This window comes from Cyprinus carpio, chromosome B10, assembly GCF_018340385.1.
Source record: "Cyprinus carpio isolate SPL01 chromosome B10, ASM1834038v1, whole genome shotgun sequence".
Lineage (NCBI taxonomy): Eukaryota > Metazoa > Chordata > Actinopteri > Cypriniformes > Cyprinidae > Cyprinus > Cyprinus carpio.
Genome location: NC_056606.1, coordinates 2429534 through 2573712, shown reverse-complemented (window position 1 = coordinate 2573712; position 144179 = coordinate 2429534). Strand labels below are relative to the sequence as shown.

The 144179-nt window shown below is 35.7% G+C and overlaps 2 protein-coding genes, 1 long non-coding RNA gene and 1 pseudogene across 3 annotated transcripts; 2 read left to right on the top strand and 2 right to left on the bottom strand.

Annotated features, from left to right (window-relative positions):
- Nucleotides 1-41429, bottom strand: part of LOC109108536 — a 51265-nt pseudogene extending 9836 nt beyond the window's left edge.
- On the top strand, nucleotides 1577-4595 carry LOC122138644. Its single transcript, XR_006155711.1, has 3 exons — nucleotides 1577-1712; nucleotides 3972-4057; nucleotides 4186-4595. It is a non-coding gene; the product is annotated as an uncharacterized LOC122138644 (long non-coding RNA).
- A 45158-nt stretch (nucleotides 41430-86587) lies between the features above and the next one.
- wrn (WRN RecQ like helicase) lies at nucleotides 86588-135812 on the bottom strand. Its single transcript, XM_042731963.1, is given in 38 exon segments — nucleotides 86588-87713; nucleotides 92238-92357; nucleotides 93254-93373; nucleotides 94720-94856; nucleotides 95367-95529; nucleotides 96282-96413; nucleotides 98013-98127; nucleotides 100209-100321; nucleotides 100455-100536; nucleotides 100718-100755; nucleotides 100758-100799; nucleotides 100896-100959; nucleotides 101512-101606; nucleotides 102967-103136; nucleotides 103865-103881; nucleotides 105284-105385; nucleotides 105483-105526; nucleotides 105528-105718; nucleotides 105781-105868; nucleotides 105870-105939; nucleotides 111095-111282; nucleotides 111401-111507; nucleotides 111598-111680; nucleotides 115929-115997; nucleotides 118339-118443; nucleotides 118647-118718; nucleotides 118837-118912; nucleotides 121730-121850; nucleotides 122108-122182; nucleotides 122263-122536; nucleotides 125163-125271; nucleotides 125438-125480; nucleotides 129433-129582; nucleotides 132860-133008; nucleotides 133089-133234; nucleotides 134191-134309; nucleotides 135440-135510; nucleotides 135655-135812. Coding segments are annotated over 37 exon segments (3954 nt in total). The 5' UTR covers nucleotides 135491-135510; nucleotides 135655-135812; the 3' UTR covers nucleotides 86588-87599.
- A 5380-nt stretch (nucleotides 135813-141192) lies between these two features.
- Nucleotides 141193-142632, top strand: purg (purine-rich element binding protein G). Its single transcript, XM_019084961.2, is given in 1 exon segment — nucleotides 141193-142632. A coding segment is annotated over 1 exon segment (975 nt). The 5' UTR covers nucleotides 141193-141198; the 3' UTR covers nucleotides 142174-142632.
- Nucleotides 142633-144179: the final 1547 nt, after the last annotated feature.

The following is a 144179-nucleotide window of genomic DNA, read 5'->3' as shown; positions in this document are numbered from 1 at the left end:
CCAGTAAAATTAGCTTCTTTTTTTTTTTAGCACTTTAGATAAATCGATGGAGATGTTCTGTCTGCTCCATAATACCTCCCTAAAAGTCCTATTTGATGTCTCTTTTGAGAAAGCATCAATACTCCACCTCAGATCTGCTTCAGACTCTGAAGTGTGTGCTTTAAGCATGTTAATGAAATAAATTATGGTTATTAATGTGTTAGGTCATTTATACAATTTCCATTTAGGTTTCAGGGTCATTTATGAAAGTGTGTGCGCATTTCACTGATGCGTCAATAAATAGATACTTTTGATTATTTTTTAATTTGGTAGGCCATTTAAATAGGGTTTTACAAATATCTTTTGAAAAAGAAATTCTTATAAAAAAAATAAAATCTAAACCATTAACAATAAAAAATATGAAAACTAAAAAATATAAAATATAAAAAATCTAAACCATTAAAATAATAATTTATAAAAATCATTAAACACTACTTTTGTTTTTAATAATATAGTTTAATAGTTAGTTTTTTTATTTAATTTATTTTTTTGTTTTCATTTTAGTTTAATTTTTGTAATAATTTATGTGTGCTTGATATTTTTTTATTATGAAAATATTTCTATTGAGCTTTAATTTATTTTAATTTCAGATTAAGTTTTAGTCATTTAAACAAATTAAACTTATTTCAGCTACTGCAGCTGCTATGCAATATTCCTAATTTCCATTTAAGTTTCTGTACATTTATGTTTCATCTAATATTCCTATTTAATTTTATTTCATCCTAACAAATGAAAATGATTTGTAATAGTTTTAGTTTTTAGTAAACAATAACAACACTGTTCCAAACTAAACATTTTCAAGAATTCGGTATTATTTTTTAAAAGAAAAACAAGAAAGTTTTCAAGCACAAATGTTCACAGGACCCTTAGTCGTTTTACAATGATTTGATTAGCTCAAAAAACACGTTGATGAGCTGAGAGTAAAGTCGTGAGCCAGTTGCTGTGATTTTGTCCGATTCGTCTGTTCCTGTTTAAGTCTAGGATGATGTGAAGCAGAGAAACCCCTAATAACTAACATGTCCAGATCGATGAATGTCAGCCCTGTCTAACCATTGTCAGCTAACTAGCATCCAACAGAACAAAACTTGATTAATAAACACTAAACATGCAAAGAGAAGTAATGGAAAACATAAACAGAATCCCAAAAATAACTAGATCAATGTCTGATCTGACTAGCCCCATCCATCAAGAACACAAAAACAAAGCAACAGGAGGAAGCCCTGACTGAGCATGCTCCAATCCAAGCACAGACAGGAAGAGGAAATAGACGTACTGTAGAAGCTGGCCATTACGTAGTTTTGACAGCGATCACCAGTAAACTCATTGGGGCACCTGAGAGGGAAAGACAGAAGTCACAGAGAGAAAAGAGAGGAAGACAGGAAGTGAGTTTGACACCCAAAAGTCCCCCGCACACACTCGTGTCTCCGGTGTTGCCCGCTGAACGTCTCGCAAACGTCTCTGCTTCCAAGAGCCAATCGACAGTCAAATGTGACAGAGAGAAGCATATGCGATAGGACTCTAAGACGATCAAAGCAGCGTGGAAACAGCGTCGATGGCGTGTGTGTTTGGGGGTGAAGGGGATGTTCACTGACTGCACATACGTTTGGGGTCTATGACTCTCACAGGGTCTGTGGTTTGACAGCGGTCCCCTGTGTATCCTGGAACGCACCTGGGTAAGAAAGAGGATGAACACAGCACAACACAACATTACACAACAACACCATACAAACACTCTTACAGGCATAGGCGCCATTTCCGTGTTGGATGGGAGGGACATGTCCCCACCACTTTTTGAAAGCCGTTGAAAAAATGATAACATGTAGATGACTTAGAACGCCAAGTAAAATCATCTCCAATCCGCCTCCAGTCATTCTTCATAGTTGAATTCATTCATGTAACACAAAATATATTTGCACCTGTCAGACTGGCCTGATCTATTCACCCTTTTCCTGATGAGCCTACTGCGTTTTAAATTATGGGAGGCTTTTCCGGTTTGGGGAAGTTCCACTTAAAAAGACTGCAACAAATCATTTCATAATCCTCATCTGTCATTTTGACTGAATATGGGCTGTACATTTTCACTCATTTTCTATTTTCAGGAGAATAACATTACGTTTGGTATATTAATATGACGTCATATAACAATGATATTTATAGAATAGCTCTTTTCAGCCCACTGCATTATTTTCCTCCTGAGTATTTTCATGTTTCCTTTGTATTCCGCTCAAAATAAATGAAAAAAGACGACATATCCTGTGCATTTGTGGTCTGTTCTCCCAATTTAATTTATGATATAAACCATGAATAATTCCCTGGAATGCACTGGGAATAATTTATTTTTCTCTCCAAAACCTCATGTGTCTTTCCAGGTTTGTTTTGCTGTAAAATGTAATTGTTATGAAATATAAACATACATTACTATTATGATATTTAAAAATACCGAAACTAATAGAAGCAGAAACAATAAGAATCATTACGATTTACTCTTTAAATTAATAAATTAATTCTTTTAAACACTTAAACACCCTTAAAATTACCTTTAATGATCAGTGATTGAAGGGTAAAATAATGTCACCTCATTGTACCCAGTTTTTGAAAATGCGTATTATTGTGTCCACAGAGCGAACCTTTTGCTGACTGTTTACAATGTAAACGGAAGTTACTCCCATAATTAACACAAAGCGTCACGGGGAGCAGGAAAAAGGTGGATAAACCTTGTCACGAACATGTCAGCATTTATAAACGGTAAACGGTGCAATTATGTGGGCAGCACCACACTCTCTGGACTCTTTTTACTATGAGATAGTGATGGAGTAAACAGAATGCTTTATATTTACACATTAGGTTAACACTCTCATGAAGTGAAAAGTATCACAGCTTCCACACAAATGGCATGATGTAATTATCAAGAAGTTACATTAAGTAGTAATGCAGTAATGCAGTTTTACTTGTGCTGCTAAATTAATACATGACCATTTTACTTATTTTCTGGTTAGTATTTATTATTTTTAATCTCTAAAGGTCCAGGGCTAAGATTGTTCCAGTCTTGATCATTCAGCTGACTGGCTGCTCTCTGATGACATTGCGTGCTCTCAAAAACACGTCTGAAAGGAGCTGAAAAGCTGGAGCAGCTGCCTTTCTCAACAGAGAGTGAAGGCCTCCATATACTTCAGATGAAATCACAGATTGAACTGGTGTGATGTCATTTCAAACAAAATCAGGCCAAAATAAAGTTCAATTCGGGAGCTTGCAACAGCTTTCCAAAACAAACTTTCCAAAAAAGTTTGCTCCAGCTGGTAAAAACATTCAAACTACTTAATACACACATGTGCTCTGGGGCTCCATCCTCTTCAATGTGGAAATCTTCTCTGGTTCATCTCACCATCATAATTTTTGTTCAACATTTATTTAGTTATTATATTTTGAGGTATATTAAAATAGAAAACTGTTATTTTAAATTGCAATAATATTTTACAAAATTATTATTTTTATTCTGTATTTTTCTTCAAATAAATACAGCCTTGATAAGCATAAGATACTTCTTTAAAAAAAAAAAAAACATAAAAAATCTGCTAGGGGTGTAACAGTATATGTATTCGTCCCAAAGCATCTTTTGTGTACCGTTACATCCCTTATATTTGCCTATTCATTTAAAGGCGACTCCCACTAGTGTGATGTTCTTTTTATCCTTAAGAGAAGAACAAAAAAGGTTGAGTTTATCGGTGCCTTTACACTATAAGAAGACAATGAGAAGACACGTTAACAATTTCACCGAGGACAGTGTGAATAGGGTTGGACATCCAAAAGTTGTTTTGATGCCGGGCTCTTGAGGGCGGTTGCTAGGGTGTTGCTAGGTGATTTATACTTCATCCCTCAACTTCCTCATACAATAAGAATACACTAAGTGGGGACTCTTCTTACGATTTCTCTAGATACTGTATGGCTTGGCTTCCTCCTTCAATTTGCTTAGACTGGAAGAGGACTCTTCGTGGGACTTTTTCTTCTGTTTTATCATCCAGTAAGTAGTGTGTCTGATCACACACCTCTCATGTCTGGAGCACACACTGAACATTCATACTCACTGTAGTCTGATCAAATCACTACTAGTGATACTTGACTTGGCACTAATTCCATGTGTTTGTTAAGGGTCACATGGCCCCTGATGGATGGCAGAAATGGAAAGAGATGTACAGTCCCAGAGGAACGCTGCCGTCTGACTGCGACTGCATTCACAGTACAGAGAGAGACAGAGAGAAGCTCCTCTTGACTGCAGTGCTTACTGATGAGAACAGAGACCTGACTTCAGCACTCGGGTTTGTGCTTATTCACCGAATTGGACAGTAAGACCATGAATACCCCGGAGTGTGCTGTCAGAGAGAGTCATGCACGCAAAAAACCTTTGCTAGCAGTATGTGATCTGAAATGAGGAAGCAAAGTCCTCACTGCCTTTAATGCTTTAGTTTAATCTAACGTAAATTAATGTTTCAGTTATGCTTTATCTTACCACATCTTTCAGGTTAAATAAATAAATGTTGCCTACACTTTCAAAAATCCAACAGACAATACAATTTTTATTTGTGTTATTATATTATTACAAATGTGATTCTGAAACCTAAGAGCATATCTAATCAGGTTTTTTAAGCAGTTTTACATTTATTCCAAAATAGCAACTATAAGAACACACAGCAACTTTCAGAACTCCATGTTTGCTGCATTTGGAATAGAACTTTCTTTAACTAGAGGGTTAATAAAGAAAAAGTTACTTGAATCATGTTGTTGTTGCATTTTCAAGTTGACTAGTTAAAAAACATCAAAATCGAGAATCGGTCAAATGTTCTGAAAAAAAAATACTTTTTTTTGTATTACCACCCAGCCTTATTCAAAACAATCTATTCAGAGGTAGGACTTATTGCATGAACAGTGTAAAAGGCCAAGCATTGCCTCCTCTCACATGACTTGTCCCCATTTGTTCTCAATTACCCAACCCAGGATCATTCAAAATACGTGCTTCTAAATACATTTCTGCAACACCATTATTATGTACCTCACTAAATGTTTTGCAGCATTTTTAAAATGAAACGTCCGGAGAGTGGCGCTAAAATGCGATTTAAATTCATGACCCTAGCACACTTAACCTTCCATATAGTGTTAACAAATGCAAAAGTGATATAAACTTATGTGTTGATGCAGCCATGCTATTTTTACTTCCTTATGCTGATTTGAGCTGTATTGTTCGAACCGTAGTTTAACAGTGTACGCACCGGAGCGCTTCATCGCTGAAGTGCATCACCGTATCACGTGAGCTACTGAACAAACCAGGTGAGTTAGAAAACTCATGCGTATGAAGCCATATATGTGACGACAACGTTTAAAAATATCAGTTTTCAAATCTCGCAGCATGTTAAAATTGTTTTGAATTCATAACACAATATTCCTCAAGTAAGTATGCGAAATTTAGGCGTTATAAAACGAAACTGTGGACCTGCAAATCATATTTTGTGTGAAAAGGAATAAAAGTTGTGGGAGTTTTACTGCCTCTAGTATTCATTTCAACTGGAAACTGCCGTGATTCTTGTGTATACTGTAGGTACGTTTTTTGAGTTTTGCAGAAATGTAGGTAGAGGCACGTATTTCCAATGAGCCTATGTAGCAATTCCCACCCACCGAACCATTTATGTTTTGCTTTTATGGTTAAAACCCAATGAGCTCAGAGGAAGCAAGAGAGACAGTGCCTCCCACTGCAACTTTAATAGCTGGTGTCACTGGTGGACAGGACCCTTTTTTAAAGAGTGATATATTGGCAATGTTTTATGTTGCACTGTGGATATTTTCTCATTTAATTATTTCGAGGAGGCATTACCTCTCTCTCATCACTGCCTAAGAATCAAACCTCAACTAAATTAACTTGAGAAAAACATGGTCACTGTAGAATGACTGTGCGACTGGAAGACTAAATCTCTGTGTTAAACAAGTGCAGATAAGCAGCTGTACCTGCAGAGGCGTCTAACGTTGCCGGGTGTAACCTCAAGCCTGAAGCATTCGCCGCCGTTCACGCAGTAGTTCCTCTCTCTCTCGCTGCAACGCGTCACATGACTGGAGGTCTTGGCTGAGGGAGTGGTGCCGGTGGCCGCTGCACAGATCAACAAAACACATAAGTGCACTGAGCAGGCAACAGTCTTACTGCAGAAAATCAATGATGAGGTACAGCAAGTTATGTTAGAACTTCAATGCATGGCATGATTAGTTTAGAGCTTCTGTAAACACTAATGCTGTATTAGTGCAACTAAGCAAATAAGGAGAAAGCAAGCCCACATATGCTGCAAAGCTTCTTTCTCTGTGAGAGATAGTTGCTTTATGCAATGTAAAGACTAAAGCTTGCCCCCATGAAAGATGTTTCTGACTTATGAAATGACATGTTATTTGCAATGCAGACAATGCAGAAGGACAGTTTTTAATGTGTTAAAAGTTCTATGCACAGCAAGTTATGTTAGAGTTTCAATGCACAGCATGATTAGTTTAGGGCTTCACTAATCTAAGATCAAGGGTCTGAGCTGCAGATCATGACACGCACAGTATGGGTGTCTGATTCAAATGACCTTCACAAAATATCTGCTAAATATAAGACAAGTAGGAGAAGGCCATCAGTGAACATCAGGCTGTTGAGACCGAAATAAATGCAAACTCATCACATATTTCTCAACCAAACAGCTACTTCATTGCACGCCTACACAGAGTCAAAGACGAGCAACATTCAAATAATAATGAAAATCCAAAAATATCACAAAATAACCACTACGTTTCAATTCTAGAAATCTGAACAGCATCAAATAATATCACTCCGTACCTGTAACATTTCGATAATATCTGGATATATGAAAGCGCATCACTCCTGTGTGTTGATGACCACTGGGATGACAAAGTGTTTCTCTGAGCCCTATGGATCTACTGCCTTCCTCTGCACTTCCGCCAGCCACAGCGGTCTGGAAAGTCCCTGCTCATCAACATTTTTAACTGAGCACCTCTACACCAGCTCATGACCTCACCGCACACGTCACATCTGGCATTGCGTCTCTAATGCGTCATCAATGCAGCATTAAATAATCAAAGTTGTCATAACCTGGCCAGCCCTCTTAACTGCACTGAATCTGTACTTATAGCCCACCTCAAATCTTAAAAGTATATTTTTAAAAACTGTACTTTTAAAGGTCGCTTAAGTGTATAGAGTTAACTTTCAATATACTAAACACACATGACTTTAACTAAACACATAAAATCACAATAAAAAAAAAACAAAAAAATCAAAATGGACAACTCTTACTTTTTTTGTGGAACATGGCAGTATTTATTATAAATTATTTTATCTGTGCATGTTTTTATATATTTACTGCCCTTCAAAAGTTTGGGATCAATAAGATTTTTAATATTTTTTAAAGAAGTTTCTTCTGCTAATCAAAGCTTCATTTAATTTAATAAAAAAATACAGAAAAATAGTAATATTGTGAAATATTATTGCAATTTAAAATACCAGTTTTCTATTTTAATATACTTTAAAATCTCATTTATTCCTGTGATCAAAGATGTATTTTCAGCATCATTACTCCAGTCTTCAGTGTCACATGATCCTTCAGAAATCATTATAGTATGTGATTTATTATCAGTGTTGAAATTTTTTTGGAACCTGATACTTTTTTTTCAGGATTGTCTGATGAATAAAAAGTTAAAAAGAACAATATTTATTTATTTATAAAAAAAAATTTGATCAAATAAATGCAGCCTTGATGAGCATAACAAACTTCTTTGAAAACAATAAAAATCTTACTGATCCCAAACTTTTGAATGGCAGTGGATATATAAATTCATATTTCCTTTCCTTTCCCTCTCCTTGCAATGACGCTGGCACCAGCACGGGGGGCTTCCCTTCAGCAGCCTGTCACTCACATGAGATCGCAGCAACAGCAGGCGACAGCGATCAAACGATCCAATCAATGCCGCACAGACAAAATCAAGTCCCATCCTACATTGTTTTCTTATGTGGGAAGCCATCAAGACTTAGCCGCTCAAGACTTACTGAGATAAACATTAGAATTTAGCTTAATTTGGAGTACTATTTGCGCACAATGCACATTTCTTTATATTAAGCCTAAAATGTGTTTAAATGTCACTATTTACAAGGATTGCATGATCTTTGAATAATATCAATCTTTAAATGCAAGATATTTACATTTACATTACATTTAGTCATTTAGCAGACAATTTTATCCAAAGTGACTTACAAATTAGGGCAATTAAAGTATATTTAAAATGTATCTGAAGTATACTTGCAATTTAGTTCCACTTTAGCACAATCAAATATACTATTAAAGTGCATTAAGCACAAAATTAGTCACTCAAATTTAGGTGACTTGAAGTATACCAGTTTAGTGTACTAAAAGTGCAATTGGAGAGTAGTTTTATTAAGTATATAAATATGTAAATGTATTTGTAGTAGACCTGGCATAAAATAAACGTATTTCAAATACATCTTAGTATATTTATTTTTCACTATGATAGGTAGGAAAATTTGGCTGTATATTTTAACCATATTTCAAAGACAATACATTTTTTTTCATTTAATACTAATTTAAACTGTACTAAATTTTCTTTTAATTCTTAATAACAGGTAACTACGTTTCCAAAAAATTACATTCAGCTCACAGTGTTAGTACTTTTTTAACAGTATCCTAAATTGGGAAAAAAGAGCACACATGTTCTGGACATCAGACACACACACACGTTTCTATGAATTGTGGGGACTTTCTATAGATTTCTATTACTTTTATACTGACCAAACAATATTTTCTATCCCCTAACCCTAAATCTACCCCTTAAAGAAAACCTGTTTGCATTGGTACACTTTCAGATAAACTTCATTTACTGTTTTTAATATTTTTTCCCACAGGCTGGTCCCCACAATGTTAAAAAATTCAGGTTTTACTATCCTTGTGGGAACATTTGGTCCCCACAATGTAGCATAAACAAGAACACACACACACACACACCTGCAATCCTTCTGGATCTGTCACCATTACTAGGAAGGGACTGATGACAACCCAACCGTGAATTCCTCCGATTCCCTGCGTGACTGACTGAGAACCTCCTGAAGTTACTAAAATAATTCAAACAATAAATACTCAAAGCCATTCCTATAGGACCAAACCGATTCCACCAGGAAATATCCATACCCTTCTATAACCAGCTCTGACATCAAGTTACTCTCATTTACAGGCCGTAACGCATGGCCACATCCGGCCGTCCTGAATTCCCCTCTGCACGGTCAATACAGGACATCAGCCACTGAATGCTGGGGATATTTCGAGGCTGGTGGTATGAAAATGAGCAGATTAGAATAAAACTCAGCCTTCATCCTGATAGATAACTGAGTTAGTTTCATAGGTCACAGACCCCATCAGGTGACCAATGAAGCAGGAGACATTCTGCCTTTGAGCTCCATGTAATTCAATCTTTACCATCCGAACTGCTGATGTTTGAGACAACCAGCGCTGTATGAATAATTGACAGCGTAACAGATTGCTTTTGTCCCGTTAATCTAATTGCCGTTTTTCACTCCCATTAAACCTGCAGCATTAGCGATCACGCACATTTTATCATCCGTCACATCACAACAACGTTCAGTGCTTTCTTAGGACGGGAAAGTGACGTGCATTTGCATATGACTGACCATCAGCGCATGAAAGAAAACGCCAAATCAAAAGACTGTAAATAGAATGACAAGATTTTAAATAGACACTATTCATGCAATATTGGCATTTTGGCATCCTGTGCTCACAGTGACGGGCACTTTGATAAAGTGGAACTGTCAGCAAAACAACAGGAGTGCATTTGAGCCTTTTCAAGGTGAGAGACATGAGCCAAATCATTCAACTCACGTCCGAGCACATCTCAATGCAGCCGAAGATGCTACAAATAAACATGAATGATGAGCAAAGGAGAGGAGGGACAACTGGATTGCTGTGTAACCTTCATACTTGTACTCGAGTCTTTTGACATGTTAATGAACACTGACCTGGTCATAAAGAAGGAAATTTCCAGGAAAATTCCCAAGGTTTAGTTAAGTGGTGATTGTAGAAGTGGTGGCTGAAATGTCAAGTCAAGCTTTTATTATAGCGCTTTATACAGTACAGATTATTGCAAAACAGCTTTACAGGGATAAACAAGAAAATAATGATTTAATGATGAAAACACAAATCAACTGTGCTGTAAAGCAGCTCTAAAAAGTCTGAAATAAGTTTAAATACTAAAATTACTCCAGCAAAAAAAAACAAAAAAAAAAAAAAAAAAACTAAACAATCCAAAAACTAATAAAAGGAAAAAAGCACATAAAACTAAAATGCAAGCTAAAAATAAAAGCAAACTCAAAATATTAATATACTATAATAGTATATAAATATATAGTATATAAAATATATAAAACACTAAAATAATATAGCATAGCTGTGCAGTTATAGAACATTAAATTAGTTCAGTTATTAAATAACTAAATCAGCAATTAAATAACTAAAAATAAGCAAGTAATAAAAACTGTTAAAAATTGAAACTGTGTTGTAAAAAGGAGAGTGTATATGTTATCTAAGTTTTTCACCATTTTTAAAAACCTTTTCACTTCCGCTAGTTCCAGGGTCCTGTGGTGTAACAAATCGATATTTGAAAATACAAATATTTCATGTGCCTTTAATTATCATGTGCTGATAACGGCAGCATGTATAATAACAATAAACCGGTTAGAAAATTGTCACACAGGACATTTTCAAGTTCCAAAAAGTATTTCATGTCAACTACCCCAATGCAAAGTTTGCAGGTTTAGTCCCATGTAGTGGAGTCACTGTGTGTGAGAATACCTGCAAGACACAGCGAGTCTCAAAATAAATGCTCCCTAAAAATAGCCGTGCAGCGCATCCACTGCAATGCAGCAGTGCTCAGGGTCTCTTTCTCTGTGTGAGCACTTTCAGGGGCACTGCTGGATCAATTTGGTTCCATTTCATTTGCTGGTGGGAAGAAACCAAAGACGCTGGCTCTGCATCATGCTGCAGTGCAAACGTGCCACCTCTCTAATGCAACTGCTGGACCAGCATTTCCCTGTGTCCTTTACTCAAATACACAGGGAGAAAAATCCATCGGAGCATAGGTTTATTGATGTATATTTGGTTCTTTCAGACGGGTTTTAATCTAATATGTAAAAACACAGTGTTCCCGATGTCCTGAGAAGTGAACAGACTGCTGAATCATACTGCAGGTTTATCTGTGACTCAGTGAGTGCTTTGTGTCCAAGGCACAGGCTGTCTTTCCTCTTTAAAAGCTATGGGATACAACGTCTACAATGTACAGTACTGCTGTTCGCTTAATGTCCTAGTATCAGGTCACTAGATCACGTGCCACACAGCATGTTAGCAGAGGACATAAACTCAATATTTAAGCACAAATAAAACATAGATAGGCTGCCGGGTAACATACATTCTTTAAAAAAAGGTGCTTCATGATGCCATAGAAGAACCTTTTTGTCTAAATGGTTTCATAAAGAACCTTTAACATCTGAAGAAACTTTCTGTTTGACAAAAGGTTCTTTGTGGCGAAAGAAGGTTCTTCAGATTATAAAACGTTAAGAAAGAGCTCCCAGTTTACAGAATTTTGTTATAAGAACGTTCTCCAAATATTCAGTGTTGGTTCTGGGAACATAAAAAATGTCCAGTTTTCTTGATGTTAGAGGAACGTTTTTAAAAGGTATGATGTTCCTCAAATGTTCTTTCAACTGTAATTCAAATGTAATTTCTATATGAAAAAGCTAGTTCAGGCAATTATTTAAAAAAAGTTCATTCTATTTTGGTACTCAATTTAAGCACGTAGAAGTTAAAGCGTAAATATAAATACTATAAAATTAAGTAAAACCTACTCAACTTTTCTGATACTGGTGTTAATTAACAATCAATCCCCCACACACTTTTTAATGCGATCGAGTTTGCAATTGCATGTAAGAATATATATCTGAAGGGAGAGGTCTTTTTTTGATGAAAGAATTACTCAAACTTTTTACTGGCCAAGCTTTATCAAGTTAGCTAATGAATGTTAAGTTCAGTATAAAGAATTTTGTCATCATTTCATAATGAATGTTAAGTACAGTAAAAAGTAGATTGTATCTTAAAAGTATTTATTAAATGTACAGAGCAGTAGCAGTAAAATTGATCTAAAATGTGTCAGTGCCAATTGTTAAGATTTCTTAAAGAAAATCCTACAAGTTTTTTTTTCTTCTGTGTACTCGCAATCATGACACACTATTGCTTAAACACTAGAGAAAGCCTAAGATAGCAGAAGTCAAAGCTGGCGTTGTTCTTCAAATGTTGGTTCTGGTGTGGCAGGAAGAGCTGTGTACAGCAGTTCATATCAAACATCCCTCCAATCTCTCAGCATTTACCTGTAACCACACGCCTCACTCACCATAACCAGCAGGAAACTAATGTGTGTTTCATAGCGCTCTTGTGTAATGTGTGTAAAGAGCACACCTTCGGGCTGCAAAATGCCAAGGCATTCTTGTGCGGCGTGATTGGGAGCGGAAGTGTTTCCCTGTTCTAATGGATCTGTATTGAAGAATTACTAATAAGCACAGTGTTTAAAGGTTTTACACTGGAAAAAAATAAGTCATTAGATCAAAGTAAAAAAAAAATCCTTCAGCTTGTTACAAGTAATTGGTTTACTTTATCTTATCTGAAAAAAAAAAAAAAATCAAATATCCACATAAATACAAATCTAAATTGTATATATTATGGACACTGGAAAAACTGACTCAATTAAGTAGCCTCAAAATTATTTAGTACATATAGCACATTAGGGGCAGCTGTGGCCTAATGGTTAGAGATTTGGACTTGTAACCAGAAGGTCGCAGGTTCTCTCGGTGCAGGAGTTGTAGGTGGAAAAAACAGCGCTCTCTTCCACCCTCAAAACCCATGGCTGAAGTAGCACTCAACCCCTATTGCTCCCCGGGCGCTGGATATAGTACTGCTGTGTGTGTTCACAAGATATGTGTGTTCACTTCCCACTGCACACTTGGAGTTAAATGTTAAAAAGTCTCCAGGTTTTCTCAACTTGCTCAAAAACACATAAAATAAAAAATAAAGCATGCTTAATGCTGAGGGTTAAATGCTCTTTGAGCAAAACAAGTCTCCAGGTTTTCTCAGCTTGCTCAAAAACACATAAAATAACACTTAATTACATAATTTTTACTCTCCTCATTAACTTCATATAAATGAACAGTAAAAATACAAAATGTCTAACTGAATTAACTAAACTGAAATATACTTTAAAAAATAACAATGACTATAAATTTATGGTAAAACTTTAGGGATCAATTCTCACTATTAATTAGTTGCTTATTAGCATGACTATTATGAACATATTGGCTGTTACATGAGGTATTATGATAAGCTGTCAAACCTTCTGAAATAATTTTATCCATCCCGACAAATTTGTTTTATCTTAGTCCAGAATAAGATGTAGTTTCATGCACATTTTGCTAGGCTGCTTGCAATGCTGAACATAAGTCTGCAACAAAAATTAAAATCTGTTTTTGTCTCATACAAGAGTAGATAATCTTGCCTTCTGTTGAGGATGGCACTAGCTAGTAAACCTTTTGTCCTGCCATTTATAAACAGTAGACCCAAAATTATAGCATAATATGAATCTAATTTATGAAAAACGACAAGTAGACCAGAATAGACCAGAGGGATTAATATCAAAAGCAGTCTCATTTCTTAATTTGCAGTCTCATAGACTATTCAACCTCAAGTCTCGCTGATCTGGCTCATGTCCCTCTTTCAGTATAAGTCTGAGGGATTTTTTCCTACCTCTTTTATTGTCCACCAGGTGAAAATAATCACAAGTCTGATCAAATACAATACAGTGATCCTCAACTTGAGCACTAATAATGTCAGGTCTGAACAGCACAAGATAAAGTAGTCTGAGATGAAAGCAACATATAGAGAGTGTGAGAGGTCATATCTAAAGCAGCTGGGGACATGTCTGTTTTTTAGTCATATGATCAGTTAATTACTCGCCCGCCAAGCCACACCACTGGGATTATGGGACCGATGGTGTAAGGAAAACCCTTTTGTTTCCAACATCTTCAAAATAATAAACACCACCTTAACCATTAAAAACTACAAACTGCTTCACTATTAATAGAAACAGGTCATAAGTACTGTACCCCATAGTAACCACCGGTTTCTGTTAATGGCTTCACTATTGTAATAGTGACACACAGTGAAAAGATGAGTAATCTGTAAAAAATAAATCTTAAGTCACATGTGCATGAACTTGCTGGTCTAATGGATGATTTTTGCAAAGCCACAGGCATTCTGAAGTACAGGAGAGAAGACCACATCCAGATCGTACCTCATCTAACTGGCCTAGACAGAGAGAAACTGGCAGGTGAAGTCAATGTCGGTGCCGCTGTTTATATGGAGTGCAAAATATGTGTTCCTGTTTAAGAAAAGTCTTCGAACCAGCTACACTTCTGTAAACAGATTTCAATTTCATAGACTGTAAAGTCGTCAGCACAAGATGAACTGACAGAAGCGGGAAAGAAAGACTCAAAGGATTAGTTCACTTTCATATTAAAATTTCCTGATAATTTACTCACCCCCATGTCATCCAAGATGTTTATGTATTTCTTTTTTTCACTCGAAAAGAAATTAAGGTTTTTGAAGAAAACTTTCCAGCATGTAGTAGACGTCATGGACTCAAAATGACAGTTTCAGTGCAGCTTCAAAGGGCTATAAACCATACCAGACGATGAATAAGGGTCTTATCTAGCGAAACGATTGGTCATTTAAAAAAAATAAATAAAAGTGTATATGTTTTATAAACACTTTTCTCTCACTTCTGCTCACTGTCAAAACCGGATGCCGCTCCGGTGGATGACGTAGCACGTTGGTGTTGCTTGATTAGTGACGAGCGCAGAGAGAGAACAAAACAAAACGAATTAGAAGCACAAAACAAGGATTTATTAAGGAAAATGTCGGATGATTTCGATATAAGCCAAGAGGAGACTGGTTTTCCTTTGCTAAAGTAAGGAAATGTTGTTTCCTTTTCTCCTACATTTCCCAGAGGCTCATTTGCGACCCATACGTGCTACGTCATCCGCCAGAACGCCTTCCAGTTTTGACAGTCGGCAGAAGTGAGAGAAAAGTGTTTATAAAGCATATACAATTTTTTTTTTTTAAATGACCAGTCGTTTCATTAGATAAGACCCTTATTTGGAGTCCATTGAAGTACATTATATGGAAAAAAAATCTTCGAATGTTTTCATCAAAAACCTTAATTTCTTTTCGACTGAAGAAGGAAATACATAAACATCTTGGACGACATGGGGGTGAGTAAATTATCAGGAAATACTAATTTGAAAGTGAAGTAATCCTTTAATTAACTATACTTACTCTATTTTGCACAAACTCATTTCTGAAAAAAGATCTGAACCTGTTGTGGGATCCTGAGTTAGGGTTGATTTTACACTGCTTTTAAGACTCTTAAGCATACATAAAAAGCAGGTAATTCGGTGAATATTAAATAGGTAAGCATTGTTCGCACAGTGTAGGCGCAACTGATTTGCTGCAAAGCTGGTAAGAAGGCATTACTGCTTATTACTTGCACATTTATCTGTTAGACTGCTGATGCAACTAGTTTGCATTGCAGCCAATCAAAAAACAAAATATAATGACTACTGGCAAACTTAGCATATTTTAATGGTTGCAATGGCCAAATTGATTATTTTAGTTATGTGAAGGTTGAGAATACTCAAGAAGGTCCTAAAGAGCTTCTACCCATGATTCCTTAAGCCATATGACTAACTAAAGTATTTCGCTTTTTTGGGCACCAACTGGCAAACAACAAAATCTAGGAAGAAAACTTCCTAGAAAAAACAAGTTCAGCCACATTTAGTGAACTGTCATAAGTTAACCCAGTGGTTCTCAAACCTGTCCTGGGGACCCCTCACAACTGCACATTTTGCATGTCTCCCTCATCTAACACCTGATTCAACTCATCAGCTCATTAGTAGAGACTGCAAGACTTAAATTGGGTGTTTCTGATGAGGGAGTCATACAAAATGTGTAGTGGTGAGGGGCCCCCAGGACAGGTTTGAGAACTACTGAGTAAACCGATGCGACATAACATAACAATCCAGTGTCTCTGTCATTGCTAAATATTTCAGACAATCCAAGGAAAGAATGTACTATATTGTGGTAACCAGCTATGGTAACAAACGACTCAATGTAACAAGACACTAACATCAAATCTAATAAATAAAAAAATAATATAACTTATCAGAGAAATAAAATAAATCAAATCATGTTTCTTCACTATAAATAAAAATATAGTATATACTCTCTTGAAAACGGGAGTCTTGTTGCATGTGCTCTTCTAGCTTACTTTCTGATACTAATACAATTACACACATCTACTCAGGAAAGGCAATTATATTCAGTAAGTCAACCATGACAACGAGCAAAAACAACACCCAGAAGTGCTGATTCACAAAGAAGAAAAATAATATAAATATGGACACATAATGTTTCTGTATTTTTTTTTAACAGTAAACTGGAACTTTGAACATTATAGTCAATGAACATTATATGTGTAGACATACTGAGTGACATTGAGCAGGTCATTGTGCTCTGTGTGTGTGTGTGCTGTTCTCTATGGGGTTTCAGATCTTCACTGTGAGCTGTTGAAGCAGAAAGGACAAACAAACGCAGCATCATGTCCTGCAACATCACAGTCACAGCAGCAGTCTCACTTACAATCTCACCCTGACAAAACACACACCTGCCCAAATTTAGCTAGCAGCATAAATAATTACTACAAACACAGTATATGCATTTATTCTTGTTTGTCTTCTGCAATTGAAAAGGCTCATTTTTACAGTACCATGCTTAAAAGTGTGAATATATATATTATCTGATAATCTGAAGTATGCAGTCCGCTTTTTGCCAGCCTTTCTGCTCATTAGGGCTTTTGTCCCAGAGCTTGGACCAGCAACTAAAAAAGGTCTGATTGATCCAAGTGACTCACCAAAACAAGCATTTTAAAAAGAATAGTTATTACAGAAACAATACACTTTAAAGGGATAGTTACGTCTTCCGCCATTTTGGAGAGTATCCAAGAACGTAATCAACATAATCAGCGTATTTATAATCTGCATAATCAGCATTGTTAACGCTTAGGGGAAAGTGTGCATATGCATTGTAATACTCTCTAAAATGGTGGAAGATGTTACTCGGGGGAGAAGAGTTGTTGAATAAATGGACATTTTAGTTTTCTTAGCGCTCAAAAAGTATTATTGTAGCTTCGCAAAATTGAAGTTGAGCCACTGATTTCACATGGACTGTTTTAATGTCCTTACTACGTTTCTGGGAACATTTCAGTTGCATTGCTGTCTATGGAGTGTCATAAAACTCTCAGATTTCATCAAAAATATCTTAATTTGTGTTCCGAAGATGAACGAAGGTCTGGACAGGTTTGGAACGACATGAGGGTGAGTAATTAATGACAGAATTTTCATTTTGGGGTGAACTAACCCTTTAAAAGAATTGTGCAAACTCAGTGTAATGTTTTTGGACACTTAATTGCATGTTAAATGAAATTAAAAGGGTATTGTATTTTAAATGTATATTAAATGCAATTAGCTGAACAGAGTGGGGTTTTTTTTAACCACTTAAGTGGAACACACATATTCATATGTTTTCAAAATTACTTTTATTTCTTTGAAATATGGTTAAAGTGTACTGCCAAATACAGACAAGTATTTATAGTAAACTGAAATATTAATGCAAATTTCTACTGAAATAATTAAAACTTGTATGTCATGTATTTAAATCTATTTTAATGAAGTTTTGGTGATTTTTAGTGGCTGTAGGAAGTTCACACATGTTCAACAAACATTGAAGAGTGACATTTAGTCTACTGTTTTATTTATTTATTTATTTATTTTGTAACATATTTTCTTTGTAAAGTCTGGGTATTGTATCTTGAGGTATCTAACTGTGACTGTCCAAACATTTTTGTGGTCATTGTATAATAAGCATTAGAAATGAGGTGTCTTTAAAGCATATGAAGGACACACATCAAAGTTCATCATGCAGTAATCAGGAGAGATTTTTGTCTATTCTCAGAAGTTGGCTCATTAGCATTCAAAAGCTCATTATATGCTGCTTACTCTCAGAAGAGGAAAAACACACAGAAAGACGGCTGGGAAATCAGACGCTACTCTGAGGGGAATGTTATTTCCACACAATCTCCAGAGCTGACAGACACACAAACACAGAAAACTCTAACACTAATAAAACCAATCTCAACACACAAAACAAACAAACTCATTCATGAAGGTGATCATTAGGAAAAACCAGCTTAGCTCTCCACAGACACATACTGATTCACAGTTGCAGCAGACTGTACACACACTTATTTTTAAGATCTCTCTGTTAGCAAGCACTATTTCTGCTCCATGAACTTAATTTTTTTCTAGATAATATGCAATGAAAGGAACAGTCGCCATCATGAGGTGCAGCTGGCGTAGTGTTTCCTGTCTCGCTGACCTTGTCCATGTGCATTGTAATATAAGACTGATGTGCATCTCACCAATATCATTATGCAGCAGCGACTCAAGGGAGGTCTGTTCTCAGGAGTGTATCATATATTCGCTTGTACCCACAATGCCTTTGGCATTCCATTCAAACCGTTACCTTCCACCAAACAAGGTCATGAAAAGACATTTGCTATATCTGCATATTCATGAAGATTCAGGAAAACTTCCTGCAATCAATCCAGGGCCTGCAGAAGGCCAAATAACACATGGACAGAATTATTTTCCTCTACAGATAGCAAAGGCTCCACAAGACAAGGCCAACAGAAATCATGTGCACTGAAAAACGTACGTAAATTACATTAAACTTAAAAAATTACGTAAAAGAGTGTTTATGATAAAGAAAAATATATTGGTCAAATCTCTGCCTAGTTCAAATTCTTCATATGTACTGGTTTAATATGGCTATGAAAAACTATTTTGTACAGTTTTTAAGAAAAGATTACATTTAAAAGGTCATGTGGTGTGACTATCCAGTAAATAGTAATACCATTTCCTTGCAACTTGAATATATTGGTGTGCAAATCTTAAAATTTATATTCTAATAATAATAAAATATATTTTTCAAAGTAAAAAGCATTATGAATTATTATTGTTTTGGGTAGCTGTACATCATGTGCTAACAATGATCTGTGATATAATACTGTGATATAATCTGTGATATAATAGTGATATATCACATATATAACTTGATATAACTTGTTTTAGTTTTTTTATTCTGCATGATGTATTGTGAAATATTATTCTCTTACTCCAATTAAAATTTAATAAACATTATACCAACTGTACTTAAAAGGGGTTTCTTTTCAAGAATTTCTGTTTTCATTATCATACCAGGACATTTGAATAAGCCTAAAATATTTTAGTTCCTGCCTACCCCATGTAATTGACCTGTTTTGTGTGCAGTATGCATCAGTCAGCGAACAGACTCTTTGTCTGTGTGTCTGAGACAAATCATATCTAACAATCAATACAGTCAGTGTGCTGCTCAAATTTTGACAGCAAAAACAGCAGCAATTAATGTAGATTAAAAACTTTCATCTAAAATCTAACGCAAAGACATTTCTCAGACAGAAGCTGTTGACTCAAATGACTTTAAGGATGGATGTCTAGCATATATAAGACTATTATTTAAGTGCTGAGTCTCTGGATTGAACATGTCCGGCCATTACAGGATTCTGTTCAGAACGGCACCGTTTACCTTCCTCATAACTGCCAGATGTCACTCCATTCAAGCACAATTAAATCAGAGATGTATGCCTCAGCTGATCTCTCTCCATTACAATAATGAATTCATCAACCCCATGGCTCCATTTCACAATCACATCTCCATACACTGTTTGCATTTAGATTTGGATTTGGTGCAGTAATGGAAGGAGTGAACATGCTGTGATCCCTGATTTACCTAACTTTACATTCATATAAGGATAAACACAGCTCCTCTGAGATTATGCGACGAGTTTGATGAAGAAAAGAAGCCGTTCTGGTGTTTGAAACCCATTTTGCTGTGTTGTGTGAGACTTGTAGAGACTTTATGAGCTTCAAGTTCACATGCAGATGGGCCTCATGGGACAGAAAATGCCTGAGAGACAGCTAATAAAAGATGGTGCATACTTGCATGCACATTATCATTATCCTCATTGTTAATTCACATTTGGTGCACAAGTAAAACAGCATATAGTTTGGGTTTAACTTTTGGATTCCACCTGATATACTAGTGTGGTGCTTCTAATGCTGGGTCGCAGACAGCAGGGAAAAAGCCATGTCACATAGGAAATGATCACATGAAACAAATTCAATATGCTAACAAAATCATGACACTACGAAAACAAAAACACTTAAATACAGTCACCTTAATATGTTTGCATAATTTTGGGTCTACGAATCTGCTAACACTTTAGTATAGGGACCAATTCTCACTATTAACTAGTTGTTTAACTTGGCTGTTTATAAAGCACATATTCTGCATGAGCATATTCTACATCTCTAATCCTACCCAATACCCAAACCTAACAACTACCTTACTAACTATTAATAACCAGCTAATTAGTTGATTATTGAGGCAAAAGTCATAGTTAATGGTTGGTTAATGGCGAGAATTGGACCTTAGTATAAAGTGTGACCATTAATTCTGTGATAAAAGTAGTACAAGTCAACATTTTGAATTCAAGGACTAATTTTTTAATGTATGTGTTAATGTAAAAAAGATCCTTGAATCAGTTAAAAAGCTCTATGACACTGAGTTTGTTATTTTCATCACATGGTCAATTGGACACTTACTACAATGGCTGCAATTAAAAAAGTGAAACCTTTGCCATCAAGCTAAAATGAAAAACAATCCATAAGACAAGACCTTCATTATTAGAGGTAAAAGGCACTTTGATGGGTGGAACTCATCTACTGAAAGCAGGGCATGAACTCTGCATGAACCTCATTACACTGAACAAAAGCTGCAAGAGAACAGACCCAATAATGAAATGAACAGCTTCACAGATTATTTGTTAATTAAAAAGGATAAAGTGGAAACAACAGTACTGTAAGTGGATTCGAAACATGAAATGCTCAAGAAAAATTGAGAATAAAATCACAGTAGGAGTCTTTTTCCCTCCTTAAGTAATAAAACATCTACACTGTGTTTTTAGGTCCTGATGGCAATGGTATGAACATGTGAAATGTGTCTGTGACATCATGAGGAAGACATTTTAAAAGGTTGGTGAGGCGTGCAGCACTGATCAATAAAGCCATCAGCTCAGGAGTCCATGGGAAGTTATTTATACATTATTTAATGTGTTCACAGTGCTGTGCATTTATGAGCAGCATGTTTTACAGGATAGAGACCTACAGTAAGGCTTATGTATGTTTACAATCATGTACTTAGTGCTACGCACCATTTCATTGTGTTTGCATAAATTAGCTGGTTCATGAATCCTTTATCACATAAGAGCACAGATTTAGTGTTTGAAGGCTACACCTGAATTTTCTTAAATTTAGTAAAAAAAGAAGAGGCAGAATTCATTCCACAAAGATATGACAGAGGAAACAGTCATTTAATCTATAACACTAATCTTCCACAGGAAAGACTTTCTACTAAAAAGCCTAAACCACAAATTACACCAAAATACCAATCAAATAATGCAGAAAGCCAAGTTTGATTCTTGGCTTTACTCCCACTGAAATACTGCAGTAAGATATGAGTCAGGTTGTTCGTGCAAGGCATCTCAAAATATCCTAGATCTAAGAAAGATACTGCTGCCTACTGTATTTATAATACAGCTCAGGAGTGACTTACAGTCACAAACAAATTTTTATTCACAAGTTCAGTAGAGAATCATCTAAAGTATATACTGGAAGAACCCAGATACCAACACAATGATCTAAAGAACCTTAATAAAACACCAAACTTTATTAATCATTAATCTCCAATCAACCATTCAGCAACCTAAAATTCCCACACAACCCAAAACTGACATTAATTATAATGCAGTGAATTAGTATTACTTGGTTGTTCCACATTTGTATCTATACTATTTACAACCGTTACAGTCATTAACAAATTCTAAAAAACAACCTCTAAAACAACAGGCAAACAACTGCAGCTTGGCACATAAAATTTACAAAATTCACTATTTTCAAGGTACAACCAGCTGTCTGCTCATTCTCTTCTCACATCAATCATACTGTATAGGCTCTTACAGAGAGATCAGTGCTCAGTGTTACTTGTGATTGATAGAATCAGGCCTTTGAGTGATGATGTAAATGCAAATTACTAGTACAATGAAGTACTAATGCAATCACATGCACAGAATGTGCCCATGATTAATTTGTCTCTCGTAATATTTCTGTCCTGTTCTTTCACCTCTAAAAATCTGCCATGTATTTCATCAGGCTCAGAATCACGTTGACTACAGCTTCCTTGTTAGTCAGCTGATCTGCTGTCTGTTATTGATTTAGACTGAAATTTCTAACACAAACGATTGCATTCCCATTTCAGGCCTGGACAATTGATCACATTCCTCAAAGTGGGAGGGTCTTTGAGCTTCCCAGCAGCACTTGATTCAAGCAAAGTGTGCATCTGCAGCTAAATGGGGCAGAATTCTGAGGTGAAGTGAGGTTATGAAGATCAAGTCATTGATCACATCTGTACTGCACAGAAAGAATCATAATTTAACATGAATGAAGCATCCAGCAGACACAAAAAAACGATAAAGGTATAGTAGTTTTCATTCACATCAAAATAAATATGATGTTCAGCCTGACTATGGATGCATTCTCTATTATAAATATTTCTCAATTACAAGCAAAGTGCAAGTTGTTTTGTGTAACGGGTTTACTTGAGATCTAACAGACGCCTGGGAGATCATGATTCTGTAATTGCTCAGTATTTAACACAAGCAGCCGGCTTAAACTTTGACAGATGAGGTGAGATAACCCAATCCTTCAAATGGATTAAAGTGAAAATCTCAGAGAACTGAGTGGCTCGGCTGAGATAAATCAGTAATATCTGCATGAAAATGAGGTGTGAGCTGCAGACACATGTGCAGCATCATTATTCAGAAAACTTCTTGCAGGATGTCGGTGCATCACTGCACACTGCTAAAAGTGGTCTTAAAAATCTAAAAATAACAGAGAAAAGAAAATAGAATTATTAAGGGAGGGAGATCCGAGATCCAAGAGTGGAAGTCTGGCAGTCCTCCAGCCGTTATAACTCTTCAAGCTCTCAAAGTCACAGTGGAAAGCAGATAGTATTACTGATGATCACCTTTCTCTGGAAGGGTATCGGGCTAGCCTTTGTGGAGACTCTGACCTTGAAATGAAGCAAAGCCAACAGGAAGCATCCTCCTCTCACTCCAGCACTGCTGCATTATCATGCACTTATGTGACGTGACTGGGGTCTGATGTAACTCGTGTGGGCAGGTAACCGGTAGTAGTGTTTAGATTTGACACAACAATCATCAAGCAGCTTCAAAGGGTCATCTGCGTCACTATCAACACCCATCTCAGTTAGTTATACTTCCAGGGCTTAGTCACAGGAGCATGCTGCACAACTGACAAGATACAACACGTCTGCTTTGAACTAACAAAAGCACTCACATCCGGCTCTTACCTCACTATAAAACATTGCCTAAATGTAAAAACAATTAATGTTCTTTGATCCTGTATGAATGGACAAAATGTACTGACAGGGTTTTGCGTAACCATTTTAATCATTCAACATCTAGACCTAGACCTTAAGTTGTAATATGCATATGCAGTCAAATATGTGACCCAGGACCCGTAAGAGTCAATTTTTTGAAATTTAGATTTATACATCATCTAAAAGCTGAATAAATAAGCTTTTCAGTGATGTATCAGACAATATTTGGCCGAGAAACAACTATTTGAAAATCTGGAATCTGAGGATGCAAACAATGCACATTACTAATCAAAAAATAAGTTTTGATATATTTACAGTAGGAAATTTACAAAATATCTTCATGGAACATGATCTTTACTTAGTATACTAATGATTTTTGGCATAAAAGAAAAATCTATAATTTTGACCCATACAGTGTTTTGTTGGCTATTGCTACTAATATACCTGTGCTACTTATGACTGGTTTTGTGCTCCAGGCTCACATATGTGAACACTATGACATGAACACAGACTGTACTTACAGGTCTTTGGAACAATATCATTAGATTCCAGAGTTTGTGATGGATACTGGTTTGCAGTGCCATTCTGGAGGGGTTTGAAGGTGCTCTTGGGTCTGGGTGGAGACACAGAGTTTGTGTGGACAGTCACTGCTGCAGTGGGCGTAAAAACAGGCACCTTCGATGAGGGCGGCTCAAAGGGTCTGGCCGTGGACTCCCCTTCCACAAAGACCTTGGGCTGTCCTGGGACAGACGGAGTCGACAGGGTGGAAGGCGAGACTGATGCAGAGTTCTGAGTGAAGTCTGAATAGTTTATAGGGTCCTGTCCTATGCGCTTGAGATCAAGGTGGGTCGGTGGCTCGTATTCGAAGATCTTGTCCACAAAGACCCACTTGAGGCCGGCAGTACAGAGGGCCAGACTTAGCAAGCAGGCCAGGATGGGCAAGATGCAGATTTTTTCAGAGCGGATGCAGTTACTCACCCGCTCCAGCTCGAGGCACACGCAGCACGCGGCCACAGGAACGCATCCCAGAGGAGCACGCTCAGAGCTATCGCTGCCCCCCGCCACGTCCTCCCACGCCCCCCCCGCCTACTCTTTTGTTTCTTTTGTGGCTACCTCAGACAAGGCATCCAAAGGATCCTCTTGAGATGCAAGTCCGGCAGAGACGTCCTCCGCCACTTCCGACTTCATCTCCCCCCCTCGTTCTGTCTCTCAGAAGCAGCTGCACAGGACTCCTCTAATGCTGCGGCAGGCATGCTGCCTCGTAAAGTGTTCTTTCCATTATCAGATCACCAGCCAGGGGGAAGGGACTCTGACACGATGCTCAACTGCCTAACATCAATACTAAAAATTACGACTCCCTAATCTCTGATTTCTGTCGCCTGGGTTTGTTTTCACAGAGCAGGAAGAAAAACACAGGCAGCAAGTCTATAAATAAGGCATATGCTCCGGAGGCTGCCCGAGGGTGGATCCCTCCTCAGAGAGTGCTGCACTCACCTGGGGGCAGGGCTGGAGCGCCTGGGCTGCAGTTCATGCTCTGCAGAAAATGGCTGAATCATCTGAAAGCGGCAGCAGGTGCATGTCCGATCAAAGCGATGACTTTTGGAAAGACTTGAGCACAGAATCGCACGCAAGCATGAGTAGATAGGAGTAAGGATTACACACACCCCTTCTTTCACCCCTCCTCTTTCTCCCTCTCCTTATCCATCACACCAACACACAGGTTCTGTCTCTCGCTGTGTCTGCAGTCTCGATCCTCTCACACTGCGAACACTGAGCACAGAGTCGGGCAAGTCTGCACTTGATCCAATTAGGACGAACAGCAGCGAATGAGACAGTCTCACTCTCTCTCTCTCTCTCTCTCATTCACTCATCATCTTTCTGCCATTGATTCTGCTGTGGATGAGGATAGAGTTGTATCTCACACATTGATGGGCTGTTTCTTACTGTAACACACTGCAATTATTACTATAATTTTTCCAATAAAATGTTTTTCTCAATGGCTAATAGCCGATACTGATATCTAGAAGGAAGGGTGGGCGATGGCAGATATTATGTTCATGCATGGGTAGTTGATGCATAATGTGTCCACCGATTTTTTTAAAGATTTGAGATTTTAAATTTATATGAATATGTAAAATAAAATTTTCATTTCACTTATTCCAGGTGCCGCTCACTCTTTGGCTTACAATTTTTTTTTTTAAATACTATTTGCTCCCACTTTATATTATGTAACTTATCTACTATGTACTTACATAAAAAACAAGTACAATGTACTTACTACACGCAACACAACGACACGCAATAAAATTATCTTTTCCATGTTAATCAGAGTTTTTGACCTAACTAGCCGCGACATTGCAGCTGGAACAACAACATACAAACTACTATATGACAGTGATAATCTCAGGTGATTATGTGTTTTATTCAAAGTTAAATGTGTCTAATGTGAGTTTGAATTTCATATTGCATGGCCTTATAGCCATACTGAAAGCAACAACAGATAGTTTAACTTAGATCTTAAAAATAAATAAAAACAAACATGCACGTTAAAACTGTGAATTCACTGTGAACCAACGAGTGCATTCCATAAAGATTAAAATGGGTTTAGATGAAATATCACATCACAGGACACTTCTCAATACTTCATGTCATGTCATTATTACAGCTTAAAAAAATATAACTTCTGTAATTTTTCACAAAATAAAAACATTTTTTTAATATATTCAAAAAATAGGCACATTCAAAAAGAAAAATTCTGTTGGTAGATGTTAAAACTGACACAAGAAATGACCACAGTTATCAGATTTTAAGGTTTATCTTTTCTCAAAAAGGCGGCTGTAGTGCTGATGATAAATGAGAATAAAACATGAATGGAAATGCTTCACGAACCCCTCACAGCATCATTCAATCAAATGCCTGTTTTTAAATCACAGAGCTGATTTTTAAAGTCTAAACTGATCTGTTTGAGTAATGTTGGTATACATTCAGTCTGCCCTTTACTGTTCTATAATCACATTTGCCTGTACATGCTAAAGGAACGCTGACTCATGGGCCGAGAGATCGCAGGCGGTCCAGAACCCCCAATCCAGGACCAATAAATACTGCATGAGGAACAGACTCCACAGGGAATACTGAAGCCACACCGGAAATTAGTGTGCTTAAATATAATGAGGCGTTTTCTTTACACGTCAATTGAACTAACACACAATATAAGAAAAAGGGCTTCTCTAATTAACTGCTTTTGTCACTATTATGTAGTTCAAGTCATTTATTACTAGTCCTTCATTGCCATTAGATACATTCCCTTCAGTGATCTCAAAATTAAGCCAATTTCACAGCTGACACAGTGAGATTTATCTTTAAAGCCATTATGTACTGTAATATGGAAGTGTAAAAGTAATATAACAAATCGTTGAATGATTTAACATTACATTTAGCATGTACATCATTTAGAATATTACAAAGACAAAACAGGCCAATAAATAAATAAAGGCTCCATGAAACCAAACCTCTAAATCATTCAAATTTTGTGCTTGGGTGAATTTCAGCATATTCAATTAAATAAATAAATAAATAAATATATACATTTGGCATAAAAAGCCAGTTTTTATTAAGATTCTTTTTTTCAGCATTATGGAGTATTTTGCACACACACACAAATTCTCATTACTTTAATGCTTTTGAATTTTTCTCCATTATTTTCAATGACATTTCATCATCAGATTTCCATCTTATGAACTTAAAAGTACCATAAACAAAATTACTTTTTTTTTTTGCTTTACAGTAATGAGTGGGGTTATTTTAGAGTTAAAATGTGCTTTAAAATCCTGATTTAATATTCTTTGAGCACAACATAATTTATTTTGATTTTGGGGTGAAATATGACTTGACGGGTTTCGTGGTTAACCTAGACGGAGGCCATCTGTTTAACAGATTAGTCAGATTCAGACTCATCCTTGACATCGTCACTATGTACGTTTTTACATGATCTTGAAATGATGATATTCAAACTCACTCTTTTATGCACACAAACATACACATTACTTTCGACTGTCCCTCAAACTCTGGTGTGGGCTGATGACTTGTCACCATTATTAGATGAGCTGGGATTAGTGACCACATGACACGTGGCATCGAGCCCCTGCAGGGGTAAATGAGGCAGATACAGAGGGGTTTAAGTCCCCTCAGGCCTGTTAAGCTGTCCCACGTCTCATTACCATTAGGCTCGGATTCAAACGTACACGAGGGTGTGTGTATGTGTGTAGGGTCATAATGTCAGGTCAACAGTCGTGACCCCTCACTCTCACAGAAAAGGAAATGGACTGTCATTGAATGGACAGATGTTAACGTCCGGCTGGACATACCAGCAACAACTAAGGAAAAAGTCCTTATAAAAATGTTTACAAAAACAGCTCACAAAAAAAACCCAACAGACCAAGCATTAAAAAAAGTTTACATATCTACACCAGATGTACTTTTGAAGATGGATAACAATGAGTTTAATTCAGAAAATTGCTCACTAAAATAAGCCAACTTACAAAGGCTTTAGCAGGTTTTCTACGCATAGGTTACAGTAAACTAAGATTGTCATTTTTATCCACTAAAATAACTGCCACTGAATGATTGTCATTCAATATGTTAATATTGAGTAAACATAGATAATAAGTGTTGGGCTTGTTACTTAAAAAAATAAATGTATTACTCGTTTCTAGTTCCTCCTTTCAAAAGTAATATTATTACATTACTTATTACTTTCTGCCAACAGTAATTAGTTACACTGCTAGCTACATTACCTTCATGTCCCATAACTGCATATCTTCCCCAACAATATTCTTCTAAAATGTTACTAATAATATATTTCTGCCTATATCTAATATCTTTTTACCAAAGTCAGAAGTTATAACAAACACACAATGGTGATTGATAGTAATGTTTAAGTAAAAGTGTTATATTAACCTCATTAGTTGTCATGTGTAGTTTGAAGCTAATTAGCTATAATTTCTCTGTTACCCATATATGATTATATTCCATGATGTATTTTATCAAAAGAAGTTTTTTTCTTTATTAATATTATAGTAATACAATTTACATTGGGATCAGAGGGATGTGGGTGGGTAAGCCATGTAATGCTAGAGTAATGCTACAACTTTCACATCAGTGTTCAGATCATCTTTTCTTCTGAAAAAATCAATGTAATGGTAATATTTACATTATAATAAACTATGAACTCAATGATAAATTCAAACGTCTGACCTGCTAACTGTAAGTATTCATGAAGTGAAATGAGGATAAATTCTAAATCCTTCTAAGAGGAAGTTGAATTAATTATTTATGGCTAACAGTTGGGAATAATGTGAAGTGAAACAGCATCGGTTTGGCGGGTGACGGGTTACTGGTGCATTAGGAGATGAGAAGCTTTTCATGCTGAACACGTCAAGGCAAGAGTTTTATTAACGAACAAGGTCTTGGGCAGCAATTCAATAACGCTGCTTTCTCTGCTGACACACAAACATGGAGGAGCTTTTAAAGAGATTCTCCTGTGCTGTCACGGCTGGAGTCAGACGCAGCGTCACGTCTGACCGTCTGTTAGTGTCCTCAGCTCCAGGGGCCGCCCGACTGGTGCCGGAGCTGCAGGATCATCCATCTCACACACAAGTCAACATGAAATCATCTTCCTGGTCTTATTGATTCATTAGTGCACATTATCCAAAGAAAATAATGTTATAAAATGATTCAGCAAAATATAACTTTTGCCACCTCTCAGATGACTTCAATATAAAATCAAATCCTGCCCTACATGGTTTCTCATCTAATCGTGTCCCATGCTGCCTTTTTCATGTTTCATCTTTTAATGTTTCATACCAAGTAGATCAGCATCTTTAATGTAAAAAAAATTTTTTGTGATCAACTTTTTTTTCTTAATCAGCATCTTTAATGTTTTCTTTTTTTTTGTGATCAACTTTTGTATTGCCTTTAATTCAACTGCATCTTTAACATTTTCCTGTAAAATAGGGGTATAACGGTACACGTTTTCATACCGAAAATTTTCAGTACGGGTCTTTCGGTTCGGTGCACACGTGTGCACAGCATTGTTTAAACCTCTGCAAGAGTGAAACTTAACTGGAAACTTCCAGTTTAATATATTGTTACTTTTGATAAAAAAAAACAAAGTCTCATCTTTCAAATGATATAAAAAAGATTTTTCAGGAAAAAATTCCATTTGACGCTCTTTGATGTGGCGCGACAGATCGATGTATAAACGTTTCAGTTCAAACCGCAACATGATCATCACTTTCTCTTTACTACTAACTTTGATAGCTTTAACGCGAAATAAACATGAATGAACATCTCATGCCTCATGTGATTGCTCAATCAGTGTTTCAACCGCGGAAAGATGTCAATAAAACAGCTTGTAAACAAAATGTCACATAGCATTTCAATTAACTCAGGCAAGTCATCAGTGTCCACAGCTCGTTAATTCCCCAGAGAAGTCTAGTGAAGAGAATTTGCGAAAAATTAGACTATCAGATTTTATTTTACCTGTTAGTGATGTCTTTATTATTTAATGTATGTTTAAATAAATCTGTTATGAAACAAGTTATGACAGCCAATGTGTAAATGAATATATTTCAACAACAAATAGAAATAATTTAAGTTCATTTAAAAACTGTTTTATGTGCAATTTATGTGTTTGCATACAATGTTTATTTTTTTGCATGAGAACAAAATTGCACAAGATATTGAGATGTACATATATTGAAATTTTAGTTTTGTTTTTTTAGTGGATCTTTTTATTTGTTAAAAACATTCTTTATTTTAGTACATTTCAGTATTTCCTATTTATTATTATTTTGATCGTTTGATCATTATTTAGCACTGCTTGACTGGTCAAAATTTTTTTTTATCAGACAAACATTTCACACAGGAAACAGGTACGCAATCATTAATTCACCCAACATTAACCAAGAAAATTTACAGGGATTTTATTAATTTATTTTTTCTAAACGTGGAATTGACTCAAAATGAACATGTAGAACATCATAACAAAAAATATTCTTTCCATGGCCAAAACAATGAAACATATAAAACAATGAAACAAATGGTTTTCCTTTTGCCAAGCTCTGCGATCTCTCCTAAAGCCTTTTAATGTCACACTGCTGATGCATTAGTCAATTTATCATTGTAATGATGTCTCTGTAAAAGCCAAACTCTCCTGTTCCTGCTGCAGTGCAGTGTGTAGCACTCAGCATACTGTAATTATTCAATCTTCCCTCATTTGCATATTTTCCTCTCCTTCTGAACTTTACCCAAATACATATAAGACTAAAGAGTGTGTTGTGACACAGACCACTACAGACAAAGACCTCGCCTACACGCTACAGTCTGCAGACCACTGCAGTCACACCTCCAGAACCGACTCCTGTCCACACCTACAGTATTGTGACCCTCGCTGTGACGCCAGCCTGACTCATATTTTGGGTAGGTGATTTAAGTAACCACCCAGAACGCAGTACAGCAGCTCCCTAGGCGATGCAGAACGCCCTATTGACTGAACAGGGAGACTTTGGCAAACACTCACAACACTCCTGCCTGCTGGCAGTGAGATTTGCAGAGGAAAGCACCACTCACCAAAATGCATTTCACTCTGATCTGGTTTGGCCTTTTTTGTCTATCGTTAATCAGCGGTCCTCCACAGACCTCTACACATGTCTAGACACTGTAATTAAAACCTGACCTGTTCAGATGACCACTTATAAAAGCATTCAGACATATGCAAAGAATGTAATGAATGATACTGGACCCAAATTCCACACATATGACATCTTTCCTTGTCCTGCAGTACAGCTGGACTTTACTGATTCGGACCACAGGACAGAACACTGCGTGAGCTCATACAGCCACGGAGACAAAACACAAATGAAACTGGCCCTAAAATGTCACTCATAATTGTTTTTCATGGGGCCATGATGTAATTTCAGCATTTATCAGTGCTAGTCTGATTTTATTGCCGTCCAGAAACGGAAATGTCAGTGTTTTTCCTTCCACCTCCCAATTCCCAGCCTAATGACCACTTTTTTTTACACCCAGCAGCATTGTGTGGTAATGTAATTGAGCAATGTCTTGAGTTTTGTAAATCTTGTTTGACCACTGCTGCAGGTATGGTATGGCTAAAACAAAGCTTGTTTCAGAGAACCAAGAACTTAGAATTGAAATGAACTATGGCTGTGCATGAACAAAGTTCTGAGAGTGACAAGTGCATTTAAATATGACTTTGGATTTACAAAAATATTGTTCAGTCAGTCCTAAACCCACACTTGCTGCTGGCTTACATACTTAATATTCAATAATATTATTCTCTTAACTGCACTGAAAATTATCACATAAGAACAAAATCAACACAATGAGACAATTGCCTTATGTAGAGCTGCTTTATAGCTTAAATGTGTTTCATACCCTAGTAGAAAAATAATATATTTAAAATACAGTTATTTCATACTAAGCATAGTTCAAATATATTAACATATTTCTTTGACACTTACTGATATAAAAAATATAATTAAACTTTATTTGGAGTACTACTTGTGCACAATGCAAATTTCTTAATTTTAAGCACTATTAATAAGATTGTATGATCTTTCAATAATATCATTTAAATGTCTTTAAATGCAAGATATTTAAAGTGTACCTAATAAATAAATGTCTTGCAAATACATTTTAGTATATTTATTTTTCACTAGGGTAACTGATGAACTTTGACAGTTATTGACCTGAATTAAAAGAACACTGAATTTAATTGAGCAGAATAATGACACTACTTCCACTACTACTACTTCTTCTGTAGAGCATAACTCATTAATTTTACCATCTTAATCTATAGTGCATAAAATGTGTCTAAATAGATGTGACTTGACTTGTAGAAGATAAAGTCACAAATATATCTGCTTTGTATATCTTCTCCGAAAAAAAAAAAAAAATAGAAAGAAGCATAAAAACTCAAGTGTTGTCAACTTTAATTAAGATAAAAAAAGGTGTTACTTAAAAACATACTGAAAGATTTGTGATCAACTGGAATATAATACCATCAATGGAATGGAGAGGGTCGGTTTCCTTGAAATGGGTCAAATGAGAAGCTTTGATGAATTTGGTGGATGTCTATGAGGAAGTGTCTAATGGTGGCCGTTGGTCTCACGTTACAAGAGAGGACTGCTTACATGGCGAACCTGAGGGGAAACTACTCAGACAAAATCCCACAAATCAATAAAGTGTAAATGCAGATCCATACATTCAGAGATTCTGCCTTTGAAAAGGAGATTGATCTAGGATTTTGCAGCATGCAGAGTTTATCTGGCTCCGGATATGACTGTAAGCTCTGAAAGTGCTTCTGTTCTGTGGAAAAAGCTCAGGACGTCTCTAACTCATTAAAGTTACCCACAGACAATTACTGACCACCATCACCACAGGAAAACTGTCATCAGACAGCTCAGCATGAACATCACATCCAGAGGTGGGTAGAGTACCAAAAACTGTACTCAAGTAAAAGTAAAAGTACTTATAAAAATATTTACTCAAGTAAAAGTAATAGTCTGAATAGTTACTTGAGTAAGAGTAAAAAAGTATCGGATAAAAAAACTACTCAAGTAGTTAGTTACTAGTCACTTTGGGTCATATACTGAATATCTATAGTCTATTTTTTATTTAGATATATAGATAAAATGTATGTAATGTATGTGTGTGTGTATACTGTATATATTTCATCAGCCTATACACCAGTCATCAGTGTCACATAATCCTTCAGAAATCAATCCAATATGTTGACTTACTATCAAAGATGTTCTTTTTAGCTTTCTATCATCAAAGAGTCCTGAACAAAATGTCAAAGATTCCAAAAAATATTAAGCATCAAAACTGTTTCCAGCACTGGAAATAAATCAATATATTAGAATTATTTTTTGAAGGATCGTGACCCTGAAAACTGGAGTAACAGCTGATGAAAATTCTGATTTGCATCACTGAATTAAATTATATTTTAAAGTAAATTATGTATTATATATGTATAAATAACCTCTGACACGGAGAAGAGTGAAAACTCCTCACATGACGGCTAAGTTACCAAACATCTGAACATAACGAACCAAATGCACATTGACGGATCTTCTTGTCTGTTCTGCAAAATGTAAACAAATGTATATTTCTGCAAGCGTAAATATTGTGGAAATATCAATATGTGTCTAGGCGAAGGCATTCCTCCTGGAACAGAGCTAATGTGGTTTTGGAGGGTATTCATTTCATACTCTGTGACAGCTTATGTAATGTAAAAAAATATATACATTGTATTTAATTGATAAGTTACATGTACAACAAACTGGTGATGTCATAGTGGTATCGTGTACTGTAATCGAATGTAGCCTAAGTTATACCTGTTGAACCGTAGACAGCACACGTGGTGTTCATCTAATAAAGATCTTCATCGCTATCAAACAGTAGCCTTTTCAAATTTGCTTTCAATTGTGTGTAGATCCAAAGCCACGTCTTCAACGATCCTGATGTTCTTAAACTTTCTGTTACAACTCTGAGTGAACTGCTTCTTCAGACAGCTCAGCGTGTGCGGCAGGGAAACTGATTCGCGAACCAATTCACTGGTTTGAATAAGCCTTTGAACAGAATTGACTCAAAAGAATGAATCATTCACGAATGGGCATCGCTCACTGCCCAGAGAAAAGTAGACGGCGCGTTTGGAATAAACTGAAGCATTTATAACTTGTATTGCATTAAGATAAAGTAACGAGAGGAGCGCAGCCCACAGTAACGAAGTAAAAGTACAGTTTTGTCACTAAAAATGTGCTTTAAGTAAGAGTAAAAGTACCCATCTTTAAATATACTCCAAAAGTATTAGTTCATTTACTCAAGTAAATGTAACGAAGTAAATGTACCCACATCTGATCACATCCCAGTCTCTATAAAGTCTGACAGAGAAGTTAGGGTCCCTAAAAGGATGAAACACTTTCTGGGGTTTGTATATGGGGTTATACCTGTATCAGAAACAAGGCTGCATGTGTTTGCATTTTATTTTGCATTTAGAACAGCACATCTCCACCTCCTGCTCCTGGCCATCATAATGACCACAGCATGTTAAACCAGTTTAACATCCTAAAATCACGCACTACAGTGGAAATCTGCACAGAACTGTATTCTTTAGCGGGTTTGTGAGACATTAACATCAGGCCGTTTACAGTAATTAACATTAACAGATCTTCTACCTTTCCCAATTCCCAATAAAACAAATAAAATACCCAATAATTCAAAAAATTGGCAAACAAACAAACCCAATTAACACACAATAATAAAAAAAAATGCATTAGGAAACTGGATTACAGGGAACAGAAAACTAATCATTTTTGCAATGTAACACATGATCTAAAACAAACACAACTAACAATAACAACATAACTATTAACCACATTATTTTAGACTCTTAGCCCACAGTTGATCAATATCATAATTTGGGCTGTATTACAGTTGTGGATGTAAGTAAGCAGACAGCATGAGTTTAATGAGATAAACTTATTTTACTGGGGAAAAGTGGAGTTTGCCCATGCACAGTTCACCACAATGCTTGGGTGGCCAGGGCATTGCTATGCTGTTGTTAAGGTGTCATAAATGGAGTTTAGTGTATTGCTACGTATATGGTTACATGATTCCATTACGTAAGAACAGCTGCAACTGTTGAGCACATTAAGTGTCCAATGTTCTGTGCATCATCTGATTATTTGAAGTGCACTTCTTTTTGTTGGCATTTTCAGTGTTAACACACTACTCACACTATTTATACTACAAAGTGGTGCAATTATGTGAACTGGGACGCACTTACAGTGATATTCAGGTCTTCAGATATGGCTTGGGTTCTTCAATGTGTGTCAGTGGAATTTGTTGGAAATGGGTGAAAGTCATGCGCCTGATCATTTAACAGCACAGCACACCTCTCCTTAGAAAGAAATCATTCACATCTGGAGCACAAAGGCTGCGAATGGTAGGGCTTTTACTGCATCATTTTAAGCACTATACCCGTGATAACCAACGAAGCAACAACAATAACCCAATAAATATAAGACAGAAATTCTAAAAGCAAATAAAGTTGTGTGTAATCAATGCATCTGAATTTTAAACAAGCTTTAACTGGATTTTAAACACGCTTGAACCTACAAAAACTGGTCATCTTGTGTTGCACAGATGTGATGAGAGTGATCTTTGCCATCAAAGCACTTTACATAAAAAACCACCTGACTTGAAGAACTTTGTCCTTTCTTTAAGCTCTTGCTCATAAAACACTAGTCTGGACAACAGCTTATTAATAACCGCTTATCTAGCTTTTATAAAAACCTCTCTGTTTGAACTATTATGTGAAATTTCGAAGCTTTATAAAACTTTACTATGTGATTCACTGTCCAACATGATTCATACATAACATTACAATTTATGGTATTTATTTATTTATTATTTACAGTATCTTATTTGTAGTGGTGAGGCCAGAAATCCCCTATTCTGTGCCTATATCACATGATATTATTTATTATTTATAATTATTTCAAAATGAAAAATCCCAACCAAGGAGACTATCCCTAACATCGAAAACAATAGAAAATAAACATTTATGATTGAAATAAATACTAAAACATGAAAACGCCCCAATTTATATAACCGAGTCAGTTATATAATCCAATTTACCAGAATGAATCAGGCTTTTCACTGACTTCACAAAGCTACATACCGTATGAGAGAAAGAGAGCGCCATTTAGGATGAACTTATTCATTAACATTAATCAGACTTTCCATAGCTACATATGAGAGAGAGGTTCACTTATGACGATCTTGCAGCTTTGATTAGGATTTTTCCCAGTATATTCTGGCAGCTTGGATTGGGTGGTACCGCCATCATTCTGGGTTGTAACTCTTGTCCCTGATTTGCACATTGATTTTAATACTTGTAAAAAGGATGCATTCTTACTTTTCCTGATGCTTAGGCTTGCTGTAGTATTTGTTTTTCCAAGGTTGTTGACTGCCTCACAGGTGTATAAACCAGCAACATAATCTTTCTAATTCATAATCAACATCAAAAATACAATCCACCTTCAAAAAAAAACAGGCTATGTTCATTAATAATAATGCTTCTCAAAAGTCCAACGCTGTCGCAAATAAACAGTCTTTCATCATTAAGAGCTGAATTTAAAAGGAGAATTGAAGTATAAATGCACTGCTCTTGTATCTCAGCACAGGCCTGTTTGGATTGTACAGGGTTAAATTTGACAATCACCTGCCCACATACTACACACATGGCTGATATCTGTTCCTGTAAATACAACAGTAAGATTTCTGACTCCATATTCAATGAAGCAAAACCTTCGTCATCCTGAACAACTAATAATCATGTTTTTTCTTAAGTGTAATTCTGTTATGGGAACTTACTGTTTCTTTTTTTTAAGCTTTATGCTTTTGGGTTTGTTTTTGCCTGCAAGCTCTTTTCCATTCTTGTACCACTTAATGCTGGGCACTGGGTTTCCCGCCACAATCTCACACTTCAGTACAGTCTTTTTTCCATCCTCCACTGTCACGCTCCGCAGGTCCTTTAACTTCCCACCCAATGAAACAAACACACAAAACAGAAAAAACCCAAATAATACCACAACCCAAAAAAATAATAAAAATAAAAATATTTCACCCCATTCTAATTATATTATTATTGTCTGAGAAGAGGCTCCTCTTAATTGTCATGCAATCATGTCAAAAATACAAAAAGAAAATAGGTTTAGTTTTTTTGGCTAAATATTACTCAGATGTTCTCTGGTGTGACCCACACTGCTGTCCTCTCAGTAAAGAAGTGCATCATTCCAGAAATTTGTTAAAATAGATCCCTATAGCTCTTTCCCTCCTCAGAGTCGTTTGATGCCATGAAACTTTCTAGTTAAATGTGATGCTTTGATTTGATACTCAGCAGAATAAACAGTGAACTAATAAATGATAAATATAATTTATGTTGTACAGTATATGACAGAAGTACCCATAAAGACACTAATAAACTGAAATCTGAATTTGTAAAAATGTGTGCACACACACTTGAGCGGATGTAATACAAACACAGCTCTAAACTGTTAGGTTTCATCAATCAAGCCTAATTACACAAATGTATGTTTTTCTAGCAGTGGTTTGCATGTAGATTTCAAGCACAAAAGTAATTTTAAATACATACTCAATATATAGTGACAATTCCAAACATATTTTAGTATCTAATGTGCTGACACAAAAGAGCCACTATATACTTTAATTCATGCATATTTAAACTGAAAGGTTGAATTGTGTTCTCAAAAGTGTTAAATATCAGGTCAGGCCATGCTGTCACACGTTTTTATATAGTGTGTTGTAAATGTATTTTTATTTAATACATTTATAAAGAATAAAACAATGGCTTTGGTATGTAATCCTTTCATTAATTATTTTGTTTGAATTCTACAAATGACAGCATATTTCTTAAAGAAAAAAAACATCATAGGTAGATTCACAACTAAACTAAATAATGTGTTTGTGTTGTAAATGGTGTTTGTGTATGAAAGATGGCTTCAAGTGTACTACTTGTGGTAACTAAATACATTTTTTTAATACTGAGTATGTTAAAAGCACATTTTACTTCATATTCATGGCATCTCAAAATAGCACATTTGAGTACACTTAAATGTTCTTAAGTTTTTTTTAAATACCGAAGAACTATTTTTAGTATCATAAGTTCAAAATATTGAATATGGAAGTGCAATTGTTTTTTACATGGGAAGTTCAAATGGCACAGGTTCACGTGACTATATTTTAACAATTTATTCTTGAATTTTGGGCTGGTAAATCTAACAAAAGAACTCAGATTTCTACTGAACCAGAAGGTGTTTGTTTGCCAGCTTAAACCAGTCACAGCCGCTCAATTTATTGTGAATCATCAGAAACACTAAACTCCGAATCAGTCCAAACCCCCAGTTCCCAATGATACACTACGCAGCTCAAAAATCTTGCTCATCTGCAGCAGGCTATTGCCTTATCTTACAACATTTCCTGTTGACAAGGTGCTTTTAATAACAAGAATCGTTTGCATAGCACAGTGATTAGAGCAATACAGACAGACCTGCTTCATTCCTGTAGAAATCTCTACAGGGACACCTATTGGGTTTCCTCACATAGATGCCATCCATCCACCTACACGCTCCATTGAGTGCGTTATAAATGCATGTCATATTTTAGCATAGTAAAATCATGGACACATAACATAAATCACCTTTACCAGACTCCAACCCATCCATCTCCTCCATTATGCCATGTCCATACTTCCACCCATCCACCCATCCATCTTTATGTCATTTATGTCACGGGCCAGTTGCCTTTGGGGAAACTCCTACACTGTTTCTTAGGCCGCAAAATCGAGTCGGATCAGGGTCCACATTCCAGTACAGCGAGAGAAGAATTCCATGATCTAATATGAGGTTCAGACAGACAGATCAGCCAGTGATCTTATTTTTCCTACTTTTTCCTAACAATAATAAAACTGTTGTAATTAAAGGGGGGAAATCCATTAGTGATGTACCATTGACTGGAGGATTATACCACACAAACTCACATCAAAACTCAAAATCAAATAGAACAACCTTACAAAGATTATATAGATGTATTTATATATTTACATTACTATCATATACAGTATTCAATCTGGACACTTCAGTCACGATTAGACATGTCTAAATGATATTTTTTCTTCATTAACATCACTTTTCTTCACAAGACTGAATCAGCTGGTGTTTTGGTGATCTTTAGTAATGTATGAAGTCAAGTCACCTTTATTTATATAGCACTTTTAACAACACAGATTGTGTCAAAGCAACTGTACAGCATTAAATATGAAAATAGTGTGTCAATAATGCTTAAGGACACTCAATTTTCAGTTAAAGGCAGTTCAACATTGAATTCAGTGATGCCATCATCCAGCTCAGTTCGGTTTAAATAGTATTTGTGCAATCAAGTCGAAAATATCACTGGAAATTAAGTGAGTCAGTTCTCACACGGTGTCCTAGCAAGAAAAAAAAAAAACACGTGTAGAGAATCACATTAACCATGGACTACTAACTACAAAAAAGTGGCATAATGCATTGGTCTTTATTTTAAACACTAGATCTTTTATCATTTCATCTTTACGTCAGATGTTTAGATTTCAAAGATTTCTTACAAGAAATAAAAGTTGCTTTGATATTTTATGTCTAACGGAGAGACATTCAGACATTTTTAAGTAGACTTGAAGGTCCAAATACTTCACAGTAATTCCTGGCATGTGTTTACACACACACACACACACACACACACACACACACACACACACACACTGGCACCATGCTGAAACTCAACGAACAGGACTCATTTTTCACAAGCAAGTTTCATCTAAAGCTGGCACGAGCGTGTTTCAACACGAGCGTATTACCGAATCAGTGCAGAGAAACGTGAATGAGTTCTTCTGCCTAATATTTCACCAGGGGATAATTCACAGAATCTATTCACTCAGACCTTCTGCCATAACTGTGATAAAATAAATTGAAAATTAACATATCTAAATGTTAAAACTCACTAACCTTCGATTCTTATCACACATAACGTTAATACTTAGCGTTAATAATCAATAACCAAGAGTGTGTGTTCAGTTACATACAATGAGGTCCAAAAATGACAGTATCTGATTCAAATCTAATTCAAAATTTTTAAATAAACAACAAAAAAATAATAAAAAAATAACACCACAAAATATATATTTATTTTTGCTTTGGTCTCTTTGGAACATCTCAGATCATGCTGTGAACATGATCATCAAGTGTAGTTCATGAAGCTCCAGTGCTGCTGTCCTCAAAGTAAAAAAGACATAGACCAAATACTGAGACCTTCTCACATTTAAGCACATTTTTCCAATTCAACCTTTCACTCAAATTGTTTTTAGATTAATATAATGCTAATAAACAGAATTTGTAGAAATTTGAGAAGTGTTGAACACCATTGAACTATTATAAAATCAACTATAAGTTAAGCAGCCTGTATGAAAACAGAAACCCTCTCCATTAAGTCACCAGACCGGTGGGTCATGTTAATGGTTACTAACATTTCTGCACTTTCTCCCTTGACAGAGTAACAGGCGAACAAACGTCACAGTGGATTGCAACACCTGTAACCTAAAAGCGCAGCTCACAAGTAAAAAGAGCTGAGCTCAGAAACAATTGAAGCCTACTCAGTAGTCGAGCTGTCAATCCATTCACAACACCCAAAAACTGGACACATTTCCCACACCTCAACAGAGCAGCACTTTACCTTGCGGGGAGTTGTCAGACTTGTTTGATCTCTCAGGGTCCTTATCCTTTTTCTTTACGCCACTTTTCCCTTCTTTACCTGTATTCTTCTCAGACATGATGGCCTTTAGCTCTGTTAAGCTGTCAGTCAGTCAAAGTTCTGCGCGCGGTGTGAATGTGGACTCCCTCCAGCCAACTGCTGAACAGAAACTCTTCCCCGTGAGCATGTGTATTTTACATACTCAGAGGCGGGACCAACTCTCAATGTGTCAGATTACAAGCAGTGTGTGCTTTACTAATCTCTTCGAATCTTTTCTTTATTTATCAATTAGAAACCACAGCTGTGTTAGGGTAATTAAGAGTGCGACTGCTGCTGCTTTGAAGACTTCTTGATATTTAAAGACATGGTTCTTCACCAGTGTTGGGGAGTAACTACTTACATGCCTTAAATGTTGGAAAATGATTGTCAGTTCATTCGAAATTTAGAAAAGTAATCAAAAAGTAATCAAATGTAATCAGTTACATCACTTTATAAAGTAACTGAAGTAGTTACACTACTTATAACACTTTTAATCTGTAACCTTTTACATTTTCAAAGCAACTTTCCAACACGGTTCCTGTAATAATTCCTAATGGTCTCCTGATTGATGTGTACAGTATAAATGGCAAAGTGGTCACATGGGTACAATCATATAATCAACACAAATAAACCTTTAATGCACCAACAAAATAGAAACAACACAAAACAAAAAACACAAAAATAATATACAAACAAAAAAATATTATACAGACATAATACTTCTGTCTTGCTCTGTCATACTTTCTTTGGATGTGACGACACATTGCTGACATAAGCATGGCAAGCTTGACAAGACCATACACTCTTCTTTCCATTACCCCATTTTAACACTGTTTGATGTGGATCTGTCTTGTTTGCCATGTGGGACAAATGTCAGGCTACAAAAAACAACAAAAACACACAAACTAAACCTTAACAATACAAATGCAATTAAAACAAATGAAATATGCTAAACAAAAAAGCAGAGCTGACTGATCGGACTACACAATAATTATCATAAAACATCTTTAAAACTAAACAAATTAATTATTGGCGTACTGCTCATTTCCTATCCTAAGCAAATAACTAAAAACAATAAAACAAAAATTGCTTAAAAAATTGATCAAACATCTATTTGCTATCCTATATAATGTCACTCATTATCCTTAGCAATACACCAAAATTTTAATTCTGTCCGATAGCCATTTTCATTTTATGACTGATACAGTGGGGAAAATATCTATCTGATCCCCTGCTGATTTTGTAAGTTTTCCCACTTACAAAGAAATTAAGGGTCTGTAATTTTTATGGTAGGATTATTTTAATGGATAGAGACAGAATATCAACCAAAAAAAAAAACAAATCCAGAAAAAAAAAACATTATATAAAGGTTAGAAATATATTTGCATTACAGTGAGTGAAATAAGTATTTGATCCCCAACCAACCAGCAAAAATTCTGGCTCCCACAGATTGGTTATGTGCCCATGTGGAACATAGATTAGTCCTGCCACTTTAAGAAGTTACTCCTAATGTCAGCTCATTATGTGTATAAGACACATTCATTCCACACAATCTGTATCTTCCATTCCAACCTCTCCCACCACCATGGGCAAGACCAAAGAGCTGTCAAATGATGTCAGAGACAAGACTGTAGATCTGCACAAGGCTGGAATGGGCTACAAGACCATCAGCAAAAAGCTTGGCTAGAAGGAGACAAGTGTTGGTGTGATTAATTGGAAATGGAAGAAATAAAAAATAACCATCAATCAGTCTCCGTCTGGAGCTCCGTGTAAGATCTTGCCTCATGGGGTAAGGATGATCATAAGAAATGTGAGAGATCAGCCCAGAACTACACGGGAGGAGCTTATTAATGATCTTAAGGCAGTTGGGAACACAGTCACCAAGAAAAACATTGATAACACACTACACTGCAATGGACTGAAACCCTGCAGCACCCGCAAGGTTCCAATGCTCAAGAAGGCACATGTACAGCACATTTAAAGTTTGCCAAAGAACATCTAAATGCTTCAGAGAAGGCTTGGGAGAAGGTGCTGTGGTCAGGGGAGACCAAAATTGAGCTCTTTTGCATTAACTCGACTCGTGTTTGGAGGGAGAGAAATGCTGACTATGATCCCTACAGTAACACACGGAAGTGGAAACACTATGCTTTGGGCTGTTTTTCTGCTAAGGGTACAGGACGACTGAAGATGGGTCAAGGATAAGTCTTCAAAGATTACAATGACCTGAAACATACCACCAAGGCAACAAAGGAGTGGCTCAAGAAGAAGCACAATAAGGTGCGTCGAGTGGCCTAGCCAGTCTCCAGACCTCAAGCCTATCTGTGGTGGGAGCAGAAACCTCGAGTTGCCAAATGACAGCCAAGAACCCTTAAGGATTTAGAGAGGATCTGTAGAGGAGTGGATCAAAATCCCTCCTGAGATGTGTGCAAACCTGGTGACCAACTACAAAAAATGTCCAAGTGCTAAGTCATGTTTCACTTGGGGATTAAATACTTATTTCACTCACTGAAATGCAAATAAATTTCTAACCTTTATATAATGTGTTTCTTTCTGGATTTTTTTGGTTGATCGTTAAAATAAACCTACCATAAAAATTACAGACCCTTAATTTCTTTGCAATTGGGCAAACTTACAAAATCAGCAGGGGATCAAATAAATATTTTCCCCACTGTATATGGCCAATATTAAAATGTCATACTATTTTGTTAAACAAATAATAAAACATTACACCTAACACTTAACTTTCTGAAGATTAAGATTTTCAAGGTTAAAATTTGGTACATAACGTAGTGAATACCAGGCACACACACACACATACACTCTTCATATATGCTTGTGAAAAAAACAAACAAACAAAAAAACACAACATTCATTGTTACTGATCAATTAAAAAAAATCTGTAATGGTGGCCTTTAATCAAGGCCAGGTTATCCTCAATAAATTTATTGTAATTTTTTAAATAAGCATTTTTTACTACTCATTTAGTTTTAATTACAAGATTGTATGTTTATTAAAATGAAATCTTACTTTAGATGCCACTGTTAATTAAATAAAAACTTAATTAACCCATAAAAATGCAGAACCCATTTCAAACTAAAAAATTCTTACTCAAAAATCCTTTATAAAACATTACCATAAAAAAAGTTAGCAGAATTAAATGTTTAAATCAGTGCTTAATGAAATAAACTAATGTTGAGGGTCTCTGCTGATTACTAGTAAATAGAAGTATCTTTGTCTTTTTATGTATATACAGTGTATTTAATGTGGGTAGACAATGTAATTATTTATTGTTTTTTTAAAACATTTAGATAATTACTTTGTCATGTTGGATAATGTGTATTTCAGAAGGCATATTAATATAAAATTTACAGTCTCTGTCTTCCACAAATACTGACCGAGCTGTGTCAAACTATCAAGGGCTGTTACATAAACTAAACACTACTGGCTAATTAAAACAAAGGGACGAGCTTAAAAACTGGGCTCATTAATCCAATTTAACGGGACTCTTATAGCTGTAGCAGGTAAAAAGCAATGCTTCATATAAAATATCTTATCCCATACTATATTTCAAAAAATGTAATGCAAATTTTAATTCTTTGTTTTTAAATTTTTTTTGAAAATATATACAGAATGCAAAGTAAAAAAAGCGAAAACATTAGACACATTCTCTAAAAACAATCTGTAATATCACATGCAGGTAGTTTTGCTTATCAGTTGAATTTCTAATTTTCCGGATATTTAAGGATATGTATGTTTTTTTAAGGATGTTTGACATTTTATTGGAAAACAGGACAAACATATTTAATTAATTCCAGGTAGACACATGAGGCATAAAAGAATGTTTTATTTACAGTGGCAATTTCAGATTAGTTAGTATTTTCAAATCCAGTCCTGAGCCATTTCCTTTAGCACAAGCACCGGCACGTCAGTTACTGAGCAAACAGGTCACACTTCAAATTTAGTCCTTGGTTCTGTTTAATTCGAACATTTCAGTTTCACCCAGTGGGTGTTGAATGAAACTCGCCCCTCCGGGTCGACGCCACACAGTCATCCTGAGAGTCTCTGAGAGGTGGGTGGGGTTGGGTTGATCAATGAAATCCAGGAGTTCTTCCTTCTTCACAAAGGCTGATGTGTCACACATACTCACACATACAGTTACAGTTAAGGATACGGTTAAGTGAGCTTGGAATAAGAATGTGTGGGCTTCAATAAATGGGTGCATGCCGCTGCAGACCTGCGCTCCAATGCATGAAGAGCATGTGTAAACACAGCGAGTGCTCATCCAAAGAGATCTGTCTCAACGAATAGAGACAGACTACACTAACTGACTTCAAACAGGACAATAGGAAGAAATCCTGCCCAGGCTCACTGGAAATATGTGCTTCCTACATTTCTGCAAAACTCAAAAAACGAAAATACACGTATGAATCACCTGTTGAACACTAGGGGCCGTAAAACTTTTATTCCTTTTTACACAAAGTATGATTTACAGGGCTAAGGTTTTGATTAACAAAGCCTAATTTTTGCACAATTTTTATTATGTTATGACTTGAAAATTATTTTAAAGTGCCCCATTATGCCATTTTTAAGGTTGCTAATATTGTTTTATGAGTCTCCTAAAACAGGTTTAAATGCATGCAAGGTCAAAAAACGTTAGTTTTCTCAGAAAATATAATTAATTTTACCTCATATCTAAATGATTTATAAATGACTCATAGTTTCTCTAAACCCCTCCTTTCCGTGTGCCCTCACTGCTGTGATTGGTAAGATGGCGCAGTCCTTTGTGATTGGTCCAGAGCCGAAGAGCAATCTCTCTATGGCTCTGGATTGGTCTACCATGTACAGCACGTGTCGGAAACGCCTTGACAGAATGACAGCCCTGGAGACTTGTCAATACATAGAAAAGATTTTATGGATTGTAGCTTACCAACTCGAGCCGGATTCTGATGATGAAATGGTTGAAGTGGTTGACTGACAAAAGACTGATTCACAAGCACGACTGGAGCAGGACATTTCTCAGTGGTAAGTGACAAGTATTGACAAGTCTGTGGTAATTATGAGATGTGATCAAACAAATTTTCTCTCACAGCGTAGGAAACAGCGTCTTCTCGAAATGATGCTAACCACATAGAAAGTTTACTGTGTTTGTGGGCAGGCAAGTTGGCGAGCTAAAACGTGGGCAGACATTATGCAAATGTGTTATTTCGTGACGTAGAGCCGTAACAGAATAAGATTCAAAGTACTGATGAGCCGCTGCTCTACAATGCTTAAAACTCACTGATAATTCAAACGTGGCAAATCTTTTACTTATGTAAACGTACTTACAGTTGTCAGAAGCACCAGCATTGTAGTCCTCTCATGACGTAGACATGTGGGGGCGTGTTTAAACAAGGCATTTTTGGAAGTTGTTGATGAGTCTTATCTGTTTGGGTTTGAGACTTTAGTCTTTGCAACTTTACAGATCTTATTTATGCACCAAGAGCTTGTAACACTCCAAAGAGAAAGGAAAACTTGAAATCACATCGTATGATCCCTTTAAGTTACATATGATGACATCAGAGAAATGATTCTCTCAAGCATAGTTAGTAGCAAGAAGTTTCTGCCAGTTCCTCTCTGCTCTTATCTTCTTCATTGTAAGTCAAAAGAACCTGATTACTGAGTCTCTCACCTTTTGTCTGTAATGGCTCTTGGTGCCTCTGCCCTAGAATTTATATAGTCATGCTTAATGGATTAAGAATGGTGAAATGCAGCAGGTTACTATACCAGAAAACTTAGTTTACGTGCTTTGTTTAAGGTCACCTCCCAGGTGCTTTGTCTCTATTTCTAAGCACTGCCTCCTAAATGTATATAAACTACAATGTATCACTGCCTTTGTTCTACTTTTGATAACTGCAGCACCACACAGCGCATTCTCAATAAAGAAGCCTGCTGAAGATACCCAAGAGTCTTCTGGTCTTTGCTTCTGAGTTTCCAACAATATGTACAGCTGAAGTCAAAAGTTTACATACACCTTGCAGAATCTATAAAACGGTAATTATTTTACCAAAATAATAATAATATTATTTTTTATTTAACACTGAGCTGAATAAGATATTTCACATAAAAGATGTTCACATATAGTCCACAAGAGAAAATATTAGTTGGATTTATAAAAATTACCCTGTTCAAAAGTTTACATCGCCTTGATTCTTAATACTGTGTTGTTACATGAACGATCCACAGCTGTTTTTTTTTTGTTTAGTGATAGTTTTCCTTTGTTTGTCCTGAACAGTTAAACTGCCTGATGTTCTTCTGAAAAATCCTTCAGGTCACACAAATTCTTTGTTTTTCCCACATTTGTAAACTGTATTTTAACTTTTGGCTTCAACTGTATATTTTCTAACACATTAGGTTTGCTCAGTAGGTCATGCAATACACTTTTGCACTTGTGAGGGGAAGGGTTCTGGTACAAATCCTGTGAAACTAAGCTTAAACCCAAAGGAAGTTAAAATAGCACCATTGCATCAGTGAATGCATTTTTATATCACTTATGTATAACACTATCAGGTAGGTTTAGGGTTGGGTTTAAGGCTGTCACGATTCCTCGATTCAATTTGAGTAGGCCTAGTTGATTTTAAAGGGGGGTGGGATCTAATGCTATTTCGTGCATGTTGGGTTATTTATATCGTTAAAGAGTTGGATTCTCATGCTAAACAGGGCCAAAGATTTGGATGCAGAACAGATTATTTCTGTGCCAAATAAACTCCTTCCCGTTTCGTACAAATGTCAAAAACTTTTTTTCGAGCATCGCTCTTCATGACGTCATGAAGGGTGGAACTCCTTATATGGGCATTTCTCCTGGAAGAGCGTGCCCGTGCACACCTCAACCAGAGAGCGAGCAAGAGCACGCCCATCCAGTTTGGCAGCGTTGCACGGGACTCAGGAAGAATGTCCCCAAAGAAGTTTGCATTTGGTTGTAAGGAAAAAGACAACCTTGTTTAGCTTCTCAAAGAACCCAGCGTTATGTCAACAGTGGATGCAGTTTGTTTTTCTGGGCCAACAACAGAGTTTCACAAGTGTGTTTGTTGAAGAACGTTTTATAAACAAGGCCCAGTTCGACGCTGGATTTGCACATCATTTGATACTGAAAGATGGAGCGGTTCCAGCTGTAAAAGGTCCCGGTCATGATTCAGAACTGCAGACAGTAAGTGAAACTGCATCAAATGTCTCTGTTTTGTTGGCAATCTGCGCTCAAGTGCTTATCACTCTTTAGCCCGCCCACGGTGCACCTCTAGGAGCTCGGCTGTTTTCAGAGAAAATCGTAAAGCTGTATATTTCTTTTATAAATATAATACAACTAAAGACTCTTTGGAGATATGAAGTATGCAGTACTACTTCATAGGTGCTCAAGATTAACATGAGATTGGGTGAAACTGTGTGTGTTATGTCCCCTTTAAAAAAATCCTCAATTGCAATTTGCCCATGTCAAGTAACTGGCAAAATACCGGAAGTGGTGCATTCCACAGATGAGATGCATTATTAGACCATTTCCAAGGCTGCATGGAGGAAAATAATGCAGTGGGCTGAAAAGAGCTATTCTATATATATCGTTGTTTTATCACGTCACATTAATATACCAAACGTAACATTATTCTCCTGACTTCTGAAAATAGAAAATGAATGAAAATGTACAGCCCATATTCAGTCAAAATGACAGATAATGATTATTTGTAGTGCAATCTCATGATCTGAAATGATTTGTTGCAGTCTTTTTGAGTGGAACTTCGCCAAACCAGAAGTGCCTCCCATAATTTAAAATGCAGTAGGCTCGTTAGGAAAAAGGTTAACGCAAAGGTTAAAGGATAATGTTCATCTGGGAATGCAACGTGCACCCTCTGCAGGCATTTTTTACCTGTTGTTTATAATACATTATGTATTTTAACAGTTTTGTTCAATAAAACTATATGATTACTTGCTTTTGATACTTTATTTGAAAAAAGAAAAATATTATTGCTTCATTGCTATTATATATGTATTTAAAGCAATTTTAAAGGCTATTCGCTTAGGGCTATTTTTATTACTACAAAAATTTTATTGTAATACTCTGATCACTAATCGTCAGAATAGTCATCCAATCACTCGATTACCAAAATAATAATTACTGACAGCCCTAGTTCAGTTTGGTGTAGGGGGTATGTTCATTTCCAACACGACTTAATTAATTAATTTTTTAGCAACACTCCCCAGACATCTGAGTTCTGAACTGCCACAATACATACCTGAAGCAACATAAAAGTGCAGCAACACATGCCTGTACCAACGTAATAAAACATGGCCACAGTCACATTTTGGACGAGCGTTTTAGTGCCACTCACTGGACATTTACCTTTGAAAACTGGCACAAAACATGCAGTAAGATAAGTAATATCGTTGTTGCAGAAATATCTCCACAAGCACGTATTTCCAATGAGCCTGGGTTGAATGAATCTCAAACAGTTGTTCACTGGAAATTAGGAAATTTCACTGCAAAACACCACAATCTGCACAATCTTTGTGCAAAAAATAATATTACGTCTGTTTATAAAAAGCATATATAGATTGATATATCATTAAAAAAATTTTTTTAAAAAATACAAGCAGGATATTTTTAATTTCATTAAAGGATAAATATAATAAGTAGCTTTATGTAACTTATTAAAGTGTATTTTATGAGATCAGCTTCCTGCCACCTAATTCACCTCTAAATCATTGGGACATTTAGGATTTTTACTGTAGTATTGACAGTAAGACACATGCCCTTATTACAGACACTATTACGCAGACACCTGATGGTGCATGGTCCCTTCCCGTATACAACAGGCTTAAAAATATGATTCATGTTACAAAATAGTGTTGTAAATACACGCTTACGTTGCTCAATGCTGTCATTTCCTTTAAACAATAATTGACAAAGATGCGTAATTGGTGACTTTTATTCACCTACGCCAAGTCATTTTGAACAAACAATTTATAGTAGTGGGTTCAAGGCACTTAGGGAACCTCAACTTTCCAAAGAACTTCTCTGAGAAATCGCAGACTTTCCGTGAATGCAATCTGCATAAACATGACGCCTACACGTAAAGCGTATGACCCAAGAACCCCTCGTCCCTATCTACACAATGCAAAACAAGTTCTTGACTATCCCTCTATGAGATCTGTTAGATTTGTTATAAAGCATCCATGAAATACACAGTAAAATCATTTTTGCAATAATCACTTTTTCTGCTGTGGTGTTATTCCGCTGTTTGTAGAGGAATATGAATAAATGCCTGTTCAGACAGCAGGATTACGCCTTTAATCCTTTGGGTCATGAAGATCGTATGAAAAGAGCTCATTGAAAAAATAGCCTACAAGCATGAAAAGTAAAAGACAGACATTCAGGAATGAGCAATAAATGACATGCAACACAAAACTCTACAGACGTCACAAAACACTTTTAGGTCCTTTCCCTTTCTCTATGAGTTTCAAGGAGGGGCGAAGTCTGAACGTACAGCCTGTTTGAACTTGAACAGATCAAAACATTATCCAAAGCGTTCACTGACAGCTATCCTCATATTTATTTGAGCTTCGTTGTCTTGGATACACACTACCCCTTATGGTCACATTTCTGAAAATGTTATTTCCATAGCAAAATTGAAACATCTGGTGACGCAAAAGACTTGATGAAACATCAACAGTGGTCTAATAGATAATATGTGTGTGTACTTTGTATATTTATTATGTATATATAAATACAGACATGCATGTACTGTATATATTTAAGAAAAATTTATATATTTATATATTAAATATATTTCTATTTATTTCTATATAAATTATATGAATATAAATATGCACATGTAAATATTTTTCAAATATATACTGTATGTATATTTATATATACATAAACAATCTACACAGTACATACACATATATTATGTAAACAAAAACATATATATACACATATATACATATACACTAGTCAACATTTGATGTGGATCAAAACCTTTCATCAAAGTTGTCCTAAAACCAAACTGTGTTCTTGTCTTAGGACAACTTTTATTAACTTTTTTGATCCACTTCAAATGTTCACTACTGTATACATACACACACACATACAGTCATGGCCAAAAATATCGGCACCCTTGGTAAATATTAACAAAGAAGGCTGTGAAAATTCATCTCCATTGTTAATCCTTTTGAGCTTTTATTTAAATTAAAAAAATCACAAAAATCTAACCTTTCGTTGAATAATAAGAATTTATAATAAGAATTTTCTCCTATACTACCTGATGAGGTTAGAGAACACCTGACAAGAGATCAGAAACAATTCCTTCATCCAGAATCTCTCCAGATCTTTCAGATTCCCAGCTCCATGATGGTGCTTCTCCTCTTCACACTCATTTTCTATAGGGTTCAGGTCAGAGGACTGGAATGGCCATAGCAGAAGCTTGGTTTTGTGCACAGTGACCCATTGTTGTGTTGTTTTTAAGGTTTGTTTGTGGATTATTGTATGGTTGGAAGATCCAAACATTGCCCATTATAAGATTTCTAACAGAGTCAGTCACTTTTAGATTTTTTATCTGTTGGTATTTGATAGAATCAAAGATGCCATGTATCCAAACAAGATGTCCAGGACCTCCAGCAGAAATATAGGCCCACAACATAAAAAATACAGCAGTATATTTCATTGTACACATGGGGTACTTTTTTATCCCTGTGTTCACCAAACCCATCTTGAGTGTTTGTTACTGAAAAGCTCATTCCTTAGTTTCATCTGCCCATAGAAGCCAGTCCCATTTGAAGTTCCAGTCATGTCTGATAACTGAATATGATGGAGTTTTTTTTGGAGGAGCTAGGAGAAATATTTCTTGAAACCAACATGTGGTGATGTAGGTGCTGTTTGAATATTTTTTTTTTTTTAAGGTTTTCTGACCCTGAGACTCAACTATTTTCTGCAATTCTCCAGCTGTGGTCCTTGGAGAGTCTGTAGACACTCAAACTCTCCTTCTCGCCGTGCATTAGGACGATACAGACACACGTCCTCTTCCAGGCAGTTTTGTAACATTTTCTGTTGATTGGAAATTCTTAATTATTGCCCTTATGGTGGAAATGGGAATTTTCACTGCTCTAGCTCTTTTCTTAAAGCCACTTCACTAATTTGTGAAGCTCAATTATCGTTTGCTGCACATCAGAAATATATTCTTTGGTTTTTCTCATTTCTCATTTGGCCTTTCTTTTCCCTCCTATTTATATTTCTGTGACTCAGGAAGCCATGGCTGGATAATTTCATGTTCATAATCACCCAGGAGTGCTCAAAATTGTGAATATTAATGGGAATATACTTCAGAGATATTGTACTCATAAGAATTTCTAGGGGTGCCAAATAATTGTGTCCAATGTGTATTTGAGAAAAAAACATAAATACATAACGATATCTCCCCCAATCACAAACACATATCAAACAATGAATGTAATACTCATAATAAACTTTTTAAAACTGTCTCACTCACATCCAGATGTCCAATGCTGTGTGTACTGCTCATAATGAACTGTTTTCATTCAACATTTCTGAAAGTGAAGTTGTTTGGGTTGTTTGATAAACACAGTTGTAACTGAAGGAAGAGCGCACTCAACAAAGGCCAACCTGAGCACAACACACACACACACAAACTACACAGGCAGTCTGTGCCCAACAAACTGTGCTTTCGGTCATTTTTTGACCTCCGTGGGGGCAGTTTTTTACCCAACATGTGATCAGCAGTAGGGATGGCTCGAAACCATAATTTTGGCTTCGGTACGATACCAGAAAGTAATAACTCGGTATCGATAGTAAACCAATACCAAATCGATACCACATGTGGCAAATAAACAGCCTCAAAAAATAAGTGAACTGAAAAAAGAAAAAAAAAAGTGAATGGTCATCATTTACAGTATTTATTAATCTTGGCTAATGTTAGGTATTTGTTTAATGCATAAAGTAATGTTAACATACTAAACATGTATTAGTAGCCAACATTTATCATTTATAAATAATCAATGACCTACATTAATAAGTGCTGTAATGCTGTTCATGAATTATAACAAATGTTTTTTTTTCAAGTGTTATTCTAACAGTCAAAGTAATATTCAAAATCATGTTATTATTTCTCTCTCCCTCAGATTGTTTTCAGATTTCAGACTTCAGACTCTTTAAATATAAATCTCTCTCTCTCTCTCTCTCTCTCTCTCAATCTCTCTCTCTCTCTCGGCTGCTTTATGTTAGCGGTCGACAATGTAGCAGAAACATTCCCATCATATTATAAATACTAAAACTAATATAGAAAAACTGTTAATTTGAATCAACTCGTTTCATTCAAATTAAATTAATATTTGACTGTTTGAAATGCAAGTGCAAATAATGTGACCAAAATGTCACTGGTTATAGTGTCACATGTTTGAGCTTATGCACAAAGCATCATGGGTGCCTGAAGTGTCCATCAGTTCTACCCTTCGAAATCATTAATTCCGAAAGGGCCCTTTGAAGTGGCAAGTTTTGAGGACTTCGTTTTGGAATGATCCTTCAATATGGCGGTCATGATTGTTTTCACTACAAAGTGCCCTTCGGAGGGCGATATATCCTGTTTGGAATGCAACGATTATTTCATCTGTTTGATCCATGGCGTTGTTCTTCAGGTTTACTGGTTTCGCAAAAATTTGGGAAGGACTTCGGAACAGCAGCGCATGAAATACCAAATTGAGCAAAATTATGATATCATAATAGATACCGGTATTCTTTCCAGTACCAGTATACCGTGCATCCCTAATCAGCAGTTACTGAAAAACAGTTGATTAAATGATCTGCTTATGTCTCAAAATATGTGATAATTATCATAAGCTTCATCTGACCAAATGACCTCTAAATCACGGATCAAGAAAATTTGCATAAAGACTACATTAAAGTATAGTGCTGTGATGGGGTTCGATACAAATACAGTACATCTCATTTTAAAAGTTCCATTATCATCATCATAAAATATACAACAAATAGGAATATAAAAAGATAAACAAAGGAGTCACTGAGGAGTCAGCGAGATGCTTGTTAACGCAAGCAAAGGTGAATCATCCAAGGTGGTTTAAGCACATCACATCTTGTGTGTCATGTGATGCAAAATTTCTTCAGGCTATATATTTTATTCTATAAACTATATTTTTATTCTATATATTTTATTATATAATGTTGTCATATAATAATAATAATAATAATAATAATAATAATAATAAGTTTAATTTATATTGCGCCTTTCCCGAGCTCAAGGACGCTGAACATGGTACACCAAAGCAAGAAATATTGATAACAATGAACAATTTCATTGGACATTTGTCCAATTCAAATAATGCAAATAATGCAGTTGCATATAATGCAGATCATGTAGTAAAAAACATAAAAATGGAAAGAAAAACTGACAAATGCACATGTAAATTAGTGATAGTGTTGATTAAACAAATAAGTTTTAAGTTTTGACTTGAATTCACTAAAAGAGGTGACTGTTCTGAGTGCCAGGGGAAGTGAATTCCAAATTTGGGTGCAATAACGGAAAAGGACCTGCCACCCATTGAAGATAGGCAGAACCTAGGTACACAAAGAAGTTCAGAATTAGAAGACTGGAGTGTCCGAGATGGTATATAAGAAGAGAGTAGGTCGGAAAGATAGGAGGAAGCCAGACCTTTGAGTGCCTTAAAGGTGAGCAGAAGAATTTTGTATTGCACACAAATAGATACAGGCAACCAGTGCAGATTTTTTTTTGGAAGTAAATAATATGGCAGCAGAATTTTGAATGTACTGCAGATGAACAATGGAGTGAGCTGGTAAGCCAGAGAAAAGGGCGTTACAATAGTCTAAGTGAGTGGTAATAAATGCATGCACCAATGATTCCGCATCTTTTCTACTGAGAAAAGGACGAAGTTGTGCAATTCGACGTAGTTGAAAAAAAGCAGCTTATATAGCTTATATATATATATAGAAGTATTTAATATGTATTTGTTTTAATTAATAAAATATATGGCAAAATAATATGGCATAGCAGTGCCACAAGTGATGCAATAGTTTAAAATGGGGTAATGCAAAAAAAAAAGTGCTTCACAAAAGGAACTTACTTTATCTGACTATGACACACACTTTATGGCATTGGTTCTGACTTTGTTCACACAGGCTCATTCCTGGTAATGTTACGAGGGTCTGACGTCAGGACCCAGTTTTGGCTTTGGTTCCAACTTGCATTCACACAGAAAGATCTCCAACAATTTGCTGGAAAATTACAGAAATCAAAGCCCAGTGTGAAAGTAGCTTAGGTCATCTATGCTAGCACTGATGTCAAAGATGCTGCTAATCTTTGTGTGTCATTTGGTAAGAGACACTCTCAAACACTGAGGGAGAATGAATGTAAAGGATCTGACCATTGTGGTGTTATAGGTCAAAATCCTGACAGACAAGCAGCAGCTAGTTGTCAGAATCAGAAAGAGCTTTACTGCCAAGTGTGTTTACCCACACAAGGAATTTGTCTTGGTGTCAGGAGCTTCCAGCACAGAACGTACACACATAGTGAAGACACATATAATTTAAGGTAATAAAAACACTAATAATACTAAAGAGAATAGTCAATAAATTATAAATAACAGTATAGAAATAAATTCACATCTAACACCGGCACAATCAGCACTGGTGCTCCACAATGATCTGTGCTCTCCTCACTACTCTTCTGCCTCTACACAAATGACTGCACTTCTACAGACCTCTCTGTTAAGCTCCTGAAGCTTGCAAAACCACCCCACAGTCATCGGCCTCATCCAGGACAGTGATGACTGGAAGGTTAACCACCTGGCTCCACACAGACTCATCAACTTACACGGCTTGCTCGCAGATTTAGTGGCAGCAAACAGTGCGAAAAAGCCATCTGAAAGAAAACAGACTGGCTGTATTACACTTTCTTTTAAAAGTAGGATATCTCAATAGAGATTGCTAAATAACAGCTTGTTTGCCAGTGTTTTCAGCTCATCAGCGCTTTTTCCATAATGTAGAGAGAGTGTGTGTGCATGGTTGCCAGGTTGGGAAGAATAAATAAACCACTGGGCAATGTATTTATTTAAGAAAAAACTCTGATTGAGGGCTTTAAACATCAAATGAAAACTTGTGGAGGCTTGTTGTCGATTCAAGATTATACAAATGCGAAATTCAAATGAAATACCATCAGGATAAATAACCAGCAGGCAAATATAGCTGATGATCATGCTTAATAAATTAAGACAAGCAGAAACTGTGATCACGATTAAAATACACAAATAAAATTGTGTAGCTCTCGCTGTACAGAATCAACAAGTCAAGTCAAGTCGTCACCTTTATTTATATAGCACTTTAAACAAATAAGATTGCGTCAAAGCAACTGAACAACATTAATTAGGAAAAGAGTGTGTCAATAATGCAAAATGAAATCAACTGACCTGAGCTAAGTAATGACACTACTGTCATTCAGAGCTAACTGACCTGTTGTATTTATATGTTAACTGGCAGCTTTATTACGGAGAACAATTCCTTGTGTGTGCAAGCACACGTGGCAAAAGAAACTCTTTCTGATTTTGTTCTGCACAATAGAAGTGTGGGCTGTGAAATCAAGTTAAAAATATAATATATTGTAGTAAGTACAAACCTTACTAAATGAAAAATTATATACAAACTGGAGGATCAAAAAACAAGTCAACCTTGTTTCATACCGTTCACAGCTTCTTCCACATTAAAGGATTTCAAGAGTTTTCCTTGTTTCACGTTAAAACACGTTTCACATGCTTTGGTTGATTAGTCAAAAGAAGCAGCTCAAGGAACCCAAAAATTATGTCATTTTGATATCACAGTCAGCAATCAGACCCCTCCACTTCTGAATTCATAGGTGGAGGGTGAACCAGCTCCAGGGTTAGGCTGAAATATATTAGTTCAATCTATTATCTATACACATCATGAACAATTTGGTGGCAGCTTTTTCCCTGGAAAAACCAGGCGAAGGGAAAGCTTTGTCTCAAGCTAACGGTTTGTGCAGTCCACAGTCTGTTATACGAGTGTCTTCTCCAGCAGTCTGTATTCAGCGTTTGCTGTTACAGCCTTATAAATGAACAATGACAGCCAAGCCCTTCCACAATACGGCTTCACTGTTTGAACTGTTAGGATAATTTGTCATTTTTCTTTTATTTTATGATGAATGATTTAATCTTTTCTTTGTATGAACAAAGGTTAAGTGCTGACAGTGAGTGTTTATGTTGACAAAACACAAAAAAATTGTAACACTTTATAATGAGGTCACATTTGTTAACTTTAGTGAAAGCATTAGTTAAAAAATTATCAGCAATACATTTTTACAGAATTCATTAAACTTTGTTAACATTAGTTAAAATAAAAATACAATTATTCATTGTTTTTTCATGTTAGTTCATTTAAGGGGTCATTAACTGCCTTTGTGTTTTATTTTGTACTGTTCTCTGAGGTCCACTTATGTTATCAAGATTTTTACATAAAAAAAAAAATAAAAAATTTAGCAGTAATAGGCTATTTTCTGTTCAGTTTCAATCTTTCTGAAAATCCTGCCCTGAATTGTGCCTTGTTTGTAAAATAATCTAAAATAAAATGAAAAAAAAAAAGAAATCATACCTAAATGACATGTACCTTCATTAAAGGGATTGTCATATGATGCGATTTCAATTTATCCTTACAATATCTAGTTTCACAAATAATATCTGCAAAAACAAAAACCTCAAACCTGCAAAGACTAGAATCTCAATCCCAAAAAGATATTCTTTATAAAAGTTAAGACTTGTCCACATCCTCCTAAAACGCCTCGTTTAAACACTGCCCCCACATGTCTACGTCACGATGTGGGAAGATTTGCATAACGCTGCCCAGATGTTCAAGCAAAGAAAGAAGGAGTAACATTTGATTCTCGCTGTTGCCACCGGCGAGAATCAAAGTACTTTGTTTGGTCTTCCAAAAGAGGACACGACTAGAAATCAGTGGTTAAGTTGTATTTACAACACTGTTCCAGAACAGTTTAACCCAAATATTAAGATGCGTGCAGCACATTTTATGGAGGACTGTTTCCTGATCCTGGGAGAGAAGACTACAGTGCTCTGACTCACAGACTGTAAGAACATTTACATATGTAAAGGATTTGCCACTGATGATTCAAATGCAAGTTTCGAGCAGTGTAGAGCTGCGGTTCTCAATTCCAGTCCTCGTGCTCCCCTGCTCTGCACATTTTGTATGTCCCTCTTATCGCTTCAGACGTTTGTTCTATTTGAATGTAAGTGCCCTGCGAAGTGGACATCCCAGGATATTCCACCATTATTCCAGTTCGAAGCGAACGTATATGTTCTTTTCAAAGTGCATTGAAGTGTGCGAGACGTTAATTTCAGTTGTATTTATTTACAGAGGTATATGATGTCACACAAGCTGTCGTTTTGACAGTTTTTAGACTAACAAGAAAGTTTTGAGTTCTGAAACTTACAGAATGTTTTTATAGTACAGTGACCTCTTATATGTCAAAAGATCAGGAGAATTTTGTTATCTCAGTTCATGACCCCTTTAAGTAATGCTAACAGATAGATACAACTTTTGATTTTAGAAATTTATTAGTAAATGTAGAAATGATCTAAGATTAATAAATGCTGTAGGCATATTATTAGGGCTGTACAATTAATCGATTTCGGCCTCCAGCAATTATGAAAATAGAGGGGTTTCGCAAAATCCCAAGTTCACATGCAAATCAGTAAAAATATGTAATGTGAATTTTGCAAAATGGAACGTGCTTGAATCATTAAAGTTGGTTAGATTTATTCATGTTTTTAAAAGTGCAAAAGAGAAGGATTTCTGTACATGCGCTCAGGGACGGAATGGAACACGGACATCTAAAGTCATCGTTTAGCTCAAGGTGTGCGCTTAAATGGTCAAATACACGCAAAATTTTGTCAAATTTACATAAACCCTTGTTGGTTATGTAATAAATTTACATAAACAGTTGAGAACGAAAATACATATGTAACAGTAAATTGGATCCATGCAGCTCTTAAAGTGACAGTGGGCTATTTTTTTCTGCTGCCAACTGTGTGCCTCATATAATTCATCAAACAACAAAATACAAAATCACTCACTGTTCTTGACTGAAAGACTTTTGTAGTTTAATTCTTACAGTGCAGACTATGCTGTTTTATTTGACATTAGATTATTCAATTTCTGTAGTATGCTGTTAACTGAATACTGTAGACTTGATTAAAAATTTAAAGCACAACTTGTTTCACTTGTACCTTTTTTTATTTTATTGTATTTTTCCTTTGCTTTTTTATTACTGACACTTTAATTATTTTCAATAATTTTGAAGACTTTTTTGTTGTTTTTTACTAATATGAGTTACCCTAGTATTCTGCTGTGGTACTGAGAATTGTGACATTTCACTGGTCTCTAAAATGTACAGTAGATGTTATAGCCACCTTATTTACTGAAAATAGATATTTGATATATATCTCTATCTTTAAATAAATCATTCATATAAAATTTTAGTCTTATGGCCCACTCATAATCGTGTTAAATAATCGTGATTACAATATTGACCAAAATCCTGATTATGATTTTTGTCATAATCGAGCAGCCCTACGTATTATCACTTGTTAGGTCATGATAACTAATGTTAACAAATGAAACCTTGGTGTAAAGTGTACCCAAAAATCTAATGCATACATTTTTTTTTTTTTTTTTTTTACAGATTTAAAAAAAAAAAAGATTTTAAGATCCAGTGTCATTTGTCAACAGTTTAAGGTGCTGAATCTCGAAGCTCCAAAGCAGGTGTTCTGATTACGCTTCTCTGTTATGTGTAATGATTTAGCCATATTTTTGCTGCCCATGTTCTTAATTCCTCTAACCTACAGTACCACTCATCTCACTGGTAAGATGATCTTTAGTCAATTACTGCCATAAATTAATTCAACCTCTAAAGTTGTGCTGATAGGCGATAGTCAGAGATAAATGGCTGATGCCTTTGATGATATCAAGTCGATTATTATTATTATTAGGCTAGTATTATTAATAAATTAATCTTAGGGCTTATTTGTCCCATCATTTCTTTTTCTGCATTTTTACAGTGTTGCACATTATAACCACAATTCCGTTGAGTTTATGAACAGAATCAGAGGCGTTCAGATCAGTCACAGCTGAAACACCAGAGTTTTGTTGTACAGTGAGTGCTCTCTCTGACTGAATTCAGCTCTCTCACGAATTCTCTCATCATAAACAACAAAGTGCAGATGTATGTAAGATGTAAGTATAAGAGATAGCTTCACTGATAGTAAGGGGAGTGTTTTTTAAAAAGTCCATAAACTCGTAGTAGACTGAAGTCAGTGATGATGTGATAATTGAAATGTTTGCTCATTTTCTGTAACTGACGATACGATATGATAGATCATATCGCCCAACACTATCAATCTCTACCTACAAAAGAAATATGACTGGGTTTAGATTAATTGTGAACCATAAACATCATAAACAGAGAACATTTGAGCAAAGAGTAGCGGGTGATGTAGCAAATTATCTCAAGATGTAAATGCACATAGAGCAGACAGACAGTTTTGAAAGTGAAAGGACTTACAAGCATGATTCAGTTCACTTTATTGATGTATTGATCATTTATTTTTGAGTTGATGTTACTCATATCCATCAGATTCAGATCCAGTGATCCAACCTTCCAGCAAATAACCTTTTAACTCACAACCTGTACTTCCTCTTCAAACACTATTCATATAAATGAAAAGAGCGCAATAAGCATAACACAAAGAAATGTAAACAGCACAAGAAGCCAAACCGATTAAAGCCCACCACCTGCGCTTACTCATCATGAGATGGCAATGTGTGTATTACTAAGCTACCGAAGAGGCGGATGGGTTCTTACAACAGGATATGACCTTCAAACAAACCCACTCAACCCTGAGGAAACGTCCAGTAATCTCCAGATTAACAACACTCCCTCACTAAAAAAACACCAAAAACAAACAAACAAATGAAAAAAAACCAAACAAAACTACAACCTGAAAATTCACTCGACTCATCCTCAAATACACACTAACAGACATTCATTTAGCCTGTTGTAATCAATTAAAATCGCATCTCTGGGGACCAAACTAGTTCTTTCCCAACTGCTTCACCTTAAACCTAAACAATGCAATGTAATTAATGTAATTCAGAAAATGTAGGCTAATTTGTTATTCCTATCAACTCCTATGGGGGTCCAGGCCCCTGGCCCTCCTCTTCCTCCTCAATCCAAAAACAGCATCTTCTGTTTTTACGGCCTGTGGCATCTATTTATAGAAGCACTAGAAAGCATGAGTTCATTATTTTTCTTCTTGATAGGACTGAAGGAGTGTTTCCATTCTCCGTGGGTGAAGCGGCAGATTAGGAGAAGCAGATTCACTGAAAACATTTCCACCAATATCATCTCTTTTAAACAGAACTGTGTGAGTGAAGGTCAAACAAACAGCTATCTTCATGTACACTTCTACAAAAAAAAACAATCATATCATTCATTTTATCCACTGCACTTCTGTAAATGACATTCACACATTGTGTTTTTTATATGTAGAGTATAAGACAGGGGAAGATGCCCCCTTAAGACAATGTGCATTTACTAAACTGTAACATATTTTAGATATATGTTTAGCATGTGCCGAATGATGATCAGCCAATGTTTTTATTAAGGGAAACAAATAGAAACATTTACATTATTATTTTTAGTAGTAGTATTTTTGGCTAATTTTGTTATTACAGCATAAAATGTCATCCTAGCCCACTACTGGGGTAAGACCCATTACCTGTGACTAAACATTTATTGAATAAAAAATTTTTAAAAACATAATTATCATTAATGAAAAATATATATATATATATTTTTTTTTTTTTTTTTTTATCTTTTTAATCAAATACAAATTAATTCAATAAATTAAATACATGACAAACAAATTCTATTTAGTTGAATAACTTAAATGGATGACAGACAAAACAGAATCTGAGTAAAAGATATTCATCCTAAAGATAAATTTATTCTATGAATTATGTACAGGCTTATTGTATATGAGGGTCCAAGACATTTAAATGTCTGCATAAAAAAAAAATTACAAATGTGATTGTATATACATAGAATATAAACGAGTAAAAATTTTGCTGACAAATGGCCAAAATGGTATAGTGGCAAGGTTTGAAAATGTAAAATTACAAACAAGTAGTATTTGGGGTATAACTAATTAGTCTTTAATTATGTCATAAACTGATTATTGTGGTAAATATGCCTGATAAGATTGTCACACTGAATTACATTTTAGTGGCTGTTTTCAGTAAATCATGGTAAAAAATGTATGATATTTAATAATAATAATAATAAAAAAAACTATTTAATTAAACAGGACACTTTCTAATGTATTGAAAAACAACAACAACAATTCAAAGCTGTATTACACTTATTGTTTTGATGATTGAAAACTCTTATTCGTCTTTGACCTATGAATATAGTCTTACCCTAAATGTCAAACTATTGTCAAATACTAACTGATTTGCTAAAAGCATGGTGATATAATAAACATCATATACATATAATTAAAAATGTAAATAAAGATTACTAGAGTATACGTTTCATTTCAGTTTTTTTTTACATTAACAATTCTCACTTACTTCAATGTGTTACTTGCCATTTCTTTACAATTGCTTGTAAAATTGACTAGTAATTTCTCAGTGAAAATTATTTCTACACCACCCTATCCTTTCAGTGTAACAGAAGGCAGTGCCCTCTGCTGGAAGCACTAAGGAACAGATACAGATGTCATCCATCAACTGCACATTACGCAAGAGAGGAGCACTGATCTTAAACAGATATTTTAGTATTCAGTCAGAACTAAAAGAATTTAGTTGAAGCCCAATACTTTTCAGTATGTGGAATAAAGCTAAAATGAAATATAAATAAATAAAAAAAACGTAAACTAACCTTTAAGAAGAAAAACAAATTGTATAAAACGAGGCATACTGGCAATTCAATATAAGCATATATAATTGTTTATAGTAATAGTTGTTTTTGTAAATTATCTATTGTTTTTCAGACAGAAGAAAAAGCAACACAATAACTCATTGTGCACTTACAGCTGCGCAGCCCTCATTTAACAACAAAAAAACGCAAAGACTTTGGGGAATGAAGAGCCCAAGATGCATCCACAGCTGCCACAAACAGAGAGTCAATGTGCCTGGCATTAACAGGCCTTTCATAGCCAGACAGTACTGTACCTCCATTTTAACATGTCCACAGTTTGATCGAATAGAGGTCTGATCATACTTTGCTGAGCAAAGTGGAAATAAAACCTTGCATACCGAGGTTGAATTTAGAGAAAAATGTCAAACATTTACAGAATGATTTCAATAAAAACATCAAAATGGTTTCTGTAACTTTGATGCCTGGACTTTTGCGTTTCTTCTACTTTAGAAACATTTGCACAGTAAAGGAGGCAGATTAGAATAGAAGAAAATTGGAATAGAGTAAAGAAATAAATAGAGCATGGATTTGGGCAATTGAGTACAGAAGAGGTGTGGAGTGGAAGTGGAGCGAGAAAAAAAAAAAACACCTTAAACCTTGCTCTCTTCTCACTGCAACAGTCTCATAAACAATGAGCCAGCATTACAATTACTGTATGTCAACATTACTAAATTAATTGCAAAATGATATGCATGAGCATCAGTTCAATAGTAATATGTTTCATAGTAAGTTAGTTCATGTTAAGTATTCTAAGTTTAATGTTAACACCATTAGGAAGCTTATCTAGGAGACACATTCTGATGGAAAGACTAATGGAGCTTCAGTGAGATCATTGTTTATGCTCAGAGGCTGAAGGGCTGTTCAACATTTCCTGTTGATAGTCTTTGCTTGTGATTGTAAAACATGTTCAGCCCATCCAATACTGAACTAACCCACCCAGAGAGAGTGATAAATCTGAAACAGGGAGTAACTATAATGCTGTATTATCAAATGCTTAAATTAATGTTAATCAAAAAACATAAAAAAATATTGAGACTATAAAAATGTATTCAGTGGCATACTTCTGCAATATGGCAAAACATGACAAGTTTCACTGAATGCTAATTAGTTTTTAGCAATATTAAGAAATACACAAATGAATGCTATGTCCACCCTATCGAGTCTAAGTGGCCGACAGGGTGGACATCTTGAGCTTCAATTAGCATATTAGCATACAACAAACTGTGACTAGGCAAATATTTAGTCTGGTTGTTGAAGAGCATTTGGTATATTTAAACTTACATATTTAGAAAATACTGTATTCTATTTCATTCTTGCATATTTTATATTGACATGGTGTACATGTTTAGCAAAGCAAGTACGCAAACTCATACTAAAATAAAATTGTCAATTGAAAAGTTACCAACTTTCTGACCTCAGCCGTTGAAATTCCGGCCACTGAAGAGACAAAAAATCTATTGTCACTAAAGGGGATGGCCTTTTCTTAAAGAGGTGGCTCCCCAATATAACAGGGTGGACAACCATTCAAGGGACATGGACAAACTCTTCTTTTTTCTTAAATAAAAATATTGTTTTCATTACCAAATGATCAAAACACTCAAATTCAGTAATATGATTTGACTATATTCTACTCTCCTTCTACAAAAAAAAAAAAAAAAAAAAAAAAAAAAAAAAAAAATAGAAAATTTATCTAAAGAGCCAAGTCATGCTTTTGTTATGAATATAAAAACTTAGCCTAATATAACACACTATTTCATGTTTTATGTAAAATTATCATGGCAAATTAGTTATTTATGTACAGGACACCAAAAGGCACCCTACAGTGATATTGACCCAATTATTAAATGGCGATCTAACATACTGGCATTTGTCACAGGACATAATGTCCTATCATCTGACAAATTCCTTCCATATGTAAACTAAGATTTATGTACCAGTCATGTTTGGACTGATTATATATTCAAACAGAAAACCACTTATGGTAACACTTTATTTTAAGGTGTCCTTGTTACACGTTACATATACTTAATATTATAATAACAATACATTATGCATAATTACATGCAAGTAACCCTAAACCAAACCCTAATCCCTAACCATATAGTAAGTAACTGTAGTTAATTAATATTACTTAGTACTTAAAAGTACAATTACACAAGGACACAAAATAAAGTGTAACCCAAATTTATTATTTATACTAGCAACATATATTTTGTATACACAGATACTTTTGGCCATCAATACAGAAGAGCCTTTTCCCCCATAACTGTATCTTTGCAACATCTACCAGAAGTCAAACCTTGACCCCTGCTGCAAACTGAGATTGACACAGACATATGGACAACTAGGCAGAGCCATATACACTGTCTAAATGCATTATTGTGCAACACTGCCACCTGGAGACTGTACACATACATAATAACAACCAGATTTCTACAGCACTAGTATTAAATGGCTGTGAAATACAGTGAAGTACACCACAGGCACCTCTACAAATCTAACTCTCATTATAGCAATACACAACAGCCTTTAATTCTACACTCTTTTTTAAAGCTTTTGGTTTTTGAAACTGAATCAAATCTAGAATGCTGAATGAGTCGAGTCCATCAGAGGCTAGTTTAGACCGCAGTGAGGGATGTACTGGAAAGGGAGAGCAAACTTACACAATGGTGGTTTGTGTCTGGAGGAGATGAAGAGGCAGCTGCTACTATCCATTAGAGCTGAGAACCCAGCAGATCAGAACACATGCCTGAATTATTCTTCTAACTCACACAGGCACATACAAAGACAAACATGCACACCATTACTGATCTAGCATCCACACAGGCTCAAATATGAATGTAAATATACATGCAAACTCGATTATAATTAAGACTATGATTAGCCTGTGGATTTACGAGTGAGATCTATGGGTCCCACTGGTGGAAAATCCTCATACAGAAAACGTGAAAATTGTCAGAAAATATTAAATATTATCAACTAAAAATAACTATTAAGAAGATACAAGAAGGCAATTTGAGTAATTGTATACACTTACTTGTGTAAGATTTTGGCTACTTTACCCACCTCAGGCTGACACAGACTGGGCAAGCGCATAAGGCCAGGGGCCAAGGCTGGATAAATCCTGCTGTGGCAACAACAGCCAGGCTAAATAATGCCATTTCTTATAAAAACCTTTGTTGCCTAAAACTTCACCGTCAGGGAAAAAAAAGAACAACAAATCTCTCTCCACTTGTTCCCGGGTTTTTTTATTTTATACATATATATATTCTGCCAAAAGCTCTATCAGAAAGGACATAATTCACTGCAGGCAAGACGAATCTGGGATAAATCAACTGCTGAATGTCTTGGCATTTTATGACAGGAATTTCAGAGCATAAAGCCCTGAAATTTGAACACTGCCCCAACAATGGACTTCTTATGATCATGTAAAGTTGGCGCAGCGAGAGGAAGCCTGATCTGCAGTTGTCTTCAGCAGCTGAGGAAATGTGTTTAGGAAGGTATTTAGTGGGCACACGCCAGAGCAGGACAGGTGTGTGCAGAGCATGTCATTCTTACAGCTCTAATCAGGGCTAGAACTGAAGATCAGCACACGGCTTGCAGATTCTCCAAGTAACGCTCTCATGTGAATTGCTTGTCTTTCATTTTACTAATCTATATATATATTATATTTAGAAAGATAAGATAGTATAAGTATTTGCAGAAAGCAACATGTCTATGTATTCAAAGATGAATAAATGTTTTTGGTAAGTTCTCCATTTTAAGAATGTCTCACTCAAATCTCTGCATACCTGGAAAGAAAAAAAAGTCTTACATCTGAAAGAAGAAGAAAAAACAGAAATACACTATTCACATACTGCTGTTAAAATCTGCAAGAATTGAATGTGTCCATTTACACTCAGGGAGGCTATAGTGGTGAGAACAAACCCCTGACCTTTTTCTTAAGTTAAAAAAAATTATAAAGCTATTAATAATATATTTTTTTTTATTGTATTAGCATTAAAGGAAATTAAATTTCATCACAGCTATTAAACATTTGTGGTCAACTAAAAACATGCTTATCATCATTCAAGGTTAGAGGGTTGCCCAATCCTGTTCTTGGAGATCTACCTACCTAAAGAGTTCAGCTCCAAACCTGCTCCAGCACACCCGTCTGTAATTAATAATGCCATGTTCCAGACAAGGTCGGAAGGGGGAACATCCGAGTTGAAATGTCCCACTTCCAACTTCAGGAAGTTCCAGACAATCACACGTCACATTAACATATTTCTGTCAATTATGGCAAAAACAGAAGAAAAAAAATGCTGCCTTTAATTTTGAAAACAGCTGACGAAACACTAAAATTAAGGTATCATTTTAAAAACTTAAAGGGGTCATATGATGTTGCTAAAAAGAACATTATTTTGTGTATTTGGTGTAATGAAATGTGTTCATGCAGTTTAGGGTTCAAAAAACACAAAAAATCACACCATACTCTACATAATTTACACTACTCTATCTCCTTTATGCCCCGCTTTCTGAAACACGTCGATTTTTACAAAGCTCATTGGTCTGAAAAGTGAGGTGTGCTTCCAGTGCGTTTTGATTGGCCAAATACCTCAAGCGTGTGATGGAAATGTTACGCCGCTCACCATACTGTGAAGCCATCTCCCAGCACGATGAGAAAAAAAATAAAACCATTACAAATGAGGCATTTGTTGCATCCAGTGGGGGACATAATTATTGATTATAATGACTTATACTGTCTTTTTACACGTTGCATTGCATCGCGCCATGTAGGCCTTAACATAAAACCATGTCTGCATTTGTGATCAGAGAACACTGCTCAAAACTCGCGTTTGAATCATCAGTGGCAAATGCTTTAAATATAAAAAACATACTTACAGTCTGTGAGACAGAAGCACCGGCATTGTAGTCTACTCTTCTAGGATCAGGAAACAGTCCTCCATAAAATGCATTGCACACATCTGAATATTTGTGTCGAACTGTTCTGGAACAGTGTTGTAAATACAACTTAACCACTGATTTCTAGTCGTGTCCTCTTTTGGAAGGTCAAAAAGTCGTTTCTCTTTCACAATGAAACAGTGTCACACACGGCGGGCTAGAGTGATTCGCGGTGGGCTTGAGAATGGCGCGGCCGGTGAATTCGATGAAGGAGCTTGCGGAAACCACATGTGACGACCCCGGGCTGGACTCTGCTTCGTCCACGGTGAAAGCCAATCCGGCGATTCACAGTGTGAAACTGATGTATTTCCTCAACGACCAGCATGGATCAGATCTAGGCATGACGAAGCGGATATCATCCTCTTTTGGAAGGCCAAACAAAGTATTTTCGCAAAGTAGCAATTACTTAAAAAGTATGTTCCATATAGTATGAATATGTGTAATGTGAGTAATCCGGATGTACTACATTCACCACATTGTCATTGTCACAAGATCTACCAGTGTCAGATGTGTCTCTTCACTGCCATTTATAAATCCACTCCCGTGGACTCATGGGATACTAAAGTGTCCTCGTTGGCACACTTCAGAATCACAACGGACGTAGTAGGTCACCTGGGTACTTTTTGTCAATACTGTTCATTCAGACAGACTCCTTTTGTGCTATTTTTGCCTACTATATAGTACCTCAAGGCTCAGTACTAGGACTGTTACTTTTCATGCTTTCCATGTCACCCTTGGGAGATATCATCAGGAAACATGGTGTTAGCGTTCACTGTTATGCTGATGATACTCAGCTCTATATTTCTATGCGGCCCAGCGAAACATACCAAATTGAAAAACTAATGGAATGCATAGTCGATATAAAAAACTGGATGACAAGTAATTTCTTACTGCTAAATTCTGAAGAAACAGAGGTGTAAATTATCAGACCTAAAACCTCTAAAAACAAAAAACAATAACAAACACTAAAACTTCATTTATGCTCTGTCAATTCTTCGCCATCAGTTAGGAACCTAGGTGTGCTATTTGATAGCAATATTTCCTTCGAAAGCCACATTTGTAGCATTTGTAAAACTGCATTTTTCCATTTCAAAAATACATCTAAATTATAACCTATGCTCTCAATGGCAATTGCAGAAACGTTAATTCATGCTTTCATGACCTCAAGGTTAGATTATTGCAATGCTTTATTGGGAGGTTGCTCTGTGCATTTAATAAACAAACTTCAGCTGCTTCAAAATGCAGGAGCTAGAGTTCTTACTAAAACCAAGAAGTATAACCATATTAGCCCTTCTGTCAACACTGCACTGGCTCCCTATTAAACATCATATACATTTCAAGATATTGCTAATTACTTATAATGCCCTGAATTGTTTAGCACCTCAGTATTTGAGTGAGCTCTTATTGCATTACAGTTTTTCACATCAGAATTTAGCAGTAATTACTCATCATCTAGTTTTTATATTGACTATGCATTCTGTTAGTTTTTCAAATTGGTATGTTTTGCTGGGCTGCGAAGAAATAGAGCTGAATATCATCAGCATAACAGTGAAAGCTAACACCGTATTTCCTAATGATATCTCCCAAGGGTAACATGTAAAGCGTGAAAAGTAACGGCCCTAGTACTGAGCCTTGAGGTACTCCATACTGCACTTGTGATCGATATGATACCTCTTCATACACTGCTATGAATTAATGGCAGTCTGATAAGTACGATCTGAACCATGCTAATGCACTTCCACTAATGACAACAATGTTTACTAGTCTATTCAAAAGAATGTTGAGGTCGATAGTGTAGAACACAGCACTAAGATCCAGTAGCACTAATAGAGAGATACAACCACGATTAGATGATAAGAGCAGGTCATTTGTAACTCTAATAAGAGCAGTCTCAGTACTATGATACGGTCTAAATCCTGACTGGAAATCCTCACAGATACCATTTTTCTCTAAGAAGGAATATAATTGTGAGGATACTACCTTTTATCTTTGACAGAAAAGGGTGATTTGAGATAGGTCTGTAATTAACTAGTTCTTTGGGGTCAAGTTGTGTTTTTTTGATGAGAGGCTTAAAGAGCAGGTCATATGGTATTTTAAAGTGTCCTAATATTGTGTTGGAGTCCCCAACACATGCATCTAAGGTCAGAAAACATTGTAATTTTCTCAAAATATACATTTAATATTAGAGTCATTTGCCATTGGTTTCGAAACGATTCATTCCAAGCGAGTTCGGAGCAAACCCTTCCCTTCTATAAGCCTAATCTGCTTTGATTGGTCAGCTGGCCAAGCCTGTTGTGATTGGCACAGAGATGAGTCCTTGAGCCAGTTAGCCAGCACTACTATTGACAAAGCACCTTTACATAAAACAGTAATATAGTGCTCCAATCCGTTCTTATAATAATGACATAAAATACAAAAACAATTATGCAAGCGAATCGTGCCCACAGCTAAAGTTTAGCTGCTAAACTGTGAACACTAGGTAGATACGTTAGCTGAGTGCTAACGTGACTAACTGATGAAACAATACAGTTTATAAACCAAAATATGTCTACTGTAATGTTTGAAGAATGACAGACAAAAGACGCTCTGTCTTATCTTTTAATCAGAAAGCAGATCAGTATCACAGGTGGAGCAGCCTAACACTCGCTCGTCTCTCCCGCATTAACCGTATAACTGCCGGTGCAGCACATGCTCTACACTACATTCTTCAATTATTAAATGAAGTAATTAGAACAACATCAGTATACAATAATCAACACATTCTTAGGAAATAGTGAGTTCACAGCGAATTATCAGAACTACTTCTGTAAGACAGTAATATTGTACCTTAAAACCAAAACCAAAACCACACAAACAACACATAACATAACAAAACAAAAACTTTTTTTGAGTACTAATTGAAAATGTACACAGTGTATCAATCGTACTTACAGGTTGTGGTTCGGAGAGCTTGTTAGTCCAAATTAAGAAGATTAGAAGCCAACAAAGATAAAAAGCCAAGATTAGAGAATCAGTCCTTGGTAAAATGAAATGCACACAAACAAAGGTTCGAATTGTATTTTTGTGGTATCCTTGAACACCGCGTCTTCTTAAACATGATTTAAACACACTAACTAGCGGAAGTGTGGGCAGGTCAGACTCTGTTCGTATTTCGAGGGCAGGCAGGGATTATGCAAATGTGTTACCCAGTGATGTATACCGGTAACAGGCAAAAGATGCGCAAATATGACGACTCGTTAAGGCGATTGAGACTCTCTCGTTTGAGAGACAATATCTTTATTTATCATGCACTTTTTTGATTAACAACTTTGCAGATTGTTTTCTTTTAAGGATAGCTACATTATAAACTGCAAAAGACTCTTAAAGGGGCCGACAGAAAGGGGCCGACAGATAATAAAACCAGTTTGAAGTTTGAGGTTTTGAAGGTTTTGGGGACATATTCTAATGACAATGAGAAATTAATAATAGTCAGAAGAGGCTCCATGACTTCTGGAAGCACCTCTTTTAGGAGCTTAGATGGAATAGGCTCTAACATACATGTTGTTGGTTTAGATGATTTAACAAATTTATACAATTCTTCCTCTCCTATAGTAGAGAATGAGTGGAACTGTTCCTCAGGGGATTTATAGTGCACTGTCTGATGTGATACTGTAGCTGATGGCTGCATGGTTACCATTTTATTTCTACACTGTAAAACCCAACAAGTAACTTAACTCAAACCGTTTGAGTAAACAGATTGCCTTGATTTAAACCATGTAAGTTTTAAAACTTTGCAATTAAGTAATTAAGTGATTAACTAAGTGCTGTGATTGAGCATTAGTGATGAACAGCTGCTATTAACAAACAGAATCACTGAAGAAAAGAGAAACACAAGAACTACTACAACTGACTTCAGACACAGCCTTATATAAACACACACACACACACACACACACACACACATTTAGAAGCTGCTTTTATCCAAAGCAACTTACAGTGCCTTCAGGTTACCATTTTTTACCTAACCTGTACCTAGGTGTTGGTTGTTATACTGAATATTGGTGATGATAATCATCAATTATTGAACTGTTCGGAGTCTAATCTCTGATGAAATAGGTGTTGTGTAATTAGTTGGATTGATTATAGTAAAAGTGATTCTAAGAGCCAGTGGTTCTGTGATAATCAGTTAATATAAAGGACTTTCCAAACAGTTTGGTGTTCTATGTTGTCAGTTAGTCACACACAGACATCAATAATCAGCATATGAACCTCAACAACTGTAGTTCTTGTGTTTCTCTTTTCTTCAGCAATTCTGTTTGTTAACAGAAGCTGTTCACCACTAATTGACAATTATCATTCAATTAATTTGAGTGATAATTGTTTACCTTAATTACTAACTTAATTACTTAATTGCAATGTATAGCTTCTTTTTCTGAACTCAACTGAATTAAGTTCAGAGTACTCATAACTGTTAGTTTTAAAACTTAAATGGTTTAAGGCAATCGGTTGCCTCAAACGGTTTGAGTAAACCTAACTTGTCAGGTTTTTAAGGATATCTGTTTACTCAAACAGTTTGAGTTAAGTTACTTGTCGGGTTTTACAGTAGTATCGATCTTGGAAGTAAAGTAGTTCATAAAGTAATTACTGCTGTGCTGTTGGGAAATGTCAACACCTGTTGATGCTTTATTTTTTGTTAATTTAGCCACTGTATTGAATAAATACCTGGTGTTGTGTTTGTTTTCTTCTAAAAGAGATGAAAAGTAATCAGATCTAGCAGTTTTCAATGCTTTTCTGTAGGATAGGGTACTTTCCTGCCATGCAATACGAAATACCTCTAGATTTGTTTTCAATGTGATTAATGGTGAAATACATTTGTGACAAATCTCACATATCTGGAAATTAAGACCTCTATTGGCTCACTAAAGGTGTGCATCTGACAACCTATCTTCCACAAATCTGCAATGATCTTTGACATTTTTCACTAGTTAATGTCAAACTAACCACAATATGTAGCATTTCAAGAGCTCACAATTCCTGGATATTAACCCACACTGACCATTGCTGTCAATTTGTCATAGCTGAGGAATAACATTTATTAACCTTTGTATTGAGACCAACAACACAGAAGTGATTTATTGAGGCTTCAGGTTTGTTCTGTAAATTTCCATCTAAACACTCATATCACCAAGACAGTTGACGCATATTTTTCAGCACAGGCCAGAACAGCAGCTCCACAAATCTTAGAAATGTGGATGCAGCATTTGTCAGGACCATAAGCATGACTTGGAACTGATACAGCAGTAAAGGCATATTTCTTCCCTTCTCATATGTCTCCCATTCAACTACTATACCCACAACAACAATTATTTGACCTTGTAATGAAAGACACAGCTCAAACAATGAAGTGCTCACAGCCTCAAACCTGGTTTATACTCGCCGTGCCCATGAGTTTACTTGGTTGAATACAACAAAATAATAACATGTTGGTTCTTCAGCGGTTCTTTGGGGTGGTTAAGGTGCTATATAGCACCATCTTAAAAGATATACAGTCGTGGTCAGAATTATTGGCACCCTTGGTTAATATGATCAAAAAAGGCTGTGAAAATAAATTTTTGTTTATCATTTTGATATTATTTTGTTAATCATTGTTAATCATTTTGATCTTTTATTTAAAAAAAAAAAAATCACAAATATCTAACTTTTCATTGAACTAAAACAATTGAAAATGGGGGGAAATCTCATTATGAAATTAATGTTTTTCTCAAATACACGTTGGACACAATTATTTGTACCCCTAGAAATTCTTATGAGAAAAATATCTGTGAAGTATATTCCCATGGCTTCCTGTTTCACAGAAATATAAATAGGAGGGGGGAAAAAAAAGGCAATCAACAGACAATGTTACAAATCTGCCTGGAAGAGGGCGTGTGTCTATATCGTCCTAATGTGCGGTGAGAAGGAGAGTTTGAGTGGCTAAAGACTCTCCAAGGACCACAGCTGGAGAATTGCAGAAAATAGTCTCAGGGTCAGAAAACCTTTAAAAAAAAATAAAAATAAAAAAAAAATTCAAACTGCACCTACACCACATGTTTGGGAGGATTTCAAGAAACAAAATCAAGAAAAGAAAATGCTCTCATCCAAAAACAATCCCCAGCATATTCTGTTGTCAGACACGAATAAACACTCAATATATATCTGCTGTATCAACTTTTTAGCAACAAACACTCAAGATGGATTTGGTGCACACAGGGATAAAAAGTACCCCGCGTGTACAATGAAATATACTGCTGTATTTTTGATGTTGTGGGCCTATATTTCGGCTGGAGGTCCCTGGACATCTTGTTTAGATACATGGCATCTTTGATTCTATCAAATACCAACATAAAAAAAAAAAAAAAAAAAAAGTGACTGACCCTGTTAGAAATCTTATAATGATTTGGATCATCCAACCCTACAATAATCCACAAACAAACCTTAAAAACAACACAAAAATGGGTCAATGGGCACAAAACCAAGCTTCTGCTATGGCCATTCCAGTCCTCTGACCTAAACCCTATAGAAAATGAGTGTGGTGAACTGAAGAGAAGAAGCACCATCATGGAGCTGGGAATCTGAAGGATCTGGAGAGATTCTGGATGAAGGAATTGTTTCTGATCTCTTATCAGGTGCTCTCTAACCTCATCAGGCATTGTAGGAGAAAACTCAGAGCTGTTATTATGCCAAATGGAGGTTTCAAAAAGCATTGAATAAAAGGGTACCGTTAATTGTGTCCCATGTGTATTAGAGAAAAACATTTATGTCATAATGATATTTCCCCCTATTTTAAATTCAAATTTTCCAATGAAAGATTAGATTTATTTATTTTTTAAATAAAAGATCAAAATGATTAACAATGCAGAATTATTTTCACAGCATTCTTTGATCATATTTACCAAGGGTGCCAATAACATTGCAAGAGATAATAAACTTCCATAAACTGCCAATCTGCTGTTCCTCCAATAAATGTTTACATATGCTCAGAGAATCAAACATAAATGTATATTATATTTTTGTATTTAACATACAATCATTGTGACTCAAAGGAAAGTTATTTTCTTTCTTTCAAAATTCTTTGAAATTTGTATGCACATTTTCTATACATAATTTGATAAGCAGCTGTTATTCATATATTGTTGAAATTATTTAGTTGATTTTATTACACGGCTCTCTGGAATACTTGATTCTGATTGGTCGGTTTTTACTGTAAACTGAAACAAGAGGATGTCAGTAATAAGCCTGTGGTAATATTGTGGAAATGTTTGTTTTGTTGCCAGAATAATTGTTTTGTACACTTTCATAGATTGAGATAATAAACACGTGTCAAATTTTTAAATGTTTTCTTCTTAAATAGCATTGTATGTCCTTTTCTTTATTTATGCGGTGAAATGCTGTATAATTAGTCATACGTCTGTACATTATGCCTTAGATCTTGGCTTCATCTAGGCTTAACAGTTTTTAGGGACTGTTTATCTTTGTGGAAGCATAGTACTTAAAGAGCTAATAAAATACTTCAACTCAAATACGTACGCAGCAGCACTCTATCAACGTGCTTTCAATCAAAAAAACTTAAAACATAAAAACAAAAAAGTTTAAAAAAACATGATTTAAAATGCATGATTTCAGTGCGATTGATATGATAATCAAAACCAAACAGATGTTTTTGGCAGAGATCTGAGACATGAGCTGTAAAGGCACAGCCCTATTCAGGAAAGGGGGGGGCAGCAGCTCATTTGCATTTAAAAATACATGCACGAAAACAGTGTGTTTCTGCTTACACTCGAAACAAGCAAAGGAATATAATAAATGTTCTCAAGTGAAGTAAACTTCAACAGATTTCCCATGCTCAGAGAATAGGAAGCAATGAACACCAGGGCTCGCAAAAACGCTAGCCCGACGTCCCGGTCGGGCTACCAAAATGTATCAGCACTCTGCCCGATGGGCTATCTTAAATACAGATCTCCTGTGGGTCCTTAATAACTCCTAAAGTGAGTAGAACCATAAACTACCATAAGGCTGGACTGAACTTCAAAAGGCAATGATGTCATTGAATAAATATGAACGCTGCACGTTTCAAGTCAAAACAAGGCGCGGTTGTCTTTATTTGAATGTATCTGAAGTGAACCGACTATCCTCAGAAACGTGTCGTTGGCATTTTTTATTTCATTTTACCTATAATTCCTGATAAAGCAGCATTTATGAGCGCGGAGCTGCTTTGTATACAGCCGTTACCGGGAAAACCGCAATATTTCATCACTCCTAAAGCGCCACCTCGTGGCAGAGAATTAATTTGCATTTCCAACAAGCCTTTCTTGCTGTTTATGGTCAGATCAATGCAAATATCAACTAATGTTTTTTACGATGCAAACACATAGAGTTGTAAAAGAGAAAGAAGTTAAAGGGATAGTTCACCCAAAAATGAAAATTATGTCATTAATGACTCACCCTCATGTCGTAAAGTTCCAAACAATTAAGACCTCCGTTCATCTTCGGAATATTTAAGATATTTTAAATTAGACCGAAGCTTTATGTCCCTCCATTGAGAATGTATGTACGGTATACTTCCACGTCCAGAAAGGTAATAAAAACATCTTCAAAGTAGGTGACATAGAGGGTCTTAGAAATTGCTCGTACATTTTGGTTAACAAAAATTACACGAAGATTTCATTGTTTTCTCCCGGGTCTGTTGTGAAAACGCGTTTCACAGCACTGCATTTAGTGAATCCGGTTCGCGAACGAATCATGATGTAACATCTTTTGAACCAGTCACCAATCGACTGTAATGTTTGACCATAGCGTCAACAATAAGCCCATTACCACAAATGACTTAAGCTGTTATTTTTTAACATGGCTGCTCTTAAAATGGGTCATTCAATTAAACCAATATCCCGGAAATTCATTTATTCAAACAGTCACTGACAGATACTGCTGTGAAGAGAGAACTGAAGATGAACACCGAGCCTAACGAACGAATAAAAAAATTAAGTCTTTTTTTTTTTTTATAAAACAAAAAAAAAAAATAAAGACACTTAAAATCCTAAAAAAATTAATACAAAAAAACTTTTTAAAAAAATTAAGTCTTTTTTTTTTTTTTTGGCTAGTTAAATAAATTTTCAGGCATCCAAAATCTCAGTAGTACCTTCCCGAGGGCTACCAGGGATTTTTTAATTTTGCGAGCCCTGAACACTGTATAGGGACCCTGTCAATTAAGACAGTTCATGCATCGCTTGCTTCTAACGAGCTGGTAATCAGAATCAGGTGTGTTAAACAAGACAGATATGCAAAATATGAAAAGCAGGACTGGAACTGAAAGCCACTGCTCTAATCTATTGCAGTGGTTCCCAACTTATTCCTGGAGCCCAACACTGCACGTTAAGTCTCCTTTGTCTGACACACCTATTTCAGTAAAACATCATTGTATGTTTGATTAAGGAGACATGCAAAATGCAGTGTTGGGGGCTCCAGGACATAGGCGCGGGAAGCAGCACCCCCTGTTTTTTTTCTGTGGCCAACTATTTAACTGTTGGGAATAAAAAAATTAAATAAAAATCTGACTGTCTATTTAAACTTTTAATTCATTGTTAAATGTTGTTAAAGCAACTATAAGTGGCATTACTGAATCCATAACACAAATACAGACCCAGTTTACTTTATTTTGTATTCTAATACAAATTTTTCCCATTAAAATAGCAAAATATCACTGCACTTGCAATTGTAATTGGATAGTAAGCAACATCTATAAAACTGCAGGGTGTAACACTTTTGGTTTTCAAGGAGCTCATGTTGAATGTGGGCCATTTGAATGCAGAATAAAGATGGGATTATGGGATAATCTGTGAAAGGACAGAGGATTATGACTGGGCTATCTCTGTAACCCTTCTGAGATATGTGCCCTGACTTAACTTCAGCTCTCATACTCATCTGCACAGATCCAGCTCGTGTGCTGTCCTACGAAGAAATTCTCTTTACTAGTACACACTCAAAAGTTTATGCAATACAATAAAAAAACAAAACAAAAAGATTAATAAATAAACTGTAATGCTTGTCATATGATGTCATGCTATTTCTTCTTTGAAGCATTAACTTTGGATTTTGTGTGAGTGATATTATCCACTGTAGTAAAACAATGAAAACATTCACAAGTAAAAATCTATCTATCTATCTATCTATCTATAGATTTATAAAAGTCCAAACAGCATCAGGCATTTTAAACTTCACTACAATGTGCTAATATTTCTGTCTTCATCATATATTCAACTTTGCTTCTGCTAAAGCCAGGGTTCATTCACTAATACCTTCTCCTACAGGGAATTGTAAATCAATAAGTTTCAATAAAGAAAATGAATAACATTATTATCTGAAGTTCCCTTAGGAGTCAAAGCCTTTAAAACCAATCCATTTATTTGCCATTATAGAAATTGAAAATGTTTTTGGAATTAAGTGCTTAAAATGTGGTTAAGTATTTAACTAAACATTAATTGCTTGTCCTTGAAAACATTACAGCAACATTTCTTGCTTACACTAACTGTGTGTCATGATATTAGATCACAATCAATCTAAATCTCACTTACAAAAAAAGACCAGGTGAAAATCAGCAATGTGTTAAATGTATTAATTTGACATATGCTTTTCATTCTTCTTCAAAACTGACTAATGTCCACAATCTATTTAGAATACTCAAAATCAAATTCCCATAACACCAAAGAACAAAGAGGAAAGAAATCTCAGGTCATTAGGAGAGAAGAACATTCACGAAAGGACTGGAAGTAGAATGACCTTCACTAACCTCATCAGATGGCATCAAAACCAGTACAAGTGGTAATTAAACACACTCGACAGGCATCTGTGAGCAAGTGTAACGTCCAGCTCTACTGGAATACTCAAGCTTTACAACAAGTTATTGAATCTATTGAACTATGAATGAGTGAGAAAACACAAAGCAACATTGAGCTCATGAACATATCAAAGCTTCTTACAGCATTACAGCTCCATACAGTCGATGAAGCAATACTTGGAATTGAAGGATTTCATCTTGCGACTACAACTGATGCCAAATTTTAACAAAGGCAGCTCAATCACAAAGCCAAAATACATTCTATACAGTTACATACAATACAGTTTTCTAACACCAACCTTTCGCAGACATGCTGATATATTGTCGGTGTCATAATCATTAAAACCAAAACAAACTGATTCACTAATGTGTAGCGCTAGATCATCAAGACTGTTGGTGCACATAATAAAAATTAAAATAATAAATTAGTATGGAAAAAATGCAGCAACAACAAAAATCAGCCAAATAAAAATACAACCATGTTAAAAAACAAAACAATATACTTCAACCTAGCAAACAAAAATCAAACAAAAAAAACTAAACTTAAGTAAACAGGTTAGCAGAACAAAATGTCAGTATAGCAAGCAAAAGTTTTGATAGTAGATTTCTTTCATCATTCATCAAAATATTAACACCTCATCTAACCGTTAATCCTCAAGATCTGTATGTACACAAATGTTTATACAAACAATGTGTGATGTGAGATGATTCCGAGCTAATCAAAGTGAACCTTGACAGCTTTATGCAGGAGTCCATCAAGCCAAAAGTATACTGGAATATCTCTAGCTGAAATTATCAGGTTCAGACTTTAATGCAGAGGCAACAAGGTTGAGCAGGAATTTGTGTAATCCATCAGAATCTGGTGTTGACATTAGTGGCAATAATCTCTGGGGAAATCCTGCCAAAAACAGATTTAAGTCCATGACAGTCCAGCTTTTTTTTTTTTTTTTTTTTTTTTTTGCATGACGTGAGCTTTAGTGATGCAAAAATTATGTCTATGACGGTCTTTTCAAATCTGTTCAGACAAGTTTTAATACAACATTGCGTCTGTCAGACGTAGAGATCTACAGAGGATACGTGCTTAACAAGTCTTTTAAATGAACATCAGATTGCAAAAGTTCAAATGCACGATGTAATGGACGTCTATCACTAAATGCAATGACATTCCCGCTGTATTCTTCAAAGAATACTGGAGTGCCGTGTAAATCGCATCATGTAGGCTATCATTAAGCAGCCTACCATGATATTACCATCTGACAGCATCACCTTACTTTTACCTGAGCTCCACTCCACCAAGATCAACAGAATACAAAGCAAACAAAACAACAAAGTTCTAATTTAGTTCTGTGCTGTGTCACTGAATCGGTTCACACGTGGATATGAACATATGAACAGAAAAGTGTCTTACCGCAGTCCTGACAGAGCACCTGACTCACATCCTTCCTCACGGTGCGCTTGGTCTCCACCGGCGGGGAGACTGCCGTGAACACCGACGTGTCGTTCGTGGCTTCCATAAAGAACACATACCGAATACCGGTGCTGAGCTGGAAACATCTGCCACCTTCAAACCAGACGAGAGACACCACAGAGTCCTTGAGCAACCCTCCCGCCTTCACCTGCCACACCTGCTGCACCCTGACGCGCACCTGACGCGACGCGTTCACCGGTGACTCGGTCCCGTTCCGCGCGTCCTCCTGGAGCTTCCCCTCAAACACGACCCCCGCGCGGCGAGCCAGCTCCTGCACCGACGCCGCGGGCGGAGAGCAAGCGAGGCTCCCGCTTTGGACCACACGCGTCCACAGGGACAAACACACCGCCACTGCACAGAGAGCGGAGACCGAGAGAGAACCGCGTCCCGACGGAATCGCACGCATCCTCCGGCGCATTTCTTGCGTTCCTCTAGATGAATTAAAGTGAGCCAGAAGAAGTGAACCGAGAGGAGCGTGGCTTCTGTTGGCTCCTCAGCTGATCGTATTACAGGAGGCGGAGTGAGATTCCCACCGCGACGCGACAGAGGACGGGTGTCGCGTCGTGTGTGGAATTACCGACAAAATACCAACTGTGTGTTCAATTAAGTGGCAAGGGATTTGAAACTATGGTAGCCTAAAAATGAAAGTCAGAACTAGATTTTAGACTCAAAACTCTTAAAAGTAATCTTCTACAACATTTAAAAGTCTAACTATAAGCTATTTAAAGTTTTTGGGTAATAGATTTGAAACAAAATTCACAAAACAGCAAAAATTTGAAAGGCAACATTTTAAAAATTCTTAAACTATTGTTTGGCCAACAGAAACCAAAACCAAAATTAAAGTAAAATTGTAGACTATAACCAGTGTTGTGAAGGTTACTTTGGAAATGTAGTATGTTACAGATTACAAGTTACCCTGTTTAAAATGTAATAGGTTAAGTAGTATAACTATTTCAATTACTTTATTAAAATAATGTAACTGATTACATTTGATTAGCCTACTTTTCTTAATTTCTAATGTTTTCGACAGTTAATGATTTTGTAATATTTAAAGCAGGCAGGGTTAACCTTACAGTAGCACTCAACAATGATTACTGTCAGACTTTCAGAATCCTTCTTCACTTGACATAAAAAAATGTTAAGATGATAAAAATTTCAATTTTAAAGCACAGCCAGCACAAAATCAAACTCTTTAAAATCATAACATACAGATTAAAAACAAAAATAAAAAATATATATAAATAGTTATTGAATTACAATGCTGTTTCCCATTCAGTATCCATAACAATATATTGCAGAGCAGTCATAAGGCATATTATATATATAATAGAAGTCATATATATAATTATATATGTATGATATATATAAAACAGTTATGTGTGTGTGTGTATTAAACTATATTGCAGAACAGTCCAAAGTGTGCAATGTGTGTGTGTGTGTGCAGTGTGTTTAATGAAAAAAAATCAGTGTTGTTGTGTGTGTGTGTATGTGTGTGTGTGAAAAATTCTGATGTAATCCCCTTTGTAATCATAACCATTTTCATAAGTAACTGTAATTTAATGAAAAAAAATCAGTAACTGTAACTAATTACAATTATTTTGCATTTAAATTACGTAATTTTGTTACAACACTGCTTATAACAAACACCTGACAGTGATCTGACATTTATGAAAAAAATACCCATGTAAAATTTTCTATGATTTATATAAAAAAATACCCATGATTTGATGAAAAGTTTTAAATGTTAATTATGTGGGTATTTATATATATATATATATATCACTCCAAATCTTTATATATATATATATATATATATATATATACAGTACAGTACAGACCAAAAGTTTGGAAACATTACTATTTTTAATGTTTTTAAAAGAAGTTTCTTATGTGCTCATCAAGCCTGCATATATTTGATCAAAAAGCAGAAAAAAAATGTAATTTTGTGAAATATTATTGCAATTTAAAATAACAGTTTTCTATTTTAATATACTTTAAAAATATAATTTATTCCTGTGAAGCAATGCTGAATTTTCAATATCAATAATCCAGCCTTGAGTGTCACATGTAACATCCAGTCTATCACATGATCATTTAGAAATCATTCTAATATTCTGATTTATTATGAGTGTTGGAAACAGTTCTGCTGTCTAATATATTTGATGAATAAAAGGTTAAAAAGAACTGCATTTACATTTACATTACATTTACATTTAGTCATTTAGCAGACACTTTTATCCAAAGCGACTTACAAATGAGGACAGTTATTCAAAAATAAAAAAAAAAATTAATAATAATATATATTCTAATAATATATTTTCTTTAATATCACTTTTTATCAATTTAACACATCCTTGCTGAATAAAAGTATTGATTTTATTTTAAAAAAAGAAAGAAAAAAAAAATTACTGACCCCAAATTACTGACCAGTAGTGTATATTGTTATTACAAAATATTTATATTTTAAAAACATAACTTTTTTTTTTTTTTTTTTTTTTTTTTACTTTTTATTCATCAAAGTATCCTAAAAAAGTATCACATGTTCTGAAAAAAAATATTAAGCAGCAGAACTGTTTCCAACAATCATAAAAAAAAATCATATTAGAATGATTTCTAAAGGATCATGTGATAATGATCCTAAAAATTCAGCTTTGCATCACAGAAATAAATGATAATTTAAAGTATAATAAATTTAAAAAAATGGCAATTATTTTAAATTGTAATAATATATCATAATATTACTTTTTTTCTGTATTTTTGATCAAATAAATGCAGGCTTGATGAGCAGAAGAAACTTCTTTCAAAAACATTAAAAATAGTAATGTTTCCAAACTTTTGGTCTGTACTGTATATATATATATTTTTTTTATGGCAACTCTTGTCAAAATGTTGTCAGTATTTTACTGTTTACTTTTTAACAGACATTACAAAAATTATGATGATATTGAGTTTTAGAAAAATTATGAATGTGAAAGAGAAAACAGCTATTTGTGTAACTGGACACTTGACTCAAAACCTTACAGTTACTGATATACAAAACCTTGAGACAGCTTCCCTGCTTAAAAACTAGCCCCCGACTCCTCTGTATTCAGCTGGAACACGTATTTGGATGTGGCCAAGCTCGTCTGATCCAAGATTCCCGGCTGTGAACTCCAAGTGGCCCTGTGGTTCCCAAAAATGCTGAATTATACAGACTTGATGTCAAAACTTTAAATGCACTGCACATACTGTACATTCATCTGCACCCACCTTGTGTACAATTTAACATGACACAAATTATTACAGTCACAAAGATTAGACACAGAACTAAAAGAACATGTATAATGGTAAAAGGCCATGTAACTGCACATAAGATTTTGCGTGGTAAATTGGTAGCCAACATCATGATATTTGGTCAACCTAATACTGAGCAGGAATAGCCTTGCCTCTAAAATAAAGTAAAATCAAAGGAAACTATTTGAACAGGCATGACATTGCTTTTAGCACCAATTAGCACTAGTAACTAGTTAGGAACTATACTTTTTACATTTTACAGGCACTTCTAGCCTATAATATGTCTAAGCAGAAGATGGTTGGGCAGGGTGAAATTGCCTGTTTGGTCTCTTGGAGGCCTTTCTGGCTCTCTATCCCTGTTAACAACAGTACTTCAGACTGGAACGCACACATCCACTTCACCAAGCAAGATTACATAAGTACAATAAAGCAGTAGTTATATGTATTACAAGCTGCAAGTTCTACAATATTGCATAGCTTAATGATTAACGCTAACCAACAAATTTGTTGAGGGTCTTATCTTTGCAAATGTTGGTGACAGGATGTAGGCATGTCCAGCAACTTCAGAAACCTTTCAGAAATGTTAAATTTATTTAAATAAACAGCTACTGTTGTCGGGGAGCAACAAGCAATAGGAGTGAGGACTATGTGAGTGGAGCTCAAACGTCACCCGTCTCGAGTGCAGACACGACAGGACAGAGAAGTTTGGCGTGATTTGTCTCTAAAAGCATATATGGATATAATAAAACGATGTACTTTACAGAAACTGTCAGCAGTCCAAGTGAATTCGATTCATACATTGATGGTTCTTGTTGATTATATTATGCAATGAGCAGTTTAGAACCGATGAAGTCCATATTACATTTACCTGTACATTTAGTGATTTAGCAGACACTTTTATCCAAAGCAATTTACAAATGAGAACAACAGAAGCAATCAAAACCAACAAAAGAGCAATAATATGTAAGTGCTGTAACAAGTCGCAGTTAGCCGAATGCAGTACACAAGGTATTTTTTTTATTTATTTATAATAATTAAAAAGAAGTACATAGATTAGAAAAAAAGAACAGGTAACAAAAGAAAGAAGGTCTTTTTTAAGTAAAAAAGTCAAAAGAATAGAAAAAGAATAGAGAATGTTAGTGTTAGAAGACCATTTTAATAATACATTTAAAAAAATTAAATATTAAAAGTTCTGCATAATATTTATTATTAGTAACAAGAAAACTTATAGTATTTGTCAAACTCGAAATGTTAAAGTTTTGGAGTTTTTAAACATATTAAATTTTATATCAAATTAAAATAAATATGCAAAAAATAAAAAAAAAAAAAAAATAAAAAAAAAACATTAACACACCAAAAACTTTTTCACAGCATTGTAGATAAACTTCAGTATATATATATGTCTGTGTGTGTGTGCAAAGTTATATATAACCTGATTTTCTGTAAAACTGCATTAAAAAGTTTTTTTTTTTTTTTTAAAAAGTACTGATTAGATCAACTGCAATAAAAAACCCTTCACAATTTATAAAAAAAAGTGCACTAAGAAAGCCTTTGCAGTTTGTAGGAAAGTTTGTAGTTTTATCTGTAATGAACTTCTGTTCAGTATGTATAAAATGTTAGTGTACTTTAACCATCTGGAGTCGGCTAACAAATACACGTTTTGAGGCAAATTCTCCTGATAAGACCGAATAATATACACTATTACAATATACACTATACCATTTAAAAGTTGGGAGTCAGTGTGTATATACAGTATATATACATATACATATATATATACATACACATATATATATACATATACATATATATATATACTTATTTAAATATAATAATCATGTTAGAAACAATGCTGTTCTTTCAATTAATCAAAAAAATGCATCTCTTTTCAAAATTAATAATAATAATAATAATAATGTTTTTTTGAGTAGCAAATCAGAATATTAGAATAATTTCTGAAGGATCATGTGACTGGAGTAATGATGCTAAAAATTCAGCTTTGATTGTTCCTAATAAACTGTTTAACTGCACTCGCAAGTGAATCTCAAGTTATTTTGTGGGATAATTAAATATATTTTAAATAAACGACAAACATAAAAATATATACATTTATTTTGTCCTCACATTATTTCTTGTAACTCATCCCTCTCAGTGACACAGCTGACTGAAAGGCTCATTATGCAGCTCATTATGTGAGTCTTTGTCTACTCAGGTGTGAATCACACAAATATTCATGACAGTTGACGCCTACTCACATATGGCCTTTTGAAACAAAAAGTGTCTTTGAAAATTTAAATTAATCTATTGTTTTCTGTGAGTGAGTAAACAAGATGATTTTCACATCATTTTGAAGCAAAATTTCTAGGCTTCAAGCTCCGGGTTTGACAGTCTTGTGAACAAATGTTCTCTAGGTGTTTTATGACCTTATTTCAGTGACTTCAAAATTGTAGTTTTTTACTAACCACACATAAACGTTTTTTCAAAAACACAATCATGTACATACATGCTATTTACATATTGTTAGCCCAGTTTGTACAGATTACAGTGTTATTAGACTTTAGCCATGTATCTATTTATAAGCAACTGAAAAAAGCACAAAAGTCAGGGGATGTCAAAACTTCTCCAGGCCCCCAAGACCCCTCAGACCCCAGAGGGTTAAATCCTTCAGATCGGTGTTGGATCATGACTCACGACACTCAGATGCGGGTAGTTACAAACCTTTAATTATTTGATTATTATTGTTACATTTGTATACAAAACAATGATTTACACTGGATAGAAAGGGCTACAGACTCAAAATTAGTCAGTTGTGCTTCATTGTGGCACAACTAAAGCTGGACAGAGGTAGACTCAGAAAGTAAGTGCTCAGGAGAAGACACAAATTCCTGCCAAAGCCAAACTGACAGGTTTTGGGGAAGGTGACGATGACAGAGAATGGTGTAAGGGACAGAAATTTGGCATGCTTTAAGACTCTGTTGTTATGTGGGTATTTAGCACTGTGGCAGAAAAGAGAAGTGGAATGGCCAATAAAAGCCTGTGCTTACTCCTGCCTTCTAAATGAACTTTTACAGGGCCAGCACACAAATACTGCCCTTTGAATGTGCTGCTTCAGTTACAGCAAGCATAAGTAATATAAACATATAGCAAACAAAAATCACTGCGTCACTGTGAACACAAACATTCAACTGACACTCCATCAATACTGTATTAACTACAGATGCTTTTTTTTTTTTTTTTTTTTTTTTACAAATTAAAGAATTTCCTCCTTGGCAATAAACATTCTGAACTATCAAAATCAGATAATCTCGGGTCAATTATTTCACATTTTTACAGAAAGTCCCACCACGCTTCAGAAATGATCCTACTTTTGAGGTCTGGGAGTTGCACGGGATTCTGGGAGGAGTGTTTCCATTACGACAGGTGGAGGTCAGTAGTGTACAGCTCCAGGCCACTCACGGAAGCAGAAACATGATCTGTGCGAATCGAGAAAGATTCCCTAACTAGTGTCTGAGCCGGTAAGAAATCAGAAAAATACCTAGAGGAGTGCAAGCTGGCGGCAGACCACAAGCTGCTGACAACAGGAGCCTTACAGAAAAATAACAAGACATTCTCGTAGAATTAGGTCATGTCAGTATTCAGGACCATCAACAAAAATTAATTATTTTAAATCTTGTACAAAATATCAAAACGTACACTACACAGCCTAATAAGTATCAAATGAAAAGTCCTTTCTTCTTTTTGGTTTTCTTCTCAGTCGTAGTAGGTACTGAAGTGCTTGGTCCTTCAGCCCAATCAGGCAGTTTTCTCTTTGTAGGCTGACTTTCAATCTGTGGAAACAGAGAATCAGCCTGTAGTTAGTTTTACTCGAAAGACATTTTGACGTCGTTTTTAATAAAGCTGACATATATCAGCAAGAGCTTTTTTGCAAATATTTAGCACATTTTCAGTCTTCTCCAATGACCAGTTCATAAGATGTGAGACTAATTCTCACTATTAACTAACTGTTTATTAGCATGCATATTACTAGCATATTGGCAGGTTTTATTACTAACAAATCAAACACTAACTAATTATTAATAAACATCAAAAAATAGACCCCTTAATCCCTAACTAATTATTAATAAACAGTAATAAAGAGATTACTGAGGCAAGTCATAGCTAATAGTTTATTAATAGTGAGAACTGCTTTCCAAACTTAAGTGTGACCAATTCTATATAAACATATAAACAAATCATGCTACAGTATATAAACATATAAACACATCTATATAAACATATAAACAAATCATGCTAAAAAAAATTATAAGAGCACTAGACAGTTATCATCTAAATAGCAATGATTATTAACAAAAACTAACAGAAATATGTATTGTTTGCTGCATGATTATTAAACAACTTATGAAAGTATCCACTCCTAACCTATAGAAAAAAAAGAAAAAAAAAAATCAACAAATTTTGATGCAATAAATATGGCATAATTTAACACTATTCTACATCTCTGTCTCTTTTAAAGTGTTAGTGTATATATTGAGTTGTATAAGTAGGGGTTATTATAGCACAATTCTTAACCTCACCCAGCCCAGACCTCACTAATTTTCAAACCCTGGCTACGGCCATTACATTGGTTATTACATTTTGATGAAAGATTATGAAGACAAACACATTTTTCTTTAGAATAACTTCACTGATGGAAGACCAGGAACATATATTAATAAAGGCTGTGTCTACATTAACCCAGATGCATTTGAAAACAGCATTTTCATTTTAAAACACACTCCATCTACATTACTGTTTTCAATCGTTTTTCAAAAGTTTCTCATCCACACCGAAACGTCAGAAAACGTTAAATTCGCTTTACTGTGCATGCGTAAAGCCTCAAAAAAGCTTACAGAGACAATACAGACGGAGCAGATGTTTTCATGCAATTCCTCTGGCAGGATCATTTTATTTAGGATCCATTCACTGATTCATTCAGATCACTCATGATTTTATGTCTGATCTAAAATGCAACTGCCCTCATGTTTTGCCACAAAAAGCAATTGCGAGTACATTTTCTGTCATCTTTGCAAGTGCTGTGATATGAAGAGTGTACAAAGTAACACATCTGTAGCAACAGTGTGAAAGTGAATAGCACATAACAGGACAATAAACATAGCCACCAGATCCAATTTGTATGCAGAACAGATGGTGGATCAGCACCTAGAGATGACTTTGACAGGCCTGAATTTCAGTGGAGACCAGAACAACTAGATGCGCCCCAGAGACAGTTCCCCACTAAAGACCTTGTCTCCTAGACGACCACCGGGACAAGACCACAGGAACCAGTTGAGTCCTCTGCACAACCTGACTTTGCTGCAGCCTGGAATTGAACTGCTGGTTTCGTCTGGTCAGAGGAGAACTGTCCCACGAACTGAGCCTGGTTTCTCCCAAGGTTTTTTTCTCCATTCTGTCACTGATGGAGTTTTGGCTCCTTGCCGCTGTCGCCTCTGGCTTGCTTAGTTGGGGACACTTCATTTACAGTGATATCGTTGACTTGATTGCACAGATACTGTTTAAACTGAACTGAGCTGGATGATGACATCACTGAATTCAATGTTGAACTGCCTTTAGCTGAAAATTGAGTGTTTACTATTGACCTTTTGGATTATTTACACTATTTTCCTATTTAATGCTGTAAAGCTGCTTTGACACAATCTGTATTGTTAAAAGCGCTATATAAATAAAGGTGACTTGACAATACTGGTATAAACCGATATCTATTGGTCCAATATGTGTCATGACTAAACATGCGTAATCATTGTCAAAAGCCTCCGTTTTCACAGTCCACACAACGACGCGAAAAACCTCATTTTCAAATGTAAACACATAGAAAAATATTGATTTTTAAACTGTGGACAGAAGGCCAAAACGCAGTCTAAGTGTGGACAGAAGGTCAAAATGGAGAGAAAATAATGTTTTCAAACAAAGGCCTTAGTAGCCCTTCAACTGTGCAGACATAGCTACATCACTGAGAATATCCTGAGCGTCAATTCAAACATGAAGACGGTTCAACAAAGTGATGCTTCAAAACCAACTAGTGCTGGCTTATTGCCACATCACTGAGAATATCCTGAGCGTGAAGGTTTACATGACGCAGACAGCTGCATCAACATAGGAAAACCCCGCACTGCCCACCATCGGATTAACGGCCATCACAATTCTTCTTAAGCCATTTATACATCCCTCCAAACTCCATTTCCTCCCAGCCAGCTCTTCTTATCTGCCTGTCTAGCAATCTGTTCGGTCTTCATGCTAAATCATTTGTGCGACTCAGAGTGGGCAAGGGAACATCAGGAGGGAGGAAGTGTTTAGAGACGCCCTAATGATCTCATATCGATCTACAGGCTTGTGTCACTACAGGACAAAAGAGCCATGATGAACGTGCTCTTCAAATAAACTTCTGTCACCATTAATCTCCACATTAACAGGTCAGAGAGATGCACACTAGACAGTGATGGCTGGAATTTACTGGAACTGCAAATTCAACATTATACAATACATTAGTCTTTATAAAAAGCAGTATTATTACATCGTGTTAGTAATATTTATAATTTCATTTCACCTCTTCAACAAATATTACTAAATACAGACAAAAATCCTAAAAACAAATAAAAATCAAACTCTCCTGAAGATCAGAAGATCAGACGTGAAGCACAGTGACACAGGTCACAACCTTATGACCTTAATGGCTTTGAGCTTACAAGAGGAGGTATCGGGTAATAGCCCGTGTCAAAGGTCAAGCAGAGGTTAAAGACAGTTGGCTCACGCTAAAGCAGCACACAGCGCTCATCACTTCAGGGGAGGCTGTCTAATGTTAAATCATTCTAGCAGACAGGGTTACACCTAAACCAAGGGTCGGGATTCAGATTACAGCCTAAACATCTCCTTGTTAACATCATGTGATTAGCTGTTTTAAGTCTGAAGGTGTCATATTCATCAAAAACAGTAAACAGTTAAACCATGTGTCACAATGATACTTACACAGTGATCAGAAAGAACTGAACAATAATAAAGATCAAGTGTTACGTTTCTGATATTTCTACTATTTTTACAACAAATAATTCACATATTTTTATACGCACAGTGTCTATTACATATAATAAAATAATTTGTACCCAATATTGCTGTCAAAAATAAAAGCAAAGCAGGGAACACTTTTCCCACAAAGCTTTTCTAAAAATGTTTCACAAGTACAGGTCAACAAATACAAATTAGAAATTTATCTTTGTACATTTTCTATTATTAATGCATATAAAGTGAAAACTGCATCATCCATTTCTCAGATTCTGTAGTGTTGTAATGTGTTCACATGTCTGTGTGTTGTCCGTTTCATTTAGCGACTGCATCTGCTGAGTTAACTCCCATTCAAAAGTTTTTGATCTGTAAGACTGTTTCCTCTGCTCACCAAGGCTGCGTTTATTTTATCAAAAATACAGTAAAATCAATAATTTTGTAAAATATTACAATTTAAAATAACTATTTCAATATATGTTAAAATGTAACCGCTGTGAGCAAAGCTGAATTTTCAGCATCATTACTCCAGTCTTCAGTGTCACATGGTCCTTCAGAAATCATTCTAATATGCTAATTTGCAAGAAAAATTAAGGATTATTATCAGTGTTGAAAACAGTTTAATATTTTTTGTCCCCCAGGATTCTTGAGGAACATCACTTACTTAAAATAGAACCTTTTTCTAACATTATAAATGTCATTGTCACTTTTGATCAATTTCATGTGTCCATGAAGTAGGGCAGCACAATTAATCAAATTTCTAATCGCGATTACAATTATGGATGCCACAATTGCGTAATCGTTTAAAGTCCACTTATGTTATTCTGCACGCTTAAGATTTGTTTTTTCTCTCTACATGTTATCTTAAGGGTTTTTCCACTGTTTTAGTTTTAGTATAACATTATAATACCATTCATATTTTTTTACTTTTTTATCATTTAAAGAAGAAATCAATCCGATGTATATTTGACATTTGAGGCTTAATACTACAGAAAATCACTAAAGGTATTTCAGTTTAAGTGTTTTCAGCTTGTTTATTTTCATAAAAAAATACGGCATGCAGTTGGATCAACCAATGGTATAAACATCATTCAATGTAAATTGTGATAACCTTAATTAATAATCGAAATTACAATTTCAAGGGACTTGATTGATTTTTGTCATAATCGTGCAGCCCTACCATGAAGTAATAATTACTAATGCCAAACTTTGAAAAATAGTGTATTATTCTTTGAATTATGTGTTTGAGAACATTATTCATTATTCCAGTTCTTTAAAGGCTCAGCAAGAACACATCATACCTTCACGGGCGATTCGCTGAAGAGATCTTGTGTGTCTTTATCCAGTTTCTCCTGGTTCCAGGAGGCCAGATCCATTCCACTGCTCTGAGGAATGGGGTCACATGACTTCAGACAGGAATCCTGTACACACCGACAGAGGTACACCACACACTCAGCACTGATCAAACTTTAGAGCCGCAATCAGAAACTAAACAACAGACAGCGTATGAACACTTATCACAAAAGTAAACAAACAATACAACAAACACCACATACATCACATCAAACAAAAAAAAAAAAAAAAAAAACTTATAAAAATTAATATATATAAATAATAATTCTATCTTTGTTCTCAATTCAAGTTTGTAGAAGTTAAAGCATTAATATAGATGTTATAACATTAAGTAAAACATACTCAACTTTTCTGATACTGGTGTTCCCATCATGCACTGGGGCATGAATAAGTAGAGTTTTTCCTGTTTTCCAGCTGTATTTACACTGTTTTATCATTGTTTTGTTGTAAGGTTTTTATTTTCTATTCAAAATTACACAATCATACTAAAAACTAAACAAAATAACACAACCATAATCAAAAATTGAACAACAGAATATTAAAATCACTGTGTACAGACTACCAAGTATTGAACTGTCTGTGTTCAGACGAGTGCCGCATTACTAATTATGTATATATCGTGTCTAAATAATATCTATTGTATTATTTACTTAGATGTTTCTAAGTTACATACACTTTAAAAGCATGGTTTAATTAGGTGCTATATTAAGTAAAATCAAAGTGTTGCCGATTAAGCTAAATAAAAATTACTCAAACTTCTATGAAGATTTTTAAAAGTAAATACTACAAGTTATTTTTTTTCAGTATGGAGAAGGTGGACTAGAGATCAGAATTAGTCTAAATGAAAGATCAGTGTTTCATCTCAAGCCTGTCTGCATGTGCACCGATTTCAGAAACAATGTGTGCACATATGCAGATAACTCACTGTGTAATTGGCATTCTGAGACAGACAGATATGAGTCACCTGTGGCATGGGAATACTGATGAAGAGCTCATCTTCACTCGTGTCCATGATGTCTGCCTCATGCTGTGACTCTCCAATCACACGTTTAACAGCAGATCTGTCTGCAGTCACTGATTTATCCTACAGTGATGACACACATCTGTTAGAATTTGATCCCTGCACATGGGTATCTCAGGAACTCAGGCACCTTCTAACGTGACCCACACAAGCATGGAAGCAGTTATTGGCTAAAACAGCCACACTTTTTTTTATAAGACATCAGCAGTAAAATAATCAAAATCTAGTAAAGGCTTCAGTGAGACAAGTATATACTACAGCTGCCAAAGCCATGGACACAAAGCGGATGATCCCACATCTGGAGCTGGGCATGCAGGGATGATGGCTAAGAAAAATAAAGTAGGTCTGCCATAATCAGTCTGAAAAAGACACAGCAGATGTTACATCAAAGTAGTCTCCTGAAGTGTCAGGACACTGAGAGGCTCCAAGAGCTCAGCAATGGCTGAATTGACACTGCAAGTCCATATCAGATTTTTTGTCCTCCGTTTACATTCACTTTGACAAGACTTGTCTCAGATATCTGTGTTTACATCAGTGATCTCTTTACTATGCACATTGTAGTAGGCCCTCAGGTTTTGAATGGATGTGCTATTAAAATTATTTATTTAATTCATGTTGGATGCACATTATTATTTGCCAGCATGGACAACAGCTGTTGATGTTCTGCAGCTCAAAATCTGACAGGTTTCCAGATATCGGATAAGTACACGATTAAAATCCACATTTGGAAGTGGCTTAGATTGGATATGAAAAAAAAAAAATTAGATCTTGTGCAGATTTTTGTGTCTACACGTGTGCAACAAATTCCGTTCTGTGTCAGATGTGTTCAAAAAAATCAGATTTTTTGTGCCAGTGTTAACACAGTCAATGTCATCGGACTTGACAAACAGCAATGGCATGAAGATTTTAGGTTAAAACATGAATGTGTTTAAAAAAAGCATTCTGTGCACACAATTATTTAATACAAAGTTAAAATATTCATTTTAGTGTCTGAATCAATGTGAGCTGCATAACTTATAATTATAAAGCAGTTTTAGATGGATTATATCATGCCACATTATAAGACTCAGAGTACAGTATGTTTCTTGAATCAAAACACTCGTCATAGTAAACTTTAGTATTTTGCATGAATCCGATCATAAGCCATCAGACACTATGAAAAATCCTGCTCAGCACAGAGGAAGAGGAAAGAAATGATAAACATTTACACATAAATAATGGACAGCAGCTATAAATAAATTATTAATAGTGAAATCAGTAAGGTTAGGGGCTAGCAGTATATTACAAACAAATCCAAAAGTGTTTCATGCGACAGCACTTTGCTGACCTCTGCTGGTGCATTTCAGCCAAATATGAATATTTCAATAAAATGCTCTAATGGATTTCAAAGTGACAGGAAGGAAACACACCAGCGGCTCGATCCAGGAGATCTCATGATATGCTGTGGATGAAGCTTCTCTCTGGAGTTCATAAAGCATCATCATGAGCACAAAGTTACTGATATCTTCAGGGACACAAGACCGGATCGCTTTAAAATCACTCAGATCTGTTCAAGAATAAAACAGAAATAATACAAGTGATGGTGTGTACTTACTATAGTAATAGACAGTATCAGTAAATTACGCATTAATTACAAGCAACTAACCCTAAACCAAATCCTAACCCATACTGTAAGTACATGTTAATTAATAATACTCAGAAATTAACTGTATTAATTGTACGTTACACGTTACATGTACTTACTATTATAATAACAATTAATTATGCATAATTAGATGCAAGTAACCCTAAACCAAACCCTAATGCTAACCATATAGTAACTAAATGTATTTAATTAATATTACTCAGTACTTAACTCTATAATTACACTGTAACAAGGACATCTTAAAATAAAGTATGACCTATAATTCATTTATTAATTTAAATTCAGTTGCATCATACAGTTTTTGAACAAAATCAACAACTCTTGAGCTCCAAAAATAGTGCTCTAGAAGAACAAACCTTTCCATATTTGGATAAGAGATATTGGATTGTATTCTGGGGAAATGTGTTTAACCTGAGCTGACTGGAGGAGAGGCGATGCTTTTTCTGATGGTGTTATAGATGGAGGCTGAGAGTCCAGCTCTGTCTGTGTCCACAGCACAGCCCATCTTCTGAGCCTGCAACAGATGAGACTCCACCACTGCCATGGGCAGACTGCGAGCATCCGCTACCTGTCTCTACACAAGACAACACATACATGAAATAACTGCTGCTTCAGGATCAAAATGTACTGACTTCATGACATCAGGCTCAATTTGTTTATCCAAAATTCATTAAAAAAAAAAAAACACTAAAAACATGTTCAAATAATAAAAATGCAAACCAGATATTTTAAATTCCTAAAAATGCAATTAATAATTTTATGGGGCACGATTTAAAAATACCAAGAGGTGTAACAGGCTTGAGATTGTAATAAAGATAATAATCACACAAAGTCTTATTAAAAGAGTGAATTCTTGGTTAAAAACAAACAACTATATATATATATATATATTATATATATATATATATATATATATATTTTCCTCAAGAACACCTACAAAAAATCATTTATTGCTATTGCTGATAATGCAATGAGGCATACACAAAAAATGCTGCTAAACTATTTTAAGATGGGATTTTTAGCAATGTCCCAATTTCATTTCCTCAAGAACACCTACAAAAGATCTTCTCTCCCATTGATTCCTCTCTCTTTAATATTGTCCTATTTAACAAATGCCAAAAAACACCAAATGTATATCTCATGCTACACACATTCATGAATTATAAACCAACAACAATTTATAATTCATTTCAACACAAGACACCTTTATTTTGCAACTTAAACAGTAACTATTGATGGAGTAATTCTAATTAACTGCATATAAGAAACCATGACAAACAGGACAGATACCACATTAAAACAGAGTATTAGGAGTGAATGTCGTACCATGCTCTTGTGCTCCATCTGAAACAGTCTGTGTGTGACAGAGACACTGTCCGGTAGAGACTGACCCACAGAACTGTACTCACGGCTAGACTCTGTTTGGACAGGTGGAGTAGAGCTGGAGGAATCATCCACCTAATTCACAGAACAACTCATTAGCATACAGCAATAAACAACAAACCAATAACAAACACAATAAAAAGCATATAAGCTTCTACATTCTAAATCAACAAACAACAGAACCAATAAAACCATTAACATCAACTACATGAAAGATCCGTCAATCCACTAATCTATAAAACAATTCACATCAACAGCTGCTAGTTAACGCTGGCTACTGTTAACTCATGCCAGAGCATACAGTACTAACATACAATTCATACTGAAATAAAAAAAAAAAAGTTTTTACATGTATAATGTATCAAGTTTTTGTTTTAGATAGTAACTTATATTAAAAGGATTAAGCCTACTGGTATTGAATTAGCCAAATATATTTTATTATCAGGCACAAATCTGTGTGGACCCCGAATAGTCAAGATTCTGGATAGCTGGACCCCACTTTAGTATTGTGAGGGGGGTTATCCATGCCTCATATTTGGGCACTTCTATTTTATTTTATAGGTAAGATGCATCCATGTATAATTCAAATGTGTAAGTTTCATTTTCATGTAACAGACAGCGCATCTTGGCAGCAGCGATTTTTTTAAATTTTGACAAGACTTCAAATTGAGGACACGCATAGTGAATGACTGGAAAAAAAAAAAACCGTTTTTTTAAATGTTTGCACCTGATGCTTGTGAATGGTGCCGATCAATGTCCGGGATATCCTTGTTTTTAGTTTTTAGATCTGTATTGAATTACTGTAATCAAAAAAATTAATTTGAGAAGAACACGTAAACTCAAAAATTCGAAGATTCGATAATAAGAAAAGAATAGAACAATTAATCTAAATTAGGGGTGACCCCGAATAGTCAAAGATTCTATGCTTTGATAGGAAGAGCCTGATTCAACTACCAATCTCAGTCAAATATTGTGAGGGGCGTTATGATCATGCCATTTTGGCTATATAGAGGTGCTCAATGTATAAATTCAAATTTTAAGTTTCATTTTCTATAATCCGTAACAGACAGGAGCATCTTGGCAGCAGGGATTTAAATCTTTGACAAGACTCAAATTGAGACACGCAGAGTGAATGACTGGATTTTTTTTCAAAACATTTCAACCGGTTCTAATTAGATTTTTGCATGCTGTGAACATTGGTGCCGATCCCGTGCATGCTCGGGAAAAATAACAATAATAATCAAAAAGAAAATAAACAAAAGTAATAAAAAAACAAAAAAAAAAAAAAAAAAAAAATAAAAGGAGTAATTTGTTCAGTAAACCACTGTTAAAAAAAAAAAAAATTAACCGTGACGTCAAAACGAGGTACGCACCGAAACATCAACTCTTCAAACTTGTTTCTGAACAGTCATTATTTTTGTCATTATCAACATACACAACATTCAACAAGCAATAAAGAAATTTATATACAACAAATAACAAAAAAATAACAAGCTCTTTTGTTGATTTTGATTGCTTCCAAACTCATCATTAATAAGCCTCTTATAAAAAAATCATCTAAAAAACTAAAAAAAAAAAAAAAAAATAGTAAATAATAAAATGTTTCAAATAATGCAGCCTTGGTAAACATGATGCAGTAAAATGTAGTGTACAATATACAATGTTTAACAGTACCTGTAATCCATGTGTCTGACAGAATGTGAGGATGACATCAATCAGAGGTGTTAACATGGCTGCTTTGGCTTCTGAAACACCATCCACTTGTTTCAAGCTGGATATTGAGCACGGCCTGCCATAAAAATAAACATTAAAAACTTCAAAACATGACCACTAACAAAATGTCATATCTACCTAAAGACTATAAATTTAACATTAAAGGGACAAAAATAAAAAAAAATTAAAATAATGACACACACTCATTCAATTAATGACTCAGAGTCAATGTTTCGTTCGTTATCTGGCTCGGCTCGGTGTTCATCTTCAGTTCTCTCTTCACAGCAGTTTCAGTCAGTGTCTGTTTGAGTAAATTAATTACTCCGGGAATTGGGTTTATTTGAACTCAGAGGGAGTGTCGGCCATGTTAAAAATAAACAAAGTTAACAGCTTAAGTCATTTGTGGATTAATGCTTATTGTTGACGCGAACCGTTTCAAACGATTCAGTTCGATTTGGTGAAACTGGCTCAAGAAGATCCGGTTACATCGAGTGATTCGTTCGGGAACCGGGATATCACTAAACCTGCAGTGCTGTGAACGCGCTCATAACAGACCCGGTGAGAGAAGTCAATGCTGAATAAAGTCGTAGTTTTTTGATATTTTTGGACCCAAAATGTATTTTTCGATGCTTCAAAAAATTCTAACGGACCCTCTGATGTCACATGGACTACTTTGTGTTTTTTATTACCTTTCTGGACGTGGACAGTATACCCGTACATACATTCTCAATGGAGGGACAGAAAGCTCTCGGACTAAATCTAAAATATCTTATACTGTGGTCAAGAAGATGAACGGAGGTCTCACGGGTTTGGAACGACATGAGGGTGAGTCATTAATGACATAATTTTCATTTTTGGGTGAACTATCCCTTTAAGCATCAGTGCAAAGTTTGCTTTTTTAATAATTAAGGTGCAGTGTGGAAGAAAAATAATGACAAATGTCTTTGAAACAAAAAAGCATCTTGAATTGCACTAACTGAAAAAATAATGCATTGTATTAACAGTATTTACATTTTAATGCCTTAATGGGCTGACATTTAACACAGTTGTTTATTTAAGCTGTTTTTTTATATAACTGTATTGGTTAATTTGGATGCATTACGGGTCGTTGGGGAAACCTAGAGTGTGATGTATGAGGGGAACCCCAGTATTGGAGCACAGCGTCATACAAGCCATGATACAAAGTTACGGAAACTAAGCCACCGAAAGCAATTTTCTTCCTCGGATGTAATGTAAGTTCTGTACATCAGTGTCAGGTAAAACAGCATTATAATCTCCTTTTCAGTAAAGCTACAGAAAGCTGCTTACATATAGGCTGAAAAATGAGTAACAGCGATGATGTTGTATTAAACGTATCTGACACAATTGTTTTTTCTGCATATTTATACTGGCTTCGATAATCATAACTTCTACTGCTTGCTCCATTTCTGCAGATCAGTTTTTGTGAACGAATGACTTAATCCACTTGTTGCACTGGTCTTTATCAACAGTGGTTTGCGCCACCTGCTGGTGAGTGACTGACAGCAGCTGGAGATCATGCATCGGTGCTCTACTGCTATTTCTGCAGCTCCCGGATGCTCCCTGAATTTTCTACCGAATTTGAACCACAATTTGTAAAATGAAATAAAATTGATCGAAACTTGCCCGTTGAATATTATACATCTTATTTTTAAACACATTGAATATTCCGGAAGTGAATCATGTAAGGTGAATATGAATTAATGAATTTTTAATTATGAAAATGTGTGTGAATTTTTTTAATTGAAATATTTGCAGCTTAAATAAACAACTATGTTGAATGTCAGCCCCTGAAAATACAAGTCATTAAAATGTAAATACTGTTAATACAATGCATTATTTTTTCAGTTAGTGCAAATTTATGATGCTTTTTTGTTTCAAAGACATTTGTCATTATTTTTCTTCCATAGTGCAGACACATTAGTGAAATCTCAGTAAAATTTTGTGGCCAAAAAGGTCCATAGTGTATTGTCAATAGCGTAGCCATGTATAAAGCAGATTTCCTCTGGTCACTCAAAACTCTCAATTGCACAGATTTCTACAGGAATGACTGGATTTTGCAACTCTAACTTCAGAGTTAAAGGAAATGCTCTTTTTGGAAGACTATACTTTTATACACCATCCAAAGGCCAACATTACCTTGATTTTGCCATATCCAGGAGTATTTTATTGGTGGCCAGTAGGGCTGGTGGGATGTCTCTGAGACCAGCTAACTTCTGACGCTCAGAAACCAGCTTACCATACAGCTCAGACTGTAAGAATAAGACAAACAGTGAGAAAAACTGATAATGACTTGTTTCCAGAGACATACACTGCTGTGTGTCCTTCAGAAATCACCCAGTTGCTTTTAAGAAACAAGAAACATGAGTTTTTAATATTCAGTACCTGCAGCTGGATCTCTCTAGCCGAGAGCGCTGGAGTCTGGGCTCTGACATTAGTGTGAATCTGGGTTGGCCTAACAGCTGATCTGTTGACAAATATTAAATGTCATTTATCACAAAAACAGACAGATGTAACTCTGAACTAGGAATTTTTAAATGTGACACATTTAGTGGTGAAAAGCTCTGAATGAAATACACAAACCATAAGCAAAAAAAGGCCAGTCAAAGTAAAAAAGTCAGTTCATAATATTTATGTATGATTCATACCTAGATGATAAATGTGCTTTCTTCACAATCTGGCGTTGACACCAGAACTGACCTTCACCCTCTGAAATGAAACAAGAGAGTGCTGCAGAAAAACCATGCAGTTAAGAAAAAAAAAATGGGATGGGGTTAATGGGATAAAAAAATAATAATTCTGAATTGATTAATGGATGATACTGACCCAAGTGCAATCTGACCTCAGGTTAGAAGCAGTAGACTTAACATGTGCTGGATCTGCTTTTCTCCTGCAAGGAGATATCATGAATACAATGAAAATCCATTCAGAGATCTTGGTGCCATTGTGTTTTGCATGGCAGGAAAATGTCCAGTGTCTACTATTCTTCAATGTCACAAAAGGACATGTTTCACAATGTTACATCAGGTATATTAGGGAAAAAAGCAAACAAAATGCAAAAATCACAGAAGAAAAAAAACAGCTACATGTTCATTAGATTTAAGCTGAGTATTAGAAAGAATGCACTGGAATCTGTACAGAAGCAGCAAAAGAACATAACACACGCTTCTGGCAAAGCACCTCATGACACAAGGCTTAGCTACATATTTGATCTTAAAAAATAATTTTTGGCAAAGGAAAAATGGTAAAAAACTGGTAAAATGACAGGGATATACATAATGCAGTCTGCTCTTTGTTCCAAATATAACACAAAATAACTAATTCTGTCCATGTTAACGGCCTCTCATAAACATCAAATTGGCTCATGCATTGAATTTGACTGGTGGCTCAGGTTTGCCACAGGGACACAAAGTGCACTGATGGTAAGATGTGAGGGCCTTACCGCGGTACACACTCTCTGCTGAACAGATCTCTGTTGGGCTGCAGCAGGAGTTGTCTGTGCCTCTCATCTTCAGCTTTACTCAGCCATGATCTGCCCTGAGTGAAACATTTACAATGTTGATTAATATATAAGGGTTTTTCACAATTTTGTGGAAAATGTGTCAAGCCTGTATTTTATTAGAGACTTTTAATATTTATGTTTCCAACTGAATTCTTCAACAAATATAAATGTACAAATTTTGTGACATCTGTATGATGGAAACTGAAGTCATTTAACTCCAGAGTAGAAGAACAACACAAAACCAATAAGAAGTGTCTTTGCACCTTCTGTGCTTGGGCCCTAATAAAAATTATAATTCTACCATATACTACCATATAGCACTCTATGTGCTTCAACCCTACACATTCCAATTGTAATACTACAACATAAATATCACCATCATGAGGCAGTTTTAGATACATCCAGACAATACATCCAATGCAGAGTTCAAGCTGCTGCGCTCCCTCTAGAACCATTTACAGTAACATGTCACTGTCCCTGTCTCATGCCTTCTCCATATTCCAAAAATAGCCAAAAACTCACTGAGCCTTAAAAAAAGAAAAAAAGAGTCCAAAATCAGGTGCGTAGACTAAAAAAAAAAAATCCATATTCAAAAAAGGCCTGCAAACTCTATTGATTCTAAATGCATGATAAAACACTACTCTAATAAAGAAGAAGAAGAAAAAAGAAAAACGTTTCTGTTGCTTTCCTCATGTTTGTTTGACCTTGAGAATGAATGTAAAGAATTGGTTTGTTCACAATTTAAACTCCACACGTTTCAGTTAAGGGCCCTGTGAAAGCCACTTTATTTTTTCCTTAATTTTGTTTGATTTTTTATTTATTTATTTATTTTTTGGATTCTACATTTTATGATTTAATACAGATTTATCAAATGAAAATCTGAAAATTGGGTCTAATCAAATGAATAATAACAAAAAAATGTATCAATCATTAAAAATTTAATCAAATGAAAATATACCGATTAATTTACAACAAAACACTGCAATTTTATTTTATTTTTTTATTTTATATCTTGGTTGTATAATATTCCTTAAAAAATATATTATTATTGTTAATTTCAGAAACACATTTTAGCATACAATAAAAGTAATATATCTCTGTCAAAATTTCTTCAAGTTAAACCGACCATTACTTTGGCAGGTTGTTGTGAAGGGCTCTCAGTTTCAGTGTCTGTTTTGACAGAAAAGCACGAAAAAACCCCAAGTCACTTAAAAACCACACACAAATAAACCAGATGGAACTACACCACTCACAGAGACACACAGAACAGAGGGGGGGTGCCTTCAGCTGAATTATTTGGGGAGGAATGCAGGGGTTTTCCCCTTTTTCGCTCTATAGTGACACTCCTTGAAACATTCTTCATTTAATAGTTCATGACTAAACTTTTTCCAGTACCTTGGGTGTGAGTTTACAGAGGGTGGAGAATTTGTGGTGGCCCGTGATTTCCATCAGATATTTTTTGGCAACAAGTTCTCGGCCGAGAGCTTTCCACCAAGTTTCTGAGATTTCCCTGCCGATGCCATAGAGAGAGTGTTTCCGAAAACGATCTGGAACCCGCTGAGGGTCTGAAAGAGGGATGAGAAAAACACTCATAAAAAAGATGAACAAAAATTAAGCCTTCATTTATGATTTCCCTCCAAAATCAATATATCTTTAAAAACAAAACATCTATTAAACAAACATCTTTACCTTTCAAACCAAATACTCCAATCATGGAAATACTTTAAGCACAGACTTTTTGGACTGATAAATGATTGTGATTAAGGTCTGGGGTCTCATGTATAAAACTGACCGTAGATCCTAAAAGTGTACTAAGGCACAAAAGCTAGATTGTGTGTATGCACAAAAGTCTTCAGATTTATAAAACCACGTACGACAGAACCTGCGCAAAAATCCCAAAAAACAAAGAAAGTCATGTCTAATCAAAGTTGGTGCAAATGCAAGTGTTTCTAAATAGGTAAAACTGTCCCATTTCTACCAAAAATCAAAAGAAAGAAATAGGCCTAAAAACTTTGAATAGGTAGAAAAAGTGTTTTCTACCAAAATCAAAAATGAAAGAAATAGGCCCTAAGAGGGTTATTTTTTTTGTATGTTATCATTCCATATGACTCATGTAACATTATTAAATGGTTTTATTTTTTGTGAAAATAAAAAAACTGGTTTTAAATACCCTTCTCTGAGAATTTAGAATGTGTTTTCACTGTAGTGCTGCAGTCAAACGATTTTTAATAGGCCTATATTTATTGCGACGTAAATTACAAGCTTGCGCGCTCATTGATCTTCTTATGCATACCATTGTCTTCAAGCATCCTTCAAAACAGTGGTAATAAAGATAATACATGACACTAACACCTCCATGCAGTTGTGCCATATCACTGGACCTATGTGATCCTGTCCAGCAGTGTGTACACTGTAATGATTTGTTCTCATTAGGGACATTTAAATTTAAAGATAAATTATTGTGGACATTGCACTCTTCGCTGATGAACAGGAAAAGTAATCAAGCACATCCACTACAAATAGGCTAAAATTAATATAATTTTGGTTTAACTTCTGCATGACTATGTAATTTCAGTGCTTATCTCCATTAATGAGAGTGGAATATTTAATGAATGAAAAACAGAGTTTAAAAATCTTTGTTACTTAATTATGGTGCACGCCTCTCACAGCACAAATTTTCCCAACAAACAACACTCCACAAACACCACAGGTTTTGTGCATTCACAAATTGTAACGGTTTGTGCTACAATGGTTATAAATGAATTCTTTATGAGGTTTAGTTTTCTTTTTGCCTCAGCCTCGCTCTCATGTGACATATTAAAAGGAGCCAAAGTCCTGTATATTTTGCTTACACTGAAAACACACCCAAAATACATCTAGGTTTTTAGGCTTATAATCATCATACAATACTAAGAAACTCTTCTTCTGACAATAAGAATTTAATGCCAAAAATGCACACTTTCTCTAAATATGTTTAAATGGCAATTCTTTATTACGCCTAATCATAAATGAAATGTTTAAACCATTTCGGTAATTGCATGATTATTGATTTTTGACTTTACTTTGAAGGAACGTGCATGTCTACTCAAAGTTGGTGCAAAATGAAGTGTACGCCATTAACAGGCCTGTTTGTACGGTCTTACACGGATCGCCAGTTGCCGTTCTCCCATCATTTTACTGTTGTTGCTTAATTTTTAATTTGTCCAAATCTAGGTTTTTAGACTTATGTGGCATCATACAAGACTTCTCTGGATATGTATATAATGCCATAAGAACACACCATACAGTATCTGCTAAATGGCATTTTTATTACGTTTAAAATATTTGACATGTATTTACCTTTATCGGTATTTTAATTCATATAATTTATGTTATAGCGTTGTGCTTACAACTCTCTAAAGGTATATATAAATACAACACATACAGTTATATTTTGAACTATTTACAGGTATTTCAATTTAATATTTATTATAATTATCATTATATAGAATATATGTAAAAAAAAACTATAAACCTATGTTCCTAATAAGACAGCATTGTGGTATGCATAAATCACATATACACAGTACACACACTAAATAATTGATGTAAACAAAAACTTTTATTTTGGATGTGATTAATCGCAATTAATCGTTTGACAGAACTAGTTTATTTCTTTCTTTGGATCGAGTTGACATATTCTGGACAGGTTAGAATGTTACATTTTACTTACTTTCGCCTGCATTTGGTTGAGTTCAAATACTTTTCCATTTTTGCCATCATGTCCATTTTGTAATCTCTAAAGCGCTCACTTTTGGATTGGTTGAGAATGAATCTAAAGGAAATCACAAAGAAGATATATTTTAAGAATTCCAACAGAAAAAAAAGTCTTGTAAGTGGAACTAGTTAAAAAATGAGCACCAGTCATCCACATATACATGACAATATCTCCGCACATCCACAATACTATTTATGACCGTCGCAAACGCCAGCCCGTCTCTACCGGCCCTCCCGATTTCCTGATAGTATGACTCCATCTCTTTGGGAGCTCCGTAATGGATGACCTTCCTGATATCGGATTTATTTATACCCATCCCAAACACCACGTAAAACAAAACACAACTTCCAACAAAAACATTATTAAAAAACAATCTTAAATACCAAAAACCTCATGATCATACCCCAGGAACTTATCCTCCGTTATTAACCTCAACCCCAACCAACATAAACCTGATTCTCTCTCCTCCGTTAGTGTTGAAACTCCACACGGGATGTCCAGCTTACACAGCGCTGCGGTCACACGCTCCGCCTCTGCTCTCACACGGACATCACACTCTAATATCATAGACTTAAAACACAATAACCAACCCTACAAAACAAAAACCACCCCTACAAAACAAAACTTCTATACTTACAAAAAATAAAAATAAAATAAAAAAAACTGTAACATAAGACAATGGCAAAAAAAGGACAACGAGCAAGATAATGGCAAACTCTAGATTTTGGATTAAATTGTTGTTTTGTGTAATTTCCATGTCAAAATCAGATTTTCTGAGTGGGCACTGGAATTTGGCAGAAATTAAAGCATTTAAAATAATTAATATTTTTTTTTAATCTTATTATTATAATTAAAATAATTCATTTAAATAATTTCCCCACATAGTTTCATAATGGTTCTTCATTGATTTCAATTAGTACATATCATTACTTTAGGTGGTTGTGATGACTGGGATTAAAAAAAATAATACCAAATAAAAAAAAAAATTGTTACCTCACAAATATTTTAGAGGTTTGACACAAAGTCAACATAAATTATATAAATTGGGGATTATTCATTACTAAAAATTTTAGTCTAGAAACCACACACATAAAATGGCCCTATGAAGAATTGTCTAACGAGACATAGGAGAAAATGTGTGAAAGGGGGGGAATTAGTACTCGTGTTACATCTGGCAAAGGTGCTTTTACGCTAGGGACATAAATTATGTAATAAAAAATGATGTTGTAGCGTTACATTTGTTTTGCGTTTGTTTCTCTCTTTTTATTTCAATTTTATTGTCTTACTGTGAGTGATACTGGGTTCTCTCTTCACGGTCATCTGGTTAACATAACCACTGGCATTAAATATAATCTGGTCAAAACATTGCTCGCGCAATAATATATGTAAAGAAACAAGCAACAAAATCTAAGTAAGAATAGTTCTCAAGTTACTACTAAGAAATCAACATGGGGTTGCGATACCTCTGTTTTTTTTGATGAGAAATTGTTTGAGGTCTTGGAATTACACTTGTCACCAGGAATTGCAAGTAATTGCCCTTACAGGTAGAGGTTAATAAAAAATGTCTTGATTGGAATTAAGTTCGGATTGTTCGATACGTAGTGTGGGTGCACGGTGATCAGAAGGGTTAATCAGATTAAGGCTCTTAACGAGGTCCTTCACGATAGACGGACTCGCGAGATAGCCTAAGATTACACTACTTAATTGTTTTTCGAGGAGGTGTGTTTGAGCGCCAAAATATGGAGCACCGGATTAAAGATATCAAAGGTAGGGTAAATCACACAAACTAAATGATACAAAATCAATCTTTCAGGGTTCTGTTCGTCCGTAAGACTTACACTAAGCATGGACACAAAGTAGATTTCACAAGACTGACATTAGCTTACACCAGTGGAGAGTTTTCTTGAGTTTCCACAGGTCTACGGGATCGCACTTCTTGACAAGTAATGAAAACCACACTGCAATGAAGAACTGCACTGGAGAGCCTCGTCTACAGGACGCGAAACCCGCCGCTCCGGCGACCTAAACCGGCCCCCAGTGCAAGATGTTCTTCATTTAACCTGACGGATTATCAAACGCCTTCCCCTGGTCATTTCTCCTTTCTTCCTGTTTGACTTTACGCAAACGGTCATCCACGGAGCCGCTGGCTAGCAGAGGAATATATTCCCATGAGCAAGGAATTCAGGGTGTCATGATACACACCCTTAAAAATGATCCCCGGAGGACCAAGAGAAGGGGGAACATAATCGTCATTGTGGGTCTAAACACACATCCTAGACGGCTTCAATACATCGCTACATTTTTATGTGCATTTGGAATATAGCCATAAAAATAAAAAAAAATCGCAGCTCCCGGAGGGACACGCAAAAGATGCGCCTTAAATTACTATTGGAATTCTAAAAATGTGCCAATGTAAAAAAAAATATGCTCCCATCTTGAGTAGGAACCATTTTTTTTATTCCGGTATGGGAGAAAAAATTTTATAAATTTTACCCATTACGATGAAAACCCGATTTATAACCGAATAAATTGCTATCCTATATGCCATCACAAAACATCATACTGAGGCTGTGCTATGAGATGGGATAGCCTACTAAGAATGTTTTTCCGGGATCATTCTGAAAGGCCTGATCAAAGTTCTGGGGATGGTGTCAAAAGGTTATTTAATGGTATAAAACAGTATTGCACGGACTGCGCTCATCACAAAACAGCAGGCCATCCCACCTCTGAAAAGCAATGACTGCAATATTGGTGTTTAGTTTGCTCAACTCTGAGGCCACGTAAATTTATTCTTATATGAAAAACATTATTGTTATTTCAGTGGCTTCTCCTAGTTTTTTTTAGTACAAGTTTATCAGGAAGTGACGTTTTTGCTCTCTTTGACTTGTATGATGGAAAGGGTGCTTTATTAGCAAATGTTTTATGCAATATTCTAGTTTTGCACACAAGTTAAATTTGCATCTTTGGATGGAAACATAGCTACGACGAATCTTCTGATATGAAAACTACCCTTGAATAGTTTAAATGTGATATGTCATGTGCATTTATTCTTTTATGTCACAATTAACCCTAAAAGGGACAACATCTGTGGGGAGATGCAGTAAAATTGTAGGTCTTATTTCTTGGTTTCATTTTGAAAGGGTGTTTTGTTGTGAATATTTAGATGACTAGTGACTTTTGTTTCTACATTCTTTGTTTAGCTCACAGGAAGCATTTAAAACTGCATGGCCGCCTGTAGTGGGAAATCTACTCACCCTCTGATAACAGTTGAATCTAGTTCAGATGTTTATTTACATATGTTGGAGGGGACTTGTCTGTTTAATAAGTTGTTATTCAGCATTAGCTTATTAGGTTTACATTGAAATTTTATTAATTAAATGCTTACAGTAAATGCTTACTGTAATCGGTCACTAAATGTTTGTATCTCAGGGAATAAGTCACCCTTTTAGGGGTATAAATCAAGATATAATAACATATAAACAAACTTATGTAAAACAGAGAAAATCAAATCTTTTTGTAATCTTGACAAAACACAAATTTTTGGAAAGGTCTGACAGTCAAGGTTCCTTATTTGGTAACCATAAATCTCCCAGGAACCACAATTTTTGTGATATCAACTTAAAATTTGGAACATAACTTGGTTAGGCTTAGGCTTTGATTTCTTAGCAATTCTAGTTCAACATATTTTATAAAATATTTATTTTATATAAAATAAAATAAAAATAGTATACTACATTATCTTTATTTTAAACAAACTTTTTTTTTCTTTTTTCCTTTTTATAATTTTTTTTTTTTTTTTTTTTTTACTGCTTTCACTTCAGCAATAATCTGCTAAGAATATTTGCATATAACCAAATAAATATATCAAAATAAACAAATAAATGTCAGCGTTTAACATACAAAAGAGTTAAAAATAAAATTGACAATATTGACAAATAAATAGAATGAAATCCACAAATTAATCTCAGAGTTTCATAAACATGAATGACAAATAAAAAAAATGAGACTTGCAAATAAAACATATTTTCACAAATATATTTTTATTCTACAAACACAACTTTGCCTGGCATTTATTTGTGAATTGCGTCCTGTGCATTTGTAGATCGCTGCGCACATTTGTGGATTTTGAGTCACTTGTAGTGTCAAGATGCACACCAATCCACAAATGTATGGACTCCACCCACTGTCTACTCAAGCCAATCAGATAACAGCAACACTTTGCTGACCAATTGTAGCACGTTCTCGGGATAACCAATCACGTTTGCCATTACAATCTACGGACATTTCATTCAAATTGAGCTGAAGTGCAGTTAATGTGGTTAAAAAACTGTAACTGTTTTCAAAACGATTGTTGGGTAGCAAAGGCGTCTTTTATTTTTCCCTCAGGATCAGTGAATGAGGATAAGCTCAGGATTATACACAATTTATGATCATTCACAGATCCTAACAACATAAGGGGTGAGATCGACAAAGGACAAATGATCCTTCACACATTTGCTTTGATTCGTCCAGATGCAGTCACAGCTGTTGCAGCGCTGATGAGCAGAGAGGCGTCGTGAGAACAAGGCACGGCTTATTTAGCCTTTTAAAGCACAACTGCGGCAACAAATATATTGCATAACAACATGTATAATATCAATTATGGGCCAAAATGACTATCTGGGTACCTGTCTCAGCATCACTCAATCGGTCTAGTTCAAAAAATTTACAAGTTAAGACAAAAAGTAAAAAATACTTTTCTATTTTTGCCATCATGTCCATTTTGTAATCTGTAAAGCACTCACTTTTGGATTGGTTGAGACAAATAAAACACATCCAAAAAACACAAAAAAAATACGTCCAACAGAAAAAAAAACTAGTTAAAAAAGATGAGGATAACCATAAGACATGACGTGTCTCTACCTGCCCTCCCGATCTCGTGATAATAAGAATCCATCTCTTTGGGAGGTCCTGAAATGGATGACCTTCCTGATATCAGATTTATTAATACATTCAGGGCTTATATCTCCTCCAAAGCATCCGTTAACTGTAAATCTACAGCCAGACCAGTTAAAAGGAAACTATAAAATCAGCTAATCATCATCAGTTCATACTATGTCACAATCATAGACATTTTGACATAAGACTACTAGACAGTAAAATTTTGACATAAGACTACTAGACAGTAAAAAAACAAATGCTGTTTGCAAATGCCTGATGTCAATACTGCTATTCAGGTGGTGTGATGTTTTTAAAAAAAAAAAACATTCAATCAAACAATGGCAATAACTTTCTTCATTGTTCAATAGTACATATATTACTTTATGTTGTTTGTGATGACTGGGATAAAAAAATACAAATAAGTACATATATTACTTTATGTTGTTTGTGATGACTGGGATAAAAAAATACAAATAAAAAAAACTTTTTACTCAAAATATTTTAGAGGTTGACACAACTAAATAATATTATATTCATTACTAAAATTTAGTCTAGACACCACACAAAATTCCCTATGCAGATTTTCAAAGATTGTGAGAATCCTGGTAACTGGCAAATGTTTAGGGAATAAATTATAATAAAAATATGATTTTAGCTTACATTTGTTTTAGTTTTTTCTTCTTTTTTTTCAATTTATTGTCTTAATGTGTGCTACTGCGTCCCGGTCATCTGGTTAAAAACCACTGCATTAAATAATCTTCAAACATTGCTCACGCAAAATATATATAAAAAAAAAATCTAAGTAAGAATATTTCTCAAGTTACTACAAGAATCAACATGGCCTACCCTGTTTTTTTGATGAGAAATTGTTTGAGGTCTTGGATAACGTCACCAGACTTGCGACTGACATCCAGGTAGAGGTTTGGTCGGTCGAACGAGGTGCAGGTGATCAGAGGGTTGATCAGATTAAGGCTCTTAACGATGTCCTCACGGATAGACGGACTCGCAGTAGCCGTGAGCGCCAAAATAGGCACCTGATTAAAGAATCAAATGTTAGGAATCACACAAATAAATGATCAAAATCAATCTTTCAGTGTTATCAATCCGTAACTTCATAATGACACAAAGTAGATTTCAAAAGACATAGCTTACACCAGGGAGATTTTTCTTGAGTTTCCACAGGTCACGATACGCACTTCTGAAATCATGACCCCACTGAGAGATGCAATGAGCCTCGTCTACCGCAACCAGTGATAAACCTACAAACACACACAGTGAAGATGTTCCTCATTTAAAATGAAGTATTAAATAACTTCAAATAGCATTTTACTTCTTCCCGTTTGATTTACCAACAGTCCTGTTGAGCTGCGCTAGCAGAGGAATATTCCCAGAGCAGAATTCAGGTGTCATGTAAACCACCCTAAAATGACCCCTGGAGACAAGAGAATGGGGAAAACAATGTCAGTGGCTAAACACACGTCACTAGCTGCTTCAATACACCTATTTTTATGTGCATTTGGAATATCGCATAAAAATAAAAAAAAACAGCTGGATGGAAACGCCAAGATACGCATGAATTCTAAAAATGTGCATAAAAAAACATATGCTCACATTTGAGTAGGAACATTTTTTTATCCGATACGGAAAAAATTGCATAAAATACGATGGAAACACATTTACAGAATAAATTGCTCCATATGCATCAAAAACATCATATGACTTTGTGCTATGAGATGGGATAGCATCTATATGTTTTTATGATCATTCTGAAATGCCTGATCAAAGTCTGTCGTCAAAGTATTTCTGTGTAACTGTCTTGCACAACTGCGCTCACAAACAGCAGGCATCCACCTCTGAAAGCAATGACTGCATTTATTGTGTTTTGTTTGCTCACTCTGAGGCCAAGTAATTTATTATATATGAAACAAATTATTATATTCAGTGGCTTCTCCTAGTTTTTTTAGTACAAGTTTATCAGGAAGTGACGTTTTTGTTCTCTTTGACTTGTATGATGGAAACAGTGCTTTATTAGCAAATGTTTTATGCAATATTCTAGTTTTGCACACAAGTTAAATTTGCATCTTTGGATGGAAACATAGCTACAGAATCTTCTGATATGAAACTACCCTTGAATAGTTTAAATGTGATATGTCATGTGCATTTATTCTTTTATGTCACAATTAACCCTAAAAGGGACAACATCTGTGGGGAGATGCAGTAAAATTTGTAGGTCTTATTTCTTGGTTTCATTTTGAAAGGGTGTTTTGTTGTGAATATTTAGATGACTAGTGACTTTTGTTTCTACTACATTCTTAGTTTGGCTCACAGGAAGCATTTAAAACCGCATGGCCGCCTGTCATGGGAAATCTACTCACCCTCTAATAAAAGTTGAATCTATTTCAGATGTTTATTTACATATGTTGGAGGGGACTTGTCTGTTTAATAAGTTGTTATTCAGCATTAGCTTATTAAGTTTACATTGAAATTGTTTGTAACAAAATGCTTACAGTAAATGCTTACTGTAATCGGTCACTAAATGTTTGTATCTCAGGGAATAAGTCACCCTTTTAGGGGTATAAATCAAGATATAATAACATATAAACAAACTTATTGTAAAACAGAGAAAATCAAATCTTTTTGTAATCTTGACAAAACACAAATTGTTGGAAAGGTCTGACAGTCAAGGTTCCATATTTGGTAACAGTAAATCTCCCAGGAACCACAATTTTTGTGATATCAACTTCAAATTTGGAACATAACTTGGTTAGGCTTAGGCTTTGATTTCTTAGCAATTTTAGTTCAACAAATATTTTTATAAAATATTTATTTTATATCAAAAAAAAAAAAAATAATACAACACAATATCTATATTAAACAAACTTTTGTAACCTTTTTTCCTTTTTATAATTTTTTTTTTTTTTTTTTTTTACTTTTTTTTACTGCTTTCACTTCAGCAATAATCTGCTATGGGTATGGGGGTAGAATTGTTGCATTTTTCCAAATAAATAGATTATGATCCACAAATAAATGTAAAGAGTACAAAAAATTAAACATATTGACAAATAAATAGAATGAAATCCACAAATTAATCTCAGAGTTTCATAAACATGAATGAAAAATAAAAAAAACGAGACTTGCAAATAAAACATTTTCACAAATATCTTTTTATTCTACAAACACAACTTTGCCTGGCATTTATTTGTGAATTGCGTCCTGTGCATTTGTAGATTGCTGCGCACATTTGTGGGATTTTGAGACAATTCTAGCTTCAAGACGCACACCAATCCACAAGTGTATGGACTCCAAACCATCTACTAAAGCCAATCAGATAACAGCCACACTTCGCTGACCAATCGTAGCACGTTCTCGGGATAACCAATCACGTTTGCCATTACAATCTACGGACATTTCATTCAAATTGAGCTGAAGTGCAGTTAATGTGGTTAAAAAAAAAACTGTTTTCAAAAGATTGTTGGAGTGCAAGGCGTCTTTATTTTTCCCTCAGGATCAGTGAATGAGGATAAACTCAGGATTATACACAATTTATGATCATTCACAGATCCCGAACAACATCAGGGGTGACACGACGAAGGACAAATGATTCGCACATTTGCTTTGATTCGTCCAGATGCAGTCACAGCTGTTGCAGCGCAGCGAGCAGAGAGACGTCGTGAGACAAGGCATGGCTTATTTAGCCTTTTAAAGCACAACTGCGGCAACAAATATAGGGCATAACAACACGTATAATATCAATTATGGGCCAAAATGACTATCTGGGTACCTGTCTCAGCATCACTGCAGCGTCTAGTTCTGGAGTTTTGCAAGTGGACAATGTACATAAAAACTTACTTTGGATGCTGTTAAGTAACTTTTACAAGCAAAACTAGTAAGTCTGATTCATGTGAATTTTTTTTTTTTATTTTTTTTTTTTTTTGCGTGGTCAAGTGTTTTAACCAAGTGTTTTTTTGTTTTGTTTTTTTACATTTATATCCATTTATTTTCAACACACCTGCACCACATTTTAAAAAAAAGAACCCACCTAAATCCCCCTCCCCAAACAATGGCAATAACTTTGTAATACTTTTAATCAATATTTGAAAATATTATTTATAATGCTATATACATCGTTAGATCCACATGGCTGCTCATATCCATTCCATATCCATCTCATCCAAACTGCTTCACTGGAAAAACTGGAAAACACTGTTATGCTGGCTGTCGTGTGACGGCAATGTAACACAAACACGCATGTTTATCATGAGGAGGAATCCAGTAATTTATTAATCAGTTACTTATTGACGGTTTTATTTCCATTTTGAATGACGCTTCCATAACGCGTTTGTATCCAGTACAGCATTGTTCCCATAGCCATGATTTAAAGCACTGTTTCTCTGGCATTTTCAAAGGCATGTAAAATATACTGTGGCTTGGCTTAATACACAGTTTAATGATCTAACGAAATCCAATTTTAAACATCTTTTACTGTATCAGTTTTTATGGCCCTTAATTATATTTCCTATTTGAGCCAATGCATATATTAATGAAGTTATATCCGGAAAAGACCGCCCTGATTGTAATGGCAAACGTGATTGGGTATAGCGAGAATGTGCTATGATTAGTCAGCAAAGTGTGGCTGTTATCAGATTTGCTTGAGTAGACGGTGGGTGGAGTCCACGCATTTGTGGATTGTCAGCTTCTTGATGCTAGAAATGTTTAAAAATCCACAACTGCAGAGCTAGCTATCCACAAATGTGTGCAGCGATCTACAAATGAACAGGACGCGATTTACAAATTAATATTCCCTTATATCCCTTATAATATAAATATATAAGGGACAATATACAGTGGCCAGGGTTCGTACAGAAACTGCAAAATGAAATTTTGACTTTCAAGGACTTATCAAGCACAATTTTTTTGGTTTTCAAGGACTAAAATCAGAGATCTTACTTATCAAAATATTTTGTTATTAAATTTCTAATTCTAATAAACTAATAAAACTAAATTGCACAAATAAAGTGTAGCACAAAAACATGCAATGAATGTGGCAACTTTAACATTTGAAAGGATATTATGGCTAAGTTATCGCTTCCCTTATTCAAACTTTTTTTTTCCTGGATATGATTGAGGAATGAAAGTTGTATCATACACTTTGGAAATTATGAGCTATATCACCACTTATCAACACTAGGGTATATATACAGATATACAGATACTTGGTTCACTAAAATGAGAATATTTTAATACTGCTAAGATTTTTTTTAAATAACAAAATATTCGTCTTTTAATTACACAAATCAAAACAATGCAGTTGTATTTTGAAATATTTTAACTAATCTAGGGTTAAAATATTCTGTAACTAATAATTCTTTTGGTAATAAAGTAATCTACTGATTATTTTGAAAGTTGAGTAATCTGATATTTTTTAGTAATACATTTGTTGACCAAAGTGAAAAACAGGCTTTAGTATGACTATTTATATATGAACCAACAATGAGGCAATAACTGGTTCAAATAAAGTATCAAAACCAAGTAATTGCATGGTTTTATTGAATAACCTTGATAAAATAGACCTACATAATGTAATATGCCTACTCAAAAAAAAAAAAAAAAAAAAAAAAAAAAAAAAAAAAAAATTCACAGTACATATCAAGCTCCCATTTCATGCCAAGTAGCCTCTCACCTCTTCACTTCTTCATACAGGTTCTTAGTCTGAGCAGATCCAAGAAAACAAGCAGGAATGTTTGACATTCTGCAACACAAACACAAAGATGAATGAAAGATAAATCATTCGAGGTCTCATGCATCTCATTTACAAACACACAATGTTCTGCCATGCAATATCTTCTTTTTGAAATTTATGTTAAATGTTATTTAAATTGTATTATGTAGACCACTCAGTTGCAGGCTGACCATGCAGCTACATCAGCCTGCATCCAGATCTTAGTTACATTTGAATGTTTATGTTGCAGTTACAGTTTTGACGCCTCCATCTCAATATACTGTACAAACAGCATACATTCACATCAAATTTTAACTCAGCAGTAGAGTTAAGTTCTTTGCACACTGTGTCTGAAATTTTTGCACGTTAAAAAATAAATGCGACCTCACGTTGTATCAATCACGTTTACACACTGCCTCTGAAACTTTCATCTGTCATAAAAAAAATTTGGATCAGTTTTTTTTTTTCCGCATCCATAGCAAGGATTTTGTTATGAAAGGATGATGGATAGGAAAAAAATGAAAAAATGCATACGAAAATTTCGGACTCAGTGTGCAATGACCTTTACACTCTTGGGACACTGCACTTATTTGCAATCACAAAAGTACTTTATTTGCATATGCTTTAAAGTTTTGCTGGTTAAACATTTAATTCACATGCTGTTCTGATGTGCTCTTTTTCTGAGCGCGTACACCTGAAGCGCGCACACCTGCCAAACAGCGTCTGATTACTGGACTAAGTCCTCGTTTACACTGCAGGTCTTGATGCCTAATTCTGATTTGTTGCCTATATCAGATTTTTTTTGGCTGTCCATCTACACGTTCTTTCAATTGTGACCCATATCCGATTCACGTGTTTACACTTGCCATACCATCTGAAACATCACGCATGTGTTGCTGTCATTTACCGCCTCCACATGTGCTTCCTCATGACAATAATGTGACTTGTGCTGACAAAACAAGTCACAATTAGCAATTAAAAAAAAAATAAAAATAAAAAATTGGGGGAAAAAATATAATTCTCTAGAAAGAAACTGTTCACATGCGCATGGGAATTTATTTGCACCTTACGCATTACAGTTTCTAGTTTTATATAACCTATTTCCTTTGTGCATCACTGCCATCTTACTATGAATAAAACAATAGCATGGATGCACATGAATTACTTTGCACAGCACAAATCCGTGAATGAATGTTGAGGTAAACTTCAACTGATTTCCCCTGCTCAGGGAGTAGGGAGTAATGAACACTGTGTAGGGACCATGTCAATGGGAACACAGCTCATGCATGGAGCTCACTTCTAACGAGCTGATTATCTGAATTAGGTGTGTTAACAAAGAGAGACATGCAAAATATGCAGAGCTGGGGGGGCACTAGGACTGGAATTGAGAACCACTGGTGTAGAGTAGAGCTTGTTGTTTGTCGTTTCTCTGATCACAAATGCAGACATGGTTTTGTTTGCACAATGCAACGCAACGCGCAAAAAGACAGAATAAGTTATTATAACCCGTAATTATGTCCCCACTGGATACAACAAATGGCTCGTTTGTAATGGGTTTTATAGTTTTTGTCTTGTGGCGCCAGTGTTCTGAAAGGGACACGCATCACAGGCAAGGGGCGTAACATTTCTGTCACACGGTTGAGACATTCGGCCAATCACAAAGCTCTGGATAGCTGGCCAATCAGAGCACACCTCGCCTTTCAGACCGATGAGCTTTGTGAAAAACTACACGTTTCAGAAAGGCGGGGCATAGAGGAGAAACAATAATGTACAGTATGTAGAAAAGAATGTGTTTTTTGAACCTTAAACCACATATCATTACAAACACATTTCATTACACCTCATACACCAAATAATGTTATTTTTAGCAACATCATATGACCCCTTTAATTCAGTCATATTTGGCGATCACTAAAGAATCACTACACAGCTGCCATGAAACCTCACTTCTTGTACAATATATTTATTTTCATTAAATTCTTAATTTTCTATTATAAAAAAGACGATGAAATATGGGCAAAAGTCTGGAAACACAAATATTTTTACTCCGCTTTCTTTTTTCCATACTTTTCCAGACCTGGAAAAACCCGTTTAAATAACGAAGTCAAAATAATGAAAAAGATTTTCATCTTTGCCCTCTTTGGCCTAAATATCTGCCGTTCTTTTTTTAATTTATATTTTGTTACCTTGTAAGGCCTTGTTTTTTTAAATAGGGAAATTAGTTTGTCTGTACTTCTCAGACAACTTGCAAAATAGTAAAACCAAAGAATCGTGATAAAATTGTGCATCATGATTTTCCAGAAAAAAAAAAAACATGTTATATGATATAGTTAAAAATTATGTGACATGAAGTTAAAGAACTGTGACGTACTGTAGGTAAAGCACCTGGTCCTCCATGAGAGCAATGAGAGGGGAAATGACCACACTGACGTTCTGGCAGTACACTGGAGGAAAAAACAAAAACAAAAACTCCCCACAAAACCCCAAAACACACACACACAAAAGAACACACTTTAAAACAAAAAAAAAAATAAGACCAATTTATTTGTATAGCAGTTTTTTTTTTATATCTTCATGCCTCATAACACATTTATCAGGTTAGAGTTGGAGAGAAAATGACTATTATGACTAAAGATGATTTAGTAAATGTATCATAACTATAATGATCAAGAAAAAGTTATACCAGTTGCCATGACAACAAGATTATCTCTCCTCTCCGTGAGAACAGAGTGAATCACAATAAAAACAACACATAAAAACATTTACAATCATAACAAATAACATAAAAAACAAAACACAAATACAACTACAAAACAAACATAATAAAACAACATAGTAAAAGACACACAAATCCTACTTCAAAACTTACGGTTTAAAGCTGTGATGTCCAAAGTACATTTTTAGACATTTAATTTGTTCAGGAACAGGTTGTGGGATGCTTGAATCTTAAAAGACAAAAAAAAAAAAAAAAAAAAATTGTTGAAATTCAAAAACGCTGATAACGAATATTAAACAAGACCATTTACACACTGATAATATCCATAGTAATTCAAAGTATAACCTGAAATTTATTCTAGATTTTTCTTTTACAGCTGTGATAATGCTTGTATAAAACTGAAAGTGGCAAAACTTTCCTTAAAATATTCCTCAATAAAGTTAAGACTCACAGTGATATGAAACCTGCCCAGGACAACAGGGCTCTGGACAGAGCTACAAAGACAGCGCTATAAAATATAGCTCCGTTGTCCTGGGCAGCTTTCATATATATATCCCTCCATAAGTATTGGAACAGTAAAGACAAAATTGCTTTCTCTGCTGTGAAGTCAAGACATTCGCAAATATGATTAAAAGATGCGTATGTGACAAAACTACAGAATGTCACATTTTATTATTAGGTCTTTCGACAAGTACATGTTTCACCAAATAAAAAGGACAGCACTTTTCATCCCACTATTTGATGTGAGCATAAGTATTGGAACAGTTGGATTTAAGGCAGATGTAAAAGATTAAAAGCTAATATTTAGTTGCAGATCCCTTGCATGCAATCAGAGCAGTGAGTCTGCAACCCATAGACATCACCAGACTCTTGGTCTAATGCTTTGAAATGCTTTTCCCCAGCCTTTAATGCAGCCAATTCCAACTGTTGCTTGTTTTGGGTAGTTTCTGTCTTTAGTCTCCTCTTCAGCTGGTAAAATTAATGTTCAATCTTAATTAAATCTGGAGATTGATTTGGGAAATCTAAGACTTTACATTTCTTTGCCCTGATAAAGCCCTTGACTGAACTGGCAGGGTGTTTTGGGTCATTGTCCTGATCCAATATGAAGTGCTTTCTAATGAAATTCTCTTCATTACCTTGAATATTGGTAGCCAAGATGATTTTGTACGCTTGATGATTGCAGTTCCCTTTTTTCTCCACACTTTTGCTTTCCAATCACTTAGATAAAGGTTACTCTTTGTCTCATCGGTCCATCAATTCAGTTCCAAAACTCTACTGGCTCACATTTGTGAAGAATCTTGCCTTTCTATTTTTGGTGCTAATCAGAGGTTTGCATCTTGCTGAGTAGTTTCTGTAATTCTGCGTCAAATTCTCCTGCGGATTGTAGATTGACAGAGCATCACCCCAGCTTTCTGGAGGTTGTTGGTGATTTTACAGACATGAATTTTCACAGCTTTTATGATTTGTCTGTCATCAACTACTGTTGTTTTTCTCAGCAGATCAGGTCATCGTTGGTTGCTGTTGTCGCAGTTAGTTTCCAAACTCTTGATTTCTCCATGCCCTTTGTTTTTCCTATAGTTTTAATTGACTTCCTCTTTTTCTTTTAGCATCCAAATTGCTTGCTTTTCTTTCAGAGCCAGCTTCCTCATCTTTATCCTGGTTTGTGTGTGTCATCGTCGAATGCAAGACGTAGAATGCAGAAGCAATGGATATAACTGATGAGACACATTCCCTGCTTTTAATATCTGAAGAATAAATGCAACAGGACACAGCTGAACACTTAGAAAGACCTGTGAGGCAACTGTTCCAATACTTATGCTAACATCACACAGGGAGATGAAACTCTAAGGCCCCATTTACACTGCATGGTTCAAGTGACCCAATTCCGATTTTTTCTTCCTCTCATGTGGCACAGATCGGATATGACCGGTGAACGTGTAAGCAGGAAAAAACCACATGGATTCCGATTTTCTCAGATCGGATTCAGGCCTCATTCATATGTGGTAATAAATCGGATATAAATCGGATACGTGCATTTGCGTGTGCCATGTAAGCAGACAAATCGGATATTCCCCAGTAAATGCGAGTCGTATGTCATTAAAAAAGTGACGTTAACTCAGGTGGACACCACCAACTGAGATCACAAGACTTATTATAGGCGCGATGGAGGACGAAGGATACACACAGTGGAGCAATGCCAAGGTTTCATGTCTTTTAAGTCTTTGGGGCGAAGAGACAGTGCAGGCAAAAATGCAGGGTTGTTACAGAAATAAATCTGTTTGAAGACATTTCACGAGATATGGGGAGGCACGGTTTAAGCGCTTTTTTCTCCGCCGTACGAGACCAATGTTTTGTTGATTTTTTTTGTTGACTTTTCAAAATATTGTGGAAAGCAAAACACTGTATAATTTTATTTGCATCTGCATCCATTGTATTTCGTGCTGTTTTACTTCCTTGTCCCGGTCAGAATGTTTACGTTTGGTAGTTTCAGCAGTGTATAGTGTAAATGCAAAAATCAGATACGGGTCACTTTTAAAAGATGATGTAAGCAGGTCGTCAAAAAAATCGGATATAGTCAGAAAATCGTATTTGGGTATCAAGACATGCAGTGTAAATGCAGCCTAAAAGTGCTGATCTTCTTAGCTGGTAAAACATCTTTGTGTTGAATCATCCAATAATACAACGTGACATTCTGTAGTTCTGTCTCATATTCATCTTTTAATCATATTTACAGATTTCTTGACTCCACAGTGCAAAGAACAATTTTGTCTTTGCTGTTCCAATACTTATGGAGGGCACTGTATCTATCTATCTATCTATCTATATATATATATATATATATATACACACACACACACACACTCACTGCAGAAGACTTGTCTTGTTCAGCTTGAATGCTATTCACGTTATATAAATATATAATGTGAAGAATATTCAAGCTAAACAAGACACGTTTTTAGTCAAAGTTTACATGACAAAAAATATATAACTGTATATACATTTTGGAAGGCTATTTATGTTCAAGGATCAAAGACAGTAAATTTACCAAACCCCTCTTCCTCATCTTCCTCAACATCCTCATCATCATCTTCAGCACCAGACCGTGGGACGAGCTCCTGTTTCTCATGACCATGTTTACCATTTAATCTTTCTATGTCAGCAGCACACTGACAAACAACAGAAGAGAAAAAACAGCAAAGAGTAAAGATTTACTCTTGGAAACGCAGAAAAAAGTGCCATCATTAATCTCATTCTCAAGTTTTTCAAGATGAGTTTTTCGAAATTTCCTTGGCTCTTTATAGTAATTATGGAGCTTGACAAGCTCAATTTAATAACAGCCTCAAAGACACAAGGGTGACAATGTATTTTGTGAACAATCACTTTGCAGCTATCACCTGAAAACATAACGTGACCTGCCCTTTACCTTCATCATTTCATCATCAAAATCTTCATCACTCTCCATGTCATCAGAGTTCTTGGGGGCTGATGCCTGCTGAGTCTGAAGGAAACCATAACAATCATGAAACATCAGTTATCATCCCACTGATAATGCACAGAGGAGCTGAATGCAGCAGTCACCTGGAAAGCTAAGATACACTCTTCCTCCAGCTGCTCATGTCTGGCCTGCTGCTCCAGCATCTGCAGCTCATACTCAGAGATATCCAGAGACATCACACACTCTCTCTCTGTGTGCCTGCCAGCATCTTCTTCAGACTCACTATGGCCCTGGTCTTGTTTCTTTAGCATAGTCTTAGCTTCTTCAACTGATGGATCAAACGGTTTGCTGGCATTTGACAAAACGCATCTTAGAGATTCAACTGTCTTAGACAGATCATCCACTAGTCTCGCAGCACTGCAAAAATCATACAAATCATGTAAACATCATAACTCACATAATATTAATAATAATCATGCACAGGGAGAATTATGTATCACAGAAACAGAATTGTACTTTTTATGCTTTGTTATTTGAAATCTCCCGTTTGCCTCTTCATTTCAAGCAGGGGTCATATCATGTGAAATTAAGAGATGCACCAAAAATGTGGTCTGTCAAAAATGTAGGTTGTTAACTGAAAACGACACTTGACAAAAGAGAACTTTAGGAGAAAAATGCTATATTTGATGCACATGGAGCATATACTTCAATTAAAAATCAAACATGATTATACATTTATTTTATGCGTGCCTAATCATGCCCATACAATGTGACAAAATTCAATACATTATTGAAGGGCTATTCAATTCTGTTCCTGGAGGGCCATGTCCTGCCAAGTTTAGCTCTGATTAGGGTTACAATCAAATCCCACAGGCCCTCAACAACCAGAGCTGAACAGCTCTTTTATATTGTATATTTGTGTCTCCTTTTCCCCACTACTAGCCCGGTGCACAAGTTGCACTGCCCAAAGGACAGTACTGGTGCCGTTAATGCAGCGTCAGAAGCCGCAAGCTTAGTCAGTTTTTACTTTCTATTTCTGAGATTAAGACGTTCACCGGCATAACTCTTGCACAAATTTTGCATGTTCCCAGTGTGATATCAAACTTTGTGCAAGACTTTCCTAGGACTTAAAAATGCCAAAGCGCAGTGCCTTTAATGCACACTAAATACCATCTCGAATACCACTCCGCATCATGCATCATGTTCTGGGAAAAAATCGTGAGACTTTTTCCCAAGATCTCACAAGACGTCACGGAAACCTTTCCAGTTTAATAATAATATGTTATATAATAATATGATAACTAGATATTAAATATAATGTGGTAGAAAAACAAAGTGTTGCAAGTTTTACTGGTGCAAAGATGAGTAGTGTTGAAATTTTGTACAACATTTGTAACTGCTTTTTATCACTTAATTAGAAGCACCAAATTCAATTGTGTCATGTTATATATAGGGACTACTGAACAGACATTTTAAAATGCAAAGTATTTAAAATAAAATGACATCTCTCTAAACACTTGAATTTTTACAAAACTATAAGTGTGTCCCATCAGGTCATGAAAAGTTTGACACACTTGTGGTCATCATGCTTACTTAAAAAAAAAACTCACACAAAAATAAAAAAATATCCCACACATCTTTGATCTTTCAAGCTGTTTAATGCCACTCAGCGGGTGTTACAGAGCTTCAGTACAAAAGAAGTTAAATAAAAAAACCCCCAAAAAAATAAAAAAAAGTCTCACACAGCCTAAAAAGTCATCATCCAGCAAATCCTTTTCATGAGACTCACCGGCACATGTGCAGCGCTGACCTCATACATCATCAGCCCGGAGCTGCTTCCGTGTACAGCTGTTGGCGCAAGCTACATCAAAGTGATTATAATGTTTTGAATATGGATAATTTTCTTACAAAAACGCATTGATTCACTACAGGAGGCCTTTCTTCACCCCCGGAGCTATGTGAGACACTTCTTTTATGGATGGGCGCTTTTTATTTAACTTCTTTTGGACTGATGCATGCAACACCCGCTGAGTGCCATTAAACAGCTTGAAAGATCGAAGACCATTTTTAATATAATTCTGACTGGATTCGTCTGAAAGAAGAAAGTCATACACACCTAGGATGACTTGAGGGAGAGTAATTTATGGGCTAATTTTCATTTTTTGGTGAACTAACCCTTTAAACACTTGGGCCAAATACAGGAAATACATCATATTAGTAGTCAAGTGCAAAGACCATAGGTCTGGGTAATTGGTCAAGGCATCAATCGCCGTTTACAGATACCATAGGAATGAATGGGAAGTGCCGTAAGCTGAATCCTACCTATCGCAAAAAGTCAGTGACTTTTATAAAACAGCATTTTTTTCATGGTAAACTCTAAAAATAGTTAAATCCAAAAGTATTGTTTAGTGTAAAACATTGAATATTAGCAGATAGGCTGTCTGATTCATTAAATGATAAGCAGTTTCCTCTAAAAAGCTTTTTATTCAGCATAGTGATGCCTCTTCTCCATTGACATCCCATTAAAAAAAAAAAAAAAAAAAACAGCCTCTGGTCTCCTGTCCCACGTACTGCCAAAGCGGAAGCATTAGCATTATGCTTTTTTTGGCTAAAGGTTGCAGGCTTGCCTTCTTATGGCTTTGCTCGTATTGTCTAATGACAGTGGACATGTTTTGAATGCGGCAAAATGCAACACTCAATATAGTGACTCTATCGAAGGAAGCCCCGCCTTCTGAATAAAAGAGCCAGTCGCTAATCAGTAAAGTCAGCGCGTCACTGCAACTGGCATTAGAAGTCCCGGTTGCTATAGAAACAGTCTGCATTGCGTTTTGGACTGCGCATAAGCACTGGCTGGTCTAGCTAGAAAAATAAGCTTTTATTAATGCTATTTGACAAAAAGAAACACATTTATGAGACAATTGTTGTCAGATTACATCGGTCGACCTCTATATTTAACTAATGATAAGAGTAAATACAATGCCAACAATACTGGACCCAATCCTAACATTATCACTGGACCTCAGAGAAAATAAATAGCACTGACCTGGTCACGCAGTCAAGCTCATCTGGAAGATTATCAGCGAGATTGTTAAGATCACGAGCAATCTGAAAAACTTTCTGTTTCAGTGCGAGTGCTGAGGTTTCTGAGCAGCCTGCAGGCAAATGAACACAGAGCAAGTGTACAGAAAGACACGTAGATATACAAATATTACATATCTAGTGCAGAAAAAACTGTCAAAACAGTATTTTATCATCATTACATGCAAGTACATTAGAATAGCACAGCCATAACATTAACAAGAAAACAACTGATCTCACCAGACATAATTTCCTGTAGATTCTGATAAATGAGCAATCCAGCCTGTTAGGGAAATAAAAGATTTTTATTAACATAAAGATGTACATATCAAATTGATAATATAATATTATATTGATATTTACATACAGTTGAAGTCAAAAGTTCATATACACCTTGCAGAATCTGCAAAATGTAAATTATTTTACCACAATAAGAGTGATCATACAAAATGGATGATATTTTTTATTTAGTACTGACATTAATAAGATATTTCACATAGAAGATGTTTACATATAGTCCACAAGAGAAAATAATAGTTGGATTTATAAAAATGACCCTGTTCAAAAGTTTACATGCCCTTGATTCTTAATACCGTTAAAGTTAAGAAGTGACGAATGTGGAAGCGCAGTGGAGAGTTCAAAACAAAAATCAACATTCACAAATAATAAATACAAAAGAAATTATACATAAACAAAAATGTAGAATAATTTTCCACATAAAAAAAAACTATACTACCTTTGCTAAACAAACTCTAATATACTTCAAACTCTCCTGTAAACAAACGTTTTTAGGAAAAAAAAGCCCAGCGCTGCTTCTGTGTACAGCTGTTGGCACATGCTACATTAAAGTGAATATTATGTTTTGAATATGGATATTTTTCTTACAAAAACGCATTGATTCGCTACAGGAGGCCTTTCTTCACCCCCGGAGCTGTGTGAGACACTTTTTTTTATGGGCGCTTTTTATTTAACTTCTTTTGGACTGATGCATGCAACACCCACTGGGTGGCATTTTCATAACAAAATCCTATAACATACTATGTTTAAAATTTCTCAATTGTAGTGTAAAACAACACCCTTTTACCCTGTCAAAAATGGCTCTGTTCATACCAAGCCGTTATGGTGCATGTTCCTTTAAATGGTAATGAGCTCCTCTAACCTTCTGTGGGGTGACAAGCGCTTCTCTGAGAGACTGTAAACTTTAGCCATTTTCATTGTGAAACATGCTAACTAGCACATTATTAGGAAAGGCTATTTGCAAAATTCATTAAAAAAAAAAAAAAACTTGTACTCGTTTCTACTGTAGCTGAAACACAAATGATGAACAGATGTTGGGAGTAAATGATGACTGCTATTATTACATCCAACAACAACAACACCTCAATCACGTATGAGTCATTTTCTACATCTGCTCTGGCGGTGAAACAATAGTGGACTGAAGACAGCTCACTCAGGACGGGTCTAAGGTAAAACGCCAGTGTCAATCAACAGTCATGGGAGGGGCCTAGGTCTGTGTGACATCACACAGCCAAGAAGATTGGCGTGATTTGAGAAAGGGGTCATGATATATCGATATTTAAAAAAAAAAAACACTGGGTGAATTTTTATCATTATAGGGCGGTTGTGTACACACACTGCCAAGACATTTCAGTTCAAACAACGTGTAAAAATGAATTTTGCATCAGATGACCCCTTTAAGAGCCAGGGGGTGAAAACTTTTTGAATTTGAAGATCAGGGTAAATTTAACTTTTTTTGTTTTCTGGGAAACCTGTGAAGTAAATTCACAAACCTCCAATCTGTTCAGAAGTTTTCATTTCTTAATGCATCGTTTTTCCTTCTGGAGCATCAGTGATTCTGCAAGGTGTATGTAAACCGCGGGAGTCGTGGGCCTAATGGTTAGAGAGTCGGACTCCCAATCGAAGGTTGTGAGTTCGAGTCTCGGGCCGGCAGGAATTTTGGGTGTGGGGAGTGCATGTACAGTTCTCTCTCCACCTTCAATGCCATGACTTAGGTGCCCTAGCAAGGCATCGAACCCCAACTGCTCCCCGGGCGCCGCAGCATAAAATGGCTTCCCAACTGTGTGTTCACAGTGTGTGTGTGTGTTCACTGCTCTGTGTGTACTTCGGATGGGGTATTTAAACTTCAAACTTCAACTAAACATATAAATACAAAATCAAATATACATAAACAATATAGCATCAGTGATTCTGCAAGGTGTATGTAAACTTTTGACTTCAACTGCACATATACATACACAATGTATGTGTGTGTATCTATATATAAATATACACAGTACACACATTTATATTATGTAAAAACAAACTTTTATTTTGTATGTGATAAATCGCAATGAATCAATTTGATAGATATATATCGACGGCATTTAGTTCATCACACCACAGTTTTACCCATTTACTGTACCTTAAAGTCACCATGAAATCCAAATTGATTTTTTTTAATGGAATACTGTAGTATTTATAATAAATAATTTACCCATGCATTTTTTTTTTTAAATTCATGTGCCCTAGTAATCTTTAATCAAAAACGATAACCTCCACTCCCCCTCAAAACGGCTCATCTTCTCTTCTGGTCATGAGCTATGGCGCAAGGGCGGAGCTAGTGATGTGAGGGGTAAACGCTGGGTTAAATGACAGGGGAAAAAAAAACTGAAGCTGATGCTTCACTTTATAGAAATCAATGCATTGACCAGTACTGACACAAGCCATGGAGGAGTACACTACTCTTAAGAACTGAAAGGATATTAGGATATTACCACAACATTACTCAAACTATTGCAACCCTCTACATTGCGAGTAAATCTTCATTCTGGTGACTAAATGATGTCTAATATTAGCCAATGGATAATAAATTCTCCAATTTTACTCGGCAGTGTGTTATTTGGGGGCTAAGTATAAGTTTAGCACAGATATATTTTCACTCACGAACACTCTGAGCGCTTCAGAGTTTCACTCTCCGTCAGATGATCTGTGATATTTCTCAGTTCATCTCAATGGATGCGTGTATTTAATGTACTGTAAACTCTAGTGTGAAGGCACACAAATCGCCGTCGCTTTCTCTTACACACACGCAGAGAGAGAGAGAGAGAGAGAGAGAGAATTGACGCACTACATTTAAACAATATTCTTTGTTGTATTTTCCTGTCAAAATAATGGCGTTTCTATGGAAGTCTTCAGCTTTTAAGAACAGCCAGGTTTTCCGGTAGTGGGTGGAGTTAATGCGCAAACAGCAATCTCATTGGCTGGCGCTCACCTATTATCGTCCCTGTTTTGATTTCAGCAAATCAGTTTGAGTGAACGCACAAAACCTGATTAATATTCATGAATCCAGCAGCTCATAAATCCTTAGTAATCCTTAGTGTGTTTTATAGTTCTTATTATTAGAATTCATATCATTATCTTATCAGTATTTTTGTTACTTTTTTCCTAATTTTTTTGTTTTTGTTTTACAGAAACAATCAATGACAAAAAAGCACCACCACCAGTCCAGTTAAAATGTTCAGCTAAATGACTAATATGCATTCAAACATGGTTATCAAGTTTACTTCTAATTACTAAAAGTATTTGATTATTATAAAGCTAATGATGATTGATTACTATAAGAGCTTGAAAAAACAAATATGATATATATAGTGTACTTATATACAGATATTTAAAAAATATATATATACATATATTTATTATATATATATATATATATATATATATATATCTATATCTCGAGTCTGGCGAGTAAACTAAAATATTTATTAGCCAATGGCGATTCAATTGCCAAGGTGTCCGTAGAGGGTTGTATTGCAAACAATTTTTTTATGAATATGACTTAATCTGATGGAGGACGCGTTCAGTCATTCAGGCAGTCTCTCTCTCTCTCTCTCTCTCTCGAGCACTGTTAGGTATGTTTTGTGCTGTCGACTGTCCTCGTCTTCCTCAATAAAAAAAAAACATTTCTTCATGCTAGGGTGTCGCCAGTGAATCCAGTGGAGATAAATCCCCCCACAGCTAACTGCAAACTGCCATTCAGATCTGCCTCTATTCTGTTAGCAACGCCCCAAACTTCCAACAATCCAATCAATTCCCGAAGGAGGAAATCAGGTCACACCCTCTCATTTCAGATGGCGTTTCACTCGGATAGATGTCACAGTAGAGAAAAAAAGACAATCGCTACTTCCGTTCCATGCCGACTTTAACGGCAACAACTGTTTATATTGACTCACGTAAGCATCTGTGGCAGCATATCTCTTCTGGTCTTCTGTCAGATCATAGTCGTCCCAGTGACTACAGCGCACAAGTTTGTCTTTGAAGAGCTGCTTCTTCAACAAGTGCTTCACTAGACCGTCCAAACTCCACTTTTCACCACATCTCAGCTGAATAAAACAAACAACACATACAGTAAGGATCAACTTATCTCAATTAAAATCGACATGAACCTTTAGCATTACTGTGGTCAATTTTAGACAATCACGGATATTTCCTAGCATTCACTGTCTTCCATGGCAATACTGTACATCAGACTGCTCATCCAGCACTACTTTCATGTGTGTCATATCACACAGCTAACATGCTCTCTCAATTCAACCAAGCGCCACCTTGCATCTAATTTTTCATCTTCAGTGAAAATGACATCAGAGAACTTCAGTATTAACTTGAACACTAAAACAATATCACAGTTGCTAGACTAATTTTTTTTTCCACGATAATGGACTATTTTTTTATTTTCCATAGCTTCAAGATAGTAATAGGTCATTTGGTCTGAAAATCAATATTTCATGTTCTTGTATCAGTGCTACTTTAGCATTATTTATGTAGTATTATAGTATTTATTAACATTTTGAATGAGTTTTTCTTTTTGGATTTTGCATTTTCATTTTACATCACATACTGTTATGTAGTTTAGTAGTTTTTTCTATTTAACTTTTATTTTTATTTAACTTTCAGTTTTAGTTCTTCAACAAACTTATTTCAGTTAAAGGTATATTTGCACCCTAAAAATAAAAAATATATAAATCTTAAAATAAAACCAGATCAGACAAAAAGCCATAAAATGGAACTTCAGTAGAACACAAACTGAGATCTTCAACTCAAACCATTTCAGTCTGTCAGTCATATAATGGAAGTGGATGGGAAACAAAGCTTTGAGAGTCAAAAATATACACAGACAAAACCAAATTAAACCCTTCGGCTCGTGACGATACATTGATGTGTAAAGACATGAAACGATCGGTCTGTGCAAGACGAACGCAGAAGCACACGGGAGATATCAAAACAAAACAACGGTCACTAATTAGAAGTACAAAAATGAGGATTTGTATCACTCGAGGTGGGCCGAAGAAGGCAGAGATGTGCAAATGAGGATTTGTAAAGAAGAATGTCAGAGGATTTCAATATAAGCCAAGAGAAGACTGATTTTCCTTTGCTAAAGTAAGGAAACTTTGCTTCCTTTGCTCCTGTTAACAAACGTTGGTGTTCACGAGACTCACCGGCGCATACGCAGCACTGATCTCATACGTCATCAGCCTGGAGCTGCTTCCGTGTACAACTATTGGCGCAAGCTACATTGAAGTGATTACTACATTTGGAATATGGATATTTTTCTTACAAAAACGCATCGCTTCACTACAGGAGGCCTTTCTTCACCCAGAGTTGTGTGAGACACTTTTTTTTTTTTATGGATGGGCGCTTTTTATTTAATTTCTTTTGGACTGATGCGCTGTAACACCTGCTGAGTGGCATTAAACAGCTTGAAAGATCAAATACAATTTTTAAAATAACTTCAACTGGATTCGTCTGAAAGAAGAAAGTCACCTAGGATGTCTTGAGGGTGAGAAATTTATGGGCTAATTTTCATTTTTGGGTGAACTATCTCTTTAAGAGCTTGAACAAGTTTGAGCACCAGTAACAATGATACTTGACTCCTCAAACACTACTAATAGAGTAACGGTTTCACACCATATCACAAAACTACTAAATGCTGTATATATGTGATGCAATCTAGGAAAACCCATCGGATGTCGCGCTGGGACATTTTCAGGAAATTCAAAATAAAAAAAAATAAAAAATTGGGATGAATGTCAATTTTTTTTTGTCAAAATTGGGTTTTCAATAAGTTATTATTCTATAACATTGTGTCTGTCATCTCTGAAAATATCTTGGCAAAATTCACTTTGGCACTCAGTGCAGAAAAATTGCGATTTATTGTGTCTTCTCTAGTTTTCCTCGACACTTAACACTACAAAGACAGTTCACCTAGGCTAGCAAAATAAACTATGTAACATATAATAATGGTGTATCAATTCAATGCACATTTTCCGCTAGTCTTAAAGGGACCAGCACCAATTTCATATTAATGCTATGCATTACTTTAATTTAGTTCAAATGGTGACCGCGTGAAATAAAACTACAATTTAGAACACAAAACTACAAGTTACAGTTCTGAACTGTGTCTGGTTATGTATTATAAATCCAGAGTAGTAGGAGAAGAATTGGAGATAGCCTGCATGCTGTGATCTGTGATGTTTTATGAACAGAGATACACTTAAAGGGGTCCTATTATGCTCTTTTACAAGGTCTTGATTTTGTTTTGGGGGTGTACTAGAACAGGCTCGAAAAACATATATTTTACATTATTACATATATTTAAAAAAACATATATTTTCCACGTATTTTACATTACAACACCTCTCTCCCCAGTCTGGCATAAACGGCTGCAATAGTTCCTGCATCAAATCAAATGAAGGCCCACCTTCTGAAATCTGAAATGCGCTGTGATTGGTAAGCTGCGCCAGTCTGTGTTGTGATTGGTTAGCTGGGCAGTGTGTGTTGTGACTGACAGCACTTGGTGCCCCTTATTATAGCCGCCTGCTGTGAGCCTCAGTGTAAATACTGCGTCAAAATCAAATCAATTTGCCCACTATTTAAACCCGGATGATTGTAACCACTCTAAGCTTGTCTGCCTTGGGAAAGCTAGCGTGTCTCCGACATAGTGATAACACTCGTTGCGTTCTCTAGTGGAGCTCAATTAGGTCTCGTCCCATTAGTCAATCTTTGTGATCCCACAAATCCCGGAAAAAATGCGTTGTAGTCCAAACGAGTCGTTCGTTGTAGTTTTTGAAAAGTGATTTCTGTTAAATATCTCCTTTTGAATTGGACTTTGAGCTTTGTAACTTTGCAGATCTTTTTTATGCTCAAAGAGCAACACTACAGACTAACTAAAGTTGAAAAAGTGAAAAGGCATAATAGCACCCCTTTAATGTTCAAATGTTTGCAAGTGTTGTGTGTTCCTTGGGGTCATTTTGTATCTTTTACAACATGTACAGTGACTAAAATAAGTATTTTACCACAGTAAAGTGACCTATACTTGTGATTCTTGAATGTTGTGCTTTTATTTTTATTGCCTCTCTTTAAACCAGTTTTTCCTCAAAATTCTGTTGCTGAAAATCATGGTAACTCAGATAACCATAACTTTTGTTATGTTTAAGCTATGGACAAAATAAAAAGTTTTGGAAATTGCTTGAACCCAGCTATCATATGGTCTCTACCAATAGATACCTATAACCTACAACATTTTTTCACCAAATTTCAGCATGTGGTGGGTTTTCCTAGACTGCATCACGCAATATGCCTATAAATTCGAAGACAGCATACCGTCTTGTTTGCCAGATCAGAGAGCTCAACAATACTCTTCAATCTGATGTCATAATCAGATAATAACTTCCACTTGTCACCCTCAATTCCCACTCCAACTTTCTTGATATTTTCATCCTCCAAAAGCATTTTCAGGCCAGGAGGAAACCCTGAAACATAGGAAATACAGTAGATGAGCAGATAATAAAATAATACCAAGCAATGACAGATAGCTTCCGCCTGAGCACACCTGACATGGAGGAGATGTGAAACAGATAGCATTTCTCCTCTGATGCACACAGCTGCACTACAGCCACTTTCTTTGTCTTCCCTTTGGTGAAGCTGGGTGGCCATTCCAGATCAAATCCCACCGCTGAGCCTGACGCCAAACCAGATCTGGAGGAGACACACAAAAGCCAAATATAAGGAGAGATTGGGAAGGTTATCATCCACACTCATTCTCAGCACACATCATGTGGCATCAGTAACTGTGTGTGCTTCCTGGGTCAGACTGACACAGGAGTAAGTGAACCACCCAGATCCTTCTGCATTAGGGCAGGCTCTCACAAGAATGTCTCACAAAACCTGTCAACAACACGTTCAACACAAACTTCACCCCAAATCCAAAGAGTGAAATGAGACATTCTGCATACATTTTTATAATTGATCATTCAGAATACTGAATACTCCCTCCAAATTATCATTATCAAGGAAAAAAATCTAAATTTCAGTTATTTTAAGCAAACACAAAAAAACTGACACAATTTTACTTTCCATTTGCTCCATAATTTAGTGCCTCCATAGTGCCCTCTTTTGGCATCTGTGGATAAAACATAAAACTGCAAGCTCCTTGCTGAGGAAGTTTTTTATTTTTTAATGTTTTAATGTCCATTGTGTTTCAGCACTCATGCTCCATGCAGAGGAATCTTATAGTTAGTTATGGTTGCCTCTTATTAGCATACTCACTAGCTAAACCAAGTTTATGGATAGTAAGTACAAAAAACAACGTCCTGTTGTTTTGAGATGAGAATGAAAAAAGACACCATCTGAGCAAGTGAGTAGCATATCTGGCACTATAACAGCCTTAATTACTTTTTATGGACAGCACTGAATATAAATCATTATTGCAGATGTACCATTCCAGTGACCCAAAACAAATACTCTCTTTTGATTTGAACACTGTTTATTATGCGCTGGTTCAATAATTATTTTCTAACAATAACATGGAGAAATCCTTTGTAGTGTACCTGAAATTGTCATAAAAAAAGTCCCAGTACAAAATTCTTAACTGTCTTTAATGGGTTTTGGGGGAATTACCTAAGCATGCTTTTGGATTCATCCAGATATATTACCTTAAATCTTCTGATAAAAATGAGCAGTCATGTCTTTCCTGGCTGTATATGACTGTCCCACCAAATTCCAGATAAGGGAGATCATCCTCCAGAATGCTCTTTTTATAGGGTCCTGGTGTCTGTGAAAACCAACAGTATAAAATCTGAGGCATATTTAAAGTAATACTGTAAGAGAATGCAAAGCACATAACAACCAAAGCATTGATGTTCACGGCAGCCAAAATAATGACAGCACTGTCACTAAAGATACATGATAAATGATGCACAGAAAAACACACAAAATCATAAAAATATGGAGGGCTGCCTGGTGCTTTTCATACAGTAAAGGTGCATTGTGCTCTAATTTTACCACGTCTGTTTTCCAGCTTAGACAAATAAGTTATTTCCTCTCTACTTTAAACTGGTTAACTACACAGCTTTTTTGTCCAAAACAACATTTAGAAATAGAAATAAAACATTAAAAAATATAAATAAAACAAAAAACAAATCCATAAAAAAAACAAAAAGTTATGACGAACAACATGAATGAAGGTTTGCGTATTTTTGTAGAAGCGGTGACATGCAAATATCATATTCACAGTACAGCATGCTCCAATGCCAGGAAACAAACTTTATCTATACAATCAAAGCATCATAACATGCAAACTCAAAAAACAACTTTACCAAACAAGCCAAGCTTACCAAATAAACCAAGACTAATTCAGAAAGCCAAACCTACTTAGAACCAAATCTACTGACAATAAGTCAGAATAACTGAAATTAGCTTGGCTCATTTAATAAACAGGCCCCTGGTCACGTTATTGACTAGCTGTGTCAAACATCATAAAAGCTTTTGATCAGACTTGCACTTAATGAAACTTAATACATTTGGAGCACAACTTTTCATCTTATAGAACGCCTTTATAAAATGATGTGTAATTAAATGACCCTGTATAAGCAGGCCAGAATTAAACCAGTATTTCTTGACTGTTGACCTGCAAACAGTGCTTTGGTTTGATTTGAATATGAGCATAGTCCTGCAGGTGTCTCAGTAAATAATGCAAATAATCTCAACCAACTTAAAACAAACAAATTAAAAAAATAAAAATTACAAAAAGAACAGGTACAAAGAAAGAGAGCATTTCCTCCTGCACATAACATGCCGATGAAGAAGACGTGCATAAAAGAAGAAAAAGCACGGGATTCAAGCAAACAGGTCAGTTTATGTTTTATGCGTGTCGTGTGTGTTTATATTGTTGACTTCTCTCACGTGTTCTTCCTGATGTTTGTTCATCCATTCAGGTAGAGTCCTGTCACCCATTATAGCTTCCTTTCATCCGCCTTTAACAATAAAACAGCACAAAGCTAGTACGACTACATGGTAAAACTAACGTTAGTATAAAACAGTACTGGCTGCTTCCGAGCGTGACGTGTAACTTAGTATGATAATAATATTAATATCAATTATGACGTGCGTATACTTACAAAGACGCACAAAACACACACGTTAACCGTTTACTCTAAAATGAACGTCGCGCTGTCTCTCTGTGCATTTCATTCAGCACATCATATTCCTCTAAAAGCTTTAATAACTCACAGCTTGTTTATTCGTGTTGAACAACAATGTATAGGCCTATAAAAAAACAACAAGTTACTTCAGCCAAACCCTCCCTCTATTCATACGTAACAGACACAGTAGACCCACAAGCGCCACCTGTGGGACTGGAGTGAAATACACAAGCTGGCTGTGTTCAAATAAAAGCAGACACACACTAGGCTACTACTGAACGAGTGTTATCATAAACTATACATTAATCATATTAATATTAAATGGCGTAACACTGTAAAAAGTAAAAAACAAAATCAAAAAATGTCGTTATGGAAACCAGTATTGTGGCACAATACTAATAATTGTGCATTAGTAGTTGTATTAATGGCAATGCAACACAGTGCTCGAAGTGGTAACAGCAATATCTATAAGTATTTTTTTCACATTGTTACCCCTGGACCACAAAACCAGTCATAAGGGTCAATTTTTTTTAAATTGCAATTTCTACGAAAAATTGATGTATGGTTTGTTAGGATCAGACAATATTTGTCTGAGATACAACTATTTGAATATCTTGAATCTGAGGGAGCAAAAAAAATTAAATATTGAGAAAATCACCTTTAAAGCAATGCATATTAATAAACAAAAAATAAATATTAATAAACAAAAAATAAGAAATAACACAAATACAATAATAAAAAACCAAAATAACTTAATATAAAAATAACTCTACTCAAATAATCAAAATATACTCATCATATAAGGAAAATTGATCATTTTGACCCATACAATATATTGTTGGCTATTGCTACAAATATACCTGTGCTACTTATGACTGCTTTTGTGCTCCAGGGTCACATCTGATATTTCAAACGTAATAATGATTTGCATATGACAGCCGGTGCACAAGAGAGTACCGGCACTTTTTTCCACTTTAAGCACTGGTTTATAATGAAAAATGCATAGAAAATGGAATGTCCTATAGATATATTATTATTTTTGGATGTAAGTTGTTCTGTGGGTGAGTATGAATATGTATTTGTTTTATTTGCTATATTTATGTGTTCATTTATAAGTTCATTACAATTAAATAGGACATATTATAATGTATTGTGAGTTTACAAGTTTCAATTACGAGAGCATAACTCTCTCAAAACACTTAAACACAAAGATGTGGAATGTTTCTGTTTTGAAATAAAATAAATTAACAATGACAATATGACAACCATCATATCCCAGTGGCCATCCATCCAGGGTTTTTTCCTTGCTCCAGCATCCCCTACATGGGCCAATCCAAAATGTCTTTTCCCACAAATTTTGTGTGTGTGTATATATATATACTATAATAATGTAAATATTTTAAGTGTGATTTATAAATTGTATAATATCCAAGGTACACATTTATAGTAACTGTGCAGTTAATTCTTTATATTGTATTTTCAGAAATCTCTTGGAATTTTTTCCTCTCCTCCCCTGATGTTACTGATACTATCAAAACAATAATTTATAATTTGATAAGGGCTATTGACATATTAAAACTATATATATGTATGTATATATATAATATATATATATTATATATATATATATTTATATATTCGGTATATATATATACATTTTAGTATGAGCTATAATATATTAAATAGCTATTTTATTACAACCCCCCAGAGGAAGAATCAATAACAATTACAATTTTTAACAATATTTAAAGATGTGTTTTGGTTGATTTGTTCTATTTTGACAATCCAATCTTTCTTTGTAAAAAAAACATTAAAGCTGATCTATACTGATTTCAAAGTTAAGGACCTCATTAGTTTGAATATGCATTGAACCAAACACTATCAGAGCTAATAATTCAATATACTTTATTTTTAACAAAACATCCCATGTTCCGGTTGTGACAGCACATTTTCAGTAGTGAGCTTGTTTTGGTAGCGACCACATCACATACCCCCAAATAAATTAAAATTTTTACCACAACCAAAAAAACAAAAAAATGATTTGTTTTAGTTGAATTATACCAATTTTTGCACTTTATAGATGTAACACCCAAAAAAAACACAATAATGAGTACTATACCGAACTCCACCAAATGTCAGCCTACCTTTCCCTCGCGGGGAAGTCGTGGCCTAATGGTTTGTCTCCTAGACTAAGGTTGTGGCTAGTCTCGGGCCGGCAATACCACGACTGAGGTGTCCTTGAGCAAGGCAATAACGAACCCCAAGCTGCTCCCCCTGCGCGCCGCAGTATAAATGATACCCACAGATTTTTTAAAGACTTTTGAAAACAATTTACCTCAAAATGATGTGAGCTATCTACTCACACATTGTAGTTATGAGAGAGGGGGACACAGGAATTTTCCCACTTTAAAATTTAGAGGTGTGCTTAAAATCAGTCTTAGCCAATGGACTGTTTCGTTAGTGACATGAAAATGTGGTAAACATTTCTTTTACATAAATTTCAGGATTTACAAAGAAAATATATAGATATATATAAAAAATTTCACTTTTTAAAAAAATCAAAAAGATATTTTTAAAAACAACAATGGAATAAAATACAAATGAAAAAAAAAATCAATATTTTTTCAGAATTTGAAATGTAGGGGTTAGGGTTCAAGACAGCCACCTCCCAATTGAAAGTACCAAATAAATTATGATTTTACTTATATTAAGCTTACTATTATTTCAAATATTATTGTAGGTTTCAAAAGATAATAAAAGGATCTTATAAAATAATATGTCACGACTTTCACTTTTCACTTTAGTAAAAATCAAGAATCAAATTCTTAAAAGCTTTTAATTTAGGTTTTAATGTTTTTTTGTTGTTGTTGTTGTTGTTTTGTGATTGCACCAGTTAAGCGGTTTGATGAACAAGCTTAAAGGGACACTCCACCCCAAAAATGAAAATTTTGTCATTAATCACTTACCCCCTGTGTCGTTCCAAACCCGTAAAAGCTCTGTTTGTCCTCGGAACACAATTTAAGATATTTTGGATGAAAACCGTGATGCTTGAGACTGTCCCATAGACTGCCAAATAAATAACAGTGTCAAGGTCCAGAAAAGTATGAAAGACATCGTCAGATTAGTCCATCTGCCATCAGTGATTCAACCGTAACGTTATGAAGCGACGAGAATACTTTGTGTACACGAAGAACACAAAAATAACGACTTTATTCAACAATTCCTCAACAATGATGATGCTTTTCATACTTTTCTGGACCTTGACAGTGTTACTTACTTAGCAGTCTACGGGACAGTCTCAAGCCTCCCGGTTTTCATCCAAAATATCTTAAATTGTGTTCCGAGACGAACAAAGCTTTTACGGGTTTGGAACGGAATGGGGGTAAGTGATTAATGACAAAATTTTCATATTGGGGTGGAGTAACCCTTTAACATGTGGAAGTAGTATAGTTGTGTCCCAAATTGTGTACTTATGCACTATTCTTTGACGTTTATTAGTATAAATAGTGTGATTAGCGAATTCACACTAAAAAATTCCAAAAACTTTAAATACCCAGATGATGCACTTAACCGAAACAACGAAGTTTGGTATGTTGAACACTTCATGCACTCAACTGTCACAGCTTTAATTACATCGTGAAGGGCGAGGGGCTATCAAGCTCAGATTATAAATGACAAAATAACCTTATGAAAATAATGCAATACATGGTTGAGTACACCTTGCAAAAGTACTTTATGTCTTCTTCGGTTTTATGGCAGGTAGCACTAGTGTTAAGGTGCATTATCGCCACCTACTGTGTTGGAGTGTGGACCAAAGTTTATCCAATTCATTAAAAAAAAATTACATTTACAATTATATCTTTATCAGTTCTGTTCTTTTGAGATAAAGAAATAAGCTCTCTAATCCATAAGTATTTATACTTTTATGCTTGATTTCTTCCATTCCCACCTTTCTGAGGTCCTTCTTCATTATTTGTCTTTCATTAAAATACTTTTGACAAACACAAATAACATGTTCCACTGACTCTTCTACTCCATACTGTTCACATAGTCCTGTCGGTTGAACTGACGTCACTCAGCGGACTGAGTCAGTAGTCCCTCACTGCAGAGCACAAGATCCAGGGGGCGTGGTTGGATCAACATCTAGGGTGTGGAGATCGGTATGTTTAGGGGTGGAGGGTGTAAGGTAAGGTGGGAGGAGTTGGATCTGGATCCAACCACGCCCCCTGGATCTTGTGTTCTGCAGTGAGGACCATCTCGACTGAGTGGCAAAAGAGCTGCTGCATGAATGGATTTAATAGGGAAGCTGCGAAAATGCCCAAGAGGTCAAAACGCCAGTAAAACAATAGATAATCAGTTTAAACTAAAAGTTGCTGAACTCGATATAGTGTAGCTTACAACTTACCAAATATCCAGTGGTCCATGGATATTGATATGCAGCCAAGAATCGTGTTTCCTGACATTTGTAAGTGCCTGATTTCGACGCCCGGGAAATAAATAAAGCAAATTTGCCTGTGAACTTATTTTGTAAATACAAAACAGGTTGGTCTAAATCCATTATATCATCATATTGTCCAGCCCAAAAACTTATATAGTTTTTGTCAGTGTTGTTTATTTAAATACATCCAGTTATGCAGAATATAAGATGGTAAATATTTAATTGATGAGTTGTCAATACAATAGGCTATATTATTTATAATACAATATATAGGGTATGATTTTACTGCAAAATTCAGCATATTAACATAAAATGATAACTGCAAATCTGTGTTTCATTGCCTGGAGCCCATTTGTTTCTTTGAATTGCAGTGATTAATTTGCTTCTCTCTCTCTAGTTTACGGCAGTCTGTAAAAATACCTCAGATTTCTTTTCAGAATCTATTTGTACTGTCAAACACAAAGCTCTTTCACGTTTGAGGTGCCCCAGACAGCAACATAGACACTGCATGCTGTCTGGGGCGTTTTGTCACAGCATTTAACCTGTTGTTCACCCTGCGTCCCAATGTGCATACTATCCACCCTATCTGCCCTAAATAGATGCACAAGATCCCGGGCCCCCATAGAATTTAGGATGGATAGTCTGCACAATGGGTCGCAGGCTCAGTGGGCGGAGCCGCACTCACTCCAGCTGACGGTGACGTCACGCGCATACCCTCTATCTGAAGTAGTGTGTGCTCATTCTGGAGTACTGATATACTGCATACTGTAGTACGCAAGCGATCTGTGCCTGTGTGCTGGATGGAAGGGGGTTGGGTCATTGAGTTCATTCGCGCTACAGCAGATCCGCTGTCTCTCTCTCGCTCAATTCAGTAATATGTGTCAGATGGATGGCGAGGCGAAAAACAAGAGCTTTTAAAACATGATGCAAACGGTACGCGCCTCCGCGCTTCGCTTGACCTTTCATCAGGACAAAGGAAGTCGATGAGCCGCTCCTGCCGTTTCCAGGTCAGCCGAGGAGACTCGCCGGTGCTCGATAAGCGGAATAATACCGAGCGAAGCGATGAAGCGCTGTGACTGATTATGGCCGATAGTCACCGAAGGGGCACGGACAGAGGCAGAGGCAGGATGACATCAGGATACTCGCAGCAGTACGCGAGCGGAAAAGCGTCAGACATACAGGAGCTGGCGTCCAAGCGAGTGGACATCCAGAAGAAGCGCTTCTATCTGGACGTGAAGCAGAGCACCCGCGGACGCTTCCTGAAGATCGCCGAGGTGTGGATCGGCCGAGGCAGGCACGACAACATCCGCAAAAGCAAACTCACCCTCTCCATGTCCATGGCGCCCGATTTGCGCTACTGCCTGGGCGACTTCATCGATTATTACGCGCACATCGGGCTCCGAGGAAGCCAGGCGCCGGACCGCCGGCCGCAGGGGCAGAGCAACGGCCAGGGACGCACACCGGACCCCCGACGGAGAGCAGCGGATCCGGCGGCGTCCCCCAGCGGCTCTGCCGCGTCCGAGGAGCAGACGCACTGGGTGCTGAAGAGCGAGTTAATCGAGCGGGACAATAGGAAGTACTACCTGGACCTGAAGGAGAACCAGCGCGGCCGGTTCCTGCGCATCAGGCAGACCGTCAATCGAGGTCACGGGAGCATAGGTTACTACGGGCAGGCGAGCTATCACACCACATCGACGACCGCGCAAACTACCATCCAGATCAGAGATGCGTTATCTCAGCTCATCGACGACTACGGTGACGACGAGCCAGAGCGGGCCTGCGCGCGGAACCACGACGAGTCGCCCGAGCTGCCCGAGGCGGCGTCGTTCCGCGTCGACAACAAAACAATCTACTTCAACTCAACCTAGAACCGAACCGCCTTCTCTCCTAACATCAAGATCAGCGAGGTCCGGCAGCCCTACCGAAACACGATCACCGTCCCGCTGAAAGCCTGGGCCCGCTTCGGCGAGAACTTCATGAGGTACGAGGACGAGATGCGGCACATCTTCAGCTGTCATAAAGAGAAGCGGACAGACGCGGAGGAGCAGGAGGATTGACGCACGCTGCTGCTGCTGCTGCTTCTGATAATGATGATGCTTCTGGTGTTAGTTGTACCTCTAGCCTCCTGCTGTACTCACCGTACACTTTACCGTGCGGCCCGTCCCGTTCATGCCCACTACTGTCGATTTCAATCTAGACAGAATCCAAGCGACTCTACTGGGGTTGCTGTGTGTGTGTGTGTGTGTGAGAGAGAGAGAGAGAGCGTGCATTAGGATTTGGTGTTATTGCGTCCAATACTTCTTCCCAGGCTTAACGTGTATGGGGCTGCTGTGCAATTTCTCAAAGCTGGAATCAAATAATCAAGGTCTTATCAAGCACTTAGGTAACACTTTATTTTGATAGTCCACTTTAGACATGGAGCAACATTTTGAGCAATAGTGCTTGGTTAATCAATGGGCAACCAGGTGAGACTCAGGGCCTATGACTGATTTAAAGTATCCAGATAGAAATTGGTTACCCATTCTCAATGGGAGAGTGCCCAAGCAACATTGCTCAAAAAAAGGTTGCCCCTTTTACAAACAGCAAAACATTAAGAACAACGTTGCTTGGACACTTACAAGTAGTCATTGGAGTATTAGTAGACTGCTTAATATCTTCTAAGGCTGATGTTACACGGTGGAACTTTTTTTGAGCAACGTTGCTTGGACACTTTCCCATTGAGAATGGGTAACAGATTTCTATCTGGATACTTTAGATCAGCCGTGGGCTCTATCTCACCTGGTTGCCAGCAACATTGCTCAAAAAGTTGCCCAGTGTATCTTCAGCCTAACAGTTTATTTTGATGGGTATACTACAACATACTGAACTTTGCAAGTATATGTCAAATTATTCAAACCCTAAACCTAACCTAACAGTCTGCTCTGAGATTTAGTGGACAAGTATTTGAAAATTAGTTGACATGTAGTTGCAAAATTATTTATAGTTAGTAGAATGTCTAAAGTGGACTATCAAAATAGTGTAACCAGCACTTATATCAGAGATGCAGTATTTTGATGGTCCAAAGTGAAGCTTTTCTTTTTTTTTAGTCTCAATGATCAAGAGAACTCCAACATTTTTGCCATAAAAGTAAATAAAAATTTACAATATTAAAAATAAAAACAAAAAAACACAATCATAATTAAAAATACCTAACAAATTATTTACATATGAAAAATACCTAACCTGATGAGGCTGCTTGAACTATAAGGCTCATGATACACGGGGCAAATTTTTGAGCAGTTTTGCTGGGAAACTTTTTTTGATCAATGTTGCTTGGACACTTTCCCATTGAGAATGGGTAACAAATTTATATTTGGATATTTAAGATTGGTTAGACCTGGTTGCCCGTTGATGCCAACGTTATCCAAAGCTGCCCGGCAACATTGCTCAAAAAGTTGCCCGGTGTATCATCAGCCTAAAGCATCAAATATATGACATTGTGTGGCCATGCTTTAGCATAAATGAACAGACACACTAAGATTAGCTTTTTTTTCCTTTTTAAGTTTTAAAAGTGGCTTTAAATATTTGGTTTTAGTGATATCAATCTCACTGACGAGACAAATGCTAAATCACTCTTGATAGGTGTGCAATATTTAATTTTTCCCTGTCAGTGGGTTTAAACGAGAACTTTGCAAAAGCAAACAAATAGGCTCGTTTTAAAATAACAGAATTATGTTAAGCTTGGTTTTCTGGGTTATGTGGTCTTGCGTGAAATGTTGAAAAGAATTGTCACACTGCATTTACACAGACCTAAAATGTTTAAATGCATTTGACATGATGTCATTCCTTTCAAAACAATAGCTATTTAGAACTACATATTATCATACACACATTCTACTGTATAACTAAGACGTAATCATTTGTTTTTAAATAGTGTATGAGAAAATGTGAGAAAAATAACAAGCAATTTGCAGCATCCCCAGATGTCCTTCACACCCAGTTCACTGGATTGCGGGAAATGGTTTTTGGCATACAGTTTTAAAATCTACACTGAAATTGGGGGTGCTATGCACAGTGTGCATTT